This window comes from Delphinus delphis, chromosome 6 (assembly GCF_949987515.2).
Source record: "Delphinus delphis chromosome 6, mDelDel1.2, whole genome shotgun sequence".
NCBI classification, from domain to species: Eukaryota; Metazoa; Chordata; class Mammalia; order Artiodactyla; family Delphinidae; genus Delphinus; species Delphinus delphis.
The window spans coordinates 63,812,754-63,934,649 of record NC_082688.1 but is presented as its reverse complement, the minus strand read 5'-3'; the positions used below and the strand labels follow the sequence as shown (position 1 = coordinate 63,934,649).

At 36.4% G+C, this 121,896-nt stretch overlaps 1 protein-coding gene across 2 annotated transcripts; it reads left to right on the top strand.

Moving 5' to 3' along the window:
- The first annotated feature begins 832 nt into the window (after positions 1–832).
- Positions 833–77,710, top strand: ZDHHC21 (zinc finger DHHC-type palmitoyltransferase 21). Of its 2 annotated transcripts, XR_009519880.1 has the most exons (10): positions 833–904; positions 8,136–8,264; positions 13,424–13,622; positions 14,898–14,996; positions 20,188–20,299; positions 23,354–23,492; positions 56,493–56,609; positions 65,580–65,728; positions 68,912–68,955; positions 69,508–69,565. XR_009519880.1 is itself a non-coding variant. In XM_060014763.1 (9 exons), exons 3-9 carry the CDS (start codon positions 13,469–13,471, stop codon positions 69,638–69,640), a joined length of 798 nt encoding a protein of 265 aa, XP_059870746.1. In that variant the 5' UTR covers positions 833–904; positions 8,136–8,264; positions 13,424–13,468; the 3' UTR covers positions 69,641–77,710. The 2 variants fall into 2 exon arrangements, 1 of the variants encoding a protein (XP_059870746.1); XM_060014763.1 differs by lacking the exon at positions 65,580–65,728 and having other exon boundaries at positions 69,508–77,710.
- The last annotated feature ends 44,186 nt before the right edge of the window (positions 77,711–121,896 follow it).

Below are 121,896 nucleotides of genomic sequence, written 5' to 3'. Positions count from 1 at the left end.
TCAATTTATTTTTCCTAGGTTGGAGGGATGGGAAAGCCAGCAACTTTTGGATGGCATCTGAAACACTAAGTAAAGCTTGTTTCAGTATGGATTTTGGTTGCTGACAGGAATACGAAAAAATCATGGATGTCTTGGGCAACTGTGGCTCTTGAAGTGGGCAAGACCATTCACTAGAGGCCAGTGCTTTTCAATCTTTAAGGTGCACATGTAGGAATCATTTGTAGATCTTGTTAAAATACAGATACTGATTCAGCAGGCCTGAAACGGTGCATTTCTAACAAGTTCCCAGAGGATGCTGATGCTGGGGACTGCAATTTGAAGCAAGGTACCAGAGGACATCCAGAGCGCGTTAGGGGTAGAGAGGCCCGTGGGGCATCCTTCCCGAAGTACAGAAGGAGGATAAATGCTATCCTTAAAGAAAGGCCCTTCTCCAGTCACTCAGGAGAGCGGGGACAATGGTGTGGAAGGAGGAGGAGAGCGTGGGCAGAGCTGGGAAGGTGGCAGCCGGGGAGGGCGGCGGCGCCGAGGTGCGTCAGGTACGGGTGTTCGGGTGATGACTGTCCGGCAGGGCACATTGCCGCGGCGCGTCTCCGCGTGCTCGAGGCGCGATTTCTGGTCTTTAGGCCCTCGGCGGCTCCCATCGCGGCTCCCGGGCGCCCAGCTGGGACCGCGGCGGCGGCGGCGGCAGCCGGTCACTCCACCGCGCGGGCGGCGCACACCTAACCCGCCGGTCCCGGCGCTCTGGCTCCCGGAAGCGGAAGGGGAGCGCGGCCCGGCTAGGGCGGTGGCGGCGGGACTAGAGGAGGAGGAGGAGGAGGCGGAGGGGGAAGAAGCGGAGGTGGAGGGGGAAGAGCTGCCGGCGGCCGCGAGAACAGCGGCGGGGAGAGGCGAGCCCCCGGCGCCGGTGAGTGTGTGCAGGCGCGAGAACGCCACGGCCGCCCCCCCGCCCCCGGCCCCTGCAGCCCGGCGCCCGGCCGCCCGCCCCTGGCTGCGCCCCTGTTCCGCGCCCTGTTCCCTGCCCGCACCTGCCCTCGCTCCCGCTCAGAACCCCGGGTCTTCTGCGTGCCCTGCCCGCCTGGGGCCTGGCCTTTCTCCCAGCATCTTCAGCCAGAGCTGCAGCCGCCCGCCAACTGCCCCTCCTATAACTGGTGGTGGGTGGGTTCGTGCTCCAGTCAAGATGATTTGGGGTAGTTTTTCGTGTGTGTGTGTGTGTGTGTGTGTGTGTGTGTGTTTAATTAAAAAAAACCTTTGCCCTGAGTTTCTCGCGTGTGAACTGTAGTTTCTCTCTCTGTACCTGCGCCCGGAGACCTGCGTAGGGATCTGGGATTTATCCTTGCCATCACAGCCTTTCATTCATTTCCAGATCGCTGGGTGAGGCTTCAGAAGACTTGCAGGAGGAGAAATAGTTTGCTCCTTTACTGACCTTCTGCCTCCCTCCCCCAGATTCAAGAGTGGTTTTAAGAAAATGGCTTATGGATGGCAGCAGTTTGCACTTGTTACCATTCACTGTAACAGACCGCTAGATTTTAACTGGGGAGTCCATTTAAAGTTGTGCTCTTTCTCAAGCTGTATTTGGAGCGTATTTTAAGATCCCTGGTGAGTCAGTGGAGGATGTCTGTATCTCTAGGACTAAGAAAACCTGACCAGTTTATTACTTGAAAATATTGCTATATAGCAGTCTATAAAAGTACAAGAGAAAAAAAAAATCAAGGTCGTTGTGAGCAGGTCATAAATCATAGTGTAAAGTTACAGTATAAAATCATGACAACTAACGATAATTAAGCATGCAGGTTAAAAATATTTGTCAGATGGATCCAAGGCCTAATATGTGTACTTTAAAAAATTCACTGCCTTCCTTGTAGTAAAAAGTAATAATAATTATCATCTGATGATTGCTTAGTATATGCCATTCCTGAACTAAAAGGCCTCTGGTGTAATATCTTGTTAAATCCTTCCAACTCTTTAGATTTTATTTATTTTAAAGATAAAATCCAGAGAGATGCTTTATTTTGCCGTAGGTGTGCTAAGTTGTCATGGCAAAAAAGATTTTTGAAGAGATGAGAAATCAGTTGGAAAGAAGGAACCAAATGATTTGGTGTCGTGGAAAGAAAAACTAGATTTTAGTTCCATTGCTGTCACTATTTAGCTGTGGGGTCATGGGTAGGTCAGTGACCCATGCCATTTTTCATCTATACAACCAGGAAGTCAGGATAAATTCTTTAATGCTTATTTTAGCTTTCCCATCCTTACTTGGCATATGCTAAGTTTGTAAATAATTTAAGACCCTTTAACATGTTAAAGTTACTTTTAAAACATTTACCTGAAGAAGTATTAGTAAAATTATATCAAAATATAACCAAAAAATGTATAATTCCATACTTTTAGAATAATATTTGGTGTAGTACTATTCCAGAATTCCTCATTTTGGAGGTAAAACAATAGGATTATATTAAGTCCCTTCAAACTGTTGTGACTTCTGTTAAATTTAACGTACTTTCGAAGCCGTAGTTGGAATAAATGAACTAGAGCATATTTTAAATAAAACGGTGTCACATTGCCTATCTCTGGGGTGTTTCACTTAATAAAAAGAAATTTAAGCATTTAAAAATGCAAACATGTAACCATCAGCTTAACAGGTATGTTCTAAAGAAGTAACCAGTGAATCATAAAACTTTTTACTTATTTACCCACTGCCTGATTTCTCTAATTCATAGAGACTGATTCAGAACCTGTGGAAAAGCACATGGATAGAATAATGTCGTGTATTAGTGAAGAAATGAATTTAGAAGTCTAGTAATGTCTCCATGGAGCTTTTTTTCAGGAATTGTAATTGAATGTGAGTCAATAAAATCTTTTTCAGTGTAGAAGGCTACATAGTGGCGTTATCAGTACTACCAGGCATAACAGGGAAGGCGGAGGAAAAGCTCTTTTTATTACCAGGAGGTTGTTCCTTAAGCTCAGTTTTACTTTTATATTAAGGAATGAAGACATTTTATATTACTTTAGTAAAACATTAGGGCTCAGTTTCAACTTTTCAAATGCACTAAGTATAAACGGCATCGTAGCATGTAGTAGAATAATCAATGAATTAATACCTCTTATTAAAGTTGAAAATGTTTTGCTTTGAATAAGTAAAAACTATAGGTGAATGACATGAAGAAAAATGGAAAAACACCAGTCTTGCTTATTTTATCAGAGTAGTGATTTTTTGTTTCTTTATTGGAGTATAATTGCTTTACAATGGTTTGTTAGTTTCTGCTTTATAACAAAGTGAAATCAGCTATATACCTACACATATATCCCTATATCTCCTCCCTCTTGCATCTCCCTCCCACCCTCCCTATCCCACCCCTCTAGGTGGTCACAAAGCACCGAGCTGATCTCCCTGTGCTATGCGGCTGCTTCCCACTAGCTATCTATTTTACATTTGGTAGTGTATATATGTCCATGGTCTCTCAGAGTAGTGCTTTTTTTGGTTAAGAATCTTTGGTAAATTGAGTTAGCCTAGTTTAAAAAGCATATCTTAATAGACATGAAATAGCACTGCTCTCCATGGTAGCTACCTTCCCCAAAATATCTTAAAGTGATGGTAGATTATTTACTTATTTCCCTCTTTTGATGTACCATGGGAAGAAACGTGGTATTTTCAAAGTTTGTCTTCTGCCTTTTAGGCCTCTTCTTTCCCTGTGCTTTTCCTCTCAGGTAGATTGACTTGATCCATTTAAGAGACTGAATAGGTTTCTGCTCTCTTCATCTCTCTGTTGCTGCCACTTCCACAAAAGGGCAAGTTAGGTAAAAATTAGTATTTTACTACTCACTGATTCATTCAATTTTAACTTAATGTGCTCCACTGTGATCTCAACCAGGCTTCTGATTTTAAGCCTTTTATCTGTAATTATGGAATGAATAACTTTTTTACCTGCTGCAGGATTTTCAACTTCAGCAAGCAAGGAGAGATTTTTTTTCTTTTAGTGTTATTGGTTTTAAATCATGTCTGCTCTGGTAAAGCCTGGTGTGAAGGAAATCTAATTTAGCCTTTTGGTTTGTGTGTTCTTTTTTTCAATCTGTTCTTGGTGCAGTGGGTACTAGATAGAGGTAAGTAGCTGGCTTGCCTTTCCTCATGGAAGAACATGTCTGATTCACACCCAGGAAATGCCAGAGTCTAACTTCTGGCTTTTACTGTAGCTGAAGTTTTTTCCTTGTGCTGTTTTTGGAGCAAAGGTTACCCGTGCCTTCTGTTCCTACCCTGCATTTAACTCCAGTTCTTCCCTTGCCTGTCCTGTCCTTTTTCCCACACCCATACCTTCCTAAATGAAGAGCCCTGCCTAGACATTTTGTACTGATTGAAACAGTATTTGGTAGTCTTTAATTCATATCATCACACACCTTCCCAGTTATTTTTGCTTTTTGTTGGGAGATTCTGAAGAAGTGTGTCGTTGTAGTGCAATACTTTTAATAAAGGTATTAATTTACATTTTTTTCACTCACGAGGCGGGTACACAGAAGAGCAACAGCTTACGTTCAGTTCTGCCCAGAATATAGTGATTTAAAGACTTGTTCTAGGAAGTGGATTCTTGAAACCATTGATGGTACAGGTTTGATATGCTTTGACACTTTGTCTACCCACATTTTAACAGTCTTCCTGGAGAACTGAGCAATTGGGTCAGAATTCCCTACTTTAATTCTGCATTCTTCCTTAGCTTTTGAAATCACGTCCTGGTTTTCTGCCATGCTTCATTGCTTAATTTCCCAGTCCTTCCACTTTTACCTGAAAGAGATTTAGTTTACAGGCTTTAGTTCAGTCACTCTATTTTAGATCAGATCTCTATTTTTGGTTTTCTGCTTGAAGAGACCTCACGCCAGCCTTGTGGAAATACAACCTCCCTACATGCTTATAGTGTGATGCGAGGGAAAAGGCTGTGTACTGTCCTATCTGAGGTTTCTCATCTCTGAGAAGTTCTCAGACCTCAGTGTTAGAGAAGGTAGGCAGCTGGGTATAGCTAAATTGTATTTAATGATGGTGACCCAGAAACACTGTTTCATCCTGGAGTTTGTAAGACTAGATGTACAACTCATCTTTAGTCCCCCCTGTCCTCCACCACCCCCCACAAACTCCCCTTTAAAGTTGCCATTGTTGGAGGTGCTTATCATTTGCCAGGCAATTTCTCTTTTAAGTATGACAACCACCTTGTGTGTTGATATTTTTATTACCATTTTAGAGATGGTTAAACCGAAGCTTGAAAAGAAACTGAAGTTTGGAGAGCTAATAAGAGGCTGTTTCATAATTTGAATGTGGCTCTCTTAAGTGTCTGTATAAGATTAATTTCCTACTCTATTGAAATAAACTGAATACCTCTGATATTTTAAAAATTGGATTACCTCTTTGGCTAATTATTAAAGACAGCTATATCCTGATATTTTAGGTAGAATTACTTGACCAATTTTTCAGAGTTGATAAAATCAGAAATTAAATAGCTGTATAAATATGTAAGATTCATTTTAAGCTGCAGTTATAAGGTTTAAATTTTATATATTTTAAAATTTTATATATTTGTATATTAACCATTTTGTTTTGACCCTCGGGGGGGATTTTTTTTTTTTTTTTGGTTTGCCCTGTAAATTGTTGATTGCAGTCTCAGATGTAGCAATGTTAAAAATACTTAACATTTTGTAGTTATAGAGCTTTGAGATATTCTTTGTTATCACAAAATTTCTTGGGTTTTTAAGACTAGAATTGCTTTTATATCACGTGGGTGAGATTTGATTCCACAGTGATGGCGATGCTGAACTAGATAAAACGTTCATCTCATTTTGGATGCTATGGCTGTGATGTAGTTCTGATAACTGTAAATGTAAAGTAGGATTTTTTCCTTGATTTTAAGCCAGTGAGTGACTAGGGTTTGACTCATGGACGGTTGACTTGTGCTGTTACCTAATGTTACTGATGGAAACTACTGTTTTGCTGCAACAGTAAGAAGCCACCCTAGAGTCATAGCTTTAGCAGAATTACTGACTTTGGCCATGTTTCAGAGCACTTCATCGTACCACACTTAATTCTGCTTGAGATCTTTTCTAGAAGAAGATGAATTCATTCATTGCCACTAGAGTAGCAGCTCCTTTACTAAATCATTCTGTATTTTGTCTCTAAGAAGCAAATGTGCAGCCAAAGAGACCACTTTAAATTAGCTTAGAAAGTTAGAGTATAAACAAGTTGTATATATATCACAATCTAACAATCATGGACCATAGAAAAAGTGACCCTGGGAGAAAGTACAGTTTAAAAAAAAAGTCTGTAAGGGGAATGGAAATGTAATGATAATGATTTTGATGTTTTTTTCCACATCCTCAGTATGTAATAGATTCCTATTGCTGTGGTAAGCAGTATGCATAACAAACTCACAACTTGTCCTTTATCTCCTTTCTTGGAGAATGGTACCACCATTCACCAAGACCCTAAGCCAAAAACTTGGGCGTCATCCTAGCATCTGCCCTTTGCATGATTGATCACCACGTCCTATCAGTTTTACTCATTAAGTTCTTATTCTGCCCTTTTCCAGCATACCTCCTGTCTTAAGTGTTCCTTCCTTACCCCCCTCCCCTCCCCACTTCCTTTAGAAGTTACTGTTTTTGGGGTACTTACCATGTGCCCTCATTTCTCACCTGAATAACCAGTAAGCCTAGCTTATTCCATATAGTCAGTCTTGGAGCTTTATCCATCCACCCAAGTTTATTGTTCAAAGTGTTGCTCTTCTTTCCAAAATGCACATTTCATCATGGCATTCTTCTGCCTTTAATCCTTCAGTACTTTCCAAACTACTTTCTTCAGGGTGAAGTCCAAACTCATTGGCATGGTTTAACAGTGTTTTTTATTCTTAGATCACTCTCTTCTTGTAGGTCATGAAATCAGTCTAGTAGGCTGTGACCAGCATTATATATTTTTATTAAAGTGAAATATAATAAAATAGTACAGTATCAGAGTACGTCACATATAGTCAGGGTGAATATCACTTCATTAAACTTTTTCAGTTATATATTTTATATATGTGAAATATATACTCACATATCTCATATATTTCTGTGTATATATTACCAGATGTCCTGAACTATATTTCTTAAAGATGCTTGTGGTCGAAAGGTTAAACGCGTTTTATCCCATTCTTCTATATGCAATGACTCTAGTCATTTCAGTTTACTTAGATTTTCTTTGCCTGCCCTTATACCTTTGCGTACTCCGCTCTCTTGTTCAGAAGAGCCTCGATTCTTCATCCACAGGTTTTGCTCTCTCCAGAAATCTTTTCCTGATGGTAACGTACCAAAAGAAATAAATTTTTTATTGCAACCTCGTACGCACAAATATTTACATAACTGAAAAGTTCCGTGAACCAATACCCTTCCTGTATGAGATGCATTATTGCCCCCTTGACCTCTGTCTTACTTTGTCTTACTTGGTATTGATCATGTCTGTTTACTAGTTTGTCTCTCTTGAGAATAGGGAGGGTCTCTTTTTTATCTATACCAGTGCCAAGGCGTAGTAATATAGATAGTGATAGAATTAGTGAGATACTGAATCAGTATATGTTTTCTAGAACTCTTTACAGTATTATTGTTTAAGCCTGAACTGTAGAAACTAACTTTAATGGTTGATTCTCTTAATGGTTTCATTATAGGAGGATAACTTTTTTCCTTAAAACATTTAAACTAATATGTGCTTCTATTTTAAACTCTTTATTTTATGTTTATCAATTGTGATTAGACAGTCCAGGCCTAATATCTTGATAGATATTACATTGGATTTTGTCACATCAGTGACCTCAGAATGTATTGTCATTTTGTGATTTGTGGTCAGTAAGTCTGATGAAGCCCAAATGCTGGACATGTAATACTAATTTGATTTTATGGGAACTGAGTGGTTTCAAAAGAGAGAACGTAGAACGTTCATGTATAATGGTAATCAAATAAAGATTTTGGGGGGCTGGCTGGATTAGATATGAAAGCATAGAATTAAGTGGAGTTGAATCACTTTATTTCTAAATTTAAACTTTTTTTTTGTAATTGACATTTTTTACAGTTAGAATATTTAGTTGCTTACAGTTTTTATCTTTGTTGTGAGATATTATTTGTTAAACCATTAATAGATTCGCACGGAGAACTGCTCTTGAGGAGAGATCCATTTGTTGGGATATAATAAAAAGAATGAATCAAGATAAAACCTCTAAATGCAAGTACCAGAAAAATTACAACACATCTCAGTGAATTTGCAGGTGGTAAGTGCATTTAATTTTAATGGGAATATGTTTCTGAATTGTGCGGCGTAGTATCCTTAAAGTGTTTTGTTTAGATGAATTTAACAATCTTTCATTTGCAAAAAAAATGATAGTTGCTTTATGTTTATATAAAATTTTCGTATTATCTTTTAACTACACATTTTCTTAAATAAGGCTTTTTCCATAGAGAAAAAAATCTGTAAATAATACAAGTTTCAGAAACATCTTCCTGAATTAGAAGTTTTATATGGCTTTACAGCTGATGCTTCTGTGCTGCATTTTTAAAGATATTAATTTTAAAAGCATTTCATATAAGGATAATACATAGTGATAAAGAGACGCTAAAAGTAAAAATTTTGTTTGTGAGGTTGTAGTGTCAAATCACACCTTATTGGCTATCTTTATTTTTCAGTTGGTCGAGAAGAATTTAGAAGTACATATGTCTATTAATAAACTTACATGAACACATAAATATATATATAAAATGTGACAACATTCCTTCTCACTACTCTTTCCTTCCTCAGCCCAGTGGTAACCACTGTTAACAGTTTGGTAGATGTGTTTTCTTCCACCCATACAGAAATTACTTATACATATTTTTTTTCTAACAAAAAAAGAAACATGTTATACAACGTGCATCTGAATACCCATCACCTAGATTCTACAACTAATATTTTACTGAACTACATCACATACTCATCCATCTCTCTGTCCACACATCAGTCCATTTTTTGAGGGGATCCATTTGAAAGTAAATTGCAGACATCAGTATACTTCCTTCCCCCTCTCCCCAGTCAGTTTACATGCGTATCAGCAATGGATGAGATTGTCCTTTTCTCTGTGCCCTTTCAACATTGGGTGTCACCTGTCTTTCTAGAATTTTGTCAGTACGAAGGGTAAATAATATACCTAGTGATTTCACGTTTTCCTAATCAGTAATGATTAACCACTGGATTTTTTTTTTCTTTTGTGAATTGCCTCTCTGTGTATTTACTTTGTATGACTCTTACTAGTCATATGGTATATTCTTTTTTTCCAGGGATGCTTTGTCTTTTAATTTTGTTTCTGGTGTGTTTTGAACTTCAGAAATTTTAATCTTTATGTGGTCAAAGGTGGCTTATGGGTCTTGTTGAAGATCTTCCTCATTCTAAGATTATAAAACCACTTGCTATATTCTTCTACTAGTTTTGCTTTTTATTTGGAATTTTGAAGAGAAGGAGAAATCACTGTGAACTAAGGTGCCAGGAAAAATTTCATATGGCGAGTGAGATTCAAATTGACCTTGAAGTGTGAGTTGAATTTAAATAGAGTAGACAAAATGGTAGAGACATTTTGGACAGAAGGAATGAGAGAGGGAATATATTTTTCATATTCATGGAACAATAATAAGACCACTGGCTGAGGTGGCGAGTCATATAAAACTGCAAGTTTAGAGATATTCATTTGGCTCCATTTCTTGTAAATTATTTTGGCTCACTTTTTAAAATCTGCATTCTGGTGTTATAGTTTTCTGTCATGCAATAGTTTTCTGTCACTTTCTTTTCATAGTGACTTCAGTATTCTTCCTGAGGAAAATATGTGGTGAAATTTTGTTGCCTGAAAAGGCAAAAAAGGGAAAGGTGGTTTCCTACCAGAGTAGTTTGAACATTGTGAATATTTACTAGTCTAGTTTATTAGAGTTGAGTTATAATTTCTTTAAAAAAAAAGTCGTGCTGTAGTAATTTACATCATTAATGAAGTGAGGGCACTCAAGTATAGTTACCAGATATCAATCTTCAAAAATGTTGAAGTACCAGTGTGTCCACTAGTTACATCAAAGAGTTATGAGCTCACCATTTAATATACAGATTAATATGTTGGATTCTCTAGCTGATGCAAGTATTTACAGATGCCACCCTTAAGACTGAGTAGCAGCATTGTGTTCAGTTTGGTTGTTGCTCAGGATGTGTAATAGTTTCTGTTCAGCCGTGAGCCGCGCCTGGTAGATAATAACTGAGTGGAGTGATCCTGCAACTTTACCAGTTACACGTTTCTGGTTGTAATCTGATTTGGAGCTCTTGGAAGGCTACTGTTTTCTTTTCTACAATCTAGTTGTAAGGATTATGTGGCACTAATTATGTGGATTAATTTTCACTACTCAGGTATTTAAAAAAGTATTCAACATCTTATTTGTTCATTGTTTTATTTTTCTCTCCTTAGCGCACTTTTCCTTGGAGATGCTTGTTCTTTTAGAGTTTGTTGTCTGTGTATGTTTATATCCAGGAAAAACAGACACATTTTTAACTATACTTTTCATTTATAGTTTCTGTTGTGAGGAACTCTTGCAGTGATAAGAAAAATTTGTTATTCTCTGGTAGAGGAGAATAAAAATAGAGTTTAAAAAAACAAATGAGTGTTTGATAATTTTGCTACTTGTTTTGCTGGCTTGTATGCTTTTCTGTTTCTAATACTAATACATTTAGAAATAAGCAACGAAATTACTCTGTTCTGTATAGTTACTAGAATTCATTGTCTGTTTTTTTAGTCGTGAATGGAACTGAAACATTAAAAGAAAGAAAGTACATGAAGTTAATGATATTGAACATGTTGAGAGACAGAGCCTTCTGTCATTCTTTTAGCACTTGATGGTTGGCAAGACTATAAAAATAAACATTCTTTTTAATGTTTCTCTTTTTAGGTATGTTGATAGCTTGTCATTTGTATTTGAGTTCATTTAGCTTTTAAAATAATCATCCCTAGAAAATTAAATCCTCTGTGACTTTCCTCACTTTAACGATACTGATAGGTCTTTTAATTTTTAAATTAAAAGGTAATGAAGTTCAACTTTTACTTTTTTAAAGGCCTAGGCATTATTCCTATTTTAAAATTCATACATAAGTGCTACTGAGACCATATCTGATTTAAAGAGTTGGGTGGTGAGTTTGAGTTCTTGTCTTTTTTTCTGCTGTCCCAGTGTTTCCAGGTTCTAGGGATAACAGGATAGGGGTATTCTTTTAAAATTAATCCTTAATCTTTTTTTCTTTGTTCTGGTAGCTTCGTAACTTTAAAGAACATTGGCAAGGCCTCCAACGGGTAGTACCCTGAGGCTCTTCAACTGATGATAAATTATCCTTAGAATGAAGTAGTCTGGGATATAAGCTGGAAATCTGGGAGTCATCCTCCAGAAGCTTACTGGTTTGATTCTGTTTCTTCAGTTAATCTCTCCAAAACTAATTTTGGCTTTTGCCTTCTCGTAGCCTAAATGATCTTTGTCTTTAATTTCATCCTCCACACCAGAGCTTTAATCCTTTATTTAAAATATAAACCTCATTATGTTACCCGCCTGCTTTAGTAGCTTTCCAGTGCCTAAGAATGGCATCTTTATATCCATCATGATATAGCCCTTTATTTCTTACCACTTGCTCTCCACTGAAAGGTTTGTGATTTATCATGGCAGTTTGTAATACCTCCTACAATTTTTACTCTTGTCTACCTCCTGCTCTTCCTTCTGTTTGCAGTATTGTTGTCACTTTTCTTTGCTTGGATAACTTTTACTCTTTTAAGATTGAACTCAGTTCACTCCCCTGCAGGGGGGTCTTGCCCTGATTTAATCAGTCCCCATCTTTCTGTGCCTATAGTAAGATCTTGTCCACATCCCTGGAATGTATTATATTAAACCCATTTTATGGCTCTTTTCCCAATTAGACTGTTAGTTCCTTTAAGCAAAGACCATGTCTTATTCATCATTGTATCTACAGTGTCTAGCAAGTGACTAGTATATAGTGGAGGCTCAATGAATATTTGTTGAACTGAGTTCAGCTCATTGCTGTACATTGAAGTCTTAGTGAAGCTCCTGGATCCGTGGTTCCTGGATACCCGTCAGCTGTATCGAGACACCTGGGGAGCATTTTAGAACATTTTATAGGTTTTTGAGCATTACTCTGTAAAGAATTATGATTCAGTACATCTGGAATGAGGCCTGGGAATAAGTATTTTTAAAAAGCTCCTCAACTGATTCCAGTTTGCTTATAGGTTTGAGAAACATTGTCCTAGTGTATTATTGTATTATTCCATTGTATTTTAGGTAAAAAAGTTGCCCCCTAGACCTCATATAGTAATTTATTATTTAAGGTTTATAAATTATAGCTACTAAAGTAAGGATATATTTTAGGTCACTTTTTTTTTTGCGGTATGCGGGCCTCTCACTGCTGTGGCCTCTCCCGTTGCGGAGCACAGGCTCCAGACGCGCAGGCTCAGCGGCCAGGGCTCACGGGCCCAGCCGCTCCACGGCATGCGGGATCCTCCCGGACCGGGGCACGAACCCGTGTCCCCTGCATCGGCAGGCGGACTCTCAACCACTGCGCCACCAGGGAAGCCCTAGGTCACTTTTTAAATACCATATGTAGAAGTATCTTTAAGCCTCTCATTGTGAGGCCTATTAGCATTTTGTTAACACTGAACTGAAAAAAGCCCCATTTAAGCAGGAGTCTTCTCGAATTGATAGTAATATTAGTTGGGCTTCATTCCATGAATTTAAGTATTTTTGGCAATTTGTAATTACTTCTCACTTTTTATTATAATTTTTCAAAATGATTTTTAAGCATTTTGTTGTGGTTTAAAATTAAATTAAATTGAACAAATCTTAAGTGTATATAGCTCAGTGAGTTTTTACATATGTAGATATCTGTAAGGCAACAGGTCACCATCTAGAACATCTCTAGCTCCCCAGAGTTTCCCCCATTTCCCTTCCCAATTAATAAACACCCCTCCCACCACAAGATGAGCACTCTTTTGACTTGTATTACTATCAGTTAGTCTTATGTATAAAACCTTTTTGTAGTTTTAATCATATCTTTTGGTGAATATGTGCACTCATTTCTCTTGAATTTACACATGGAATTGCTGAGTTAAGGGCAGACTTGTGTTTAACTTCAGAAGGTAATGCCAGTTTATACTCTGTGATTCCAATTCATATGAAAATTGAAATTAAATTATTTGAAGCTTATGGTGAAATTTTAATAGGCTGAAACTTCCCTTTGTTTTCCAAAGTGTTCTATTTTGTCAAAAATATACATAGAAAGAAAATTTAAGTGTCATTTTATAGTTGCCAAAAAGGTAGTTTTGTTTTATTCAAATAATTTTTCCTATATAAGTAAATTTTTCTTTTTCCCTTTCCTTAGGTTGATCTTTCCTTGTGGGTTGGCAGGCAGTCATAGGACTGCAAAATGGGTCTCCGGATTCACTTTGTTGCTGACCCACATGGTTGGTGCTGCATGGGTTTGATTGTCTTTGTCTGGTTATACAACTTTGTTTTAATTCCCAAAATTGTCCTCTTTCCTCACTATGAAGAAGGACATATTCCAGGCATATTAATAATAAGTAAGTTTCTAGATCTTTATTTATTTCTTTGGATAATTAAAGCTTTTTCTCATTGTGAATGTTTTTGGAGTAAAATACCACTATAATAACCTTCCTTTTAATATTATTCAGTGCTATTAATATGAAGTTATTTACTAAATTATGGACATTTTTAAAAAGAATGGCCTTTATATATTTTGCAGGGTTAGATAAATGTGATATCTTCATACCTAACTCTACAAAATATATAAAGACCATTTTGTTTAATAAAAGACTGGCACAATAGTGCTATTTGTGTAGGTCTGTGTGTATTTTTAATGTTTCTGTTATATACTTATTGCAAATGTGGAAGGAGTTTTAAGAATGATTATGATACACATTATTGAGGAAAAGTTTCATGATATAAAAGTTATTGATTATGATTTTGATTATGATAATACTTTGAACTTCTGGATAATTATTTTCTCCTATAGTTTAATGGTGATGGTTTGCTTATGATTAAAAGAATAAGATTGAAGTGATATGATTTACATGTACATGGCATTTATCATTTTCATGTACATTATGTCATTTTGATCTCATAAGAGCTGTGGGAAGTATAATCTGTTTTACAAATGATAAAACTGACCAATACCATGCAGTCAGTCCTGGAGTTAGCACTTGAACTAAGTTTCCTATTACAGGTGCAGTGCCTTTATCCCCCCAACAAAATGCCTATTTCTTTTTCATCTAAAAGGTAGAATTATGATGAATGAATATATTTTCCTTTACTGTTATTTTTTCTAGTTATTCATTTTAAAACACAAAAATTTCTAGATTCTTTATTTTCAAATTAACTATCTTAAGATCTATTGAAAAGAGCAATTGAACATCACTAACCCAGTGTAATTTTGAAGCTAGCCACTTAGAGTTAATGAAAAGTTTAATTGTAGAATAGGTTTAAAAATGCTGCTTTGATTCTGTCAAATATAGTACATGTAATAATTAAAAGGGATTCATTTATACCAATATTAGTAGGGAATTTCTGTTAATAAAGAATCTGGTTTATAACAAGTTTATCAGTTATTATTATACAAAATAACTATTTAAGATTACTACATTTTAGATAATCCTCTTGGCAGTATTATTTGATGAATGAAATGAGTTAATCATCTTTCCATCTTATTTTTGAAAATTATTTATCCTGATGGTATTAATTAAAATATACATTTATCCTTTAGATATGCTTGTTGAAAAATATTTTGAAGGGTAAATACTAATTTTATTTATTTCCTTATTTGTTTGTTTATTTCCAAGTATTCTATGGCATTGCCATATTTTGTCTGGTTGCCTTAGTGAGGGCCTCAATAACTGATCCAGGAAGACTCCCTGAGAACCCAAAGATCCCACATGGAGGTATGGTACCTTTCAGATTTATCAGTTTTACAATGCCAGAATTATCATCTTTATTAATGTATTTGACTGCCTTTAGTATATTAATTGTATATGTCATGTAACGCCACTTTCAAGTCTTTCCTCAGTTGTTTCCTTTCCAGACTTCTCAATTTAAAACCACAAATCTCAGCTGACTCCTCATATCCCCCACTCTCTGGCTCTCCTTTTCAGTTTACTTGTTTATTTATTTGTCTCTCCCTCCTCCCACTCTAGATCTGTGTAACCTCTGTGAGGGTGTAGATTCTTTGTTTTGTTTTCTTCATTTGTTCAGTACTGTATCCTTAATGCCTAAGTAGTCTCTGTCACTTAGTAATAGTTGCTAGGTAAATATTTGTTGAATGCTGTATAATTACTGAGAAATTATATTTTTTTTTAGTAAAGGAATTTTTTGATGGTGCCACTTACCTCATGATATTATTGATATAATATTGCTTAAATATTTGTAGTATTATAATACTATTGCCTATATTTCTTCAAGTTCGAACAATTCAGTGAAAATTTTGAAAGCCTTTTATTCTAGTGTCAATGAAGGTAATTTTTGGTCACTTTATTGCATAGTAACCATTCAGGCAACATAAAAAAATTACAAATATATTGCTTGTTTTATTACATGCCAGATATAGTAAACCTCCTTTACCCTCTTTCCCAAGTTTCACTTTTCCATCATTTGCTATGTAAGCTTTGAGAACTCTGTACTTTCTTCTAGAAAGAAATTTATATGTCTTTGTTATACATTATAGAACCAGAAAAATTTTTATAGTAGTTTCCGAACTTGCTGTACATTAGAACCACGTGGGGAGCTTTAAAAAATCTCAATGTCCAGATCACATCCCATATTAATTAAATCAGAGTATCTGGGGGTGAGAGCCAGGTGTCCGTATTTTTGAAAGATCCAAGGTGATTCTAGTGTGTCACAAAGTTTGGGAACCAATGTACTAATTCTTTCTAAAATTAGATAAACTGGCAAGTCACTTATATAGCCTCCCTTGAGTTTCTGATTGTTTTTTGAGATCCATCATTTGGGGCTTACTTGGTCTTGCAAGTTTAACGATTAAGTGGGAATGATATGACACTGATGTTTATGTAGAAGTTTCTGAAAATTATCTTGAATATTTAGTTTTTATTAATTTATAGAAGCAGTATCACTGTCATTTAGCGGTTATTGTGTGTGTGCGCGCGCGTGTACCTGTGTTTGGTCAGGGAGGATGGCACTCTGTAATTTGTATAGAATCCCTCTTCTCTACTAGCCTAAACCAAAGGCTCTCTAAAATATTGATACATGTATTTTCTTTTTTTTTTTTTTTTTTGCGGTACGCTGGCCTCTCACTGTTGTGGCCTCTCCTGTTGCGGAGCACAGGCTCCGGACACGCAGGCTCAGCAGCCATGGCTCACGGGCCTAGCCACTCCGCGGCATGTGGGATCTTCCCGGACCGGGGCACGAACCCGTGTCCCCTGCATCGGCAGGCGGACTCTCAACCACTGCGCCACCAGGGAAGCCCTGATACATGTATCTTCTACTTCAACTCTAAAACCCAATGTTATCAGAAAATCAAAGAAGCAGGCTTTTCCTAACTCAGGACTCATTTCTGATGAAATCTTTAGTTTGCTGTGGTCAAACATTCAAATGCCTACATCTGTCAGATACTGGAAATCAGTGAAAGGGGCCAGGGAGGAACTATTTTACGTTGAAAATCTCATATCTTATCTAAAGGGAGTGGCACTATTCAGCTACAGTGAAATAGTCATACAGGCCTGGTATTATTAGATACTGCAATTTTTGAAGAGAAAATATGGAATCTCAATTTTTGTGAGACATTTCATGATTTTTAAAAATATTGGCAACTAATTCAAAATTTTTAAAGGATTGTTTTAAAGTAAATACCAAACGGATTATACCTGTGGGTCAGATTGAATCCACCTGAAACTGCTGTGTTACCTTTAGCTTATAGACTCCAGTGATGGAGGACACCATGGCATCTTGCCAACTATTTGGATATCTGCATTATATCTGGTCTCATTGACATTTGGCCTGTTTTTCTTCAGTGAAGAGTTCCCATTTGCCCAACCAAAAAAACATGCATTCATTTATCACATTTTAATGTTTCCAAAGTCTCTTGGTATTGTTACAGAGCTACACTGGCAACCGATTCTGTCAGAAAACCTCTGTTAAAACCCAACCCTTGTATTGATTTTTGTAGTTTCAAGTTATATTTTTCTCCCCAAAACATTACTTTGTGATTTGAGATATAGTAATTGAGAAAAGGCCCCCTAATATGTGAGTCTTTTAAAAGACTCAAATAGAAGGTGATTCCTTCCTTTTTGAGGGATAAACCAAACCAAATCTTGCTTTATAGTCATTCATGCATTTACAGCATTAATAAGGTTCCCTGTTAAACAATGAGATGCTGTTTACCTTACATTAAAGAGCATCTATCATTTATAGAGTTTACCTTTTTTCTTTTATTTGTTTTATGTTTTGATTTTTCTTTCCTTTAAAAAATGTATCTGTTAATTTTTTATCTTCTATAGCTACCATAAATTAGGAGTTGGATTCTGTCTCCCATAGGCTTTTATTTTGTTAGATGGGTAGTACAAAAGTCTTGTAGGTGACCATCAGACACCAGAATGTATCAGTCACCAAGATCCTGTTTGGACATGAATAAACCCTGAAGAAAAAAGGGAGAAGACTAAGAAATGGTTTATAGATACATAGGGTGGTAGGTTAAGATGGATGGCTTTTTTTCTTGCTCTGCAAAGCAAAAACATAGATAATACTTTAATTTCTGGATTTTAAAAATTGTGATTTTTTTTCTTTTCTAAAAACATAAATGTGTGTGTGTACTTGTGTGTGAAAATGTGCATTTTCATTTGTATTTTTCATTTTAGATTCTTACATCTTAAATTGAGTCTTAAATGGCTCAAACCCTTTCTTTGAACAAATTTATGTACCAGACCATAGGTCAGCACATTCTTCTGTACTGTTAAGGGCCAGATAACAAATATTTTTAGCTTTATGGACCATATGGTCTCTGTCACAAGTCCTCAGCTCTGTCATTGTAACCCAAAAGCAGCCATAGAAATATGTAAATGAACGGGCATAGATAGCTGTGTTCAAATAAAGCTTTATTTATAGACATTGAAATTTAAATTCCAAGATTTTTATATGCCACAAATTATTATTGTTATGATCATTATAATTTTCAATCATTTAAATTTGTAAAAAACATTCTTACCTCATGGGTCACACAAAAACAGGTGGTGGCCTGGATTTCCCTGTGGACTGTAGTTTGCCAACCATAGTCTACACTACGGAATGAATTACAGTCTTTCTCTGACTCTAGCCAAACGCTCTTTTCTGAGGATACAACATTTTAAGTATGAAATAAATAATTTATTCTTTGCAGTATTATGTGCTGAAATTGCCAATAGAGAATACCCCATATTTATTTTTTAAGGGGCTGGTTTAAGAACATAATGTTTTCATGTTGTCTTTTAATGAAAATCGGCTCATCAAAGAGAGTCTCCTTCCTGACCATATTCCTTGTAGTATGTGAATTCAAAGTTTTAACATTGGGATATTTGGGAACATCTAACATCCACTAACATCTAGGGGAAAAAAAAAGTGACATGCTTGTGACCTTGTATTATGCTACGAATGAAATATTTCTGCTTCACTAACAGTTAAATTATCATAGTTCAATTGTACCTAAATTAAGCTTTAATATTGTTGCTCTCTCACGTAATATGTTTTCATTAAAATAAGAATTGTAAGTAAGAAACGGAAGAGAATTTTATTTTAAAGTGAAATATTTTAAATGTAAAAGATAATTTCTCAACTTTCATATTATTGGAATGAACAGTTGATTTGATATAGCTTTTATTCATACTTTATTGATTTCTTCAGAGACATTGGTAGCAGAATGTTTTTCCAACACTTTACTATAAAATTCCAGTATCTTGATTTTACTTCTGGCCATTAAACTAGAAATAATGGAATTAAAATAGGGTATCTTTTTAGAAAATTGAAAACTACCCACAATTCTATTACTTATATTTAGAATCTTTCATTAAAAAATTTTTTAAACTTTTCATGCTTTAGCAGGGATTTAGTTACTACCTACTGTGTGCTGGGTCACATTTTGCATATACTAATACTCACTCTGAGTATTGGAGTTAGGTTAATTTTACTATGCCCATACTTTTAGTGAGGTTAGGATATAGTTTTCCATAAGTGATATAAAGTTTAAAAATTTTTATAAAAGTAAAATTCCATTTCAAGAAATATTAAAGTGATATGTTCTATATAACAATTGTCTTATCTTGGTAGATGACTGTCCCATAGAGTTTTTATGGATCTAATTAGAGCAGTTCTTAATGAAAACAAATGACTTTTCCCTTTATTCCTGTAAACTTCATGTTTTTAAGCACAAAGCTTAATTGTGTGCTCTTTCACAACAGACTAGAGGAAATTGCTATTTGGTGGTAGGATAGAATTTTGTAAAGGACTCCTTTATTTCCATTAAATAGTAATCTTCTTGTAATCTTCTTCACCTCTGAAACTATTCTAGTACCTCTTAAATTCTAGTACCTCTTAAACCTCTTAAAAAATCTTTTTCCAACCCTCTCTCATAAACATTCCCAAATGAGTCCATTAATATTTTAAAAAATGGTTTCGTGTGGGGAGTTTGGGAGGATGCCATCTCTGTTTTTCTTACAATATCATAACGATTGATTTTGACTTATTAATCTATGAAACCAATACTCAGCATTATTTCTTCTTTAGAGCCTTTAGATAATAAATTTCTAGAAATTAATTTGTTTAAATATAATTCTGTTTTAATGTAATAATTTGGTTGTACTTTGGGGTTTTGTCATTAAATTTTACTTACAGCAATATGCTTAAACTCAAATATGTTGTTTTCTATCTCTTAGTTTAACTATTAATAGTGTCTTATTTTTATAGTGTTTAAAATTAGAAACGTACAAAATAAAACATGCATAGAATAGAGCAGCAACATTTTTGGCAGACATTTTCACTGGACACTTAGACATATATATCAAAGAATTCCTATAAACTCTTCTAAACACTTGTTGCTAAATTTCAACATTATTCATGTGCCTTTATTAAATGGATTTTAATTTCCTCCTCTAGAAAGGGAGTTCTGGGAATTGTGTAACAAGTGTAATTTGATGAGACCAAAGCGTTCCCATCACTGCAGCCGCTGCGGCCACTGTGTTAGGAGAATGGATCATCACTGTCCATGGTAAGAAATAAGTAATTCACTTTTTGGAAAAAAAGGTAGTAAAAAATAAATCTTAGTACTTAGCAGATTTAAACAAAGGTTATATTAGAGTTACACAGTTTAAGAAAACCTTTTTAATGAAGATCCCTTTATTTGATCATATGGTTCTGTCAACTCCCAAAGTCATTTTTTCCAGAGATCCTATATTTTCTCACAAGGAGATATTTGAGCAGAAAACTAAGAATTAACATGCACCCAAATATACAAAAAACTAAGGTGGTTTTATTAAATGAGGCGATGTATGTAAAGCATTCAGTGTAGTATCTGACATAGAAAATACTTAAATATAAATATAGTAGCTGTTATTGTTTCTAACTGTAATAAACCGTATACATCTCATTGTTTGTATTTCCCTTCCAGTTTGTTTAATTAAAGAGTAACACATTTCAGATACCCTTATACCTCATTTCACCCACTTTCAGCCTTTTTCAGTGCTATGAATTGGTAATAGGTATTAACATTACATGCTGGCTGGATGTGTAAAAAGTGGTAGTTAGCTGATTCTGCTGAACTGCCAACATTTTTGGTCAATAGGGGGCTCTCTTGTAATATTTAAAGAAAATGTTCAGTTGAGAAATAGAATTTTTGAAAACAAATGCTGTGAGAGTTCTTCATTGTATCTCATTTCAAAGCTGTCACAAAAATCTGTGAAAAAGATATTGTATTTAATTCTGCTTTCCTAGCATGGGATCTCTGTATAAATATTTAAACTGGTATGGTGTAGCACTTTATAAATATATCTATATACATATATATTTATGTTTGTACACACATACATGCATATATGCAAAGTTAGCTACATAATAATCTTCTTAAATTTATAATTGCATTTATCTAAGGTTGACTCAGGGTAGAGTTTAGCTTTGCCTAGTAATGCTAATCAATTTAGAGTTTCCCTTGTTTTGATAAGTTATTATTAGCAAGCTTTTAGTAAGAATTTGGTTTTCACTATAAACTGATTGTTTAAATACAAGGTAATTTCCTGAGATTAAGAAAAAGTAAAAGCACTTTGTTACTATGTAAAAAAGTTGAAAATTCCATCAACAGGATAGTTTAGTATATAACATACAGTTGGTGTTGAAAAAAATGTGCCTTGACTTTAAACAGATCAATTCTCAAGTGATTTTACAAACCTCAGTGTTCTGTTTACAGTTGCAATAGTAGTAGATTTTTTAAAGCTATATAAAACATGTATTCAGGTAAGGGATAATCACACTTAAAAACTCAATTTTATACACTTTTTAGAGTAATATTTCTGATTAAAAGTATAATAAATGTTCAAGATAGTTGGTTGGATATTGATACCTCCTTTTAAGTGAATGCAATAGCTTAAGCTGAAAAAATAATCAACTAGGAACTGTTTTGGTACTATATAGATGAGTGATTTTATTTATTGATTTATTTTCAAGGAATAAAGGTTGACTTGGTGACAAAATAAAGTGCTGTTTAACCAAAATTCTAAGATTGGGGTGAGCTCTCTGTTCCTAGGCCTTGTGCCTCCATAGTTTTTGTCACCTTCTCAGAACACTGGTGGGAAGAAGAGTGAAAGTACAAAGAGCTGGAGCCTAGGAAGGGAGGGTAGACCAGGGGGCCTGCGTAGATTCAGGGATTTATGTGATTGAATTCCCTAATAGAGCAGTGCTGAGATATTCAGAGAGTGAGCGAAATGTACAGTATAACTAGAAGCAAGGAGAATTTTTGAGTTTTTTCAGAAACTGCATTATCTTAGCTGCTTAACAGCTTTGGATTTGGAGGTCAGTTCTCTGATGACCTCAAGGTTTACTCTATTTTTGGCTCTAATGACTCCTTCCAAGGAACTTGCTACCAAAAGAACTCTTACATGTAGATTATCTTAGTGTTTCTTAAAGTTCTGCGCTTAAGAAGAACGCCATGAGCATAGCAGTTATTTCTCAAATTTTGGGGGGACAGAAAGGAATGGGGCAAGTATAAGTCCTCTTTCAAGCAACAGCTATTGAAGAGTATTTTTGAGTGCATACAGAAGCACCCTCCTCTGGTAGCCCTGCCTGCAGATAACAAAACACAGGAAGTTTCCTTGTTTACAAAGCATGCACTCTTTAGTCTAAGAAATGCCTCTTCCAGGTTTTCGGTTCAGTTATATATCTGATTTTAAAAAACAGTTAGACAGCACACCTTTAAAACAACAATTTAAGTTAGGAATTTGACCTTATTTATTTATTTTTTCAAACAGTGGCAGTGTAATGCTATATTGAAATGAAAACATTTGTGAAAGGTAATTTGTAGTTTTGAACTAGGGTTTTCTGCTGGAATTGTAAAATATTTTGAAAATTTAGGTACAATAAATAACCTTGGAACAATAATATGGTCAGCTTGCATTAATCTTGAATATTTTGGGATTATGACATTAATCCTTTTTCCTAGTTGTGGTTCACTGTTGTATTGGTGGAAATGTAGCTCTAAGAATTTATAAATACTTTTGGATATGTGTTTATTTTCAGGAACCAAGGTTAGATTTTAAAAGTAAGAAAAATTGTGAATGCTTAGCAGTATCTCAGAGTGGCAGGTTTAAGTTATTTTACTTCACATCATTCAAATTGGTCTGCACAGCTAGAATGCTGCGGTTGGAAGAGCAGTATACAGAAGAGGGTTCTTGTTCTCTTGACCACTGTCTCTCCTAACTGTACATCCTCTGGCAATTGTCCTAACTCCTTTGTTCCTTTTTTGTATCAGTGAAGCAAGGAGGCTGCCATCTGTTCTTCCCTGCCTCACTGGGTTGTTGTTGAGTTGAAGGGGAATCATATACAGGACTTCTTTAAAAAGTAGAATGTGCTTTACAAATGTGAAGTGGCATATTTGTGTCATATCTTATGTACTCTTTGCTTTTAGGTTTGAGTGACTTTAGCTTATCTCTGTGAAGTAAAGCACATATGAAGTTTGTGCTTTATGTGAAGTTTGTGTGTGTTTGCGTCTAGTTTTACCGTCCTAAAATTAACATTAAAGTCTGAAATAATTTTTCTTTTTCCTTTTTTTCTTCAGGATTAACAATTGTGTTGGTGAAGATAATCACTGGCTTTTTCTGCAGTTGTGTTTCTACACTGAACTTCTTACTTGCTACGCACTGATGTTTTCTTTCTGCCACTATTATTACTTTCTTCCACTAAAAAAGCATAACTTGGTAAGAAATGTTTATATCAACTAATGTTAGAGCAACTATATTATACAGTTATTAACATGTGGTGCTTTTAAGTGCAGAAAACTGAAAACAAAAACAACAAACATAAACCCTCAAATTGGTGCATTTTAAAATATATTGGAATTGAGAAAGTGGACCCTGTTCTGATATTGCCTTTTAACCACATCTATTTATGATTATTTATTAGTGTTGAGTTCTTCAAAAAGTGACATATTAGATCTCTTAATAATATATTGGTTTAAAAATATCTACAGTAATGAAAAACAAAGTGAAAATGTTAGCTTCTTGTTTCTTCTCAGGAATAAAAATAGACTTGTTTAATTCTTAAAGGTTCTCAAAGGAACATTAAGTTCTTGAGAGAAAGGACAAGACAAATTTGCAGGATGCCCTAAAAAGTTATTACATACACCGTTTGAGGCATTGCTTTTTCCATTTTGTAGAGGAACTACAATAGGTGTTAACAAGATTTGCCCAGAATGGTGGTGTTAGTGGTGGCGGTGGTAATAGCATCACCTAGGAGTGTTAAGGCTTGACTGTATATCAACACTATGCTATGGGCGTGTGATTTTAATTCTCACGTTAATGCTCACTACAGCCACATGAGGTGGGTATGATTTTTCCCCCATTTTATAGATGGAAACAGACTAATAGAGGTTGAATAAATAGTTACTGAAGATGCAAAGCTAGGGAAGTGATTATTAAACTGGTTTTAGTTGTAGAGCTGGGATTTGAACCTGATTTTGTGTTTTCTGAATCATATCTTGTGTGCTTTGTGTGTAGAACTGGTATTTGAGCCTGATCCTATGTGTCATTTGGACTTAGATTGTGTTTTTAAAATGCCCTCTGTGTGTGTGTGTGTGTGTGTGTGTGTGTGTTTTGTGTGTGGGAGAGAGAGACAGACAGAGTATGAGCAAGGGTGCATGTGAGAAACCGGTAGGGAAGAGAGAGGGAAGAAGGAATAGATTCCCTGATGGAGAAGGGTGTTTTCTTTCCTATTTATATCATTTTATACTGTTTAAATCTTTTTTTATTAAAAATGACAAGTTCGGTGGTGGTACATACAATTAAATTTTGTAATAAGAGAGCAATTGAGAGAAGATCTTTAAGTTCTGCGTATTTAGATCTTTTTTATACACATGGTCATTTTGTTTAATTAAAAGAAGATATTTACTATTGTTGCTTAGTTGCATATATTAGTGGGGCCTTGTGGTAATTCTCCTTATTAAATACAGAGTGAGCAATTAAAAACTAATAACTGAAAAAAGTTCAAAAGGGAGAACTGTAAATATAGGTGTTTGACATCATCACACTGAGACTTTAGTGCATGCTAGTACTGTGGTTTTAGAAACGTTTTATTTATAGATGAATTTCTTTTTTTATGCTTTCTCATATTTTAATTTTACTTTCTAATAAGACCAGGTACAAAAGAATGGTCACCCAAAACATCCAGATCAAAAGCTCTAATGCAATAGCAGCTAATATTTAGGGAGTCGTTTAGGGTCGACAAGGTACTTTTTCTGCACGTGTTATTTCTTTTAATTCCCACAACAACTGTGTGAGGTGACCTAGCCATGAGCGTGACTTTAAAGCCAAACTCCTTGGGTTTGAATCTCAATTATAGGTTAATTTCTGATATAATTGGCATTGTAGTTAAAATATGTAAAAGGTTATACATATTCTCCCAAGAGTAACCTGTTTCAAGTAGATTGAGCCTAATAAGAAAAGCATTAAAATAAAAATTTACCAGTAAGATTAAGGTCAGAATGTTTTAAAAACTGAGAGAGAGGTAAAATTTAGTGGTATTAATGAAAAGCGACTAGAGCTTCTCTCGGAGGGAATGCATTGTAGGATAGTGAAGGGATTGGCAAACTATGGGCATTGGGATAAGTTTGAACCTCTGCCTGTTTTTTTTTTTTTTGTCTTCTTTTTCCTCTGCCTGTTTTTGTTAATAAAGTTTTACTTGAAACACAGCTGCTCTCATCTATTTACATATGTTTATGATTGCTTTTGTGCTGCAACAGCAGAGTTGAATAGTTGTGAGAGAGGCATATGGCCTAAAATATTAAGTATCTGGCTCCTTTATTTTTTAAATTAATTTATTTTTGGCTGCATTGGGTCTTTGTTGCTGTGCGCAGGCTTTCTCTAGTTGCAGCGAGCAGGGGCTACTCTTTGTTATGGTGCGCGGGCTTCTCATTGCGGTGGCTTCTCTCATTGCGGAGCATGGGCTCCAGGCACGCAGGCTTCAGTAGTTGTGGCAAGAGGGCTCAGTAGTTGTGGCTCGCGGGCTCTAGAGCGCAGGTTCAGTAGTTGTGGCACACAGGCTCATTTGCTCTGTGGCATAGGGGCTCTTCCTGGATTGGGGCTCAAACCCGTGTCCCCTGCATTGGCAGTTGGATTCTTAACCACTGTGCCACCAGGGAAGTCCAGATTAATCCTTGTATCATTATAAATTATACCTTTTAATCTGTAGTAATTATTCTTGCCTTACAGTGTTTTTCTTTGTTATTAATTTAGCTATATCAGCTTTGTTTTGGTTAGTATTTTCATGGTATGTCTTTTTCTATCTTTTTACTTTGAACCTTTATCAGTTATGTCTTGTCAATGTGCCTTGTAGACACCAAATATTTCTTTTTTTTTAAGTTTAGTTTGATAATCTTTGTCTTCTAATTGGAATAGTCCATTTTTATTTACTGTGACTGATATTAATCCTATCAGCTTACTATGTATTTTCTACTTGACCCATCTGTTCTTTGTTTCCATTTTTCTCCTTTTCTTACCTGCTTGGAAATTTTCAATTTAAAAAGATTTCCAATTTATCCCTTCTGATGGTGTTCCTCCTTTTACTCTTTTTAAGTGGTTTTCCCAGAGATCAAAACATTCTTCCTTGGTTTTCTGAAGTTTACTATAAGTTGGTACTTTAAACATCGCTGTGATAGTAAATGTAGTGGCCTTAGAACCCCTCCTATCATCATTTTTGGTATTCTGGGCGCATAAAATAGATGTTGAACTAAAACTCATGACAACAAGAAGTAATTATTGTCGTTTATATATTATGTGTTATAATACATATGTTATATGAAGTCACTATTTGTTTAGAGTTACCCACATATTGATGCTTTTTCTAGTCCTTCATGTCTTCGTAAGTTTCTGAGTTTCTTTCTGGGAGTATTTTTTTTCTGCCTCTTGGTGGAAGTGTACTGGAACAGATTCTCCCAGTTTTGGTTCACCTGAAAATGTCTTTATTTCTCTTTCATTTTTGAAGGATTTATTTGCTTGGCATAGAATCATACATTTGGAGTTATTTTCAGGTTTTAAAGGATGTTATTTCCTTGTCTTCTGGTTTCCATCATTTCTGTTAAGGCTTGACTGTATATCAACACTATGCTATGGGCGTGTGATTTTAATTCTCACGTTAATGCTCACTACAGCCACATGAGGTGGGTATGATTTTTCCCCCATTTTATAGATGGAAACAGACTAATAGAGGTAAGTTGTCAGTTGTTAGTTTTATTGTTCCTCCACTGAAGTAATGTATCTTTTCTCTGACTGCTTTTATGATTTAGTTATTTATATTATTTCAGCTTTGCTGAGGCATAATTATACAATTAACATATAAATTTATAAGATACTTAAATTGTGCATTATGATAATTTGATATATGTATAACTTTGAAAGGATTTCCCCATCTAGTTAATTAACACATCCAACACTTCACATATTAATCTTTCTTTTTATGAGAACATTTAAGTTCTTCTCTCTTAGCGAATTTCAGTTGTACAGTACGGTGATAAAACAGTGGTCATCATGTTTTACATTAGAGCTTTACCTTATTCATCTTATAGCTAAAATTTGCACCCTTTTACCAACCTCTCCCTATTTCCCACAACCCCAGCCCTTGGCAACTACTTGTCTACTCTCAGTTTCTATGAGTTGAACTATTTTTTTCTTAATTCCACAGATATGTGATACCATTTGGCTTATTTCACTTAGTATAAGGGCATCAAGGGTCATCCATGTTATCACAGATAGCAGGATTTCCTCCTTTCTCATGGCTGAATAATATTCCACTGTGTATATATACATCTTTTTTATCCATTCATCTATTGATGGACACTTAAGTTGCTTCCATATCTTGGCTATTGTGAATAATGCTGCAGTGAACATGGGAGTGCTGATATCTCTTTGATATCCTGTTTTCATTTCCTTTGGATATATACCTAGAGGTGAAATTGCTGGATCATATGGTAGTTCTATTTTTAATTTTTTGAGGGGTCTCCATACTGCTTTCCATAGTGGCTACACCAATTTCTATTCCCACCAACAGTGCAAAAGGATTTCTTTTTCTCCACATCCTTGCCAACACTTACCTTTTATCTTTCTGGTGATAGCCATTCTAATCTAACAGGTGTGAGGTGATATCCCATTGTGGTCTTGATTTGCATTTCCCTGATGATTAGTGATGTTGAGTACCTTTTCACATACCCATTGGCCATCAATATATCTTCTTTGGAAAAATGTCTGTTCAGGTCCTCTGCCCATTTTTTAATCAATTATTATTATTATTTTTTGCTGTTGGGTTGTATGGGTTCTTTATATATTTTGGATATTAACCCTGTATCAGAGAGATGATTTGCAAATATTTTTTCGCATTACATAGGTTGCCTTTTCATTTTGTTGGTGGTTTCCTATGCTTCGCGAAGGTTTTTAGTTTGATTTAGTCCCACTAGTTTCTTTTGCTTTGGTCACTTTGCTTTTGGTGTCAAATCCAAAAAAACATTGCCAAGACCAGCGTCAAGGAGCTTACCCAATATGCTTTCTTCCACCATTTTTATGGGTTTAGGTTTTATGTTCAAACCTTTGATTCATTTTGAGTGGTTTTTGTGTATGGTGTAAGATAGGGGTCCAGTTTCATTCTTCTGCTTGCGACTGTCCAGTTTTCCCAGGACCATTTATTGAAGGGACTGTCTTTTCCCCATTGACTCTTCTTGGCTCCTTTGTTGTAAACTAATAGATCATTTAAGAGTGGGTTTTTTTCTGGGCTGTCTATTCTGTTCCATTGATATAAGTGCCTTTTATGTCAGTATCATACTATTTTGATTACTATAGCTATGCAGTATATTTTGAAATCAAGACATGAGATGCCTCCAGCTTGGTTCTTCTTTCTTAAGATTGCTTTGGTTATTTGAGATCTTCTGTGGGTCCATTACAAATTTTAGGATTGTTCTATTTTTGTGAAAAAAATGCAGTCAAATTGTGATAGGGATTGCATTGGATCTGTAGATTGCTTGAGTAGTATGTCCATTTTAAGAATATTTAATTTTTCCAATCTGTGAGCGTGGAAGAGCTTTCCATTTATTGGTGTTGTCTTCAGTTTCTTTCATCAGTGTCTTCACTGTACAGATCTTTCACCTTGTTGGTTAAATTTATTCCTAGGTATTTTATTCTTTTTGATACAATTGTAAATGGGATTGTTTTCTTAATAACTTCCTGATAGTGTATGGAAATGCAACTGATATTTGTATATTAATTTTGTATCCTGCAACTTTATGAATTTGTTTATTCTAACAGTTTTTTGGTCGAGTCTTTAGGTTTTCTATATGTAATACCATGTTATCTGCAAATAATGTCAGTTTTACTTCTTCCTTTCTAAATGGATGTCTTTTGTTTCTTTTGCTTGCCTAATTGTTTTGATATCCAGCGTTGAATATTGGTGATAGAGTGGGCATCTTTGTCTCATTCCTCATCTTAGAGGAAAAGCTATCAGCTTTTCACTGAGTCTGATGTTTCTGTGGGTTTGTCATATATGGCCTTTATTATGTTGAAGTATGTTTCCTCCTACACCCAGTTTGTTGAGAGTTTTTATCATGAATGGATGTTGAATTTTGTCAAGGGCTTTTCTATGTCTTTTGAGATGATCATATGATATTTATCATTCAGTTTGTTAATCTGGTATATCACACTGATTGATTTGCAGATGTTGAAGTATCTTTGCATCCCTGGAATTAAATCCCACTTGATCATGATGTATGTTCCTTTTAATGTATTGTTGAATTTGGTTTGCTAATATTTTGTTGAGGATTTTCACATCTTTGTTCATCAGAGATATGGTTTTCTTTTCTTTCAGTGTTGTTGTCTGGCTTTTGTATCAGGTTAATGCTGGCCTTGTACAAAATTTTGGAAGTGTTCCTTCCTCTTCAATTTTTTTTGAAAAGTTTGAGAAGGATTAGTGTTAATTCTTTAAATGTTTGGTTGAATTCATCCATGAAGCCATTTGGTCCTGGACTTTTCACTTTTGGGGGTTTTGATTACTGATTCAATCTTCTTACTAGTAATTGGTCTGTTCAGAGTTTCTGTTTCTTCATGATTCATTGTTGGTAGATTGTTTGTTTCTAGGAATTTATCAATTTCTTCTAGGTTGTCCAATTTCTTGGTATATAATTTTTCATAGTAGTCTCTTATGATCCTTTGTATTTGTGCAGTATCAGTTGCAATGTCTCCTCTTTCATTTCTGATTTTATTTATTTGAGTTCTCTCTCTTTTTTTTTAGTGAGTCTAGTGTATTTCGTTTATCATTTCAAAAAACCAGGTTTTAGTTTCCTTGATCTTTTCTATTGTCTTTTTAGTCTCCATTTCACTTACTTCAACTCTAATCTTTGTTTTTTCCTTCTTTCTACTTTTGGCTTATTTTGTTCCTCCTTTTCTAGATCCTTGAGATATAAAGTTAGTTTGAGATCTTTCTTTTTTTTCTTTTTTACATCTTTATTGGAGTATAATTGCTTTACAATGGTGTGTTAGTTTCTGCTTTATAACAAAGTGAATCAGTTATACATATACATATGTTCCCATATCTCTTCCCTCTTGTGTCTCGCTCCCTCCCACCCTCCCTATCCCACCTCTCTAGGTGGTCACAAAGCACCGAGCTGGTCTCCATGTGCTATGCGGCTGCTTCGTACTAGCTATCTGTTTTACGTTTGGTAGTGTATATATGTCCATGCCTCTCTCTTGCTTTGTCCCAGCTTACCCTTCCCCCTCCCCATATCCTCAAGTCCATTCTCTAGTAGGTCTGTGTCTTTATTCCTGTTTTACCCTTAGGTTCTTCATGACATTTTTTTTTCTTAAATTCCATATATATGTGTTAGCATACGGTATTTGTCTTCCTCTTTCTGACTTACTTCACTCTGTATGACAGACTCTAGGACCATCCACCTCATTACAAATAGCTCAATTTCATTTCTTTTTATGGCTGAGTAATATTCCATTGTATATATGTGCCACATCTTCTTTATCCATTCTTCTGATGATGGACACTTAGGTTGTTTCCATCGCCAGGCTATTGTAAATAGAGCTGCAATGAACGTTTTGGTACATGACTCTTTTTATTTTATTTATTTTTTAACATCTTTATTGGGGTATAATTGCTTTACAATAGTGTGTTAGTTTCTGCTTTATAACAAAGTGAATCAGTTTTACATATACATATGTTCCCATATCTCTTCCCTCTTGTGTCTCCCTCCCTCCCACCCTCCCTATCCCACCCCTCCAGGCGGTCACAAAGCACCGGGCCGATGTCCCTGTGCCATGTGGCTGCATCCCACTAGCTATCTACCTTACGTTTGTTAGTGTGTATATGTCCATGACTCTCTCTCGCCCTGTCACAGCTCACCCTTCCCGCTCCCCATATCCTCAAGTCCGTTCTCCAGTAGGTCTGTGTCTTTATTCCTGTCTTACCCCTAGGTTCTTCATGACATTTTTTTCTCTTCTTAAATTCCATATATATGTGTTAGCATACGGTATTTGTCTTTTTCTTTCTGACTTACTTCACTCTGTATGACAGACTCTAGGTCTATCCACCTCATTACAAATAGCTCAATTTTGTTTCTTTTTATGGCTGAGTAATATTCCATTGTATATATGTGCCACATCTTCTTTATCCATTCATCCGATGATGGGCACTTAGGTTGTTTCCATCTCCGGGCTGTTGTAAATAGAGCTGCAATGAACATTTTGGTACATGACTCTTTTTGAATTTTGGTTTTCTCAGGGTATATGCCCAGTAGTGGGATTGCTGGGTCATATGGTAGTTCTATTTGTAGTTTTTTAAGGAACCTCCATACTGTTCTCCATAGTGGCTGAACCAATTCACATTCCCACCAGCAGTGCAAGAGGGTTCCCTTTTCTCCACACCCTCTCCAGCATTTATTGTTTCTAGATTTTTTGATGATGGCCATTCTGACTGGTGTGAGATGATATCTCATTGTAGTTTTGATTTGCATTTCTCTAATGATTAATGATGTTGAGCATTCTTTCATGTGTTTGTTGGCACTCTGTATATCTTCTTTGGAGAAATGTCTATTAGGTCTTCTGCCCATTTTTGGATTGGGTTGTTTGTTTTTTTGTTATTGAGCTGCATGAGCTGCTTATAAATTTTGGAGATTAATCCATTGTCAGTTGCTTCCTTTGCAAATATTTTCTCCCATTCTGAGGGTTGTCTTTTGGTCTTGTTTATGGTTTCCTTGGCTGTGCAAAAGCTTTGAAGTTTTATTAGGTCCCATTTGTTTAGTTTTGTTTTTATTTCCATTTCTCTAGGAGGTGGGTCAAAAAGGATCTTGCTGTGATTTATGTCATAGGTTGTTCTGCCTATGTTTTCCTCTAAAAGTTTGATAGTTTCTGGCCTTACATTTAGGTCTTTAATCAATTTTGAGCTTTTTTTTGTGTATGGTGTTAGGGGCTGATCTAATCTCATACTTTTACATGTACCTGTCCAGTTTTCCCAGCACCACTTATTGAAGAGGCTGTCCTTTCTCCACTGTACATTCCTGCCTCCTTTATCAAAGGTAAGGTGACCATATGTGTGTGGGTTTATCTCTGGGCTTTCTATCCTGTTCCGTTGATCTATAGTTCTGTTTTTGTGCCAGTACCATACTGTCTTGATTACTGTAGCTTTGTAGTATAGTCTGAAGTCAGGGAGCCTGATTGCTCCAGCTCCATTTTTCGTTATCCAGATTGCTTTGGCTATTCGGGTTCTTTTGTGTTTCCATACAAATTGTGAAATTTTTTGTTCTAGTTCTGTGAAAAATGCCAGTGGTAGTTTGATAGGGATTGCATTGAATCTGTAGATTGCTTTGGGTAGTAGAGTCATTTTCACAATGTTGATTCTTCCAATCCAAGAACATGGTATATCTCTCTAACTATTTGTATCATTTTTAATTTCTTTCATCAGTGTCTTACAAGTTTCTGCTTACAGGTCTTTTGTCTCCATAGGTAGGTTTATTCCTAGATATTTTATTCTTTTTGTTGCAGTGGTAAATGGCAGTGTTTCCTTGATTTCACTTTCAGATTTTTCATCATTAGTGTATAGGAATGCCAGAGATTTCTGTACATTAATTTTGTATCCTGCTACTATACCAGATTCATTCCTTAGCTCTAGTAGTATTCTGGTAGCATCTTTACGATTCTCTATGTATAGTATGTCATTTGCAAACAGTGACAGCTTTACTTCTTCTTTTCCGATTTGGAATCCTTTAATTTCCTTTTCTTCTCTGATTGCTGTGGCTAAAACTTCCAAAACTATGTTGAATAAGAGTGGGGAGAGTGGGCAACCTTGTCTTGTTCCTGATCTTAGTGGAAATGCTTTCGCTGTTTCACCATTGAGGACGATGTTGGCTGTGGGTTTGTCATGGCCTTTATTATGTTGAGGAAAGTTCCCTCTCTGCCTACTTTCTGCAGGGTTTTTATCATAAATCGGTGTTGAATTTTGTCAAAAGCTTTCTTTGCATCTATTGAGATGATCATATGGTTTTTCTCCTTCAATTTGTTACTATGGTGTATCACGTTGATTGATTTGTATATATTGAAGAATCCTTACATTCCTGGAATAAACCCCACTTGATCATGGTGTATGATCCTTTTAATGTGCTGTTGGATTGTGTTTGCTAGTATTTTGTTGAGGATTTTTGCATCTATGTTCATCAGTGATATTGGTCTGTAGTTTTCTTTCTTTGTGACGTCCTTGACTGGTTTTGGTATCAAGGTGATGGTGGCCTCGTAGAATGAGTTTGGGAGTGTTCCTCCCTCTGCTATATTTTGGAAGAGTTTGAGAAGGATAGGTGTTAGCTCTTCTCTAAATGTTTAATAGAATTCGCCCGTGAAGCTACGTGGTCCTGGGCTTTTGTTTTTTGGAAGATTTTTAATCACAGTTTCAATTTCAGTGCTTGTGATTGGTCTGTTCCTATTTTCTATTTCTTCCTGATTCAGTCTTGGCAGGTTGTGCATTTCTAAGAATTTGTCCATTTCTTCCAGGTTGTCCATTTTATTGGCATAGAGTTGCTTGTAGTAATCTCTCATGATCTTTTGTATTTCTGCAGTGTCAGTTGTTACTTCTCCTTTTTCATTTCTAATTCTATTGATTTGAGTCTTTTCCCTTTTTTTCTTGATGAGTCTGGCTAATGGTTTATCAATTTTGTTTATCTTCTCAAACAACCAGCTTTTAGTTTTAGTGATCTTTGCTATTGTTTCCTTCATTTCTTTTTCATTTATTTCTGATCTGATTTTTATGATTTCTTTCCTTCTGCTAACTTTGGTGTTTCTTTGTTCTTCTTTCTCTAATTGCTTTAGGTGCAAGGTTAGGTTGTTTATTCGAGATGTTTCCTATTTCTTAAGGTAGGATTGTATTGCTATAAACTTCCCTCTTAGAACTGCTTTTGCGGCATTCCATATGTTTTGGGTCATCGTGTCTCCATTATCATTTGTTTCTAGGTATTTTTTGATTTCCTCTTTGATTTCTTCAGTGATCACTTCGTTATTAAGTAGTGTATTTTTTAGCCTCCATGTGTTTGTATTTTTTATAGATCTTTTCCTGTAATTGACATCTAGTCTGATAGCGTTGTGGTCGGAAAAGATACTTGATACAATTTCAATTTTCTTAAATTTACCAAGGCTTGATTTGTGACCCAAGATATGATCTAGCCTGGAGAATGTTCCATGAGCACTTGAGAAAAATGTGTATTCTATTGTTTTTGGATGGAATGTCCTATATATATCAATTAAGTCCATCTTGTTTAATGTATCATTTAAAGCTTGTGTTTCCTTATTTATTTTCATTTTGGATGATCTGTCCATTTGTGAAAGTGGGGTGTTAAAGTCCCCTACTATGAATATGTTACTGTCCATTTCCCCTTTTATGGCTGTTAGTATTTGCCTTATGTATTGAGGTGCTCCTATGTTGGGTGCATAAATATTTACAATTGTTATATCTTCTTCTTGGATTGATCCCTTGATCATTATGTAGTGTCCTTCTTTGTGTCTTGTAAGAGTCTTTATTTTAAAGTCTGTTTTGTCTGATGTGAGAATTGCTACTCCACCTTTCTTTTGGTTTCCATTTGCATGGAGTATCTTTTTCCATCCCCTTACTTTCAGTGTGTATGTGTCTCTAGGTCTGAAGTGAGTCTCTTGTAGACAGCATATATATGGGTCTTGTTTTTGTATCCATTCAGCCAATCTGTGTGTTTTGGTGGGAGCATTTAGTCCATTTACATTTAAGCTAATTATCGATATGTATGTTCCTATTCCTATTTTTGTAATTGTTTTGGGTTCGTTATTGTAGGTCTTTCCTTCTCTTGTGTTTCTTGCCTAGAGAAGTTCTTGTAGCATTTGTTGTAAAGCTGGTTTGGTGGTGCTGAACTCTCTCAGCTTTTGCTTGTCTGTAAAGGTTTTAATTTCTCCATCAAATCTGAATGAGATCCTTGCTGGGTAGAGTAATCTTGGTTGCAGGTTTTTCTCCTTCATCACTTTAAATATGTCCTGCCAGTCCCTTCTGGCTTGCAGAGTTTCTGCTGAAAGATCAGCTGTTAACCTTATGGGGATTCCCTTGTGTGTTATTTGTTGTTTTTCCCTTGCTGCTTTTAATATGTTTTCTTTGTATTTAATTTTTTTTTTTTTGTTTTTGGTGGTACGTGAGGCTCTCACTCTTGTGGCCTCTCCTGTTGTGGAGCACAGGCTCCGGACACGCAGGTTCAGCGGCCATGGCTCACGGGCCCAGCCACTCCGAGGCATGTGGGATCTTCCCGGACCGAGGCACGAACCCGTGTCCCCTGCATCGGCAGGCGGACTCTCAACCACTGTGCCACCAGGGAAGCCCTGTATTTAATTTTTGACAGTTTGATTAATATGTGTCTTGGCATATTTCTCCTTGGATTTATCCTGTATGGGACTCTCTGTGCTTCCTCGACTTGATTGACTATTTCCTTTCCCATATTAGGGAAGTTTTCAAGTATAATCTCTTCAAATATTTTCTCAGTCCCTTTCTTTTTCTTTTCTTCTTCCTGAACCCCTATAATTAGAATGTTGGTGCGTTTAATTTTGTCCCAGAAGTCTCTGAGACTGTCCTAAGTTCTTTTCATTCTTTTTTCTTTATTCTGCTCTGCAGTAATTATTTCCACTATTTTATCTTCCAGGTCACTTATCCGTTCTTCTGCCTCAGTTATTCTGCTATTGATCCCATATAGAGTATTTTTAATTTCATTTATTGTGTTGTTCATCATTGCTTGTTTCATCTTTAGTTCTTCTAGGTCCTGTTAAATGTTTCTTGCATTTTGTCTATTCTATTTCCAAGCTTCTGGATCATCTTTACTGTCATTATTCTGAATTCTTTTTCAGGTAGACTGCCTATTTCCTCTTCATTTGTTAGGTCTGTTGGGTTTTTATCTTGCTCCTTCATCTGCTATGTGTTTTTCAGTCTTCTCATTTTGCTTATCTTACTGTGTTTGGGGTCTCCTTTATGCAGGCTGCAGGTTCGTGGTTCCCGTTGTTTTTGGTGTCTGTCCCCAGTGGCTAAAGTTGGTTCAGTGGGTTGTGTAGGCTTCCTGGTAGAGGGTACTAGTGCCTGTGTTCTGGTGGATGAGGCTGTATCTTGTGTTTCTGGTGGGCAGGTCCACGTCTGGTGGTGTGTTTTGGGGTGTCTGTGGACTTATTATGATTTTAGGCAGCCTCTCTGCTAATGGGTGTGGTTGTGTTCCTGTCTTGCTAGTTGTTTGGCATAGGGTGTCCAGCACTGTAGCTTGCTGGTCGTTGAGTGAAGCTGGGTGCTGGTGTTGAGATGGAGATCTCTGGAAGATTTTCGCCGTTTGATATTATGTGGAGCTGGGAGGGCTCTTGTGGACCAGTGTCCTGAAGTTGGCTTTTCCACCTCAGAGGCACAGCACTGACTCCTGGCTGCAGTACCAAGAGCCTTTCATCCACATGGCTCAGAATAAAAGGGAGAAAAAGTAGAAAAAAAGAAAGAGAGGAAGGAAGGAAGGAAGAAAGGAGGGAGGGAGGAAGGAAAGAAGGAAGGAAGGAGGGAAGGAAGGAAAGAACGAAAGAAAGAAGAAATAAAATAAAATAAAGTAAGATAAAATAAAGTTTTTAAAATAAAAAATAATTATTAAGAAAAAAAAATTTTTTAAAGAAAAAAAAAAGGACGGATAGAACCCTAGGACAAATGGTAGAAGCAAAGCTATACAGACAAAATCTCATGCAGAAGCATACACATACACACTCACAAAACTAGGAAAAGGGGAAAAAATCATAAATCTTGCTCTCAAAGTCCATCTCCTCAATTTGGGATGATTCGTTGTCTATTCATGTATTCCGCAGATGCAGGGTACTTCAAGCTGATTGTGGAGATTTAATCCCCTGCTTCTGAGGCTGCTGGGAGGGATTTCCATTTCTCTTCTTTGTTCGCACAGCTCCTGAGGCTCAGCTTTGGATTTGGCCCTGCCTCTGCGTGTATGTCGCAGGAGGGCGTCTGTTCATCGCTCAGACGGGACGGGGTTAAAGGAGCAGCTGCTTCGGGGACTCTGGCTCACTCAGGCCGTGGGGAGGGAGGGGTACGGATGTGGAGCGAGCCTGCAGCGGCAGAGGCCGGTGTGACGTTGCACCAGCCTGAGGCGCGCCGTGCGTTCTCCCGGGGAAGTTGTGCCTGGATCACCGGACCCTGGCAGTGGCGGGCTGCACAGTCTCCCCGGAAGGGGGGTGTGGATAGTGACCTGTGCTCGCACACAGGCGTCTTGGTGGTGGCAGCAGCAGCCTTAGCGTCTCATGCCCATCTCTGGGGTCCGCACTTTTAGCCGAGGCTCGCGCCCGTCTCTGGAGCTCCTTTAAGCAGCGCTCTTAATCACCTCTCCTCGCGCACCAGGAAACAAAGAGGTAAGAAAAAGTCTCTTGCCTCTTCGGCAGGTCCAGACTTTTCCCCGGACTCCCTCCCGGCTAACTGTGGTGCACTAACCCCCTGCAGGCTGTGTTCACGCCGCCAACCCCAGTCTTCTCCCTGCGCTCTGCTCCGACCGATGCCCAAGCCTCAGCTCCCAGCCCCGCCCACCCCGGCGGGTGAGTAGACAAGCGTCTCGGGCTGGTGAGTGCCGGTTGGCACCGATCCTGTGTGCGGAAATCTTTCTGCTTTGCCCTCCGCACCCCCATTGCTGTGCTCTCTTCGCGGTTCCGAAGCTTCCCCCTCCACCACCCATAGTCTCCACCCGCGAAGGGGCTTCTTAGTGTGTGGAAACCTTTCCTCCTTCACAGCTCCCTCCCACTGGTGCAGGTCCTGTCCCCGTCCTTTTGTCTCTGTTTATTCTTTTTTCTTTTGACCTACCTAGGTACGTGGGGACTTTCTTGCGTTTGGGGAGGTCTGAGGTCTTCTGCCAGCGTTCAGTAGGTGTTCTGTAGGAGTTGTTCCACGTGTAGATGTATTTCTGGTGTATCTGTGGGGAGGAAGGTGATCTCCGCGTCTTACTCTTCTGCCATCTTCCCCTAGTCTCCTCTCTTTTTTCTTAATGTAGGCATTTATAGCCATGAACTTCCCTCAGAACTGTCTTTGCTGCATCTCGTAAATTTTGGTGTGTTGTATCTCCATTTTAATTTGCCTCAATATTTTTTAGTATCTGTTTTGATTTCTTCTTTGGCCCATTGGTTGTTCAGTGGTATGCTGTTTAATCTCCACATATTTTTGAATTTTCTAGTTTTCTTCTTATAACATGATTTCCAATTTCATACCATTGGGGTTGGAAAAGATGTTTGATATGATTTCAGTCTTCTTAAAATTATTAAGGTTTGTTTTGCCGCCTAATATATGATTTACCCTGGAGACTGTTTCCTGTGAACTTGAGAAGAATGTGTATTCTACTGTTGTTGGATGGAATGCTCTTTAAATGTCTGTTAAGTCCATCTGGTCTAACATGTAGTTTAAGTCTGCTGTTTCCATATTGATTTTCTGTCTAGATGATCTATCCATTGTTGAAACTGAGGTACTGAAGTCCCCTACTATTATTATAATGCTGTCTAGTTCTCCCTCAGGTCTGTTAATATTTGCCTTATGTATTTATGTGCTCCTGTGTTGCATGCATCATATTTATACAAATGTTATATCCTCTTGTTGGAGTGACTCTTTATTGTTTTATATTGACCTTCTTTGTCTCTTCTTATAATCTTTGGCTTGAAGTCTATTTTGTCTGACATAAATATAGCTACCTCTGCTTTCTTTTGGTTTTCACTTGTGTGGAATATCTTTTTCCATCCCTTCACTTTCAGTCTGTGTGTCCCTAAAGCTGAAGTGAATCTCTTATAGGCCCTAGATGACTGGATCTTGGTTTTTTTTTACCCATTCAGCCATTCTTTGTCTTTTGATTATAGAATTTAGTCCTTTTATATTTAAAGTAATTATTGATAGGTATGGACTTACTGTTGCCATTTTAAAAATTGTTTTCTGGCTGTTCTGTAATTCCTTTGTTTCTTTCTTTTTCTCTTGCTTTCTTCCTTTGTTTTTTGGTGATTTTCTTTAGTGCTGTGCCTGATCTATCAATACAAGATTCACTCAGCTAGTTTCTGGACTTCATTCAAAGGGAATTGCTTCATGCTTAGTAGTAGATTCATTGTGTCTGTGGGAAGAGTTGAGTTCAGGAGCCTTCTCTCTTGCCATCTTGGACCAGAACTCCTGTGATTTCTTTTTGTTTTGTATTTAGCAGTTATTCTATGATGTGCTTCATTGTTGTTTTCTTTGCATTCTTCCTGTTTGAGAGTTTATATAACTTCTTAAATCTATGGCTTGATGACATTTTTAAGTTATGGACATTTCTTGGCCTGTGTTACTTCAACTGTTACTTCTGCCCAACTTTTTCTCCTGCATTCCTGGGATTCTGATTATATGCACATGACATCTCACTGCACTGCATAACTTTTGCAGTCTTTCCTGCATTTTTCCTTTTTTTCCCTCTGTGCTTCAGACTGGGTATTTCCTACTGACCCCTCTTCTGGTTTACTGCTCAACTCTTCTGCTCTGTTTAATCTACTGTCAAACCGTTCTGTTGAGGTTATTAATTCAGTTATTATATTTTTCTCAGTTATAATTTCCACTTGATATTTTTTTCATAGATCACTTCTCTGGTGAAATTCTTCATTTGTCATCTAAAGTTTTGAACATTTTAATGAAAGTTATTTTAGTATTTATGTCTGATAACTTCAGTGTTGAGATCTACTTGTGGGTCTGTTTCCATTGACTTTTTTTCCTTCTCTCTTGTAGTTTCCAGATAGTTTGTCCTTTCTTCTGATATATCTAATAAATTTTGTTAGATACTGGGCATTTTGTATGACACATTGTAGAAGAGCTGGTTGATTCTTTGTTTTTCAAGATATGATTTACTTCTTTTGTGGACTGTCAGTAAGAGAAGACTCATCTTGATCCAGTCAAGGATTTGTATAATAAATATTTCTAAGACTAATAACAGAATATTGGTCTTAATACAGCAGTGCTTTTGAAGATGACATTTACTGTGTTTATTGAGACTTTGTAAGGATTTATGATTTCGGGTTTTGTCTTCATAAAAACTAGTTTCAGTTTGCCCTTTCTCTTATGTCATAGCCCTTCAGGAGTTTCTCAGCTGGAAACTTCAATGTTAACAGTGGATTGTGCCTTCTCCTTTTTGTTTCCCTAGTTCTCTGGGATTGCAGAAAACTCTGAGCCTCCACTTCTACTTGACCTTTCATATGTAATGTTTATGAGGTGGCAATTACCTTTAAGTAAAAAGTACTGAGGAATGTAGGACTCACCTTAGTGCATTTCTACTCTTTCTGGGATCTTTGTCCTTTAAGTCCTGGCTAGTTTGGCTACTTCCCAGTGTCTTCAGTTAGCTGTTTATTGACCAATTAATTGGATTTTATCTGGCTTTTAGTAATGTTCTTATTGGTAGAGTTAGTCTCATACAATCTTTTCCTGCCTAGGTGTCATTGGCAGTAAGATTTTGTTTAAAAATTTCTTCCCAAGTGATTTTAATCATTGCTTCCTAACTACACAACTCCAGGAGACCACACTAATGTCATAATCTATGTAAACAATATCCTGTGGAGTTGTGCAGAACCATACGACGATAGCCATAAGGTTTGAGAACTATTGTGCTGTAGAAAATGAGACTGGTGATGGACTTGATAGTATTGGTAGAGATTAACCAGATGGAGAGATGAAGGAAGTCATTGCTGGACAAGAGAATAACAGAAAGCTTGAGGCAGTTAATTGGAAATTGGTTTTAAGGTCACATTTTTTTCTAAGATATTAAAAAACTCTATAGCAAATACTTTTAAAGCTAAATAATAGAAAATTATCCTTATAACTGGTTTTTTTGTTTGTTTTTTTGGGGTTTTTTTAGTGATGACATTTATTACATTTTTTTTATAAAGGTAGAAAATTGCCAGTAATTTCAGTACAAAAGTCACTATTGACATTTAAAAAAATTAATGTTTTGTAGTGGAATATTCTTCAAACAATCCTGCCCCATCAGTTTTTTTCTAAGTCCTTGCCTGTCTCTCTTTCATTTTTCTCTAAAACAAACAAAGTATATCCAGGTCTTCATTTTGTGTGTAAAGTTGTTCGTAAACTTTGTTATTCTTTCCATTATATGGGATATGGTATAAAGACCCCCAGATATCCCTAATTATCTTTAGAGATTGTGTTATTGATTACTGTGCTTCTTTCTTATGGAGAAAAAGTACAATGAAAGTATGCCATGGACTTTGACTCTATATTCTGTCAGCCAGAGGAAGTGAAAGCTTTAGTCTGCATTTTTCTTTATATCCTTTCAGGTAGATAGATGGCAGCATAGTATCTTTCGTTAAGTTCTAAAACTGAGTGCTTATCTCTGGGTGGGAAAAGAAAGTGTTAAAAACTCTTACTTAGGTTTTTGTTTCTTTTCTTTTCTTTTTTAACATGAAAGTGTTTATTCACTGGACTGACTTTTAAACTTTGTGGTGATGTCGCTTAACCTGTATTTAGTAGAAAACTGGTACATTAATGATTAAGCACATGGGAAAGAAAGAGTTGAGAGAAAGCAGGCTGTTCACAAACTCTGGAAGATAAAGGGTTTGGGACCTGATTTTCTTCCATTTCTCTCTCCCCTTGGCTTTCTCTTTTCAGGGGAGTGCTTTCTCTGCTGGATTGTTTGAATTGCTTTGCAATAACCCCATTGTTTTTGAGAGTAACTTAGTGCTTTTTAGATTTCTTCTTAATCTTTACTTTTAAAATATCCACCTATCATGGACTTTCAAGGATTTATGTGTTTTTACTATGTGAAGTTTTGAGGAAATACTTTAATATATCCTTTAGTTAGAGAAGGAGTTAATAAGAGGTAAGGAAGATAAGGAATTTATTCATCATGAATCAGTGCCCCCAAAAAGGATTTATTTTTATGCTGTAAGTATTGATTTATATCCTAAGTCTTATAAAGAAGGCCTACAAACCTGAGAAGAATTAGTATTACCATCTTCTTTGTAAATAGTAACTAAAAAAAAAATCTCTAAATTCTCAGTTGATATTAAGACAAAAATTCATATTTAGAAAATTACAGAAATGTAAGTAATAGGTATCTTTCCAAATAAATGGGGATAAATAAAGCATTTTTAGTTAAAATCACAGAATCCAAAATTAATAAAGATTATAAGCTTGGAGATATTTGGAGAAGTTTTTCAAATGTTAGATGTCAAATTAGTTTGACCGTCATTTGTATTTATCATGCTGCTATCATGTTAACTTTTACTTAAAATCCTCTTGAAACTAATGTCTTCCTTTAAGTAGTTATTGGGATGAAAATCATTTTAAAGATTTCAAAACCTGTAGAGTGGGGAGTGATGTGGCATTTTAAATGAATAAAATGGATAGAGATTAAATAAAATAAATTTTCTTTGGCCAAAGTCTATATTTGACTATTTTTCACATAGTTATTTTAAATGTTTATAAGCAAATGCCTGGCCATTTGGCATATTATTAAATTACAAAAATATACTTCGTCTTATTGTATGCTAGTTGTTTACCAAAACCATTATTAGAAAATTACAGCATTTTATTGGGTTGGCCAAAAAGTTCGCTTGGGTTTTTCTCTAACATCTTATGGGATAAAACCAAAAGAACTTTTTGGCCAGCCCAATGATTAAATATGAAGGAAGGTGTCATTATAATTAGGGAGTATACTTTCTAAAGATTATTATTTATTGATCCATGAATATTTCATTAGTCATATGTTTCAGGATTTTTATATTATTCTCAATTTGTAAGAATTGGATTAGTGGAAAATGTCAACTTATTTAAAATATCCTTGAGAGGATAAGTAGTATGGTTCCCATTGTACAGAGAAGGTACTGAGATTCAGAGAGGTCCAGTAACTTGTTTAAGCAGAGAATTATCCCACTTGGCAGAGGTGTGATTTGGGCCCATTTCTGCCTGTTCCTAAGTCAGTGTTCTTTCTATAGTATCAAGCTGCTATTTCCCTTTTTTACACTTTTCCCTGAGGATACTTTTTAGCAGTTTAAAAAATACTCAAGCATCACAAAATTTCTTCTTCAGGGACAGCTTATTGAATCTCCTGATTGGTAAATTCATACTTTGCTGTTTTCATTTTTCATTGAGGCAGTACGTTGTTAGTAGTTAATCTAAGCTAAAGACTGTCAAAATACATCTTATAAAGGCATTATAGTAGGTTAAAAATATTTTTTAAATTATGTACCTGCTGATAATCACATATTGTAGGCAGTACTATCTCTACTTTCTATGTGAGAAAACAAGTTGTTTTCTTTCTTAAATAATTGGTAGCTATTAGTGTAGAGCTTATGCAACTAATCATTTGTAGCATAGTTCTAAAGTTATATGTTTTAAATTGTTTTTAGACGAAGTAGATTTAGATAATTCCCAGATGATTCTTTTGTGTCTATTTTTATGTGAAGGGCAAAAACTAATATACTAACTGCATTTAAGGTTATGGGTAGAGTGATAGAAGTGGGGAAGGAAGGGTGAGAATTTGAATAAAGGACATGCTGCCAATATTCAGAAGAGGAAAATAAATAATGGTTAGCAGTCCAGCCAACAGCTTCAGCTAGGAAGATACATCATTATTATTCTGATTAGCTCCTATCTAATAGTGTTGCTAGGGATTTGATGTCGGATAGAACTATGCCACAGAGTTATTTGCGTAGCTTTTTGGCTAACAAAGAATAGAAGTAGCCAGAGGACTTAGTTGCAGGTAGCTCTGAATATTAGTAAAGCTCTTTACAATTTAGTTTAATCTTTTTATATAATCAATCTCAAAGTATCCTGAGCACTTCTGTTATTTATTGCTATTTTTAAAAAATGATTTAGGCTTTACTCAATATTTATATAGGGTCATTTATTGTGGGTACTTTAGAATGAATAAAATTGCTGAAATATGTATTTAGTTTATTTTTGGCAAGAATAGCCAATAGTGTGGAATTAAGATAAATATGAAATGAAAATTATTTCATTAGCAAGTGTAAGGGTAATTTGGTGTTTTTGCCTCTGTATCCTGAAATGTTAGTAGAGGTAGTAGCATCTCTTGGTAAATTTTTCTTTCTCTTTTTCTTTTCTTTCTTTTTTCTTTTTTTTTTTGCTTGGAAGGTATGGTGTCAGATATATAATTAGTTTACGTTTGTAAAAAAAAAAAAAGTATAAGACTACCCTATTATTCTAACAATTGTCAATTCTATATGTCATATATCCCTGTGCTTTGACTGGCAGATGGAACAAAGAAACCTTATGCTAAATCTTGACCTTGCCTTGCAGTACCAGGTCTACTGAATATATGTCCTCATTAAATTTTATATAGCTAATTATTTATGAATATTATAGCACTTAGCATAAAAATTTAGCAGTTTTATTTCTCTGTGAGAATGTTTCAGTCACTTTGAGCTTAAATGGTTAAACGCTGGCAGCAGTTTTACTGTCTCACTCATCTTTTACTTTTATCAAATGCTATAGTACTGTATTAAATGCACACTGTATTAAATGGTAAATGTAGCAAGAAAATATGGTATCTTGTTTTCTTATTGAACAGCTATAACTTTTCTAGAGTTTTTACTGCTAAAAGATGGGAAGGCAGACAAAATGATTTTTCTGAAATGTTGTACCCTCAGCCATGAACCTAGCAGTCAGGTGCCAGTGAAATTTGCTCCCTAAGAAAGCTGCATTTATATCTGTATCAAAATTGAATGTGTAATTCTGGTCACTCAGTGATAGCCATGAGTCAAGTATGAATAGTGATTTTTTTCATTTAGATATTAGTTTCCATTAGGATTTAACAAGACTGAAAAAAAAGTACATTTTACCAGGGGGCTGGAGGTGAGAAGGATATACAGAATAATCGTGTAACTTCTTTGCTTATAATTTTGAATGTAATGATTAAACTTAAGCTGAGGCCCATTCCCAAAAGTGCTGATAACCATACAGATATGGTAGGATTTTACTTTATGCAAGAGTAACTGCCGCATGAACCTAACTTAGCATGTGAAGTTGGTTATTTAGCCATTTTGAAAATTCAAATCTGTATACTTTAGATATCTTAGTTGTGATCTAAGCTGTTTTCATTTTTGAAAAACAGAGAAAACAAATCCCTTCCAGTATTACAGTGGGGGAAGGAGGGAGTCTCTGGCCCCCCTTCCCCCCCTCCACCCCAGAGACATTGGTAATGATATCTGGAGACTTTTTTGGTTGTCACAACTGGGAGAATGCTATGGGCATTTAGTAGGTAGAGGCCAGGGATGCTGCTAAATATCCTACAATCATAGTACCACCTCCTACAACAAAGGCTGATCTGGCCCAAAGTATAGTAATGTTGAGGTTGAGAAACCCCTTCAGTAGGAGGAAGATAACAAATACCTCACATGTTAATTTTCAGGCTAGTCTCATAAAAACACAAAAGGACTTATAAATAATAGTTTGTAAATAAAATTGCTTCCTACTGATTAATATAAGACTATTATTTTATATGTAAAATTTTATTTGTAAAACAGTTGTTTATTTTCAAAAATTATGAAGAACATTCAGTAAATCATTTAACAAATATTTATTGAGTGCCTGCGATGTGCATGGTAGCCATTCTAGGCTCTGAGAATGCAGCAGTGAACAAAACGAAGTTCCTGAATTAAAGAGCTTACATTCTAATTGAGGGAGACAGGCAATAAACAAATATATGGTATACAAGATTAGTATTATGAAGTGTAATAAAGGTGAGTAAGGGATAGAAAGTAATGATTGATGATATAGTCAAGGAAGGCCTTTCTCATAGTGACACTTGAGCAGAGACCTGGAGCTCAAGCATGTCACTGATATTGGGAGGAAGAGCATTTCAGTGAGAGGAAAGAACCAATGCCAAGACTGTGAGGTGGGAGCATGCTTGACATTTTTAAGGAAGAGTAAGGAGGCCAGTGTATCTTGAGTGGAGTGAGGGAGAGAGTTGTAGGAGATGAATTGAGAGCAGTGAGGGCTGGGATTGAAGGTGAGACTTTGTTTTGTCAGGATGTTTAGTGGTTGGGACTTTGGAAGCTTTTGAAGGTTTTTTAGCAAAATTACACAAACTCATTTACATTAGAGAAAGAAACCTGATTGCTAGGAAGAATAAATTTAGGGACAATCATGGCAGCAAGAAGACCATTTACTAGACTGTTAAAATATAGTCCAAACAAGATGATGTGGGGAGTAGTGGAATGTTGAGAAGTGGTGCGTTATAGTTTAAGAGCTGACAGGATTTAGTGTTGATTTGGATGTGGGATATGAGATAGAAAGTGACAAGTAGAGGATGACTGCAAGGTTTTATGTCCTGAACAACTGGAAGAATAGAGTTGTCATTTACTGAGATGGAGAAGCTTGGAGGAAGAGTAAGTTTTCGGAAAAAGTTTGAAGATTTTGGTTCTATTGAGGTGCCTATTTGATATCCAAGAAGAGATGTTGTTAAGTAGACAGATATGGGAATCTGGATTTCAGTAGAGTGGTCTGAGCTAGATATATAAATTTGGGACCTTTAGGTGTAAAGATGGTATTTAAAGCCATGGGACCTGATAGGAGATTTTCTAGGGAGTAAGTATAGCTAGATAAGAAAGGAGGTCTTAAGACTAAGCCTGGAATACTCTTAAATTTTAGAAGACAGAAAGATGAGGAGGAAACAGAAAGGTGACTAAGCAGGAGCACCCGGTGAAACCAGGGAGCACTAGTGAAAGAGAGCATCAAGAAAGTTGACGGGGGCTTCCCTGGTGGCGCAGTGGTTGAGAGTCCGCCTGCCGATGCAGGGGATGCAGGTTCATGCCCCAGTCCGGGAGGATCCCACATGCCGTGGAGCGGCTGGGCCCGTGAGCCATGGCCGCTGAGCCTGCGCGTCCGGAGCCTGTGCTCCACAACGGGAGAGGCCACAACAGTGAGAGGCCCGCGTACCGCAAAAAAAAAGAAAGTTGACGGTATATATTGAAGGAGAAATTATAACAATGTAGTGTGGACTGTAAACAAGTAGGAAGTCAAGTGAAGGTATTGGAGGAAGGCATTGATGGACAGTGAAATGGTGCTTGGGTCAACAGATCGGACGTTCATTGAGGGTGAGAATGTGTTAACATTGATGGTCTACAGGGAGTTAGATTGAAAGATACAAGGTGGTATTCAGAAGGTGATGTGTTTGAATTTGCAATCATGTTATGAGCACAGTGATGGGAAATATTAAGGTAGAGGATATAATCATAGAATTTGGATTGAGATTGGAATAAGATTATTAGAAGAAATGAGTTCAAGGAATTCACAGACCAAGTATTGGAAGAATTATTTGCTAGATCATAAATAGCCAACTCTGATCCTTGGTTTATATTCATTTAGCTTGCATGAGGAGGTGATGACCCCACTGCTCCCTAGTTGTGTAACATTTTGAAATTTTAAATGATGTAATTAGCAGATAGGAATATAGGAATGTTATTTCATGTAAGTGTCCTTTTCCACCTCTCTTGGTTTGTGTGATGTGTGTCTATGTACATGTTGCCTATGTGTTTCTTTTTCTGTGTTTCTCTCTATTTCATGTGTGTAATAGTCTTTGTAGGTAGTACTCCTGACTCTTCATGTGTTGGGGGAGACTGCTTTTTTGGCTAGCTTTCTTCCTCATTTTCATTTATTCATTCAGTAAACATTTATTGAGCATCTACTGTGAGCTAGAGCGAGTTCTAGGCTCCAGGGACTCATCATTGAACAAAACAGTCAAGAGTTCCCATCTTCAAGAAACTTACTGTTGTGAGAGACAGATAGTAAATACATACATAATTACATAAATAAGTAAATATCAGATGGAGGTAAGTACTCTAGAAAAAATAAAATAGACCAAGGCAGTAGGGAATGCTGGGATTTTCTGTAGTTTGGTCAAGGCAAAATAAGCAAATGGGCCCTGGTAAAAATAAACAAATGGGTCTCTGATAAGGTGATGTTTAAACAGAGACCTAAAGAAAATGAGGGAGTAAACCTGTGGATATCTGGGGAGAGATTTTGCTGGGAAGAATAAGTGTAACATCACTGATGTGGGGTTTGCTTCATATGTTGGAGAAATAGCAAAGAGCTCAATGTGGTGGGATCAGAGTGGTCCAGGAAGAAAGTGGTAGATGAGCTCAGAAGGCCAGTCCGACTCCACCTCTCTCTTTCTTCCCTTTGTCTCTTGTATCCTTTTCTATAACTTATTTGACATTTTTTGTCTGTCCTTTCACAGGCCATATGTAACTAAACATTTTCATTTTGCTATATATATTTTAAAAGAGTTCTGTTTCTATTCTAAAATTAAGAAAGCATTTTTGTATTTAATATTTCATGATCACAACTTTCTTTTTACTGCAGTTTCAGTTATTGTACCTTTTGTATTGTAAAATATAATACGCATATATAGGTGTGCACAAAAATAAAAACATACAGCTCAGTGAATGATGGCAAAGCCTCTTTGAGCAATATTTATAAGATTTATTCTTTTGTTACATTAGATACAGTTTATTTTCATTGCTATGAACATTGCTACAAATATTCATAGTATTTTATTTTATTTTATTTTATTTTTTGCGGTACGCGGGCCTCTCACTGTTGTGACCTCTCCCGTTGTGGAGCACAGGCTCGGGACACGCAGGCTCAGCGGCCATGGCTCACGGGCCCAGCCGCTCCGCGGCATGTGGGATCCTCCCGGACCGGGGCATGAACCCGCGTCCCCTGCATCGGCAGGCGGCCTCTCAACCACTGCGCCACCAGGGAAGCCCCTATTTCATTTTCTAATAAATTTATTTATTTATTTATTTTTGGCTGCGTTGGATCTTCGTTGTTGTGTGTGGGCTTTCTCTGGTTGCTGCGAGCAGGGGCTACTTGTCCTTGCAGTGCGCGGGCTTCTCATTGTGGTGGCTTCTTGTTGCGGAGCATGGGCTCTAGGCACACAGGCTTCAGTATTTGTGGCACACAGGCTCAGTTGCTCTGTGGCATGTGGGATCTTCCCGGACCAGGGATCGAACCCGTGTTCCGTGCATTGGCAGGCGGATTCTTAACCACTCCGCCACCATGGAAGTCCATAGTATTTCATTTAATGTAAAATAGTTTATATATCCATTCTATTGATGGATATTTACATTGTTTCCAGTTTGGGGCTATTACAAATAATGCTGCCAGAAGCAACCTTGTTCATGTCTCTTGCTGTACAGGTGCATGTGTTTCACTTGGATGTACAGCTAGAATTGGCTGTTTTCAAAGGTTATGTGTACGTTCCTTTAGATACTGTTAAAGTTTTACGAAGTGGTGGTACCAATTCAAAACCCCACTAGTAGAGTATGTAAGTTCACGTTACTTCATAGTGTTGCTAATACTTTTTCAGGTTTTCCTTTTTTTTTTTTAATGGCATAATATTAAAAGTATCTCCTTTATTTTTCAATTGAAGTATAGTTGATATACAATATTACATAAGTTATGGGTGTACAATATAATGATTCACAATTTGTATAGTTATTATAAGATACTGGTTATATTCCCTGTGTTGGACAGTACATCCTTGTAGCTTATTTTATACCTAATGGTTTGTACATCTTTTCCCCCTACCCTTATATTGCCCCTTCCCCTTCCCTCTCCCCACTGTAATCACTAGTTTCTTCTCTATGTCTGTGAGTCTGCTTCTTTTTTGTTATATTCACTAGTTTGTTGTATTTTTTTAGATTCCACATATAAGTGATATCATACAGTGTTTGTCTTTCTCTGTCTGACTTATTTCACTTAGCATAATGCCCTCCAGTCATCTTAAAGTTTGTAATTTTAGTGGGGATGAGCAGTACTTCGTTGTGTTATTGAGCCCCTTTTTACATGTTTATCGACCATATGTATAACCTGTTTGATGCAGTGTGTCTATTTATTTTGCATGTTTGGTAGGGGGGTTATTTAACTTTTTTTTTCCCTGGTAATTGTAGGATGTTTTAGATTTGAGTCCTTTTATGATTATGTATGTTGTAAATATCTTCTTTGTAGCTAAATTTTTTACTCTCTTAATGCTATTTTTTGATGAACAGAAGTTTTAACTTTACTCCAACTTACCAGTCTTTTCCTTTTTAGTTAGTCCTTTTGAGGTTCAATTTAAGAAGTATTTTTCTATCCTAAATCATCAATATAATTCTCCTATATTGTCTTCCAAGTATTATATTTTTTATATTTCTACCCAGAATTGATTTTTATAATGCTTATGAGGTAGGAGTTAGGATTTCATTTTTTTCACAGATGGATATCCAATTGATTTAGCACCATTTATTGAAAAGATAATTCCACTGTGCTCTGCAATACCATCTTTGTCATAAACCAAGAGCCATATATGTGTGTATCTGTTTCTGCTTTTTTTCTAGTCCATTAGTCTATCTTTGTGGTTGCACCACACTGTTACAACTGTAGTTTTATAATAAATCTTGCTATCCAGTATAAGAGAGTTTTTCTGCCTTTTTTTTTTTTTCATTATTATTGCTCCCATCAGGAGCCTTTTTAGACACTTTCTCTTCTTTTCTCTGTGAAGTTAAATACTAAGGAATAAGATTTTGTCAGGTAGGATTGATTTGTGGACAGCCACAAATCACTGTAATAGCTAAGCTTTTTTTCCTCCAAGAACCAATTTTCTCCCTCCTGGGGGTGATACTACCCCTACTGAGAATGCATGCAGTAGAGCAGATCCTCCTCCTTGTTCTTTTTATATAGGAGTGGTATGCTATCCTTTGCTTTTGTCTTTTTCAGTGAAATTTAGAAACAGCTTACTTAGCAGTTTACAAATCAAAACAAAGTAAAAAACTCCTACCAGTATATACTCTACTGGTGGGGGAATTTTATTGGGATTGTATTGATTCTATACATCAGTTTGGTTAGTTGACATCTGTACCTTACTGAGTTTCCTGATCATAAGCATAGTATAGCAGCAAGAAGAAGTTGGAAACATGGGTAGTCCTATGATCATGAGTGAGTAGTTAAAACTTTTCCTGAAAAGAATATTCACACATTTACCAGTGAATCCTAGCTCTATCATATATGAAAGGAAACAGTAATTCCAGTCTTATGCATACTCTTCAAAACACCAGAAAAAGAGGAAACTCCCCAACTCATTTTATGTGTATAGCATATGTTGGGTATATAGCCTATTAAGGGCAATAAGAGAATGAAAGGAAATTAGTCTGATTATGAACATAGATAAACAACCCCTAAACAAAATTTTAGCAAACTGAATCTGGTCATATATAACCAGCTTGATCAAGTTGAATTTATCTTAGGAATGAAAGGTTGTTTTTACACTAGAAAATCCGTCAGTATACTTTTATCAATTAACAAATTAGGGGAATAAAACCCAGATGTATGGAGACTGTATGTATTAGTGTGTGAGGACAAAGATAAAATTCAGCCTCCATTCATGTTATAAACTCTTAGCAAACTAGAACTAGAGAACTTTTTTAGTGAGATAAAAGGTTCCAAAACAAACAAAGAAAGAAAAACCACACACAGAACCCAACACAATAGCTGTAGCATGCTTAATGATGAAGTGTTGACCTTTTTCCCTCCAAGTTGAGGGACAAGGTGTTGATGCCTGCTGTGCCCCCACTGCCATTGTTATTAAATATAGTGCTAGGAATTCTAGTCCATGCAGTGAGGCAAGAGGAAGAAAGAGACGGTATAACTGCTGAAATGAAGAAAACCATCATTACTCTTAGATGGTATGATCACGTAAATAATTTACCTGTAGATTCTTTGGAATTTTTAAGCAAGTTTAAGAAGTGTGACTATAAAACAATATTTTAAAAAATCAGTTTTATTTCTATGTGCTAGCAAACAGTGCTTTAGACAATGAAATTAACAGCAGAACCATTTATAATAGAATCAAGAAACAGGAATTAAATCTGACTTTAAAAAGCACAAGACCTCTAGGGGAAAATTGTGACTCTTAGTGGAGAGAATATATCATATGTGTGTGTATGTCTGAATGTGTTGTAACTCGAAATCTAATTTAAAATTGTTATGGGAATACAAATTACAGTTGACCTTTGAACAATACACATTTGAACTGTGCAGATCCACTTCTGTGCGGATATTTTCATTAGTAAATACTCCAGTAGTACAGGATCGATGGTTGGTTGAATCCGTTGATGCTGAGGAACCGTGGATACTGAGGGCCTGCTATAAGATATATGCAGATTAACCCCCGCCTTGTTCAAGGGTCAACTGTACCTAGAATAACCAATACATCCCTTTTTTTACATTGAAGTGTAGTTGATTTACAATATTATGTTATTTTCAGGTATAAAACATAGTGATTCAATATTTTATAGATTATACTCCATTTAAATTTATTACAAAACAAAGGCTGTATTTCCCTGTGCTGTACAATATATCTTTATTGCTTATCTGTTTTATACTTAGTAGTTTGTGTCTCTTAGTCCCATACCAAGATATTCTTGAAAAAGAACAAGTTGGGATGAGTTGGCCTACTAGGTATGGAGAGTTATTACAAAGCCATAGTAACTAAGATGTGCTCACTAGTACGGGGATAAACAAACCAAGAGAACAGGATAGAGAGCCCACATCAGACTCAGGCACTTATTGACACTTGACCTCTGATCTCTGAGGAAAGGACAGCTTTTTAAATAAACCGTCCCGGGACAATCATATAGTAAAAGTAAATTCAGAACCCTGTATTTCACAGTACACAATCAATTCCAGGTGGATTAGTGACCTAAATGTGAAAGGCAAAGCTATAAAGCTTTTAAAGGCTTTAGAAGGTAATATAGGAGAATGTCATCATCATGTCAGGGTTGGGAAAGATTTCTTAAACAGGAAATAAAAAGCAATAAAAGAAAAGATTGATAAATTGGACTACATTAAAATTAAGAATTTGGGATTATCCAAAGATGCCATAAAGAGAATGAAAAAGTAGACTCAGAGTAGGAAAAGATATTTGTAATATGCAACTGAAATGTAGTATCGAAAATGTCTGAAGAACGAATCAGTAACCTCTCTCTTTAAGGTAGGGATGCGGGAGAGGATGTGACGGGGAAGAAATGCACTGAGGAAAGCGTCTGCATGTTTTCAAATGTTTGCATTCTTTTCTCTAAACTGAACTTATGTTTTATGCATTTCTCTATATATAAGCACATTTCTTAACCAAAAAATGGAAAGGAATGAAAACGATAAAGAAATACAGTTACTGTATTAGTTTTCTAGGGCGACATAAAATACCACAGGCTGGGGGCATAAACAACAGAAACTCATTTTCTCAGAGTTCTGGAGCCTGGAAGTCTAAGATCAGGATGTCGGCAGGTTTGGTTTCTCTGGAGGCTTCTCTCCTGGCTTGCATATGGCACCTTGTTGCTGTGTCTTCGCATGTGCTTGAGCATCCGTGGTGTCGCTTTGTGTTTCTGAGTTTCCTCTTCGTATAAGGATACCAGTCAGATTGGATTAATGTCCACCCTAAGGGCCCCATTTTTCTTGATCTCCTCTTTAAAGGCCCTCTCTCCAAATACTCTCACGTTCTGAGGTGGTGGGGTGAGGGTGGGGTTAGGGCTTCCACATACGAATTTCTGGAGAGACACAATTCAGCCATAATAACACTGATTATGTCATAAAGATTTGAATAGCAAATGGATGCTTGTGATGTAGATAAAATTTCCCAAGCCAATTTTTGGATTCAAAAAGTGCTAGATCTAAAAAAAAAAAAAATCTAAGATAGAAGTAAAGATGTTGTGCTCTGGAGAAGTATGTTAAATGACTCAAAATATGGATTTAGTACTGATGTTAATTGTGTGTGTGTAAAACTGGGATGCATTTTTTTGAAAATGTAAGAGCGAGAAAAAGCAATTTCTGAATCAATTTACTATTTTACACAAGTACTCTCTAACATAAATGTATACCTAAGTGAATAAATGTAATTTTAAGTAGATCTTTTAGTCTCATCTTCATCCCTAACATGTATAAATTCTAGTGGACAAAAAAGTTTTTTAATCTTTTCACTGGGAGAAAAGAGGATGCATTTTATTTGGTCGTATATGGCACAGATCTTCCTTGACTTACAGTGGGGTACATCCTGATAAACCCATTCTAAGTTGAAAATATCCAAAGTTGCACCATCTTAAAAGTCAGAAAATTGTAAGGTGAACTGTTGTAAATTGGGGACCATGTGTATTTTTATTAGGGTAAGCTCTACTATGACACAGTATGTTCATTCCTAAAATTTGCCCCACTGTGCAAAATCATGCAATGAAAACCATAGGGCTTATGGGAAAATGAAGACACAACACTCAAAAACTTTGTCAGTGACTCTTAAAAGGGTTCCTAATAAAAATAGCAGCACAGTTTTATACATGTTAATTAGTCAAGAAATACGTAAATACTATAACAAACATTGCACTTTACCTTAGAAGAGACCTGAAATTTTCTTGTGGAAGTGGGCATCAGAAGGATTGCGTTATGTGAGTTATTACCAAGTGATGGAAGGAGAGTCATATGAAATTGGAGGGAAAATTGTGATACCAGGTACGGATGAGTGTGGCTCATAACACACATGACAAATTGAGTTAGCCGGTAGATGTTTGGGGGTGTGTGTTTTGTGTATTCCTGTATGGCTTGGTTTAGCTGGGTGAAGTTTTTACTGTTCATCTTGGGTTTCTTGCAGATAAAATCACACATAAACAAACAAGAGTCTTGCTATGCTCAAGTTGTTGCTTAGTGCATCAGTCATGTTGGAACATATTTGTGTTTTCATACAGCATAATAGCAGAGTTTACTGTACTGAATTTTTAATATCATTCATAGCCCCATCTTTTCCTCTTTACATGTTTGGTAAGGATTTTGCATTAGGCTCTTTTTAGTGAAATTTTGAAATAGTCAAAACTAATATGTAACTGTTACATAACACCTTAAGAATCTTGGTAAATTTTAAGTTTTCCCTGGCTAATAAACTGAGTGGTTTGGGTGTGGACTCAGAGTTTTGCTTAAGTCAGGTGGATGATCACTGTGCCACACAGAAAAGCATCAGTTCTTTTGTTTCAAACAAGATCATTATGTTCGGTGACCCCCCTGTTTCTGGTATTGCTACCAGGGTACCTTTAAGCCTTAACCTGAATCAGTATTAAAAGAGCATGTGCATGGTTATGTTTTGGGGTCCTTCCCATTCGTTTGTTGCTTTTTATCCACTGTGGCTATTTTATTCCAAAGCTTAGTAACTACAGGTTTCCAGAAGTCTTTGTTCTTTCACTCTCTCTCCCTCGACTGGAATGGTCTGGCCAGACAAGGGAGAGAGAGTGAAAGAACAGTGAGGGTAAATGAAATGGCTTCTCCTGGTTTTCCTGACCTCCTGCCACAGTTTCTTTGGATCACTTTCAAGACCCTCATTTTCATGCCCTGGGCTGGACAATCAGTTTTCCCTCACAGCGTTTCCATTTCTGTCTCCTGTCTAGGCATTCCTTTATGTTTCTGCTGTCCTCTGTGCACACATTCCTGTTAAAGTATATATCGCATTGTTTTGGAGTTTTGCAGAGTTGGGCTCTCTCTCTGAATAAACTGCATACTTCTTGAGGGCACAGACCATATCTTTATCCTTTTTACATTTCTACTACATAGCTCAGTGCTTGGCAGTGGTAGTTGAGTGAGTGGATGGATGAATGAATGAGTTGGTCTTGCAGAGGGCTGTTCATGTGATCCTATTATTTGTGTTACCCCCTCATTTTGACTAAAATACATAATCTCTAGGTATCTTGGCCACTTGAACTTTAATATTATGAATCAGGTTTGTGCATTCAAGCTTTTTAGCAGTACCATAATAAAATTTCCTTTTGTTGAACCAGAGATTGTACACCATCTGTTTTGTTTTTGTTTTTTTGATTTTTGGAGGGTTTTCTGTTTTGTTTTTGCTCCAAATAGTAAATGAGCATGGCTAATTTGCAACTTTAGGATTAGGAGTTTTTATGACAATTGAGTAGTAAAATCCCATTTTTCAGCTTGCTACTATGAATTAAAAACAATTACTTTTGAAATTTTCAAATATTTATATGTTTATGAAGTGGAATAAACTAAAAAATGGGGAGAGTAGTTCTTTTAAGATAATAAGGGAAAATGTTATGGCTCAATTCTTTATTATTGCAACTGTAAGTAATTTTTGAATTGTTTTTAAGATTTTCTTTTTCTTCTTATAGGACCTCTTTGTTGTTAGACATGAATTGGCCATAATGAGACTAGCTGCCTTTATGGGCATTACAATGTTCGTTGGAATAACTGGACTCTTTTATACTCAACTAATTGGCATCATCACAGTAAGTATATTTTTAATGTAAAGTAATGTATTTGTGAACATATTGCCTAATTACGAACTTAATTCTAAAAAGTTACAGGAAGTTTAGAAATTAAAGAGGAAACTTATCCGTAGTCATTTATGTATTTCCATTTCCGTATGCCTGTGTAATTTTAAAGTAGTTATAATCAGTGTACAGAGTGTACATATAATTTTGTATCCTGCTTTTAAAAATTAGATTAAAGTATTTTTATATGGCTACAGACATCATGTTTATAGTTTTTAATAGTTGGATATACTATTTAGTGAACATAACATATTTTAATTAATCATTTTTCTGTTGGTCAGCATCTACTATGCAATCTTTTTTTTCTGTATTACAAATAGCTCTTTGAACATCTCTTTTTCCTCTTTAAACTAGTAACTTAAGGTAAATTCCAAAAAATGGAATGTTGCTGGTAGAAACATTTTATTAGTAATTAAACGGGTTTTTTTTAATGTATTTATTAGCCAAAGTGGATTTGTCACAACAGAAAAGATTTTAAAAATGAGAAAAATAACACTGTTTAAGGATTTAAAAGTTTGGAAATACACTGCATTGCAGAAGATGCAGAGTAAATAGGCTTTTTCGTATGTTGTTGGCGGGGGTATAAATTGGTATAAACTTTTTGAAGGGCAAATTGTCAATGTCTATCAAAATTTTAAAGGCGCAACCCTTTTGACCACCTCTAGATACTGTTTTTTCACATGTGTGTAAATAAGTGTGTATATTAAAAAAGATCTTCATTGTTATATTAATATAGTGTATGAAAACTTAAGTGTTTATAAGACTATATTCAGTGGAAAAAACTGTAAGAAAATGCATCAAAACTTACTTTAAAGCAACAGTAATCAAGAAAGTGTTGTACTGGCATAAGGATAGATGAAATAGAATTGAGAGTCCAGAAATAGACATATATATCTATGGTCAATCAGTTTTTCAGCAAGAGTAGCAAGACTATTCAATAGGGGAAAGAAAAGTCTTTTCAACAAATACTGCTGGGACAGCTAGGTATCCACATGCAGAAGAATGAAGTTGGGCCCTTACCTCATACCATATATGTAAATTAACTCAAAATGGATCATAGACCTGAATATAAGATCTAAAGTCATAAAACTCCTAGAAGAAAACATAGGATTAGGCAATACTAAGGATTAGGCAATACTAAATCTCAGACTAGGAAATAATATCCTAGATATGAAACCAAAAGTGTAAATAAAGGAAAAAAAGATAATTTGGACTTACTCAAAACTGTAAACTTTTGCACTTCAAAGGATGCTATCAAGAAAGTGAAAGGACAGCTCACAGAATGGGAGAAAATATTGTGTATCTGATAAGGGACTTGTATCTAGAATAAAGAACTCTTAAACTCAGTAATAAGAAGGCAACCTAATTAAAGCATGGGGAAAGGATCTGAATGGACATTTCTTCCAAGAAGATACAAATGGACAATAAATACTACATGAAAAGATGCTCAACATCATTAGTCATCAGGGAAATGAAAATCAAAACCATAATTAGGTATCACTTCTCATGCACACTAGGAGACTATAATAAAAAAAGGTAATAACAAAGGTTGGTGAGGATGCAGAGGAAGCAGAACCCTCATGCACTACTAGTGGGAATGTAAAATGGTGCAGATACTTTACAAAATAGTCTGACCATTCTGTAAGTAAACATGAGTTATGTTTTGATTCAGCAATTCCACGCCTAGGTATGTACCTAAGAGAAATGAAATGTATGTTCACATAAAAATTTGTACATAAATATTTATAGCAGCATTAGTCATAATAGACCAAAACTCTCAGCAATCCAGATATCTATCAGCTGGTGAATGGATATATACAAAATGTGGTATATATCCATAAAATGGAATACTATTTGGCCATAAGAAGAAGTGAAGTACTGATGCATGCAACACCATAGATGAACCTTGAGAGCATTATGCTAAGTGAAAGAAACCCGTCACAAAAGGTCACATATTTGTATCATTCCATTTAATGATATGTCCAGAATAGGCAAGTCTATAGAGACAAAGTAGATTAGTGGTTGGTGGGGTTGGGGAGCTAGTGGGGGCTGGAGATAATGGCTAAAGGGTACAGAGTTTCTTTCATAGGGTGATGAACATGTTCTAAAATTGATTGTGGTGATGATTGTATGACTCTGTGAACATACTAAAAAACCATTGAATTGTATACTTTAAATGGGTGAATTTTATGGTATATGAATTATATGTCAATAAAGCTGTTAACAAAAGAATATTTCTGGCATAAATTAAATGTTAATTTTATTCATTTGTTCACATTCATTCATTTATTTATTCATTTTATATATGGTTTGTTGATGTCCTTTGTCTGTTTTCTATTCAGGTGTTCTTTTCTCTTATGGTTTAATAAGAAATGTTAATAAAAACATTCAAAAAAAAGAAATAATGCAGAGGTAACTCTCTCTATCCCTCTATCTATATGCAAAGACTGTCTATGGAAAGACACATGAGATACCAGTAATGGTACTGGCCTCTGAAGAAAACTGGAAGAATGCAGTCAGAAGTGGAAGGAAAACATATTTATTGTGTAACCATTGTTTTAATATTTTGCAAGGTACTCATAATAACCTTTCCCCTCTAGATTTTATAGGAAGAATTTTAAACACAGGAAATTTTAAAGAATCTTACAGTGAATCCTCAACCACAATTAACATTTTAGAGTATTTGCTTTATCTCACTTCAAATTGTCCATCAATCCATTATATGTTGTAATATATATCAAAGTAATTTGCAGCATCAGATAGTTCACCACACAAATCACTAACTGGAGCTCAGTGCTTGTTTATGTTTTTTCCTTTGAGGCAAATTTTACATACAATGAAAGACATAAATGCACACATGTGCAACCCAAACCCCGTTCACAATAGAGAATATTACCATCACCCTAGAAAGTTCCGTCATGCCTCATATCAGTAAGTCCATATCCTCTGCAGAGGCAGCAGTGATCTGTTGTTTTTTTTCCCATCCATCACAGATTAGTATTGGTTATAGAATTTCATATATACCCATTAATATGTCTCCTTTCTTTCAATATAATGTTTTTTTGATTCATCCATGTTGTTGCATGTATTGATAATTTTTTTTATTGCTGAGTAGTATTCCATTGTATGACTATACCACAGTTTGTTTATCCATTCTATTAAAAGACAACTGGTCTGGTTCCAGGTTTTGGTAATTATGAGTAAAAACGCTGTGAACATTCTTGTTCAAGTCTTTTTGTGGAAACATGTTTTCATTTTCTTGGGTAAATACCTAGGAGAAGAATTGCTGGTCACTTGAGACAGGTTTATCTTTTATTTCATAAGAAACTGCCAGGCCTTTTCCCCAAGGAGCTGTATCATTTTGCACTCTGACCAACAATGTATGAGAATTCGGGTTGCTCCATATCCTCATCAGCATTTATTGTTGTCAGTCTTTTTAATTGCAGCTGTTCTAGTAGGTTTTAATAGTATCTGGTTGTTTTAATTTGCATTTCCTTGATGACTAATGATACTGAACACTTCTTCATGTGCTTATTGGGCATTCATGGATTGTATAATGTCTGTTTAAATATGTTTTTATTATTGTTCAGTGGCTTGAAATGTTTTCTAATATCTCTTGTGATTTATCTAGTGATGATGATAAATAACATGATATTAATCACATTCCTGTGGACGAGAATAGGTCTTCCCCTAACATCTTTTTTCTCTGCTTTTATACTCATTCATAATTACTTTATAGCCTATTCATAAGTCAAGTCTAAATTGCCAGGTTATGCTTGTATTTTTGAATTTCCACTTTTGAATTTGCCCAAATCATTGGTATATATTTATATTTCCTGGAATGAAGTTTCTCTGATTTCCCCCAATTTCTTATGATTAATGACTGGAAATGGATGTTTGAGAGTGTTGCTGTTAAGACTACAAGTTACTTCTGAGAGCCATCAGAGGTTTATAGCTGAGGGTAACAGTTTCCTTCTCACCTAAGCAGAAAGTGAGGTTTGGCAGCAAAGGCTTCAAGATATTTTAAGAATTCCTATTCTCAAATTTTAGTATTCACTTCTGAGTTGGACATAAAGTTATTTATAGTATTTGCTGGTTTTTAAAGGGTATATAGTATCAGGTTCCTTTCTGACTATTCCGTACTACCAGTATGTTAATATTAATTTTCAAATTGCATGATTTTCTCTTTTGCTATAATATTGAACAACATTTCACCATGTTGAAATGGACAGGGAGATTGGGTCTGATGTTGTGACAGGGAGATTGGGTCTGATGTTGTGATATTTCTAAAACTGAGTAGAAACCACATTTGTTAAATAATGCTCTCTCCCCAAGTCTCATCTCTTTATGTATACATTTAGTACCCTCTCAGAACACTCTGTGCTAGACAGGTCTCATGTCTTTGGAAATTATACATTTGTGAAACATTTAAAAAGGAATGCAAGCATTAAGAGAGAGAATATATTCCATTTGTTAGTCCAACCTTTAGGCACTGTACTTCCTCTTGAATCTAAGTACTTAAAAAAATTACAGTAAATTTCAATTCCATTTACCTGGGCTTTCATAGTGAACTTCAAGTACCACTCTTTTTGAATGAAAAAAACATTTTTTTAAAGGTTTCCAGAATTCACTCCTCCCACATTGATTTAAGGTTCTTTAGGGCTTAATTATTTGAAGTTGTTATGCATTCAGTATTTAATTTTAAATTTAACGAATTATTATTATTTAAAAGTAGTATTTAATATTAAAATTAAAATTTAAAACATAGATTTTGCTTCCTTTCTTTATAAAATATGCTTGCTGTTTCATTTTATGAAAAAATTAGTACTGCCTACAGGACATTTCACATCTGGACATGGTTTTGTCATAATCTGAATCCATGGATCTCTCTTTACAGTGTGAAGGCAGTGACGAATTTGTCAGTTAGCATAAGAAAGAAAAGGGGGAGAAAGAATCACAGTGAATTTAATTACTTCATTGATGTCTTCCTCCTTCCCCTACTCCTGCCCCCAAAGACCAAGAGGCATTTTGGGAAAACACTGGTGGGAGTATCATTTCATTATAGAAACTATGTAAAATTACATAGCTTGAATATAGGCCTGTTAGACTACAAACAAGCAAAACAAGTGCCATCTCTGTTTAGGTTTAGGTTGAGGTTTTGAGGAAGCAGTGTATTAATTTTCAGTAATTTTTCCCCATTATTTGTTCTTACTTGGAAAAATCATTTCTCTCCTGTATAAGAGGAAAAATCCCATCTTATTGATAGTAGAAGGTAACAGGATAATCATAGTAATGATAATCTGTTGTCATTTTAGACCTAGTAAGAGCAGATTATCTGTGACCCAGATAAAATAATTAGAAATTACTTAAATTTAAAAACAGTGGATTTCTAATCCCATTTCCAAGGTTAAAAGATCTCAACACAACCTGATGTTTCTATGGAACAGACTAATCTTAAACCCAATTTTAAAGGATTACCTTTGATTATTTTTAGATTTAATTTTAAACAAGATTTAACTATATATGTTTGTTCCTTTTTACTAAAATTAATACTGAAGTTAAAGTGTTTTCAAAGTCTGCTTTGAAGCATTCTTTATTTAGTTAGGGAACAGATTATTCTAATTATTCCTTACTTAGACCGTTTAGCCTTTTTGTTTGTTTCTGAATGAAATGGATAGTGATGTTGTCATTATTGTAATTGATGTCAGAATTTCTTATTGAGCAGTAGTTCACACACAGCCAAGAATAATGTCCATTCTGATGAGCACCAACACTAAGAGTGCTGGGTGATTGTATTAGTCATGTTTTGAGTTGCTGGGCTTGGAGAGAGTTAATCAAGAAGCTCTGTAACAGCTGGTACAGCGCCTTCTGGTGAGGGTCTGACAGTGAGCTATTGTATACCATGACACTGCTCTGACAGTTTATCTAAATTTTGTATACAAGCATTTTTGTTTTCAGGGCACCGTGGAGTTTGTGTAAAAGCTTAAGCTTTTGATGGCGTCTCTGGAGCTTAGTGCTTTTCTCAGTTGTGGTGAGATTGAGGGTGGGGTGGGGAAGATATATTTAGTTGAAATTTTGTAAAAGGCTTTAAATTCTCAAAGAAAAAAATTGAGCTTTTTATATTTGGTCTCACAGGTAACTATTGTTGGACTCTACTTGAATTACTAAAGATAGCTTAAAGCAAAGCTTTTCAAAATAAAGGGAGAAAATGTTTTCCCCCCTAAATACTGGCTCATGATTACCTAAATAAATATAGACAGAATCACAGATGCAGGAGTGACTTAATTTTAACTTGATTATGTTATACAATGAAAAGTATCTTGTGTTCAAAATGTTAAATTAGTTTAAATGGCATTATCTATTAAATAACATTCTTATTAATCAGATGATTAGTGGACTTACCTGCCTTTTAACATGTACCTAGAAATGTAGTCCTGAGATTATTAATCCTTATAATGAAATTCTGCTAAGTATCCCCTGAATCAGTGTGGTGAATTAACAGCATTCGGTATAGTCTCTGTACAAATTACGTTTGCTTTACCCAACTCCAAATCAGCATTGCAAATATGGAAATCGTTGCTAATTGTGCTGAACCCAGCTCACTTACATTTTTGTAAAGGGAGCTCTGTACAGCATTTTGTCTTCCTTTCTGAATTATGTTTTCATTTAATAAAAACAAAATATATTTTTAATACAGTATTTCTAATTATAATATTATGGGAAGTATCTTCTCTGTAGCTTTTTTAAAACCTAGAAGAATCATTAAAATTTAAATTGTTACTTCTTATATGTTTTTAATGTCATATTCTAATATTGGCTATAATATTTCTTTGAATTTTGGATACAATAGAGAACTTTATAGAAACTAGGTACCCCCTCGCCAAGGAATTAGTTTAAATACATACTGTGTTACATTGCATAGTAATAGAAAAGCTTTCTTTCTAAAAATTCCTGCTAGCATCGTAATTATTATGTGTGGAAGTGGATTGCTCTTTAGCATAAACGTGTTCCTATGTGAAAATGTATTTATATTGCATCCTCTCTCTTTACTCAATGTAATAAACTTCTTGAAAGTAATTTAAAACAACTTAAATCTATTTCTGTAGATTTTTTTCAATAAGAATAGTGCATTTTAATTTTCTTAAAACATGATGAATAGCTTGAGTGATTAAATAGATGCTTTTTTTTTGGTAAGGAAGCTAAACATTTATGAGTTGTACTTGCTGTTTTTCCCATGTTATTGTTCATGTTCTGAATCCACGTGAATTTTTAATCTGAATTTACAACTTTATAGGATTGGAGAAAACAGTGAATTTTATATTTATAGTTAACTTTTAGATCTTTTTCCACAGTGATTCATATGCTTCTCTCTGTCACAGTCTATCACTATATTAATTCTCAAATTCCAGCCAAAGGGGCACATTAGCCCATCTTACTTCTACTGATAACCGAAAATCTTATGAAAGTATAGTTTTGTACTAAAAATGTAAGAATAGTTGACCTTGATTTGATTGTTGATTGCAAACGTAAGTTTTCAGCTGTTTCTAAATAGTGTATGGCTTATTTATATATGTTATTGTATATAATCCTCCTCTCTGACATCCTCGGCATATTCCTGTATAATTATTTCTTGTATGTTTAACTACTTTCACTAGACTGTAAGCTCCTGTTGCTAAGGACTGTGTCATAATATGTACTTAGTAAATTTTTGATAGACAATAAATGAGTAAATGAATCATGTTTTATGTACTTAGTACTTATTTTTTCAACTAGATTATAAGCCCCTTGTGGACATTGGATTTTATCTGTGTAGTCTCCTACAGTCCATGTCATTTTATCTTTGATTATAAAAAACACTTGTTTGTTTAAACATCAATTTTTCTAGTTACATTCTAATGTAATTAAGATAGCTCCAAGCCCTACAATAAAAACTTAGGCCTGTCATTTATTGAGGAGTTATTAAGGGCTCTAAGATATTAACTCATTTAATTTCTACAAAAACCTATGAGGTAAATAGTAGTATTTGAAAATTGAGATACAGAATTTTAGTAACTTTCTTAAGGTTTTATACAGCCAGAAAATGGCTTGATGAAGAGGAGTATGGGAATTGTGTTGGAAAGAAATGTTTTAAGTGGCTATCAAAGTAACATCTACTGCCTTCTCAGTTTGGTTTCATGATTGATTAAATGTCTCTGTTAACTTAAGATCTCTAATAAAAGATGTAGCTGGTCCTCTGTTGGAGATGGATGCTTATGAACCATTTATTTCAAGTGAGTAATACAGTAGTGAGTTCTGGCTTCAAAGGAGGAGAGAGAGCTAAGGTTAACAGAAAGTTTTCTCTCTTTGGATTGAAAAAAATTAAAGATAAGGAATCATGTTATTTCTGTCCATGTTCAATTAGTTTAGTGCTGCAAACATATATTGAGTATCCACTTTGAATAATTTGTGCTGTTCGGTGCTATGAAAGACACAAAGTTAAATGAGTTGCTCTCTGTATGTTGAGCAGAAATTCTAGGAATTTAAGCAAAAGTCTATTTTAGAATTAGCAGAAATCAGTAGTAGACAAAACAGGTATATAATCTCTAGTTGTGATAAACTTTCCTTAATAGTGTTTTTTACTCCAGATTAAATCAGCAGAGTCATTGAATCAGGTATGTGCAGTAGAGTTAAAAGCATCAACAAGACCTATGATAAGACTAAAGAGTGCAGGCGATCCTTGAGGTTAGATCGAACTGTCTTCAAGGAGACTTTCTGATAGAATGTTCTTACTTTCCTTAGATCTTCAGTTTGACAGATCTGGAAACTCCATTCTGAAAATGTTTCCAGGGTTAATCAGGCCCGGAAGCAGTGACTCTACTTCTAGACTCAAAAGTGATAGTCATATAAACCAGGTTGACTATTTATTCCCTTATGTATGATTGTCAGGTACCAAAGGACTCTGCAGTACATTCTTTCTCCTGTACAACAACATATATGGCAAAGTGTTACTTTGTGAGAATGAACTCAAAGCAGAATGAGTTAGTTGGATGGATTGTATCATCAAGCTGTCTATTCCAAGAGGACTAGATTCTCAGGTCTGTTAACCAGGAAACGTCTGGTGATAAATTCTTGCTCTTCGCCTCTCACCTCCCCCCCCCCTCAATTTTTCCAATAGGCAATAAATACCTCCCTCCCCCTTCCTATTAGAAACTTTTTTTTCCATTCCAGTTATAATCTTACTAGTTGAGATACAGTTTTCTTTTAAGTCAAACATATTTCCTTAGACTGAACCTGAAAGATAATTTCTTAGAGTAAGATGATCCATCAGGAGAAGATAAAGTATAGTTGATAAAATACTTGAGCCCTATATTTCTGTAAGTCTTTCTTGTTTCTAGTTTATTCTTTTTTTTTAGAAGATAAACTTCCGGTTTTTAAAATAAGAAAGCATTCTCATTTATCTCAGTTATGCAGACTGGCAGAAGTCTTGGATATTTTTATCATTAGACCATAATCAATACATAAATATTTCTTTGGAAATAAGGTATTTTGATTGTAGATAATACAATAAAAATGTGTTTCTTATCATTCCTTGAAGAGTGAGTTTTTCTAGATAGCTGTTTTACATATAACTAAGAATTTATAAAATATACTCCGTGAAGATAGCAATTACCTTTTTGGTCATTTTTGTGATAGTCACTAAAGGTATTGAGTCTTTTATGTTGAATGGAATTAACTGCACTAAAATCTATTTTAAATATTTTTAATTTATTTTTCATGTGTGAAATATTCCACAATTCCCTGCTTAATAAAACAAAACAAAAAGTTTATTAAACCTAGTTCGGCACTTGGAAATAACTTACGGTTGTCAATATTCCTGCCAGTAGTAACCTCTCTTCTCTTCTAGTTTGCTGTTTCTATTGTGCATATAAATACGATAGCATGATAACTTGTGTTGCCTGAGTATGCTGTATAAATGCCAGTGCAAAAACTTTGTGACATGTTTGGCTGTTCTTTTTTCTTATAATAGTACTCTGGATAGCTGAGAGATAAGCATTTGCCATTTCTAGTGGGAAAAAATAGTCTTTTTTGGCTAGCCTCACAAATCCTGTTCATAAAGTCATGATAGACATCACATCCTTTGATTGAATGACAATCTGTTTATGATGACTTGAAAGGTAGTGTTCCTCGTATTTCTTGAACCAGATTCTAGAAAGATGTCAAAAGCACTTGCAAATAAGAGCTTTTCCCATATGAAGTCTAAATTCAAAGTCCTTAAAATTGATTATTTTATTGTCACAACTACATTCCTCAAAGTTATAATCGAGTTTTAAGTTTCTGCACAGTAAAAATATCCTGTAACATTGGCTAGTTCTAGTAGTCTAACCTTGTAATTGCCTTCCTTATCCTGAAATAGTTTCCACTTTTAAGTGTTATCTACACCTGCAATTTGGGGCCATTTATATACCTTTCCTGATAACACTTTTAAATTTCTTTCCTGTCTTTTCCTTTGTATTTTTGCGCAAGCTATCTTAATTGTTTTGGAATAACCTGTCACCATCAGTTCTAAGATACCATTTAAATTACTTCCTTCACTTTTTTTTTCTGATATGGAACCAGAACCCCAGCTTTCCTCTAAGTCTTTAATAAATTTTTTATGTATTTGCAGACTGTGTTTTCACAAAGTAAAACATTATTTTGAGGAAATTATGCAACAGAACCAGGAAAGGTTAATTATAAATAGAATTGTCATTGGAAACCATGAATTTCAGAAAATGCTAGGAAATTAGTGACTATAGAGTGACTAATCTATAGCCTCCACACAGATTACTGGGAAATCTGGAAATGAAACTCTGTTTTTAGTTACTAGTCACATAAAAAATGATAGATTTGTTTTCCTGTATGTGGGCCAACTGTAGTTAGACAACTGTTCATACATAAGAATTTAATGTTCTGAGCCATTCACGTAACTTCTTTAAAGAGTTTTTTGAAGTAAAGGTGCTTTTCAGTAGTATTATTGGAAGAGAGTTCTATAGCTAAATAAGTTCTTGCAATTGGAGTTGCAGCCACAAATATTTGCATGAATAGTATTGCTTAATAACTGCAGTCCACCTGCTATATCTGAGGAAGCTAATAAAGGAAAGGATAAAAGGAGGAAGATTTTTTTGTATATTTAAAAGAATATATTTTCTTTTGTACAACTTAAAAGTATATTTAAAATGTAAATATATATCTAAAATAAGATTATATAATTTGTGTTTTGATTATTTGGATATTCCTTATCATCACTGTTTCTCAGTCTGATGATGGGTCTTCCATTAACATGAATTAGACCAGCATGTCTAGAAGCTTTCTTCTCTTTATTGAGTTGTTTTTCTTATATATTTGTGTTAACAGCTTTATAGAAAACACATAATGAGAAATTGCATTATTATGAAGGGACTGGTTTTTCTCTTGAGAAAAAAAAAGTTTTTTTACCAAAGAACACTAATCAGTTAGCTTTCCTTTTCAGAGTAATAAATGTTGTAGTACGGCAAATGCATACATTGCCTTGTTGAATTTGGCTTTGTTTACAGAAATCCATAACCAGTAGCGCTCTTTGGCTCTTGACAGTTTTCTGTTCAATAGTGTCTTTCATTTATCATTTTGGTATTTATTTTTTAATGCATATTTAATGCCAGTTGAATTAAATATAGACTTTTAAAAGAATTATCAAGAAGGCAAGTGTAATAAAAGGTTATTTTTTAATGAAGTGAGACTCCTACAATTTTGGGGGGGGGGTTGTAATTGAATAAATTGGTTCTTTTTAGCACAACGTAATGTTGATTCTGTTTTTCCAAGGGAATTTCAGCAATGTACATAGATAATTTAAAATTCTTTTTTTAACATCTTCATTGAAGTATAATTGCTTTACAATGGTGTGTTAGTTTCTGCTTTATAACAAAGTGAATCAGCTCTATGTATACATATATCCCCATGTCCCCTCCCTCTTGCGTCTCCCTCCCACCCTCCCTATCTACCCCTCTAGGTGGTCACAAAGCACCCAGCTGATCTCCCTGTGCTATGCAACTGCTTCCCACTAACTAGCTATTTTGCATTTGGTAGTGTATATCTGTCCTTATATACACTACCACTCTCACTTTGTCCCAGCTTAGTACCCATATATAAACTTTTTATATCTTTAGAATATTCTCTGAATATGATTAAAAACATCATGAAATAGATATAGAATCAAGCCTTGATAACTGTTATATCTGAGTATTTTTTTTGATTTTTAATAGGATACAACATCTATTGAAAAGATGTCAAACTGTTGTGAAGAAATGTAAGTATGAAAGTGAAGTCTGTAGTGCTCTTATTTAAAAATGCAAACACCTGGTTATATTTGAAAAATGTGTGCATGTAGTGGAAAGATAATATAATGATGGCTTTTTCTTGGTGCCTTTTCTAAGACCTGAGCTAGCAAGCATAACCCAGACTTACAGTAGGGGTAGGGGTCTTCTAGCCGTGATAGTTTTCAAACAAAATAAGTACTGATCATTCTTGTTCCTTGTCCTACTAAAGTAAGTTAAATTATTTGTCCTGAAAATACATCAAAAGAGATTTGCTGCTGTGTTGTTGACACACATTCTGTTAATCCTGAGATTCTCCTCTGCTTCAAAAGTTGCCCTAGGTTGATTGACGACACAGATACAATATCTGCTATCCAGAGTTAAAACTCAGCTGCATGCCATAATGAAAGAAAAGCTGTATTTGTGATGCTGGGACACAATTCATCAGAGTCCAGTAATGGATCCCCAGCCAACCTGTATTGTTTTAGCTGACTGAAGTGCACCATGGGAGTGCTGTCTTTCACTAATAATGCTGTCTTCTGTAGATCGAGGCCCCGAAAGCCATGGCAGCAGACCTTCTCAGAAGTTTTTGGCACTCGTTGGAAGATCCTGTGGTTTATTCCTTTCAGGCAGAGGCAACCACTGCGAGTTCCCTACCACTTTGCCAATCACGTCTAAACAGATGGATGGTGGGCACAGATGGGTCCTCCATGCTGGAAATGCGTTACAGGTTTTCTGATAATAGAACTATGACAGTCTTCAAGTCAATTAAAATCCACCCACCAATCTTAAGCATCATAATGTGCCCCAGGCTTTATTTTAATAGTGATCTTGATCCTGTTGTGGGACTAATACATGATCTATATTTAAGTTTTAAAGCATGTTTACTTTCAAATTAGCTTTCCACAGGGATTTCTTTAAATGCTTTTGTTATTAAACTCAAAAGGCAGTGATTGGGATGAAGTAATTGTACATAATTTCTTTTAGTACTGACAGTGTTACAGATTTTACTTTATGGGAAACTTCGGATGTTTATTTAAAAGTTTCACCCTTAAGCAGTACTAACCAAATCTGAATTTCATTCTTTAGGTTTTACAAAAGTTGATACGCCTTATATGTAAATTTTCTTTTTCAAATACAATTTTATGTTATACTTCCTTTTGTATGTGCTGCAAGATTTTTTAAAATTTAGCATATAGGATTGAACAACAAAACAAAAACAGCAACAAAAAGGACAGTGTTTTCTTAGAAGTAGATTTCTAATGTTTTTTTTTTGTCACCACCAAAAACACCACTAAAGTAAAACACCAACTACCTACCTTATTTTAAAGGAAAGATTAATTTTTTTCACATTAACTTTCCCATTTCTTTCCCCTGTACTGTTGTAATTATTGGTTTTTGTTAAAATATTTGCTCCAAGGGGAAATTTTTGACCAAACAGGCATGTGTTCCTATTTTACCCTAAGATTTTTATTAGCAAAAAGGGTAAAGAATTTGCAATAATTCCACTGATACCTTTTCTAGTGTAGTTATGTTAGAATGCACATGTTTTTAAAATGCTAGTATAGGGCTCCCCTGGTGGCGCAGTGGTTGAGGGTCCGCATGCTGATGCAGGGGACATGGGTTCGTGCCCCGGTCCGGGAAGATCCCACATGCCGCGGAGCGGCTGGGCCCGTGAGCCATGGCCGCTGGGCCTGCGCTTCCGGAGCCTGTGCTCCGCAACGGGAGAGGCCACAACAGTGAGAGGCCCGCATACCGCAAAAAAGAAAAAAAGCTAATATAACTAGATAATATATAATGTATAGTATAAAGAAGAATATTGTGCTTTAAAAAAATATATGTATACTTTTTACTTTTGTTTACCTACTAGTAGATCTAAAATTACACCTTGAAGGTTTTTATGTAATAGATATTGGCCAACTAATATTGAAATTTTATTTATAGGAAGTTACTAGTAAAAGTAACTTTTGTGTACCTGTAATCACCCAGATTGAAATTAAATTTTAATTGACCAACTATAATCTGGATTGAGAGACCATTTTTAGTAGCCAATGTTAGGAAATGACCTTAAAATGAGAAAATATAATCTATATTCATTATTAGCCTTATACAAATTTAAATTGCTAATTGTGATGGTCTCTTGGAAAGCATAGAATATTTGTGTGAGAAAAAATTTAGCATGGTTTGAAAAAAATTCAGTTAAAAATTTTTTTCCATTAGAATACTGCAAAATCCATATATCTTTAAAAAACTAATTATGTACTCAGCCTTTCCCTTGAAGAGAGGATTAAGGGGTATCTAGTGTTCTTGGAGCATATCAATATTTTCTTTTTGGTTAGTTTTGGTAGTAAGGAGTCATACCTGAGAAATCATGAAACAGAAGGTTACCATTGTCAGCTAGTTAACTATACTGTGGTTATTTTTTAGAAATTATAAATATCTCCTAAAATAATAGAATAAGGTCTACTCAGAGATACAAGTACCATGTCTTTCATGTTCTGATTACAGTGCTTTATTATTTAAAAACTTAGTGGCAGATGGAAATATTTATTGGTGCTGATAAGATTCATAGTAAATTTAATATAAGAAGTATATTTATAGAGCTTAATGAACCACAAAATTAGTACATATATTCATTCCAGGCAGATGGGTTGGGTTTTGACCAAATTTGGCCTGGTGACTGAACTGTTATAAGGAGTAATGTACAGATAATGTAGATAGATGTCAGTCAGATGCCTTATGCTGTATACATTCCTTTCAAATAAGGACATTGAGAAAACGGCAAAGCCAAGTGAAGACCCCCTAAAGAGCTTTATGGACGAATTTATACTTCATATGGTAGCAGTAGCTACCTTGAAAGGTACCAGGGAGGTACTGAGTGCCAACCTCTGTCTCAGTAATGAGAATCAAGAGGTGGTCTCTTTCCCACTCTAACGGTTTCTGGTCTTGGTTTTCTTAGGTTCCCCACTTCTAGGGCACCTCTTCCCACCTTTCTCTTTACCTTCCCTGATCCCTCTGTACCTGATTTCTCTAAATTACTGGAATACAAACTAATGCACTAGGCAAGGCATATATTTATTTTTGTTTGAATGGCAGAAATGCTACATATCAATATATTTATGTAGGAATCTATATAAAGTATATCTATATATACTTATGCTGTAACTTTCAGTATTTCAGAGTTAGCACACCTAACTGGCTTTTATGATTCTTGTTGGACAACTTGAGAGAGAACACCTGGCACTTTCCTGGGGAGTCCATAAACTCTAGTGTGCTCTCTGCGCCCTCTTTTGGCTAATTGATGTAATTATACTGGCTCTAGAGATTTGTTGCCCAAATGAAATGTATACCCAAATTCTGAACATTTCAGAGGTACAAACTTAAGGGAAGTCTATGTACAAAAATGTAAGGTTTTATGAAAATTAATGTGTTCCTATTTTATGATTCTGATGTCTGGTTCATACATATATGACTACTTTGCTTCATTTATGTATATTCATATTATATTTTTTACTATCAGACAAATTTATATCAGATCAGGATAAATAAATATAAACCGTTTCATGAATTTTATTTTGAACCTTATTTTGGCAAATTAAGTCCTTAGAATTAAAAAGTCGTTACCTTAAAATTACCAATTTATTACAAAACAAATTTATCATAGTTACAATGGCAAGCCAGTGTCTAATATGTTTTACTGAATATCTAAAAAAAAACATTCAGTTTTTTAATCCCAGTTTTGGAATGATTTTTTTAACTGATTCAATTGCATTAAAATAATGAGATTAATAATTCTTTCTATACTTCTCTTCATTCTTTTTAACTTTCCTGCTGTGAGTTAGAGCTGTAGCTTTAGCAGCCAATTTATTATATATTCTGGATAACCCTGAAAATAACTAATGATGTTGAGCATTAGAAAATAATTATAAGCAGTGAGATTACTGATGTAATCTGTATATTGGATGAAGTATTTCGTTATAAACATTTCATTTCATTTTAAGCGAAATGTATTTTAAAGGATGTTTTACGTTCAGCAAAGTCATTAATTGGACTTCTGGAAATGAAAGTAGTTGTTAAGTACTTGTTATAAATTGCACCTCTTGAACAATTATATTTGTTGCTCTTCTTTTCTGCAATCAAAAATGTTTATGGGCTCAAGATTGTAGGCAAAAAGTGACTGAGTTCAGAATTGTAAAAATATTGTTAGCTGATGTTCCATTGTGAAAAAAATACTATTTTGCTTCAGAGTTGTATTAAAAATATTTGTGGTTAACATAAGAGGTAGATATACTTAAAATATTAATATGTTAATGTCTTTGAACAGAAGAAAGCATAGTTTACTTTTAAGTAATAGAAATAGAGAACATAAGCATAAAGTTTAGTGTAACAGCTAAGTTAAAACTTCTGTCAGAATGAACATCAGTGAATGTTTGCTAATGCTTAGAGGTATTTTTCTCTAAGGATGGCGGCTAGTTATAACTGTTCTTCATCAGGCTTTTTCAAGTCACTTTCCTACAAATAATTAGTTGAAGGTGTGTCACCCAAAAGGGTGTATTAATGCTCATCATAAAGACTTGAGTTAGGGCAACACCTCCACCCAGGAAGTATGAAGTAGTTTTGATTATAACCACATACCTTTCTATGTGTTAGATAATGGAGCAGTTTGAATGTTCTCACATATGTTGGTATAAAATCACAATGTATCCAGCTCTAGTTTACAATGGTATTAATATTAACAGAGCTACTAGTCTTTCCCTGGACTTTTCTCTAGTGTCTACTTCCCTTGTGCTTCATGTATGAATAGACTACTTAGCTCAAGTTTACTAAACTATTGCTGCTTCATTAAATAAGTTTTTGACATGACCTCTATATATGTAGATATATCTAGAATTTACTAGGTACAGTTTACACTTACAAACATTAAATAATTTATTAATAGATATAAGTATTAGATTTTTTACCCAATTCTACTACTGTTGCTTTCAAAAATATAAGTACTGGCAAATGTAGTTAGTAAGTCATGTACATTTAGTATGTTCTACTTGCTAGTATTAGTAACCATATAATTAACAAATGAATGAGTGTATTATTTAATGTCCACATTTGTTACTTTCGATCCTAAGAATCCTCTGAATTTCTCTGTAAATCACAAATTTCATTATGCTCTGAATTTAGCCATTCTCAATTGAATTCTAGAATATTCTTCAGCAGAATGTGAGAAAGTAATAGAACCAACTTGCTTGAAGTATTTTGAACTAATGTTGTTCTTATGTATATCAATCAGTATTTAGCATTTCAGCTGCATTTAGGATGATGATGGTTTAACTTCAGGAAGTGTTTTCTCTGATGTCTCCTTTCATTATCATTGTGCAATTTTTAACAACAAAATTTACTACATTTTTGTCTGTTCTTCAGATATTGTAATACTGCCTGCTAGTGCTAATTTGAAACAGAAATAGTAATGGTGTTTATCCTTATGTCATTGGTATTTTCTATTATCATTATTTTTTTTACTATTATTATTTCCTTTTTCCCTTGTCTACCATAGAGGACAGGTACAAATGAGTAGTGAGTAGCCAGAATTAGATAAAGAGAGTATTAAGATGGAGAGAAGGCTAGACAGAGCATGTATAATCAGCATCTCAGCAGAAGGGTTTACTGGATACAGAATCTGTGACGTCAGAGAATTCCTCTGCTACAATCATTTTAGCCTTATCTCTTGTTGACACTGTTTCACTGTAAGAGTTGTTGATGCGTGTAAGCGTTTAGTTTGAGTTATTTTATCCAAGGAGTGTATATTGCTGATTCTTGTCAGCTAGTCAGATGCCTTTAAGAAATTATTTTGAATTTTAAATATCGGAAGTGTACAGTGTACACTTACAGTGTAAGTACACTTACACTGTACTTTATGCAAAAGTACAGCTACTTAATGCCAAGCAGAAATGAATAGGTTGCCCAAGGTTTGATTGAAAAAGCTGGGACCTTTTTATAAGTCTCCTCTTGCAGAGAAAGGATATACTAAGTATTGTAGTAAAGTCTGTCAACAGAGGGAAAATCAACAGTTTGTATATAAAGGGTGCTTTTCACTTTAAAATTTGGACTATTTCAGTTTTTCATATCTTGAGGGTCTCCGTAGCTATTGGTATTTTGAATCCCTGTAGCATGTAATGTGGTGCTTACCACAGTTGTTCAACACTCTGATCTTTTGGGTATTGATAGCTTTATATCTAAACAGAGATATGGACAAAACAGTAGCAATGTAAGGTGGTGTTTTTGTGGTTTTGCTTGTCTGTTGACTAAATAAGGGTTTACCTGGGTAGGCTGTCAAGTAAAGGGAGAGCTAGTCTGCATATTGCACACTCGGTGTTCTTGCCAGGGTGTGTCGGGTGACATTGGAACTACTGGTGCCTGAAGTTAGTGTTTCACAGCCTCAACAGCTAAGACATCCTGGTGCTACTCACTTTAGCATTGAGTGACATTTTTAATTCCCGTACCAAAGAGTTAATTTTCTTTTTGGTTCACTGAGTTTTCTTCTCACATCCTTGTGTTTATAAAGTAGAATTTAATGTCACTAAGAACAATTTTGATTAATAGATCTTAGTTTTTGCACACTGCTGCCTCAATTTAGTTGGCTTTAAATGTCTCTCACTTGGTCTGTTTTTTTCTTTTTTGCTTAGAAAGTAAAGTAAAAAAAAAAAAGAGGTTTTTTTTTACTTAATATGGTCTTTAATTTTGTATTTTCGTATAGATTGGCTACTTTAAAAAGTAGTTTAATAGGTCGAACTTAAAAAGATAATTGAAACACTTTACACAAGATTTTTTTGTTTTATTCTGCAGGAATAAATGAGAAATAATAAGTCTTATCTCTACAGATGAACTCTGTAGCTTGTTTGGCCCTTTTAATAAATGCTAAAGCAAAATGCTAAAAGGAGAAGTTAAGGGCCCATTCTGATTACAGATGAAGAATTTTGCATCTGTGTGTGTGTAGGTGTGTGTGTGTGTGTGTGTGCGTGTGTGTGTGTGTGTGTAATCCTTAGTGGTATTAAAGGATGATAATTGCCATTTGTCTGTTTTGTGAATAAAGATAAAATTAAAGAACGTTTTAAAAATATACGCATATGTGATATATGTATGCACACACACACTCTTGCCCAAGAGGAAATGCAAAACTTTGATTTAAAAGCAAAACGAAAATTGAACTTTACCCAAAAAAAAGCCTGGATGTTGTTACTCACTTTACATAAGTTAGAGTTAAGAGTATTTTTAAAACTAATTCTGCTTAGTGATTCATTTTACAAAAAATGGGAGAGAACATCCTTTAGAAGTAGTTGTCCAAATGTAATACTGCTATGTGTACTATCCTGGTTCCCTATTTTTTTCCACAGACTTCTAAAACACTCATTTAGTGTCCTTAAAAAAACTGTAGCTGAAATGATTAAAAATTTTGGCAAGAAGATAACTGTGTGTATGTACTGGAAAAGTAGACAATCACATTTGAGAATGTTTTGCATAGTTTTCAATCAACTAAAATCACTCTGTCTTTGAATGTAGATACAGTATATGGTTTTGCAGTGAATTCTGAATGGAAAAAAATCAAGTCAAACTAGTGTGAGATGTGACTTAGGATCATTTGAATGATATGTAGAAATACAGATGTACATATTTTTAGGGGTAAAGACAAAATTTAAAAGCAAAATGGGAAGAGACAACATTGTCTCTCTCTGTCAACAATATATTTTCTAGATTTTGTTGTGACAATATCAGTTCTGAGTTACTCAGCTTGTTTATGTGTTACTTAAATTAATGTGGCTGAATGCAGTTATTTGTTCAAGTTATTGGATAGTAGAAGATTCACAACTATCTGCTCTCCTCCAGAGACGAATATTAAAAAGAAATATCTACTTTAGCATAGGTACAATAAAGCGACTAAATGATACAATAGGAAGAAGTTTCTCCACAATTGGAGATACTCAGACAAATCAGTTGCAGGTCTAACCTGGGGGAATGGAATAGGCTTTTGGGAGAACTGAGCGTAGATGATGTTGCTTGTAGGAGCTTTATGTCCCTGGAATTAGTCTTTTTAAAATGTGACTGGCAAGTTTAATGAATAGGCAAAATTTGTGATATTTCAAGGCTCCTAAAATTTTGTGTCAACCTCAATGGTGTCTAATATTATATCCCTAAAATAAAAGACTTTTATTTTAATAGCGGTATGTTCCAAGTGCCATATGACGATCCTGTTTTTACATTTATCAGGCATTTTTTCATTCAGTGCATATGTTTAAATCTGAGTGCTGTTTTGCTGCATGTCTGTTTTACCTTGTCAGTTACCCTAAGAGCATTTAAAGAAAAATCTTCACTGACATTTCTTGTGCTAAAGGTAATAAGGAAAATGGTAGTTGAGGGATATGAGAATAGATTGAGAAGAGGGAGGAAAATGACAGGTGGGAGGCATGTATGTATCTGAGATATACTTGTTTAAATGAAAAGTCGACACTGGTTCTTAAAATGAAAAACAAACCATGTATCTAGCTTAAGAACGGTGTTTTGTTTTTAATTTATTTTAACGATTTAGTTTTATTCATGTAATATTTCTGTTTTCTTTGCAGATTGTTTTTAATTTAAATTGTGGAGTTTTTACTTCTCTTGAAATGTATTATGTACTGTATTTTTAGAAATCTTATTTTTAAATAAATATTTTTTAAAAACATAGGACTGTTCTTCTCCCCCACTTCTGTATTTATTAAAATCAACCCAAATTCTAGATTTCAGCACTATCAGTGTGGCAGGCCACTTTGTTTAGTTTCATGCAATTTGGATAATGATTCATACATAATAGCCTTAGGATTTTGTTCTGTTATAATCTCAAAATTGTTTATATATTCAAGAAAAACTGGGTATACATAGTAGGGTTGAAATTGACAAATGCAGTATTTCTTGTTAGGCATATTTGTTTAGAGATGACCCAACTGGCTGGATTCAGTCACCCCGTTTATTTAACATTTATTGTGCCAGACAGTATTTTATGGAACTATTTTTTCTTTGTGGAATAATTTACATAAAATAAAATGCAGAGAGTATATATCTAGGCATTGTTTTAGATCTAGGGGTATTAAATTACCTAGAGCCTTTGCTGTTATGGAGTTATAGTCTAAGAGTATGTGGGTAGCTTTTTATTGACAAATTTCCTAAGTCTCAACTAACTGCTTTACTTGTATATGCGAGAAGTGAGAACAGAGACGTGTATATTAGTGGGTATAAATTGGTCAAAAATATCTGAAAAGACAAATCAGTATGTCTTAGAAACAATGAAGGTATAGAAACTGAGATTGAAAGATAGGGGCTTAACTTTATTTTAAAAATCCCTTCTTAAATTTTTATTACCAGAAAAGTAATGTTGATAAATACTCTGAATTAACAGATAAGTTAAACGACTTGATAGAGTTTCAGATAAAACTATAAACTTTGCTGCATTGGTAAATGAAAGCAAATTGTTGCATGCTGACAAACCTTAAAGGATTATAAAACTTTATTCTTGTTCCTTTTTCAATTTCCTTTGCTCTGATTCAAAGCAGCATTTAAAATAGTTGTGCTTTCTCAGTGATGATAAATTATAATTCTCAAGCTTTTTGGTCTCAGAACTCCTTTGTATTCATAAAAATTATTACAGGCCCCAAGGAGTTTTTGCTTATGTAAATAGTCTTTATCAATATTGACTATATTAGAAATTAAAACTGAGTATTTTAAATGCTTATTTATTAATTCATTTAAACATACCAATAATAAACCTATTGCATGCTAACATAAATAATGTATTTTTATTTAGAGATCCATGATTTTACATTTTTTTCAAAGTTCTAATATCTGCCTTTACAAAAGAAAGTTGGGTCCTGATACTCTTCTACACTCAATCTGTTGCATTGTTATTTTGGCTGAAGTATCTAGAAAAATCTGGTCTCATGCAAATAATGGAATTGGAAAAAGGAAGAATATTTTAATAGTCTTTTCAAGTGCCTGTGGATATTCTTTGATAATATAAAAATCTCAACAAGTTATGGTTTCTGAAAGTTTAGTTGCATTGTAGAACCGGAAACAATACCAAGGAACTTTTCCTACTGTGTTACATTAAAAGCCATTGGTCTCTTTTTCACTTTGGAAAGTTCTCTTCACCCATACATGATTTTGTGACATCATTCATTAGTCATTTGGAAACTATTGGAGTAACACAGATCTTCCAAGTGTTACACATTTCATTCGATAAAAATAAGATAAAATTAGATTAAATTAAAAATTTTAAACTAATATTACCACTGATCTGGTCAGAAAAGTAAGTACTAGAAAACTGTTAAGCTCATAATGACACATTACATTTTGTAAAATCCTAATTTTCATGTAAAAACTTGAGTTTTGTTATTGGTAACCACAATGTCAGTGATTTTCCTTAAGGTGACAGGTTCACTTCATTCATTTTGAGAAAATGTTTGCCAGATACCCATGTCTGAAAAATGAAAGTTTGTCAGTTATTCTTTCAAGTAAAAACCGACGTTCCATGAAAAATGTTCAGCTTGAAACTCAGTAGCACCAGTGCTTTTTTCCTCAGGAATGAACAGTCATACTTGGGAATGCAGGTAAAGGGCTTCATGTTTACTTCCCATGTTGTCAAACAGAATATTCAAAATGTACTCAAAGGACAACATTTAATAAAAAAAAATATTTTTACTGATTCATCAAGGGCATATTAAGTGAAACTGGCTTCTCATTTTCTTTTTTAAGCTGAGGTTTGTTTGAGTCTACTTAATTTGAGTCTGTTTAGGGAGGAGAGCAATGGGGAGTGGGGGGGAGGTAGGACAGAACACTATGCATTTGAGACTCCAGTTCATTTCCTCTATATTTGATAAGTGAAAAGGAGCATTAGCTGCTTAAAAAGAGAATTTGTATTTCTGTATGCCTGCTTTTGAAGTACTTAAAATGTAGCGTTCTTAAAGATTCACATCTATTTAGCCTTGTTATAAAGAGACAAAAACTAAAAATACATGATAGTATTATAATACTGCAAAATCATTTGAGAAGCTGCCAGATACTGTAAGTGAACAAATGCATACAAATGCTGCTCTAGGCTGATCAATTATCCATATGAGCAGCAATTACATTAGTGTGCAAGGGCAATTGGAGGGAAAATTGGACCCTGTGGACATCCAGCTGAGCAAACAGGACTGAGGAAGGATAGAGGATGTGTGTTCTTTGGGAAAAAAAAAACAAAAAACTAAGCTTCCTTAAAAAAATATTTGTATCAGTCACAGCATATTCTTTATATGTCCTCTGGTTAGTATTTATATGTCCCCTGGCCTAGTATTTTTCAAATTAGCCCTTTTCTCCAAACAAAAACGTGCCTCTGTTTAAGGATCAAACACCCAAATAGCAATGTGTTTTGCATGTGAAAAAGCCAGAATAATTCAGGAAATAGAGAACTTGGAATATACAAATCCAAACATTCAGATGCTACTGTACATATATGCTTAAGTATGTTGTTAGTAGTAAATTGTGGAATGGTCTGGATGATATTTATCTTTCTTAATACTGAAATTTACTATTTTTATAACTAGAAGTGTTCCCTCACTCTAATGAGGGATGGTTCTTGGCATAAACTGAATGATTGAGGATCTAATACAATGTGGAGTTGTTATAGTTCCACCTTGAAGCTGTGGGTGAGTAATCTTGATGAATAAGGAATGACCATCAAGTTAATGAAATTTGTTCTATAAACTGTATAAGCTGTGTAGCTGTTGGACCAAATACCCTTATTCCATTTAACAGGTTCATATTTTAATGGCAACTAAAAATAACCAATATCAAATTTTTTGGGTGGTCTACACATGTTATAACTTGATGTGTGATTTAGAGAGTTCTTGAGTGTTTGAAAGCATTTCACATGTTCTCAACATGGAAAAGTATCCACAATATAAAATACTAATCCATACAAAGTGCTCTAATTTTTGCCATTCATTTTCCATGTGTATTTTTTATATTTGAAAAATAATTTCGGTAATTTGGGTGATCCCGGTGGTAGATAATCTCTAAAAGGACCTCGGGTGTTCCCCACCTCCTGGTATTCAAACTTTTGTAGAATTTTCCCCTTTTCCATCCCTGGAAGTAAACACTATTCTAAATTTGGAATGTATTATTCCCAAACATGTTTTTGTACTTTCACGTGTGTAAACATGAGAAATATGTTATTAGTTGATGATTTTTAAAATTTACACAAACCTCCTCACAGCAGTTATCTTTTGTTCTTGCTTTTTTTTTTTTTTCCCCTCCATAGCACTTACCACCATCTAAAACAAAATGTGAAAAATCCCCTCTTCCACTGTCCACTCCAAAGGTAGCTACTGAATAGCCTGGTATCCATCATTCCTCTCCCTTTCCTTCACATATCTCATATCTAGCTATCTATCTATCTATCTATCTATCTATTCTCATATGCATGGTTATTTGGCTTTCAAGGGAGACCCAACTAACTTATCTGTGATTTGCCTTTTTAACAATATATCTTGGTGATCATCCATATCACGACATAATAGTCTATCCCATTCTTTCTAACTTTTCTGTAGATCTCATCATATTAATATCCTATAAGTATAAAATAAATATAAATAAATAAATAAGTATATTCAACCATGCCTCTATAATGAACTTCAAATATATTCCTTTTTTCTTGCTATTGGTAACAATGTTACAGTAAACACTTGTACAAAAACCTTTGTGTCCATTTGCTAGTATTTCTGTAAGTAGATTTCTAGAAGTGAAATAAGTCAAAGGATGTGCATATTTTTAATTTTGATAGGAAATACCAAATTGTCTCCCCAAATTCTTTAATTTACACACAGCCTCACTTGGTACCATTAATCTTTAAAATTTGTGTCAGTCTAATAGAGGTGGGCATCTGTTCATTTTTTTTCTTCTCCAAATTCCTTGTTTATGGCATTTGACTCTTTACTTTTCCTTATTGAGTGTTATTAACTCTTTATATTTTCTGGATATTGTTTTTAAATTTATTCAATTTGTTTCTAAATTTTAGCCCAGTCTCTTGTTTTTCTTTATGGTTTTTCTTTACTGCTGTGTAACAAATAACCGCAAACTTAGTGGCACAAAACAACCAACTGTTTTCTTATGGTCACATATTCTGTGGGTCAGGAATTCAGAAAGGGCACAGCAGTTTTTCTCTGTTCCATAGTGTCTGAGGCCTCAGCTAGAAAGTTTTGAACTGTGAAGGAATCTATTACTGGGAACTGCAATCAGCCAAAGCCTCATTTACTCACATGTCTGATGGTTGATGCTGGCTGTCAGCTGGGACCTCAGCTGGGGCTGTCATTGAGAACACCTGCCTGGGTCTTTCCAGATATCTGAGCTTCCTCACAGTATGATGGCTGGGTTCAAGGAGAGTAGCCCAAGAGAACCAGGTAGGAGCTATATCACCTTTTGTGACCTAGTTTCAGAAGTCACAAGCCTGCTGTAGTCTCAACCCTGCCTGAAAGAGAATGTGGACTCCACTTCTTGGGAAGAGTGTCAAATTCACATTTAACAAGAAAATCATCTTGGAAGGGAGGTATTGTTGAGATATATGGAAAATAAAATCTGCCATAATCATTATATTTTATGGAAGAATTAAGTTATCTTGAAATTTAAACATTTTAAGATGTCTGGGGTTTTATCTTGTTTTAAAAAGCCTTTCCTCAATCAAGATTATATATTTTCCTTTATTTTTCAAAAAACTTTGATAGTTTTGCTCTTTTGTATTATGCTGCTGAATTCATTTAGATACTTTTATAAACTCCAGTGTAACTTTAATTTTTGTAAACTTCAGTGTTTTTGTGTATTTATGTAAACTTTTATTTTGTAATAAGTGTATAGTGGGAGACTAACTTTAAATTTTTTTAGATATACAAAATATCACCAACACAATTTTTTGCAAAGTTCATTTTTGCATATATGATTTATAATATCATTTGTGTTCTTAAAGGTAAGTAGCATGCATTTTATTCTTTTAATAGTTATTGGTAAAAATTTCAAAAGCATTCACCTATAGTTTTCTAATTGTAACCTTCATGTAAAAATAGTATTTTTTAATTCCACCCATTTGAAACAATAATTTTTTTATGTTTTAATTCCCTATTTCCGCTTATTTTTTAGTGAATATAATTTGGAATTTTGTAGATTATTATTTTATATCATCCATTTTAAAATCAATTTTATTAAGGTATAGTTTATATACAACAAAAGGAACCCATTTTAAGTGTACATTTCAATTAGTTCTTAACAAATATATACACCGTGTGACTACCAGTACAATCAAGATATAGAATATTCATTCAGTCACCACAAAAAATTCCCTGGGCCCGCTCACTCCCAACTCTAGGAAACACTGGTCTGCTATCTCTCACTCTAGATTAGATTTGCCTTTTCCAAAACTTCACATAGATGGACTTATATAATGTGTCCTCTTTTTTTGACAGGCTTCTCAGCATTATGTTTTTGAGATTCATTCATGTTGTGAGTATCAGTTTGTTTCCTTTTCTTACTGAGTGGTATTCTGTTACATAAATAAACCTCAGTGTTTTTATCTGTTCCACTTCCTGAAACAGTTACGAAGAATTGGTATTATTTATTTAAATGTTTGTTAGGTTTCACCAGTGAAGCTAACTGGACCTTGGCTTTTCTTTGCTAGAAAAATTTTAGTTACTTATTCACTTTGTTAACCTGTTATAGGTCTACTCAGGTTTTCTAGTTCTTCCTTTTTTTTTTTTAACCATTTTTTATTTGAAGTATAGTTAATTTACAACGTTATATTAGTTTCAGGTGTACAGCAAAGTGATTCATTTATATATATATTATTTTTTAGATTCTTTTCCATTATAGGCTATTACAAGATATTGAATATAGTTCCCTGTGCTATACAGTAGGTCCTTGTTTATTTTTTTATTTTTATTTTTTCGGTACGCGGGCCTCTCACTGTTGTGGCCTCTCCCGTTGTGGAGCACAGGCTCCGGACGCGCAGGCTCAGCGGCCATGGCTCACGGGCCCAGCCGCTCCACGGCATGCGGGATCTTCCCGGACCGGGGCATGATCCCGTGTCCCCTGCATCGGCAGGCGGACTCTCAACCACTGTGCCACCAGGGAAGCCCCCTTGTTTATTTTATATATTGTATACATTAATCCCAAACTCCTAATTTATTTCTGCCCCCCACCCCCTGCTATCCCCTTTGGTAATTATGTTTGTTTTCTATGTCTATGTGTCTATTTTTGTTTTGTAAATAAGTTCATGTCTATCTTTTTTTTTTTTAGATTCCATATGTGATATCACATGATATTTTCCTTTCTCTTCCTGACTTACTTCACTTAATATGATAATTTCTAGGTCCATCCATGTGGCTGCAAATGGGCATTATTTCATTCCTTTTTATGGCCGAGTAACATTCCATTGTGTGTGTGTGTGTGTGTGTGTGTGTGTGTGTGTGTGTCTACATATATACACCACATCTTCTTTATCCATTTATCTGTCGATGGACATTTAGGTTGCTTCCATGTCTTGGCTATTGTAAACAGTGTTTCTATGAATATTGGAGTGCATGTATCCTTTCGAATTAGAGTTTTCTCCAGATATATGCCCAGGAGTGGAATTGCAGCATCATATGGTAACTCTATTTTTAGTTTTATAAGGAACTTCCACACTGTTCTTCATAGTGGATGCACCAGTCATTCCCACCAACAATGTAAGAGGGTTCCTTTTTCTACACACCCTCTCCAGAATTTATTATTTGGAGACTTTTTAATGATGGCCATTCTGACTGGTGTGAGGCGACACCTCATTGTAGTTTTGATTTGCGTTTCTCTAATAATTAGTAATACTAAGCATCTTTTCATGTGACTGTTGGCCATCTGTATGTCTTCTTTGGAGAGAGATCTATTTAGCTCTTCTGCCCATTTTTTGATTGTGTTGTTTGTTTTTTGATATTAAGCTGTATGGGCTGTTTGTATATTTTGGAAATTAATCCCTTGTCGGTAGCATCATTTGCAAATATTTTCTCCCAGTCCATAGGTTGTCTTTTCATTTTGTTTATAGCTTCCTTTGCTGAGCAAAATTAGAAAAAAAATAGAAAATATGAACTGACCAACTACCAGTACTGAAATTTAATCAGTAATTTTAAAACTGCCAACAGACAAAAGTCCAAGACCAGATAGCTTCACAGATGAATTCTACCAAACATTTAGAAACGAGTTAACACCTATCCTTCTGAAACTATTGCAAAAAAATTTCAGAGGGAGGAACACTTCTGAACTCATTCTATGAGGCCAGCTTCACCCTAATACCAAAATCAAAAATACCACACAAAAAAAGAGAAAATTACAGGCCAATATCACTGATTAACATAGATGCAGAAATCCTCAACAAAATACTAGCAAACCGACTTTAACAATATATTAAAAAGATCATGCACCATGAGCAAGTGGGATTTATTCCAGGGATGCAAGGATTTTTCAATATCTGTAAATCAGTGTGATACACTGCATTAAATAATTGAAGAATAAAAACCATATGATCACTCAATAGATGCAGGAAAAGCTTTTGATAAAATTCAACATTCATTTATGATAAAAACTCTTCAGAAAGTGAACATAGAGGAAACATACCACAACATAATAAAGGCCATATATGACAGACCCACTGCTAACATCATGAGCTCAATGGTGAAAAGCTGAAAGCATTTCTTCTAAGATCAGGAACAAGACAAGGATGCCCACTCTTACCACTTTTATTCAACATAGTTTTGGAAGTACTAGCCACGGCAATCAGAGAAGAAAAAGTAATCCAAATTGGAAAAAAAGAGGTAAAACTGTCACTGTTTGCAGATGACATGATAATATACATAGAAAATCCTAAAGATGCTTCCAGAAAACTACTAGAGCTCATCAATTAATTACATAAAATTGTTGGATACAAAATTAATATATAGAAATCTGTTGCATTTCTATACACTAACAATGAAATATCTTAAAGAGAAATTAAGGAAACAATTTCACTTACCATCTCATCAAAAATAATAAAATACCTAGAAATAAACCTACCTAAGGAGGCAAAAGACCTGTAGTCTGAAAACTATAAGACACTGATGAAAGAAATTGAAGATGATATAAACAGATGGAAAGATATACTGTGTTCTTGGATTGGAAGGATCAATATTGTTAAAATGACCATACTACCCAAGGGAATCTACAGAATCAGTGCAATCCCTATCAAATTACCAGTGGCATTTTTCATGAACTGGAACAAAAAATTCTGAAATTCATATGGAAACACAAAAGACCCTGAATAGCAAAAATGATCTTGAGAAAGGAGAACAGAGCTGGAGTACTCACACTCCCTGACTTCAGACTATACTTCAAAGCTACAGTAATGAAAACAGTAGGTACTGGCACAAAAACAGACCTATAGATTAATGGAACAGGATAGAAAGCCCAGAAATAAACCCACACACTTATGGTAAATTAATCTACAACAAAGGAGGCAAGGATATACAGTGGAGAAAAGACAGTCTCTTCAATAAGTGGTGCTGGGAAAACTGGACAGCTACTTGTAAAAAAATGAAATTAGAACATTCTCTAAAACCATGTACAAAAATAAACTCAAATGGATTAAAGACGTAAATGTAAAGCTAAATACTATAAAACTCTTAGAGGAAAACATAAGCAGAACACTGACATAAATCGCAGCAATATTTTTTTGGATCCATCTCCTAGAGTAATGGAAATAAAAACAAAAACAAATAAATGGGATCTATTGCTTCTTAAGTGTGTTTTGGGAATTTATGTCTTTCTAGGAATTTGTCTATTTCATCCAAGTTGTCTAATTTGTTTACACAAGTTGTTCATAGTATTCCCTTAGATACCTTTTAATTTCTTTTTTTAATTAATTAATTTATGGCTGTGTTGGATCTTCATTGCTGCACGCAGGCTTTCTCTAGTTGCGGCGAGTGGGGGCTACTCTTCGTTGTGGTGTGTGGGCCTCTCATTGTGGTGGCTTCTCTTGTTGCAAAGTATGGGCTCTAGGTGCCCAGGCTTCAGCAGTTGTGGCATGTGGGCTCAGTAGTTGTGGTGCATGGGCTTAGTTGCTCCATGGCATGTGGGATCTTCCCGGACCAGGGATCGAACCCATGTCCCCGGCATTGGCAGGAAGATTCTTAACCACTGCACCACCAGGGAAGTCCCACCTTTTAATTTCTGTAGTGTAAGTAGTGATGTCCCCTCTTTTATTCCTAATGTTGGTAACCTGTCTTCCTTTTTTGTCAATTTTGTGATCTTTGTAAAAGACGTATTTTGTTTTCACAGATTTTCTTTACTTTTTCTATTTCATTGACTTGTACTATAATTTCTTATTTCCACTCTAATTTCTTTTCTTCTGCTTGTTTTGAGTTTAGTTTGCTTTTCTTTTTCTAGTTTCTCAAGGTGAAAGTTTAAATTACTGATGTGAAACCATTACTTTTTTTAACATAGATTTTTCAAAGCTATAAATTGCCCTCTTAGCACTGCTTTAGCTGTATCCCATAATTTTGATACGGTGTAGTTTTTTCATTCCATTTTAAATACTTTAATTTCCCTTGTGATTTATTTTTTGATCATAGATTATTTGGAAGTATGTTTAATTTGCAAGAATTTAGGAATTTCTCAAATTTATTTCTGCTGTTGATTTCTAACTTAATTTCATTATTGTTGGAAAGTACACTTTTTTCAATTCTTTTAACTTTTTGAGACTTATTTTATGGCCTAGGATATCATGCGTCTTGAAGAATGTTCCAAGTATGTTTGAAAAGAATGTACATTGTGTTGGTTTGGGGTACAGTATTTTATAACTGTCAGTTATGGAAAGTTAGTTAATATGTTTGTTCAAGTCTCTCTTCTTGGTGGTTTTTCGTCTAGTTCTTCTGCCAGTTATTGAGATTAGGCTATTGAAATAGTCAAATATATTGTTGAATTGTTTATTTCTCCTTTTAATTCTTTCAGTTTTTGTATCATTTATATTAGATGTTGTTAGATGAAAATGAATTTATAATTGCTACATCTTCCTGGTTGTATAACTGTTTGGTTTATTACATAGATATTTTATAAAATATATATAACACAATAATGCAAAGGAGGAGAGGAAATGGACCATACTGAAACAAAGTTTCTGTATTTTACTGGAGTTAAGTGTCATTCCCTAGTTGATTTTGATGAGTTACAATGGACATTCTAGTAGCTGAAGTAACCACTGAGAAACCAGTCCCCCAAAATACAGTTTAAAATCAGTAGAAGAATTAAAATGATACACTAAAAATATATATTTAAGACCAAAGGAGGCAGTAGCAGAGGAACAGAGGGGAAAAAGTGTGTAAGACATAGGAAACAAACAGTGAAATGGTACCTGTAAATATAACCACATCAATAATTACTATTACAATGGTACCTGTAAATATAACCGTATCAATAATTACTATTATAAATTGAATAACAACTCCAATCAAAAGGCACAGATGGTCAGATCGGATAGAAAAGCAAGATCCAACTATTTGCTGTCTACAAGAGACAAAATTTATGTTCAAAGACATAAATGGATTAAAAATAAAGGGTTACAAAAGATATACCGTGGAGGCAGTAATCATAAGAGAGAGAGAATAGCTATAATGACATCAGACAAAACAGATTTTATGCCAAGAAATATTACAAGAGACAAAGAGGGATATTTTATAAAAGAGGTACGTAAGGGTCGTGATTTAATAATATCAGTAATTTTTACTGCTTCATGAAGAATTTTCTTAAGTGAGACTAACTCTTTTCTGTGCAGATTTAATGATAATGAACAATACAGTGATTGCCAGTACAGTTTGATGTAATATGTTGATTTCTGCTAAGGGACAATAAACCTCAGTTTTAGAACTGCTCAGGCCATTTACACTTAACGTAATTATTTTTATAGTTGTGTTTAAATCTGTCATCTTGCTATTCATTTATTGTTTGTCCTATCTGTTCTTTGTTCTGTTTTCTTATCTTTTGGGGATTAATTTAGTATTTTGTTAATACTTCATTTTATCCTCACTATTGGTTTATTAACTCTACCTCTTTTGATTTTTAGTGGTTTCCCTCAAAACTGTAATATGCCTCTTTATCATTCTACTTTTAAATATTATTCTACTTCATGTATAATATAAAAATTATATAATATTTTGCTTCTGTTTCCCTTTTGGATATAGTTGTCATATATTTTGATGATCCATGTGTTACAAACCTCACAATACATTGTTAACTACTTTTCTTGTACCAGTCAATGATCTTTTAAAGCAATTTTAAAGTAGGAAAAATATTTTAAAGACTTGCCCATCTCTTTACCATTTCTGGTGCTTTTCATTTCTTTTGTAGATCTTGCTTTCCCTGTAAATCTTTTTCCTTCTACCTGAGAATTTCCTTTCACATTTCTTATGATGCAGTCCTACTGATAATGAATTCACTGAACTTTTGTTTGTCTGGACAACTTTTATTTCACTTTAATTTTTGAAGGATATTTTTGTTGAGTATAGAATTCTAAGTTGGTGGGGTTTCTATGCCCCCCAACACACACATTCATCCCCTTCCATTTCATTGTTTTCTGGCGTGCACATTTTCTGGTGAGAATTGTGTTATAATTTTCCCCCCTTTATCTATAGTTTTCAGCAGTTTGATTATAATGTAGCTTGGTGTAGTTTTCTTTGTGTTTATGCTGCTTGGGTTTATTAAATACCTTATTAAATCTATGGATTTATTATATTCATCAAATTTTGAAAACTTTGGCCGTTATATCTTCAAATATTTTGTCCACGTCATCACTTTTAAACATATGCTATAACACTTTGTGTTGTTCCATAGGTGACTGAGACTGTGTTTTGTTTTTTATTTTCAGTCTTTTTTTTTAATCTGTCCTTCTGTTTGAATAGTTTCTATTTTGATGTTTCAAGTTCACTGTCTTTTCTTCTGCAATGTCTAATATACTGTTAATCCCATGTAGTGAATTTTTCATTTTAGATATTGTATTTTTTATTCATAGAAGTTATATTTAGTTCTTTATGTCATTCATTTCTCTTTTTATTATGTACATGTTTTCCTTTAAATACTTAAACATGATTATAACAGTTGTGTTTTAGGCCCCTTGTCTGTTAATTCCATCATTTCTGTCATTTTTGCATCTGTTTTGATTGACTAACTTTTCTCCTAATTATTAGTTATATGTCCATACTTCTTTCTGTGTCTAGTGATGCTCGGTTGAATGCTGGACTCTTTGAAATTGATATTTTTGAGCAACGAATATTGTCTTAAAACAGTGTTGGACTTTGTTATGATGAGCAAAGTTACTTCTGATCAGCTTGATCCTTTGGAGGCTTTGTTTAAAAACGCTAGTTTGATCCTAGTACTGAGGCATGAGTGTTCAGCTTGAACTTCTCCAATCCTGTGTGAGCTCTGAAAATTGTTCAGCTCACAATTTCTCAGTCATCTTTTGCTCAACCTTGTGGAGTCTCACCTTATACCAGTATGGCTCCGTATTCAGCAGCAGCCTCAGAGATCCTCACAAAGACTTCTGGAGTTCTTGTTCTGTGTGGTGCCTTTCCTGTGGTACTCTGCCCTGCAAATCCCAGCCTCCTCTGCCTCTCTGAATTCCGTGAGAGTACCATGCTCTGTGTAGGAGTCCCTTCCTTATCTAGCAGCCTACAAAGTGACTATGGGCAGAAATCCAAGGGGATTTTAGGATTTACCTCATTTGTTTTCCCTTTTTTAGGGGTCATAGTCTTGTACTGCCTGTCTCAGAATGGTTGATTCATACATTTTTGTCCACTTTTTTAGTTTTATGGGGGGGGTTACATTACTTTTTTAACATTAAAAACATTTAAAATCTTCACCATCAAGGCTATACACATACCCATCACTATGCCAAGTTTCCTGCCACTTGCTTTATTATTTTGTATGTGTGTGCTAAAAACGCGTACCATGAGATCTACCCCTTAGCAAATTTTAAGTATACAATGCGGTATTGTTAGCTGTAGGCTGTAAGCTGTTTAGTGCATCTCCAGAACTTATCTTGCATGTCTAAACCTTTGTACCATTTGACCATCACTTCCGCAGTTTCCCATCCCCACAGTTCCTGACAACGACCATTCTACTCTGCTTTTATGAATTTGACTATCTTAGATTCCACATGTAAGTGAGCTCATATAATATTTGTCTTTTTGTATCTGGCTTATTTCACCTAGCATAATAGCCTCCAGGGCCATCCATATTGTTATAAATGGTAAGATTTCTTTCTTGTTTAGGGCCTTGATGGCAGTGCTGGTTTCACAGCTGTATACTTATCCTCAAATTCATTGAGTTGTATACATTATATACGTACCACTTTTTACCCTGCCAATCATACCTCAATAAAGAGGTTTTTAAAAACATTAAAAATCTTTTAAGAGTGTTTTGGACTCTTGAATGCATTCCCTAGGTATATCCCTGTTTCAACTGGTCACAGGTTTCACTTAACTCACTTGGTCTTTCTTCAGCTAAAAGACAAATTAGTGTATATTGTTTCCCTTCCAATTCTCTTTTCCAGGAGTCTTTGACCTAGTGAACCTCTGCTCTCAGCAGACGCTCCTTCTTTACTGTGTGATTCTCTGGTGTTCTGAGCCAAGAAAAGGCATGGAGAAATACAATGATCAGGGGGCACTTCTTCTGAGGCTCTCTCCATTAACCATTGCCAGTGCTTTGTGACATGGGCTGTAGATTTCAGACAGCACCACTGTTTGCCCTTTAGTTTCTGAGCCAATTCTGTGTGTGTGTGTGTGTGTGTGTGTGTGTGTGTGTGTGTGTGTTACCTGCTTGGTTGTAAGAAGATGCTGATGAGGACTACTGCAGGAAAAATTGTTTTCATAGAGCATTCCTAATGCATAGAGAGGGATAGTAGCCTGGTTTCCTGGTTTGTACAGGCTCGATCAGCTGAGTCAGTGGGCTCACCGTGGAAAGATGGGGACTCTTTTACGCCCTTTCTGAGGCTATTTCTGTTTCATGATTTAAAGCCAGAGTTGGTTGTGACTTGAAGCCTTTATATGTGGTTCTCTTTTTAAATCTTGCCCCAACAGCCTTATAACTAATAATAATAACATATACTTTATTGAGGAATCTCAACATGATGAAGCAAAAACATGAAACTTTTTTTTCTAGGTATACTCTGTTAACTGCCATTTCCATCACGGGTGGTGGGTCCCTTGATATTTTACCCAGATTCTGCAACGCTTTCAGTCACTTTTGGTTATCAAAACAGATTAATAAGCCTTGCTCATAATCAGTTTAAAATGTCAGTCTTACATTCAGTTCAAAGCTCTTTCTATCCCCATCCCTACCACAAATCGGGCTGGAGATGGGACTTCAGAGCTGCTTCCTCTCCAGCGGTTTGAGTGGGAGAGGACAAGAGGCAGGTCCTTTCACTGTTGGTTGTTCCTGCTTCTCTGGCTACCACTAGCAGGTTATCGACACTTCTGTGTGGCTAGTTTCCCCTTGCCGGCTCTCTGATGGTCTCTTTGGAGGACCCTGGGAGAAACAAAGGACACTGTCCTCTGCAGAGCCCTTGATTTGAGGGATCGGGTTTCAGTTTGGCCTCTTTCCTCCCTTTTGATTCCAGTGAAAGACAGTCCCAGCAGCCTCTGTAGCTGGCATGCTTTTACATGGTAGATGGGGCTCCTTGTTGAGATATAGGTGAAATGAAAAAAGTCCAGCCACCTCTAAGTGGTATCCATCCAACCATGGAACATTCTTGTATCCTTACTATGAATGCAGTGGAAGTGTAAGCAGCTTCTCAGCCACTTCTTCCCTCAATTCTGCCATCTCTTTCACATTCATTTCTCTAAGCCCAAGGAACACATTAGATCCTCAGCTGACCTGTCGCCTCACCAAACTTCAGAGTAAGGATGATCATTAAATCTCTTGGTTAATGCAAAATGGGGGTGTTGGAATCCCCCAAACTTAGTTAGAATTTTTCTTAGGATCCCCCTCCCTTAGCCTCTTAGAGAAGAAACATCAGGTATCCTCCCCCATGGGGAAGGGGAGGTTATTATAGACACTTTTTCTGAATATTCACCCAGAGGTCACACTTCTCTGCCAGTTCTTCCTTTGTATTAGTAGTGGAGGGGGGTTGGGGCTAGGGGTGGGGAGGACTAAAATGAGCACCTCGAAGTAAACGTAGAACATTCTGTGCCATTACTTCTGCATTTGCTACAATTCCAGGACAATGGAAGAAATCCTGTTTCACAATGACAACATTAATAACCATGAAACTATGCTACTCATGCTAACATTTGCTAAGTATTTACTTGGTGCCAATGCAGGGCGCTGAGGGCTTTACAGGCATATCTTCTCTAATCCTCAGAACAAGCCTATGAGATTGTCCCCATTATCTCTACTCTGCAGGTGAGAAAATTAAGGTTACTCAACTATTATATAGTAGATTCAAAATTCAGAACTTGAATCTGCATTTTTAACCATTTCCCCCATATTGGGCATTGGGCTGGCAGTCTTTGTGATGCTACTGAGAGTTTCTGTTTTTGGGTTTATCTTTATAGGTATCGATTGGAGACATTGCAGGGGGAGCACTGGTACTGTTAGAAGCCATTCTCAACCAGAAGTCTCATTTTCCCCTTTTCAGCTTTAGGATTCTGTGACTCAGATGTAAATATAAATATGGTTTAGCAGAGGTTAACAAAACACTCATTGACTTACTGCCAACTTCACTCTAAGTCCCAGGGGGTTTTTTTTTGTTTTTTTTTTTAGGGAATAACTACCTCTCTGGGAATTAATTTTCCCATGTGTATTTGAAAGAATTCCCTCAGGCCACAGATCTGTAGTCTGGAAGAGTTCATTTAGCAAATGGCACCCAGCTTTTCTCACCCTGGTTTGCCAAAGACACTGTGAGGCTCTGTTTGAACACAGGCAACAGTACTGGACAGCAGATGTTTGCAAATACAATTTGTTTAATTGCTCAGGCACTTTATAATAAATTTTTCTCCTAAGCTGTGGGAAACACATTCTTTATCAGTTTTAAAACAGTGCAACTTTGCAGAGCCACTCTGTCTGCCTTTTTTCCTTGTGCATTGGTCCAGACAGATCGAGTGAACAAAAAGAAGAGAAAGGGGAAGCTGTTGGCAGTTACCCTCAACTTTACCTCTTAGTAGCAGCAACAGCAATACAGAAATGAGTACCTTTTCCCATACAGCTCCCCACCCCCTGAAAAAACAAAAAAACAACCAACAGAAAAGCACTCATGACTATCAAGCTGAAAAGATGAAAAGACAGTCAAGGAGACGGAGATTCACATGCTAGTAGCCCTTCCTAGCAGCCCATCTTACAGTATCTAGTTAGTGTCTGAATTCTGGGAGTTTCACAGGGACTGGGCATTACCTTGGGGCTGGTGCAAGAGCTAATGGGAGGTTCCCACGGGTGCAGTGAGTACCCAGCATGGCCTTTCAGTCTGTACGCTGTCACTTCAGCCTCTTACACGTGCTACAGAGCCCCTGACAGTTGCACCGTAGAGGACATGGGTGTGTGGTAGGTTGGTCTAGGTTTCAGGAAGTTTGGAGAAAAAAAATTTTAAGTGTTAGGAATCAACATGAAGGAGACTTCTAAGGCAATTATGCTAAAGAGGGTGGATGAAAAGTACAATACCGCAGGATGGCAATGAACTTACAGCTTAAGAAAAGATCACAACTTTGGATTTTATACCACTTGCCACTAATATTAGAGGAGAGAAAACTATAGCTTTTGGGGGAAAAAAATACTCAAGTCATTTCCAACCCAGGTTCCAAGTTTCTGCAAACAGCTCGTAATGCATCTGGCTACAGATGCATTATAAACAAGACGGCTTCCTCATAGCAACACAGTATTCAGTGTTCTCACATTAAATGCTTCATTTCAAAGCATTCATCTCATCTCTTCCAACAGATTACAACAAAAGGACAACATTCTTTTGTTTTCCTTAATTATTTTTTTTGCAAGCTGCTGTCTCTGTAACGTGTTACAGTGATGGTCAGATTAAAACAGGCCCTTTCAAAAAACACCCAGTCGACATTGGAGTATTTGAAGAAGATACACAAACTTCCAGTTCATAAGCTGTGTGGATGTGGTAACTCTGTCTTGTGCTCTGGAATAAAACCACGTTATGCAAAGAAGAGACTGATTCCAGATGGTCCAGACTTACCTCTGACTTCGAAAGACACACACACACACACAAGCTAAAATAGCACAGTTAGTGAATCAATCCTCAGTTCTCTCCTTGAGGTATCAAGACCTACCCTTCTTGGGGTGTATGGAAGTCTCAGTTTTTTATCATTTTTACATATGGCTGCCTTTAAATGAGTTTGTCTTCTGATCCGGTACATAACTAAGAATCAGGAAACCAACAAAATGCTCATCGCTTACTTATGCAACCTTCCTACTTCAGGCCCTTACAACTTGAGACCAGGGTTTGCCCTATTCTTAAGCGTTCTTTTATTTAGAAAATTGTAGAATGTGAAACAGTTACTTCATTCATTTTTAATGTTATTTTTAATAAAACTACATTATAGAAGATCCAAAAAACAAGAAAAAATTACCCATAACTACATTCTAAGAGAGACTACAATCTTTAAATTGGTGTATTCCCATCTAGTCTCTTTTTGCTATGCATATTTATTACATAATTATACTCAACAGTCTAATACAGTTTTATACTATTTTGCATTTAATTTTATGTCTGAAGCATCCATTCACTCTCCATACCTCATCTTAAGGACTGACACAAAGATTTCCTACCTTGTCAAGTAAAGTTAGTGGGAGACTGGTATTTACCAACTCATCTCTCTTGAGGGAAATGCATTGGTTGGTTAGGTCTTAACCCAGCAGTAGCCTGTTTACATTTCTTCTGGTTCCTTAAAAACAAAGAGGCTACATAACCATCCAGAAGGCCTACTTGCGTCTCCTTCAATACTGTGATAGTTCTTTTATCTTCAGGAAATCTGGAGAGAACTATGTTCTCACTTTTCTATACCATCTAATGCCTGCTGTCTAGACTCGTTATCTTACACTTGCTAAAAACAAGGTCAGAACTGGGATCCTTACTCGCTTCAGGATTAGCCTAGAATCACGACATGGGTTGCATGATATGTACTGAGGGTGACAAATATTCTCATCAGTTGGCGGTTGTTGAATAGGAACCTGGGGTCTGTTTTACGTCAGTAGTAAAGTGTGATTGGTTGTTTAGCAGTGTTTGCCTCAGATACGGGGGAGAAGTTATGTGCCGAAAATTTGCCATCCCTTGAGAGAAATATTTACTTTAAGCCTAATATATGCTATGTATAGTACTACTATATTCATATATTATATGCTATATTCCTCATAGCAATACTAGGAAATGGTTTCATTCTCCCATATGGGCAGTGCAGGAGAGCAAAAGTGAAGTGTTCATTTGAACTCAAAAATTAGGAAAATTACCTCAGAGGGTTAAACTGTGAAATCAACACAACCTGAAATTCAGAGAAAGTATTTACAACTTTATGCTAAAGAAACTTGTCAGAAAGGCTCCCAGGATAACAGTATGATTATTTGCCAATAACTGTATTAATGATTAAGCATATTTTAAAGAATGATTGTCAGTCAGAAGGTGATTTGATTAATAATGGAAACTTAGATAAGCAGGTAGCACTGAGTCCCATTTTGGCTGTATATTCCCAAGTGAGACCGTTCAGTTTCTTATATTCAGCAAACATTTATTAAACATCTACTGTGGGCCATGCATTGTTCTCAGTGTGGGGCATGCAAAGATAACTAAGATATAGTGATATAGTGCTTGCCCTTCAAGAAGCTCACAGTTTATTGGAGGAAACAGTTATAAACAGATAATTAAAACTACTGCACAAGGTCAGCTTGGCTATGTGGAAGTAGGGAGGAAAAGCACCCACCCCACCTGGGAGAAAATGGTGACGTTTCCTGGAGGAGGTGATATTGGAAAGGAGTCTTAATGTAGCTTTTCAAACTATCTATACTAAAGGGCTAATCCTTTTTTCTTTTTAATTTTCAGTCTGCCATGCAAATACAATAAAAATGATTGACTAGGAAAGCAAAATAAATTAAAAAAAACCTCAAGCCCAGCTTTGTGATTAGAGTACAAAGATATGAAATTACTCTAACATATTACTACAAAACATTTCTAAATGCTGTCTTTCAACTTGCAGACTTACCTCAATTCACCGGTTTAAAAAACAAACAGAAAACTGTTCCTAGACTGGCACACATCCACGGACCACACTTTGAGTGGCCTGGTCTTATAGGATGAGTTGGCATCGGCCATCGGCTAAGGGAAGGAACTGGTTAGCGGGGAGGACAGATTGAGTGAAGAGCTGGCTGTGAGATTTGCTAAGTGGATGGTAGGGCTGTGGATGAAGCGCAAGCATGTGGCAAATTCTTTTGGCCATTTGAGTGACTTAGATGCCCTTCCTTCCTTCTGTCCTGCTTGTGTTTCTCATCCCTCTCTCCCCCACCCTTCTTTCTTTTGTTTTAAATAATATTTTGGTGTGACTTTTTAAACACAGGCTTCCCATCTGCCCTGATTTCTTCACTTACTTCTGACTGGATATGTTTTTACAAGTCAACTTAGATTCTTTTTAGCAACAAGACGAATTATAAATCGATAAATTAAAAATAAATAAAGGGAGAAAATTTTTGCCTTATGAAGTGGCCGTAATTTAATCTCCACTCCCTACATCTCTGCATGTTGGGAATGAATGTCTTCTGAATGCCCAGCGTTAAATTAAGATTTCACTCTGACCTCAAAAAGCCTAAAGCCTAGTAGAAAGGTAGGCAATCGAGCAGATACATTAGCAAGTCCAGAAACATGTATGTCTGAAAGTATCTGCGTCATGTTTGGGAAGTGAGGATTAGAGTTTGGCTGGAGTATAGGGTATAATGGACAGGGGGTAAATAAGGGAGTAGATGGCCCTCACGATAGGTTGTAAAAGTGGACCAAATTATTTTCCTCCCTTGATGCACAGTTCTTGCAACGTGACTTTGAAGCTTCCTCCACCAAAAGGAAGTCTTTTCCTCAGCCCCTGGAATCTGGGCTGGCCTGGTGATGGCTCTGGTCAATAGAATGTGGCAGAGGGACAGTGTACAGCTCTGACTAGGCCACAAGGGGCCTTGCATCTTCTACTCACCATTTTGGAACATGCCCACGTGGCATGAGCTCAGCTAGCCTTCTGGAGAATGATTGACATGTGACCCAGTCTTCTCAGTCCCCCCAGCCAATAGCCAGTTGGTCCCCAGAAGGACCGACACACAAGGAGCTTAACTGAGACCAGAAAAAACACCCCTTCCTAGGACAAGCCCTGGGGTCTGGGTGCCGGGACCACAGTGTGAATCAGACACCACATGGGGCACAGTGGCAAGGAGGGAGACAGGATGCATTGGTGCTGTAGGAATAAGCTAACTCAAATCAGGAGCTACAGGACTTAGGACCGTAAGTGTATTCTTCAGTGATTCTGTATCATCTCCATTTCTTAGTAAAATATTTTCCAAACTTCAGGGGAGGTGTCCTTTAAAGAAATGGGTTTGATAAAAGTACTGTGCAGTTAGGTAGTTCAGAGAGAATATGGAAGCGTGGGCATGAGTGGAAGGACTTAAGTGTTGTCACTCACTGAGGGTGACAGCTGCCAGGGTTTGTGCATTAGAAAACCGAGCCACCCCCTCTCCTCACCCCCCACTTCAGGTAACGTGGCCCCAAGAGGATGCATATAGCGTGGGTCTTCAGGTCACTGGTGATATTCTCTTATTTTAAACCTAGACACCTTACATTTACAGTACAGCAGGACACTTGGAAACCCTTTCCAAAGATCTTCTGACATGGTCTTAAGTATACCTTAAAAACAGTCAGCACTGAAAACAAAGCAGCTCTGTGGAGGAGCTACACACGAGGACTTTCCAGAGGCTTATCCCAGGGTCCCTGAACATAGGATGCTTTTAATGTAGGTGATTAGAACTTCTACTTTTGAGGGAGAGCCTTGGTGTTACCGAAACCAGTTTTCCTCCAGCGTAAACGCTGTTTCTTACTCCTTGCCTTCCCTGTTTGATTCACTCCAGACTCAACCCTCTCTAGGAGTCGCCGTCGAGGAGCTGCAGTTCCATTCAGGGAATGTGTGCCGGGCATCTGTGACTTACCGTCCCAAGACTAAATCCCAGAGATGCAGAGAGGCCCCGGAAATGGCTTGCCTCCACAGCATTCACCAGCTCTTAAGGCAAAAAAATTTTCTGTCTACTCTTTGATGTCATTACCTCCAATCTCAGACTAGGGGGTGACAAAGTATGGCCCGAGGGACAAGTTTGGCCATTCACCTCTCTGTTTCAGGAAATTTTTTTTTTAACTGTGGTAAAATATACGTAACATAAAATCATCTTACCCATTTCTAAGTGTACAGTTCAGTAGCGTTAAGTACATTCACATTGTTGTACAGTCTTCAGAAACTGAAACTCTGTACCCATTGAACAACAATTCCCCCTTCGCCTTCCCCCCATCCCTGGTAACCACCATTCTTTCTGTTTCTATGAATTTGACCCTACCCTAGTACCTCACGTAAGTGGAGTCATACAGTATTTGTCTTTTTGTACCTGGCTTATTTCACTTAGCATAATTCAACCATGTTGTAGCATGTGTCAGACTTTCCTTCCTTTCTAAGGCTGCATAATATTCCATTGGGTGAATATACCACATTTTGTTTATCCATTCATCTGTCGATGGACATTTGAATTGCTTCCACCTTTTGGCTGTTGTGAATAATGGTACCATAAACAAGGGTGTACAAATATCTCTTTAAGTTTCTGATTCTGATCCTTTTGGGTATATACCCAGAAGTGGGATTGCCATATCATACATTAATTCTATGTTTAATTTTTTGAGGAACTGCTATACTGTTTTCCACAGGCCTATACCATTTTATATCCCCACCAACAGTGCACAGGTTTCCAATTTTTCCACATCCTTGCCAAGACTTGTGATTTTTCTTTACTTTTGATGGAAGCATCCTAATGGGTGGGAGGTGGTATTTCATTGTGGGTTTGATTTACATTTGCCTAATGATTAGTGATATTGAGCTTTTCATGTGCTTATTGGCCATTTGTATATGAGCAGCCATTTTCAACTTTTAGCTGTTTTTTATGTGTTTACCTCTGTGCTTCTAAATAACATGATCAAGTGCCCTGTTTTGATTTTTCAGATTTAACACTGTTACCTTTATTATACCCTCTCCTGCATTCCCAATTCATGCACATCAACTTTCCCTTCCATATCCTCTCACTGTAATTATATCATAAATTTGATATATACATGTTGTCTTTATATTAATATAACTAGGTGAATATTTTCTCACAGCTAAGCCATGGTATATATTATGACTACATTTCTTTTATAGAACAACTTTTTATTTTCCCTGGAGTTAATAATTGCCATGATTTTTAAAATCGTTTACTTTTCTATGCACCGATCAATGATTTAGCTCTAAGCTCATTGCCAGAAGTTAAAATAGTCCCTCAGTGTATTCACACATGTCAAGTAGTCCATCTGTTTTATTTATGTTCTTCAACTTCAGCTTCCCGAAGCCCTCTGTCTCCTCATCTGATTTTCCAATTTGGGGGGAATAGAGATGAGGTTAGGGGGAGACACTCAGAAGCAAAATACATATATCACTCTGGCATTGGAGAGAAGAGAAAACACTTTTCCTCTTTATTTACTATTAGTAGTAAATACCAACTTATTTTATTTTAATAAGTCATCAGTTTATTTCCCGTGTCAAGGTATTACATGTCTCTTTGGGCTGTATGGCCTAGAGTTTACTCTGTTACTGGTTTGTGTAACTTACACAAACTTACACACAGCTGGAAAGCACTCATAAACCATAGATTTCTCCATCAACATATAATGGGATGATGACGATGGCTCTACAGAAGATAATGAACAAATGTCTCCAAATTATGTACATTTCATCTTGCAAGTACAGAGAGCAGTCCCAGAACAGGAACAGTGGGCAGTGGTGGTTTCTTCCCTGTGGAGCTGCACAGGATGCTTTGAGGAGCCACATGGCTCTTCTGTGGAACATAGATGCAAAACACGATGTGTTCCAGTTCATTATAGCTTGTCATTCCCTCACCCTTCCATGTGTTTTGTACCTCTGGGCTTCTGTTATTGCTGTTCCACCACCGTGGAATCCCTTCCTCTCCATCTCCACCTGGAAAACACTTATTCACCGTTGTGAAGGTTTAGATGTCACCTCGTCCAGGGACACTTTCTATGAACCTCCCAGAGGATTCCCTTCTCTCTGTTCTGCAGGGACACACTTTATCTGGCCTCCAGGAGAGCATGCCTTCTACACCAGTATCTAGCCCAGCACTTGGTTCTCTGAAGGTATGTAGTAAAGGTTGACTTAATTAATGTGCAAATGAATGTATGGGTGAATATTCTTAAGTAAACGTTCTCCATGGACAAAGAACCTTTCAAATTCTCCAGAACCACTTTCCCTGAATAAGAAAAATTTCTAGAGCTGTTCCGCCTCCATGATCCTTCTCCTGTCTTTATTTTTTGTTATTTATTAAAAGTATTACAGAATGGAAAGTGACTGACCCTTAATTTCTGACTATTTTTATTAAGCCCGACTGGTGACTGAGTGCAAGTAATCCATTTCACTACTTTGTTATTTTGTTCAATATTCAACACACAGATTTTTCATAAAAATGTGACTTCCTGCTTTATTTCCAGTGCAACACATGAGGGTTCCATAAAATCTACCAGAGAAAATGAAATGTAGTGCAGACAGGAGATTTTATCTATTCACTGTGGCTCCCAACTGTCGACTCATATCGTGTAATTCTACTTAGCACTTCTGGGCCCATTTCCTTCGAAGTACTTTCCAAGCATTACCTAAGTGATGTGAGCGGATGGGACGCCAGGAACTCGAGCTGTAAACGTAGAACTGTTAAACACAGTTCTGAGGAAATTAGATTTTAGAATTGGAAAAGAAATATGGTCCTGACACTAACGCCTATCTCAATTCAAATGACCAAACCTCCACCTTCCTCCAGCATCTCCTCTGTGAGAACAAGGGGATATTATATTAAATGCAAGTGCAACTGAGAAGTGACGTTCCAAAGGTTATGGAAAGCTATAATCCCTGATGGGCAGCCATATTGAAGGACACTTTGTTTTTCCAGGGTTGTCAGAAAAAGAACCGCCATCACTGCATAATCAAGACACAGAACACTACACTTGGAAGAGCCAGTGCATTTTAAGAACAACCAATATTTTAAAATGTAATCACAGCAATCACTGTTTATTGCCTACTGTATACCAGGTGTTTTGCATGCAGTACTTTTAATCCTTTTCACAAAACTTAGAACAAGGTAATGATTCTACACAATTGAAGAGTTTTGCCCAGTCTCTGTGATTCCTTGTAACTTCAATCTAGGAAGGTTCTCTCACATAAGAAGGACACCTTTTAGAAAATGCCATCGAGGGGAGAAGAAGGCAAGAGACTAAAGGAATTCTGCTCAGAGAATGAACTTATTCAGAGCTTTCTGATCTCATGGAAAAGTTTGGAAAATTCAGGTCAGCACAGTGTGACTCCTGAGGAGTGGGACTAGGGGGTATTGAGAGGGGGTAGCTTTCAGTTCTTGGTTTGTAGACTTCTCTATCACTTGCAATTTTTTAAACAATAAACAGGTAGTTGATTTAGGAATTTTAAAGTATTATAATGAGAAAAAATATAATGATTCTTTATAATCCAGGTCCTGTTTTCACGTGTCGCTTCTCTGTCCCAATCCGGTGTCACCTGCAAATCCTAGTATCCCTAGTTCAGTTCATCCTGTGGGCAGGAGCATGCTCTGTGTAGTTCATCACTGTACCTACAGCATCTAGAAAATGCCTGGTGCCTAGTCAGTGCTCGGCCATTCTTTTTTTAAAATTTTTTTAAATTTAATTTATTTATTTTTGGCTGTGTTGGGTCTTCATTGCTGCACACGGCTTTCTCTAGTCACAGCAAGTGGGGGCTACTCTTTGTTGCGGTGCGCGGGCTTCTCATTGTGGTGGCTTCCCTTGTTGCAGAGCACAGGCTCTAGGCTCACAGGCTTCAGTAGTTGTGGCCCATGGCCTCAGTAGTTGTGGCTCACGGGCTCTAGAGCGCAGGCTCAGTAGTTGTGGCGCACGGGCTTAGTTGCTCTGTAACTTGTGGGATCTTCCCGGACCAGAGATCGAACCCGTGTCCCCTGCATTGGCAGGTGGATTCCTAACCATTACACTACCAGGGAAGTCCAGCCATTCTTGGTTGAATGAGTTGAATGAGTTCTCTACAGGAATCTTATATTTTCTCTTTCCTTTCAATGACCATATAAAAAATGAAAAGCTCTAGTTGTCTTGAGATCAACATGGTACTTTGGTGCATGGGTTTGCTTTAGTGTTTAAGACTGTGCTTGTAACAAGTGGTCCAGGCTGATGAGAAAAGAAAACTAGACAACTGGACATGTAAATGATGCATGTGTGCTGAGCTGAGGCCAATGACACTGTATCAGGCTGCAGAAGGATGACTCACAGACATCCCCAGCCCCTTCCGGGATTGCCATGTGGAGCTCAAAAGCACCTGCCTGTCGCCGTCAGGACCACCTGAGGTAAGCCAGTGATTTCATGTCAGCCAGAGAACATCACCTGTCACATTAATGCTGTTCACTTGACTTTCACGGGGTTTGCATTTTATTTTTAACATTTAGCTTTGGAGTTATATAAAAGCCACCAGCAACATTTAATCTTATTTGTGCCTGTATTTAAGTAATACTATAATAAAATAATTTAAGTCAAACACTGAGGTCCGTCAAAACTTTCTTTATAAAAGGAATTACTTTGGAGAAACAAAATTTCAAATTGTGAAAATAGTAAACCAGACAAAACCAAAGACAGAGCCCTATGACATATACCTCGAACTATTGATATTAATCCACAGTTTGGGTACATTTGGTCAATCAGGTAAAAATACACATAATGGAACTACCACCCACACTGTGCAGTGCCCTTGTCCACAGGATATACTCACAGACCTCATCTACTGTTTATCAAAATCAAGACACACGGTATCTTGGGCTACTTCCTCACCTGTCAGTCTAGTCGCCCTATTAGGTGTTCATGTGATGGATATTTGCCGAGGGCTCCCTGGGTACCAGACCCTGTTCTGGGGCCTTGGAATCCCAGCTGTTGGGGCTTTTAGCATAGCCCTTCCAGATTCCTCCTCAGACCTCCACCCGGTAAGGCCCTACCACGTGTACTGTTTACTCAACTGCACACAGTTTTTAATCATTATATGTTAACTATCACACTAGGCAACTGGAAGTGGGATGTATGCAGTTTCTGCCTTCCCTGAGACTTGAATTCCACTAATCTAAGCTTCCATTTTGTTCTTCTGGCCTCAGTCCTGAGGCCAAGCACTGCCCACCTTGCTGGGCTTTCTCTTCCTGCTCAGCTGCTTTCTCCATTGGGCCCAGGAGACCTGTGTGATTTCACCTGAACTTAACACATGTGAAGGAGCCCAGGTCAGCCCACCAGAGGAAGAGAAGCTGTGTGGAGAGAGGCCCCGATTGTGTCAGTTGTGCCAACTCTTGCGGTTTCCTCAAAGAATTGTGAGCTTAAAAAAAAAGGTAGTTATTTATTTTTTTCATATTTAAAAATTTTTTTATTTTATATTGGAGCATATAGATTAATAATGTTGTGTTAGTTTCAGGTGTACAGCAAAGTGATTCAGTTATACCTATACATGTATCTATTCTTTTTCAAATTCTTTTCCGATTTAGGTTATTACAGATTACTTAGCAGAGTTCTCTGTGCTATACAGTAAGTCCTTGTTGGTTATCTATTTTAAATATAGCAGTGGGTACATGTCAGTTCCAAATTCCCAATCTATCCCTCCTCCCCCTTCCCCCCAGTTCACTATAAGTTCCTTCTCTAAGTCTGTGAGTCTGTTTCCATTTTGTAAATAAGTTCATTCGTATCTTTTTTTTTAAAGATTCTGAATGTAAGTGATATAATAAGATATTTGTGTTTCTCTGTCTGACTTACTTCACTTAGTATGATAATCTCCACGTCTATCCATGTTGCTGCAAATGGCATTATTTCATTCTTTTTCATAGCTGAGTAATATTCCATTGTATATATGTACCACATCTTCTTTATCCACTCCTCTGTTGATGGACATTTAGGTTGCTTCCATGTCCTGGCTATTGTAAATAGAGCTGCAATGAACATTGGGGTGCATGTATCCTTTTGAACCATGTTTTTCTCCAGATATGTGTCCAGGAGTGGGATTGCTGGGTCATATGGTAGTTCTATTTTTAGTTTTTTAAGGAACCTCCATACTGTTCTCCATAGTGACTGTACCAATTTACATTCCCACCAACAGTGTAGGAGGGTTCCCTTTTCTCCACACCCTCTCCAGCATTTATTGTTTGTAGATGTTTTGATGATGGCCATTCTGACCGGAGTGAGGCGATATCTCATTGTAGTTTTGATTTGCATTTCTCTAATAATTAACAATGTTGAGCATCTTTTCATGTGCCTCTTGCCCATCTGTATGTCTTCTTTGGAGAAATGTCTATTTAGGTCTCTGCCCATTTTTTGATTGGGCTGTTTGTATTTTTGATATTGAGCCACATGAGCTGTTTGTAAATTTTGGAGACTAATTCCTCGTTGGTTGCATCGTTTTGCAAATATTTTCTCCTGTTCTGTGGGTTGTCTTTTCGTTTTGTCTGTGGTTTCCTTTGCTGTGCAAAAGCTTTTGAGTTTAATTAAGTCCCCCAAAAAACAGTTGTTATTTTAAACTGTGAAGTTTTGGGGTGGTTCTTTTACCCACTGAAAGCTAATTGATAAGGCACTTTTGCCAAAAAACAGTCCACTTGCATGTCCAACAGGTGACTGGTTAAATGAAATCTCATTCATTCATGCATTGAAAAAGTGAGATGACCATCAAGAATAATGGCATTGATATATGTTTACCGACATGGGAAGCTATTCTTGATGTGCTTGTTAAGTTGAAAAGAATATTATAAGACATGTAAAATATCTCCTTTTGTGTAAAAACTCAAAACCTAAGTAAACAAGCTATGAATTTGTCTGGCAGGTTATACTTTAATGTGAACATTAGATTATTTTTACTGTTTTGTTTCTGATGATTTTAAAAAGGTTTTAATATTAATTCTTTGGGTATCTCTATTGTCTCATTTGTCTACTTGGATTAAAAGAAATAATAAGGAGAGTTTTGTTTTATGTAGAAGAGATAGTGAATGTAGTTTGATTTCTACAGGTAATATTTTAATTAACTTTTAAAGAAAGCCATTGTCTCTATCTATGCCCTAGTCCCCAATACCGTGCTCATTTCTTTTCTCACCTCACCTCTGCTTTGTGTCTTTTGCATCCCTACTCTTGGGCTCCCCTTTTTTTTCTATTAATTTTTTTGGAGTATGGTTGCTTTACAGTGTTGTGTTAGTTTCTACCGTATAGCAAAGTGAATCAGCTATACGTATACATATATCCCCTCTTTTTTGGATTTCCTTCCCATTTAGGTCACCACAGGGGCTCCCCTTTCGTGTCTCTCTCTTTTTCTGCTTTCCTCCCTGCGGTTGTTGGCCTCCATGAAACATTCATTATAATTTTATTCTTTGCTTCTGTCACAGCACCTTTCTATCTTACGTTCCCATGCTGGATCTGTGTTTGTGGATGAAACCTGAGAGCACTTGGCTACAGACAGACTTTTGTCTTCTCAGTAAGCAAAGTAACCTAAGAAGACTGGGGACAGGACTAATGCTGCCAAGTGCATGGGGATGGCACTGATGGGGAGGTGGGAGATGGCAGAGTTAATGGATAGGGAAAATGCGTTCAGGCTCAACATCGAAAAGGAATGCAGAGATAACACGATGCACCACACGCTCTCCCTAATACCTGCTTAGTATTTATACTGTGACTTTGACTAACAAGCTGAATTTCCCTTTTTAAATTGTGACTAATCTTGAGGTAGGCAGACAGCCCCTTTCTACTGATGGAAATATTGAGTACCAAAAATGACTAAGTGATATATCTTAGGTCAAAGGAGAATCTAGTGTCAAACTTCATCATCTGATCTCTACCAGTGGTCTGTGTATTTTCACTACAAATAGACACTCTGAAAAGAATAGTGTGGCAATACTGCTGGGTATTTTTACAAGTAAAATGACAATTTGCTATTAAAAATGCAAAACACCAATGAATGCAAAAATAATAATTAATGGACTTATAATGGGAAAATAGCAATAGTATTTGTCTCTTCATTTCTACTTATCTCCCTCTCTCTGCATCTGTCTTTGCCTAGAGTTTACATAAGTAAAGGCACCATGTTTATGATGCATTTTGGGGCAGTTTCTGAGTCTTTGTATCAGGTTTTTCAAACAATCAAAATGCTAAGTGATGCAGTGTAATTATGTGGTTTTGTGAGCTTCAGGATAGTTTTTATTTTTTAAATTGGTTCAGCCTCACATTTTCCCTAATGGTTACAAATGATTTGAGGCTTGGAGCTATGAACTCTGCTTAGTGGAAGGTAATCCTGCACTGGGAGTCATTCACTGTGCCTGGGGGGAAGGAAAAAAGGAGTGTTTCATCTATTATCAATGTAAATGGCTGCACTGATGCTAAACTGTAACAACTATTAACTGTGGGTATGTGTTAATCCGTAATTACAGTTGAACCACTTTCCTGCAGTAACCAAAGATTTATCTATTTTGGGTATACTTTAATACCATGCGGTAAGTATGGAAATAAATTCCTCAAGCTATATAAAATCAGACTAAAGCCCATTTCCCTTAAATGTGCTCTCTAAAATCTGTGCCTTTCTATTTTCTATTGGAAATCCATATCGTATTGAGTTACGCATTTTTCTAGCTGTTTTTCTTTATAACTTATTATCTTTTAAGTCCAAATATATTGAAGGAGCAGATAGCAGTGATACTAAAATAATGTTTAAACTAAACATTTTATTTTATTTACTTATTTATTTTTTTGTGATACGCAGGCCTCTCCCCGTTGTGGCCCCTCCCGTTGCGGAGCACAGGCTCCGGACACGCAGGCTCAGTGGCCATGGCTCACGGGCCCAGCCGCTCCGCGGCATGTGGGATCTTCCCGGACCGAGACACGAACCCGTGTTCCCTGCATCGGCAGGCGGACTCTCAACCACTGCGCCACCAGGGAAGCCCTCAACATTTTATTTTTAATCACATAGAACTTGTCTCGTAGTTCTAGTGAACTCCACTTATTGCCCCCCACCCCTCCCCATGAGTGGAGGTTGGAAGCTAAAGTACTGCTGTGTGGGGGGATGGTAGGTGGCAGTACTTAAATGCAAAGGGAGAATGGTGTGCCAGTTTACTAAGTCAAATTAATGCTTTCAAATATAATGTGCAGAAACTATTTGCTTATTCATTATATCCTCATTACCTATTATGTGTCCAGAGTTTACGAGGACAGAGTCTTAGGAGGATGTAATCCAAGCCTAATTAGAGATACAGGCCAGCAAACATATCTACACTGCAGTGTGATAAGTGAAAACCGTGGAGGAAAGTATGCATTACAGTTACTTGGTCAACTTTGGTTGGAGAAGGCCAAAGAAGTCTTCAGAGAAGAAGTTATGATTGCACACACAAAGGTCTCCAACATAGGCACTGGAACAGAGAGCCCTGGATGTAAATCACACTCTTCTACAGAGAAACTCACCCCATGACGTTGGGCACACTTACTCATCTGCACTCAGCTTTAGTTTCCAACAGGAGAAATATGATAAATAATACTAGTGAGGAAATTCATGTAAAAAGCTTTGCACAATCCTTGGTACATAGTAAATTCTCATTAGATGAGAATCTAAAGAACTCTGTGGAGTTCTTTGATAAGAGACCCTTGCACCTGTCCAAGGCTCCAGAGTCCACTGGGAGGCAGCAAGAATGGGGGAGGGCGGTTGGAGTTGTGTTTCTTGGTGACATAAGGAGAAGGGAGCAAAGAAGGACCCTTGTGCCTCCTAAATCATCTTGACACTCTTGAGAGCTGAACTGCAGCTGGTAGCACCCATGTCTCCCTGTCACAGATGAGCCAAACTGACCTCATTCAAACTCCATCCTCCCAGGAAATCTATATTTGTGCAGCACTCCACAGCTTCTTATCTGAACCTCCAAAGAATCCATGCAACTAGCAGGCATGGAACACTATCCTTCTCCTAAAGGCGAGGGCCTTGCAGTTCAGAGAAGTTGAATAATATATGCGGTTGATAAAGCTTAGAAGGGTTGAGCCAGGACTTGACTTTAGGTTCACATTGGTATAATGAGGAAATTGTGTTGGTTCATACACAATTTATCCATGGCAAAGGGTCCTGGAATAGTGAGAGTAGAATTATAATCTTCGGTGGGAGAGAGAAAGAACCAGTAGCCTGCTGCTGTACTAGCAGCAGGAGTCCCTATCATTTGTAGTTTTAAATATTCAAGATAGAGACTTACCCCTGGGCTCCCACCCCCGTTTACGTGGCCTCCAGTTCATAACAGGTTGTATGTACTCTTCCCATGCCCACCTTCGTGGCAGCCCATGGCTCACACCTCCACTTCTGATTGCATTGTTTCATCTCTTTTCAGCCTTGCTCTAATTTCCAGCATTTCCACTCTATTACTTTTGTATATTTTTTATATCTAAGAAGACAGCCCCCAGCCATACTGACCTGCCTACTGGGCAGTCCAATTTATCTCCCCAGCTACCACGGATCACCTTTTTGTTGGTGCTCTGGGGACAAAATTGCATAGGTTTTGAATGGACTCTCTCTAACTTTATGTTTCCCATTAGTCCTGTTACTTGATCCCTCAGCTTCTGATAAGGAATATGTATTTACTTTATTAAACACTTTATTCACATTATCATATGAGGTCAAGAACAGGTAATGTAAAGCAAGTTCTGTAATTGAGTTTTATTATTACTCCCATTTTACAGAGGAAAAAGTGGAGACTCTGAGAGGTTAAGTAATATTTCCAAGTGGCAGAATTGGAGTTAAAGCCAAGGTCTGCCTGACTCTATTCAGATGTGTAGATTGTGGCTACCATATTGGATAGCACAGCTCTAGACCATTGTGCTGTGCTCCCTGGTGTCAGTTCTTTGCGTTTAATGGCACTCTGGACTTGCAGTTTGTGAAATTTTAAAATAATGCCAAATGACCTGCCAATTGGGAATGCAGAATCAATGCTCAGAGTCATAAAATGGTAGTTTTATAAGGAACCCTTTGTTTTGTTCATATTATTATGAAGTATGGTGTTAGGATTTAAAAGAGTGTTTGATTTCCTGTTTTTGTTTTGTTTTTTTCCTCCCAAAGTCACATAGATGTGGTTAGCCTGAAAAAGAGAAAACTGGGAAATATTATAAAGCAAAGTACAAGTATCTGAAAGGCAATTTTATGAGAAAAGACTAGATTTCTATGTAACCAAATGGGCATGACTGGGAACAGTGGACATGACCACAAGAATAACAATGGATAAAGGACAGTCAGCTCTGTTGGGAGAGAGAGAAGGCCAGCTTGGAAGGCAGTGGACTCCTAGCACTGGAGCTGTTCGTGCAGAGTCTACACAGCCACTTGGTGGGCACGTTGTAAAGCCAGCCCATGCACTGGAACATAATTGGCTTGCGTTCTTATATCACCAAGAGTCTGTGAGTTTGGAATGACAAAATATGTTTTTAAGCTTTGCATGATTCCCTTCTAAATCTAAATTTAGACCTCAGTATATAGATTTTGGCACCATAGTGAAGATGTCTGTCTAGTGTAAATGTTCAACATACAGTCAGTAAACTCCCTTGAAAACTCCCTTGTGTGATGCCTACCATTGGGTAGAGCTTGGATCTCTGCAAAAGAAAATAACATGCCTTCTTGTTTTATTTTGGAAACATCCAATAAGGATCCTTTAGCTTTTGAATTGATGTAGTGATTTCAAGACCATACCACCAAAATGAAATCTGCATTTCAGTAGATGTATCATTGATTTGTTATCCACCCTAAGAAGCAGAATATGGTTGCAATCTGAGGATTACTTGTTCCAAAGACAGTGGTGGAGAGGTGAGTCTGAATAATGATAAAACACCCAAAGTCAGAAGGAACCTTGTAGTTATCTTAGCGTTAAGTACAAATCAGACCACAGTAGTCATTTTAGAGTCTCAGGATGACTTGCTATACATTTTGGATAGATTAGGTCAGTGTTCCTAATACATATGAATTGTTAGGGACTGAATTGTGTCACCCCCCCCAAATTCATATGTAGACACCCTAAGCCCCCAAATACCTCGGAATGTGACTGTATTTGGAGATAGAGCCTTTAAAGAGGTAATTAAGTTAAAATGAGGCAATTAGGAAGGGTCTTAATCCAATCTGGCTAGTGTCTTTATAAGAAGAGGAGATTAGGATAACACCATGAATGCATGCAGAGAGAAAAGGTCATGTGAGGACACAATGAGAAGGCAGCCATGCAAGCCAGGAAGAGAGGCCTCAAGAGAAATCAGTCATTCTGACATCTTGATCTTGGACTTCCAGCTTCCAGAACTGTGAGAAATAAATTTCTGTGGTTTACGGCACCTTTTCTGTGGTATTTTGGTATGGCAGTCCCAGAAAACTAATACATGAATTATCTGGGGATCTTCTTAAAATGTGCATTCTGATTCAGGAGGTCTGGGGTAGAGCCTGAGACTACATTTCTAATGCTTTGAGTAGCAAAGAGCTAGGTTGGGTTGCAGCAACAATTTTATCCTGAAATCACAATGGCTTAACAAAATAAAGTTGACTCTTGTTGTGTATCTAAAGAGAGTGGGCTTGAGTGAAGCCATCCACATAGGCAGTCAGTAGCCATTCAGGAACTTACACTGACAAAGTCTTTTCACTACCTGCAATATCATTTGTTGCCAAGTCAGGGAAAGAAGGCGTTGAAAGGCTGCCCATCCACATAACTTCTGCTTATATCCCATTGGGCAGAACTAGTCATGCGGTCTTGCCTAGCTGCAAGAAGTCTGGGAAGTGTAGCCTTCCTTGTGCCCAGAAATGAGAGGCTACCTGGATACCAGTGATGGTAATTCCACTACACTAGTAATTTCCACTACACTTCCATTCTGATTTTTCCCTTTCAGACATTTCACTGCTATCTGGCAATAGTGCTGAATGGGAACAGGAACACACTTGTCTTCCACTGGAGAGACGGAATGGTATTATCTTCCCCTTATAACCCACTAAACTATATTGTAAACAGATATTTGGGGTGGTGAATACAATGTATACCCTCAAGATATTAATATTAGGCTCTCTTTCCCTCGTGATGCTCTTTCAGAGACCATTCAAGATGCAGATCACTGGGGAAGATGTTAAGGAGTTTCACATTTTATTATTATTATTTTATTACTATTATTATATTACTATTATTATTCTCAGTCCATGTATTCTTCCACGATATTTTAGAAACATAAACTTGCCCCCAGATTTCCATTTCCTTAGAGGTTTGGGATATATTCCTAGAAGCTGTCTTTCAGAGAATCAGTCTGATTGCAAGTCTTTGAGAAACTCTAAAGTCTAGTTTACAGAAAAGAAAGAAAGGCTTGTAAAGAAAACAATGGTGTGAGTTTGGCCCTTGACAGGATGAGAAGCTTAGAGATCAGAATGTGGAAAAGGGTGGGAACATGAAGGCATGAGCAAGAGGTTCAGAGGACCACTTTTTAAAGGCTTCTCTCTAAAAGCAAGGAATAATAGTATCCTAGTCTAGGCCATAAAAGAAGTCTCAATAAATTTAAAGGAATTAAAATATATAGCAAATGTTCTCTGGCCACACACAGTATTAAATTAGGAGTCAACATAATTACACTATCTGTAAAATATCCAAATATTTGCAAAGTTAAAGATATACTAGAATGTAATCTATGAACTAAAATAAAATCATGAGACATTAGAAAATATTTTGAAATAAATGATAATAAAAGACAATATATCAAATTTGTTGGATGAAGCTAAAGCAGTGGTTAGAGGGTAATTTGTAGGTTTGAGTGATTATATCAGAAAGGAATACATGTATAACATCAGTGATCTGTGGTCAACCTTAAGTAATTAGGAAGAGAGAAAATTAAACCCAAAGTTAACTTTTAAAAAGGAAATTCTAAAAATAAGAGTGGAAATAAATGAAATAGAAAACATGAGCAAGGAGGAAACAAAGTCAAAGCTGGTTCTTTGAAAAGATCAATACAATTAATTTAACCTTAGCTAGACTGATCAAGGAAAAAAGAGAGAAAAATAATTACCAATTTTAGGAATGAAAGAAGAGTTGTTATGATATATTTCACAGATATGAAAACAATAATAAGAGAATATGGTAAATAATTTTAAGAATTACCAATTTCATGAATGAAGTATATTTTCCACAGACATGAAAACAATAATAAGAGAATGTTATAAATAATTTTATACCAATTAATTTGGAAACTTAGATAAGATGACTACATTTCTTTAGAACATATTTTATCAAGATTGACACAATAAGAAATAGGAAGTCTGAATAGCCTATAGCTGCTAATGACATTGAATTAAATTTAAAATTTTTCCAGAAAGAAAACTCCAGCCTCAGATGGCTTCACTGGTGAATTCTATCGAATATTTAAGGAAGAAATAACATCACTCTCTTTCAGAAAATAGAGAGGAAGAAAACAGTTCCCAGTTCATGTAATGAGGCTGAAATGACACGGATATCAAAAACAGACAGGGTTTTTAGAAATTTCATGTAAAAATCTAAAATTCTAAAAATCTTATATGTTCTGGTATAATGTTATAAGTCATAATTCTAGTTATTACTTTAAAATGTATATCTCAGAAATAACTAAATTTCCTTGTCAATTGCATTATTATGAACTTTCATCAAATCTTTAACCGTGGTCATTTTTAAGTCTTCTGTCATCTGTCATTTACAGACAGTTCTGGGTGTACTCTGATGCTTTCGCAAAAATGTTCCTATAAAAGGGTTTCATCTTCAAGGAATTCATGGTAAAGACTCTGACAAGTACAGGTTTCTGGTAACTGACTATACTGCTGAACTGAATGAAGAAGCATTTTCAGAACTCTAATGGAAAACTGATGAACTCATAAAAGTGCTAACAAAAGATCAAGATGAAAAAAAATTAATTACATGGGACTGAGTGAACTGATGAGGATGATTATAATTTTTGTGACTTTCTGTTTGAATAAAAAAAAATCTCACAAGGACTTAGAGGCAAAAAATATACAAATCAGTTTTCACTGCAAAGTAAAGGTGCTGTTACAGTGGAGGATTACTGGACTGATTGTCAATATTATGACATAGTATGAGTGTGTTTCGTGTTTGGTAATTGCAATCATTGTTGCTTTTGTTGTGGCCATCCATTTACAATGCTTGGTGTCAGTTTATTTATCTCTTGTAAAAATAAAATACAGTGTATGTGTGTGAAGAAAATAAAATAAAAAGTCAAAAAAAACCCACCAGACGGGGTGATTACAAGAAAATTACAGAAAATACACCTTATGAATACAGACACAAAAATCCTTATCAAAATATTAGCAAATTAAATTTAGCAATGTGTAAAAAGAATAATAGGGCTTCCCTGGTGGCACAGTGGTTAAGAATCCGCCTGCCAATGCAGGGGACAATGGTTCGAGCCCTGGTCCGGGAAGATCCCACATGCTGCGGAGCAACTAAGCCCGTGCGCCACAACTACTGAGCCTGCGCTCTAGACCCCGCGAGCTACAACTACTGAAGCCCACGCAACTACAGCCCATGCTCCACAGCAAGAGAAGCCACCGCAATGAGAAGCCTGCGCACCGCAAAGAAGGGTATCCCCCGCTCACCACAACTAGAGAAAGCCTGCGCGCAGCAACGAAGACCCAATGCAGCCAAAAATAAATAAATAAAATTAAAAGAAAAAAAAAGAAAAATATTTTCACCAACTGGAATTTATCACAAGAATGCAAGCTTGGTTTAACATTCCAAAATTAAATTAATTATTAATTCAAAATATTAGATTAAAGGAGAAGAATTCTATGATCATCTCAATAGATGCAGAAAAAGCATTTGACAAAATTCCACTCACATTCATGATTTTAAAAAAACTCTCGCCCAACTAGGCATAGAAGGGAATTTCCTCAGTGTAGGTCACTATGAAAAACCTAGAGCTAACATCATACTAATGATGAAATACTGAAGCCTTTCCTTCCAAGAATGGGAATAAGACAAGAATGTATTTTCTCACCACTGTTATTCAACAGTGTAATGCAGGCTATGGTCATTGAAATAATGGAAGAAAAAGAAATAAAAATATACAGTTTGGAAAGAAGGAAGTATAACTCTCTTCACAGATGACTTGATTGTGTACAAAGAAAATCCTAAGGAATATACCAAAACACAACACACACACACACACACACACACACACACACACACACACCCAACTACATAAATATGAGCAAATTTAGTAAGGTTGCTAGAAATTGGAAGTCAATATATAAAAATCAATTGTATTTCTATAGCAATGAACAGTTGGAAAGTAAAATATAAAATTCCATTGGCAATGGCATCCAAAAACGTAAGACACCTGGAGATAAATTTAAAGACATGCGAGACCTCTACACAGAAGACTATGAAACATTGCTGAGAAGAATTAAAGAAAATCTAAATAAAGGGAAATATGTAACATATTCATGGATAGGACGACTCAAAATTGTTAAGATGTCAATATTCTCTGAAGTGATCTGAAAAGTCAGTGCAGTCCCAGTGAAAATCCAAGCAGAAATCGGCAAGCCAATTATAAAGTTCATATGGAAATGCAAAGGACCTACAATGGCCATTTTTCATTTTTGAAGAAGAAAAACAAAGTTGATAGACTGACACTTCTCAAAGGTGAAGTGCTAATAGGACTTCCCTGTGGGCGCAGTGGTTGAGAGTCCGCCTGCCGATGCAGGGGACACGGGTTCGTGCTCCGGTCCGGGAAGATCCCACATGCCGCGGAGCGGCTGGGCCCGTGAGCCATGGCCGCTGAGCCTGCGCGTCCGGAGCCTGTGCTCCGCAACGGGAGAAGCCACAGCAGTGAGAGGCCCGCGTACCACAACAAGCAAACAAAAAAACAAACAAAAAAAAGTGATAGTAATCAAGACGATGTGTATTTTTTGTTAAAGGATAGACAAATCTAGCAATGGAACAAGTAAATAGAAAGTCCAGCCATTCATCCACGAGTATAAGACCAAATGTTTGTCAAAAATACAAAAACAATGCAACCATTTTCAACAAATTGTTCTGGACATGTTGCGTGAATTGTTGCGTGAACATGTGGTTAATGTCATCCCCTGACCCCCGCCCCAGCCCCAGACTGTTAGCGGCTCCAGGGAAAGGCGCATGTGTAGTTTTGCTCACCAGCACCTAGCACAGTGCCTGGCACATGGCAGGTAAACAATAAATATTTGCTGGAGAAATGGTGACTGGCAAAGGCAAGTGAAACAGTGAAACTCTGCCGTCCATCCTTCCCTCCCTCCTCTAATTCCAAACATACACCACCCTCCCCCAGACTGCCTTTGGAGGCTTTCTCTTCACCTTTGCCCTTTCCCTGAGTTGGTTAGTACCAGCCTTTACTTGTGTACAGTGTGTAGAGGAGGGGAGTGGAGGGGGCAGGTGTTGGGGCAGCAGGGAGATTTGTCTCTTAATGGCAGCCTCAGAGCCATAACCCTGCCCTTAAGGAGCCCTGCAGTAGGAGGCTTTGACAGTGATTAAGAAATCAGCAGCCCTCTGTATTCCCTCCTAAGAACTTTTACATGGGAGGGCACTCCAGGCCGCCTCTCACTGCTCTCCGGCTTGGGGTTTCATGCTTATCTGTATTATTCATATGTTGAACTTGTACTGCCTCCCTGATTGCTCTTAGGAGCCTTAGTTGTGAAACTCTCCTATCTTTTGGCAAGATTTGCCTTGTTAAAAAGGGGCAACATGGCAATATATTGTTACTCTGCCTTCGCTGCCGCTTTATCTTTCTTTGCCTTTTTTTTTTTTAACATCTTTATTGGAGTATACTTGCTTTACAATGGTGGGTTAGCTTCTGCATTATAACAAAGTGAATCAGCTATACATATATATATATCCCCACATCCCCTCCCTCTTGTGTCTCCCTCCCACCCTCCCTGTCCCACCCCTCTAGGTGGTCACAAAGCACCGAGCTGATCTACCTGTCCTATGTGGCTGCTTCCCACTAGCTATCGATTTTACATTTGGTAGTGTATATATGTCCATGCCACTCTCTCACTTCATCCCATCTTACCCTTCCCCCTCCCTGTGTCCTCAAGTCCATTCTCTATGTCTGCGTCTTTATTTCTGTCCTGCCCCTAGGTTCTTCAGAACCTTTTTTTTTTTAAGATTCCATATATATGTGTTAGCATATGGTATTTGTTTTTCTCTTTCTGACTTACTTCACTCTGTAAGACAGACTCTAGGTCCATCCATCTCACTACAAATAACTCAATTTCGTTTCTTTTTATGGCTGAGTAATATTCCATTGTATATATGTGCCACATCTTTATCCATTCATCTGTCGATGGACACTTAGGTTGCTTCCATGTCCTGGCTATTGTAAATAGATCTGCAGTGAACATTGTGGTACATGACTCTTTCTGAATTATGGTTTCCTCAGGATATATGCCCAGTAGTGGGATTGCTGGGTTGTATGGTAGTTCTATTTTTAGTTTTTTTAAGGAACCTCCAAGCTGTTCTCCATAGTGGCTGTATCAATTTACATTCCCACCAACAGTGCAAGAGGGTTCCCTTTTCTCCACACCCTCTCCAGCATTTATTGTTTGTAGATTTTTTTGATGATGGCCATTCTGACTGGTGTGAGGTGATACCTCATTGTAGTTTTGATTTGCATTTCTCTAACGATTAGTGGTGTTGAGCATTCTTTCATGTGTTTGTTAGCCATCTGTATATCTTCTTTGGAGAAATGTCTGGTTAGGTCTTCTGCCCATTTTTGGATTGGGTTGTTTGTTTTTTTTGATATTGAGCTGCATGAGCTGCTTGTAAATTTTGGAGATTAATCCTTTGTCAGTTGCTTCACTTGCAAATATTTTCTTCCATTCTGAGGGTTGTCTTTTCGTCTTCTTTATGGTTTCCTTTGCTGTGCAAAAGCTTTTAAGTTTCATTAGGTCCCATTTGTTTATTTTTGCCACTTTATCTTATTCTCTGCCTTCAAAAGCATGAAGGGAAAGTACTCTTACAATCCCACGGACAGGGGACGCTTATAGCACCACAGTCCTCTGTAGAGTATCCATCCCTGGCTCTAGGGGTCAGAAGTTCAAACATTTAGCTGGAAGTGTATTAACTTACTTTCTTCTCCCAATTTTTTATTTTGAAATAATAGTACACTCTCAAGAAGTCGCAAAAATAATGTACAGAAAGGTCCCATGCCCCCTTCACCATACTTTTTGTTTTAATTTATAAATGTAACATAGGAGCAACATAAAATTTGAGTACAAAAGTATGTAAAGTACAAGTTTCTCCCATTAATAATTCTGTCAATATCCTAGCAGTTTTATATGCATAAATGCATATATGAAGACAATTGGAGCTGTTTATCAAAAAATGGGATCATGCTATACAGCAACCTTATTTTCTTACCAGAATCTAAGTCAAAAATCTTCCCGTGTCAGTGGCCAGAGCTGCCGCAAATTCTGGTAAACAGGTATGTAAAAGAGAAAATATTTCAAACACTCATATTCAGAAAATGTGGCATTTTTTTTGGGGAAATTTACTTGAGAAAAGTTAGTAAGAATGAGCACACTTCAATTCCAGACTCATAAAAAAAATAGGCATGTTCTAAGGGAAGCTCAGCTGGTTCCTGTTTTCAGTCACATTATCCTTTTCTGGAAACAAACACCTGTCTTCAGGAAAAGTTTCAGGTGGGTCATTACTGGTATATCTCCAAATTTAATAACCAGTTGTTTCCATTCAAACCTCAATCTCCTTGTTTGAACAGGTAAGAAGTCTGCCACTTGTTTCAAAAATGACCTTTTGGCCAGCTTGCTGGACAGGGCTCAGGGCATTCCTTTGGGAGTCATTAGGGATGGGTGAGACCAATTAAGATCAAGTCAGGACAACACAGTGGGAAGGTGACCAGAAGCCATGGCAGCAGGTGGAGGGGAGCGGGGTCCTCCCCAGTGGGTGGGCACAGGATCGGCTCAGTCCGGGCTTCCTCCCAAAGGAGATGCCCGGAGGCCGCCGACTCCCTTCTGACAGCATCCCCAGGAGGGAATGGTGAAGTGCAGCGTTGTGGATGACAGCCGCCGTTTTGAAGGGCTCAGGTACTGGAGGGGCAGCCCCTGGGGCAGGAAACTTTCTCGGTTCACCCTTTGGATTCATCTCTTCTCCCCCAGCTCAGATCAGGAGGGCTCTGACCTGAGGGGATTGCAGTGTATGATGATAGCACCCGAGGGTGAGGGGAAATAGCTTGTAAAAAGGTCAAGGTCTCTCCCTGAATCTTCACAGAGGCTGGAAAGTGGAACTCCTTCCCTCAGAGGAGAATCAGAATGATTTAATACTCCTTTGCCTCATTGCCCCTCACATGCCACCAATTCCCTTCTCTGTTACCCTCAGCTGACCGTGGTCCCAGTGGAAGGCTTACTGAACTTTCCTGACCCAAGCCTGGCTTTTTCTGTCAGGTCTAGGTAGATGATTGGAGAACGTGTCTGACTCTTCCAAACAGTTTCTTAGTGGAAAAGATTCACTTCCTACTATTAGCTGGACTTGCCATTCTCCCATGCTTTTACATTTTGAATCCACTAGGCCTCCCAAGCCTGAACCCCAGGAGGCATTGTACACCCCTCTCTCCATCAGCCCACACACCCAAGACCTGCCCTTCTCTTCTCCATAATAATAACTCTCCACTCCCATCACCACTGTTTGAGTTCAGTCATTCATTTGACAAGTATTTGAGTACTCGTGTGCCAGCCTCTGGGCATGGGGATGTGCAGACTCAGGCGTCACCATCCTTGCCCTCCTAGAGCATATGACTTAGGAAATTAAAGTCTTCATCAGTTTTCCTCAGGCCTTCTCACTGGGTTTCTCTGTTCATTCTCAGATTTGCTAACCAGTTCATCCCCTGTGTAATGTCCAGCACATTAAAAAAAAAAAAAACCAAAAAAGAAACTAACAAATAAACCCCCCAAACCACATCTTCATCCTGTCTCTCTTCCTGGTGGTAAGAGGGGAAGAAGCACTAGATGAAGAAGTCGGGGAGCAAAAGATGAATTTTAGCTCTTCCACTGTCCATGTGACTTTTGAGAAGTCTCAGTTCCCTAACCTTGAAAATGGAGCTGGAGTAGATAACACAACACTGTAATTTGTACTGATTTTAAAAATACCTATAGCTTGTGATGGAGCTTTACACGGTCTTATTCAATCCTCATAATGACCCCAGAAAGGATACTATTTATTGAGCACAGGGCTCACCTACTCAGCATTAGATGAGATTAGAATTGAACATCGGGGCCAAAAACCTAAAAATAAAATAAATCACAATAGTTTAAGAAAATGATTCTTCAAATAGCATCTAAACTTGTAGTCTTCCATGGGTCAAGAGCCCCGAGGAGTGACCACTTTCATCCACCGATCCCAACAGGACTTAGGTAACCCCACAGCCTAGGGGCCGTGCAGGGGCTGGACCAGAAGCCAGCAGCGGCCCAGGGGAGGGTCAGTGTGAGCAGAGTGGGCTCAGGAGCCCCTACCAGGGGCTACGGGGACACCAGAGGGCCTCATTTTTGCTTCTCATTCTCTGACTGTCCCTCTCTCTTTTTATCTCTGTATCTCTTTATTTCTCTCTTTTTTCTGATTATCTTTATAGCTCTCTTTTTTTTATATGTTGTTAAAATATCTCTCTTTTTTGGGAGGGAGGGAATTATTTCTTCCTTTCTCATCCCCCCTTAATTATTAACTATATGCTTTGGGTCAAATTATGAGCGCCTGTTTCCTTATCTGTAAATAAAGCAAAATGGCACATAGGTCTGCTTCACCAGGCACGATGTTAAGCCCTGTACTTACAGTAATTGATGGAATTCTGTCAATTATGAGGTTCTTTATTACAAATTCCATTCTCCAGATGAGAACACTGAGGCAAACATGTTAACTGACTTGCCTCAGGTTACACAGCTAGTAGGTCACAACCCTGTTATTTGAATCCTGGCCACGTGGCTTCAGAGCCCTTGACCTCGCCCCAGGCTCATTCTCAAAGAGGAGAAACTGTGAATCCCCAAAAGCAGTGGCGGGCATGGTAGCACTGGGGTCATCCCGAGGTTATCTGCCTGTGAGAAAGACATCAAAGCACCCCCAGGACATAATAGATCAATAATTGGTGATTGCTTTGGGCTGAAGATCTGGCTTTTGCCAAGCTTTTGTTCTACTGAGTGAGGTGTCGAAACGGGGGGAGGTGACTACAGGCAGCATGGCTGGAAACAGGGGAGGGGAGCCTGGGAGTCAGGGAGAGAACTGGGCACGGACAGATGCTATGATGGAAAGAGCAATCTGAGGGGGAAAAGACTGAGATTGGAGGCATTTTAGGGCTTTAAACCAGGTGGGATGGAACATTCTACTTATCTCCCCACAAATCTTCCTCGCTAGTCATTAGTGCTTTGCGAGCTTAATTGGTGTTTTTAACATCTAGTTAACCTTTGACCTGAGTCAGGTGAGATTAGCTCGGCTAATGAATCCAATCACGCCGGCTTCTACCCATGAGTCCGTTCGCCTGATCT

Excerpts from the sequence above, each read along its gene's own strand:
- ZDHHC21 (XM_060014763.1), top strand. The coding sequence starts at position 13,469 with ATGGGTCTCCGGATTCACTTTGTTGCTGACCCACATGGTTGGTGCTGC. Across the intron at positions 56,610-68,911 it reads AACTAATTGGCATCATCACA|GATACAACATCTATTGAAAA; the intron begins GTAAGTATATTT and ends GATTTTTAATAG. Across the intron at positions 68,956-69,507 it reads TCAAACTGTTGTGAAGAAAT|ATCGAGGCCCCGAAAGCCAT; the intron begins GTAAGTATGAAA and ends TGTCTTCTGTAG.